The following is a 144,179-nucleotide window of genomic DNA, read 5'->3' on the forward strand; positions in this document are numbered from 1 at the left end:
AAGACAGTTTCAAGACTCCTATGATTTCATCCCCCAACCAATCCACAACATCCGTTTCCTAATGCCCTGCCTGCCAAATCATCCTTAAAAACCTTAGCCTCTGAATTCTCAGTGAGGTGGATCTAGGAAGTATATCCCGTCCTCCTCACTCTATTGCCTTGCAATAATGAAACTCTTTCTCTGCTGCAACTCCTGCTGGCTCAGTGTTTTGGTTTTATCTGTGCAGTGGGCAAGAACCAGTCAGGTGGTAACAATTCTGCTTGTTACGTTTGGGTGATTTCCCCTACAAAAAGGAAAAATACTAACTTTGAACTACCACATTCAACTCCTAAGGCCTTCTGTATTCTTAGTGATAATGTCATTTTTGAAGATAACATATTTCAAAGTACAGTAGCTTTGAAGTGTATTTGTATTTTGAAGATACATGTACTTGAAAAATTGAGTTTGGCAATGTGTTTCCTCTAACACTAATTTACCAGGTAAGGCCAGGTATGGTGGTTCACGCCTGTAATCCTAGTACTTTGGGAGGCTGAGGAGGGCGGATCACAAGGTCTAGGAGTTAGAGACCAGCCTGGCCAATATGGTGATACCCTGTCTCTACTAAAAATACAAAAATTAGCTGGGCATGGTGGCTTATGCCTGTAGTCCCAGCTACTTGGGAGGCTGAAGCAGAAGAATTGCTTGAATGTGGAAGGGGGAGGTTGCAGTGAGCTGAGATGGTGCCACTGCATTCCAGCCTGGGTGACAGAGCAAGACTCAGTCTCAAAAAAAAAAAAAAAAAAAAAAATACCAGGTAAAAATCATCTTGGTTTAAAATATTTTCACAACATTTAATTTTTCATGTCGTTACCAGTGTGGCCTTATATCTCCAATGTTTAAAAAAATGTTATTGAGGACTTTGAAAGTGTTTCACTAAACCAAAACATAGTGATGAAAATAGTAATGTGAATATTAAAGTTCAGAATGTCACAGATATCAAAAATTAACAAGAGCCCCACTTTAGTTGAGGAAATAGGTGAATGTGATAATTTTATAGAAACAAGAAAAGAAAAATATGAATAACAGCATGAAAGTGGATATCTGAAAATGAGCAATCCAGCTACTCTTTTTCACACCATGTTTATCTTTTAAGTAAGTGTCAAGTTTTGGCATGAAGTTAATGATGCTTTCATTTTGATTTCTAACAAAACACTGAGCTCTGGTAAACCAATTATATTTTTCATTTCTAAAGCAAAACAGCATAGTAAAAAATTAAATAATTCTTTTGCTAAAGTCAGAAAGAGGCCAAAACTACAGATATCCATTCAGATTTGCACTTCTTATATCCTAAAACAGACAGTTCTCACTGCTGTCAAAAGGTTTGTAAAAACCTGATGTGAAATTATTGAAAATATGCTCAGAGAGAAAGCAAAACACACTGCTACTGGCAAATTACATTGTCGAGTGACTCATCTGACATTGTGTAACATTAATAGCATTCATTATGAAAGAGGAATGAATGTCTTGTGTGCATGCTAGCAAATATCCTGTTCAGAATTGGATGAAGCCACCCGCACTTGCCGTCTGCCACAAAACATCCCCTATTAAGCTTGCCAACCATCTTTGTCTTGCCAAATCTAATGATTTGTTCTCTGTCCAAATCACAGTTAATTTCTCAGTAGTAGTTGACCATTATTTTCTTTCTGAACACTTTCTTCTCGAAGTTTTCCTGAAGCCACACTGTTTCCCATCTTTATCACTGGCTGCTCCTTCTCAATCTCCTTGCTAGTACCTACCTCTTTTTTCTCCTCATCTTCTAAATATTGGGACTCTCTAGAGCTGGGTTCTTGATGCTCTTCTGTTTTTTGTGTACATTCTTTCCCTATTTAATCTCAGTCAGTCCCATAGCTTTATGACAAGCATGTTACGGATTCCCAAATAAATACCCAGAGTCCTGTTTTCTTCCCTGAACTCCGAATTCATATATCATTTGCTTTATTATTATTATTATTATAGATGAGGTCTCACTACATTGTCCAGGTTGGAGTGCAGTGGCTATTCACAGGTGTGATTGTAGCACACTGCAGCCTGGAACTCCTGGACTCAAGTGATCTTCCTGCCTCAGCCTCCTAAGAATAGCTGTGACTACAGGTGCATGCCACCACATCTGGCTAACTTTTAAATTTTTGTTGAGATGGGGTCTCACTATTTTGCAAGCTGGTCTCGAACTCCTGAGCTCAAGCAATCCTTCTACCTCAGCCTGAGTAACTGGGACTACATCCATGTTCCACCACACTAGGCTCCAATTGCATTTTGACTTCTCCACTTGAATGTTTAAAATGCTTCTCAAATTTAACATATCCTAAAGATAATTTGTGTCTCCCCACAAAACTTGCTCTTTTTGCATTCATTGCTATCTTAGTTAATGGCACCACTGTCTGGATGGAGGGAGGGAGGGAACAAAAGAACAAAGGGACTAAAATGGCGCGTTTCCACGTTCTTCATTGTCAACTTTCCCACCTCTGGGAAAGACACAGGTCGCCTGCGCAGGCGCAGTCTGACGTCTGACGGAGAAAATCGAAACCTACCTAGCCGCGCCTACCACCCCGCCCCCAACCCGCCTATGTCCCGCCCACTGCCCTCCCACTCCCAGGCCCAGGACATAAAAGCCGCTCCCTGCGGTCACGCGGCGGGAACTTCCTCGGCCCCTCTTGGTACCCGGGACCCAGGAACCTCGTCCGAGAATGCCAGAGCGACTTCCTTGGCCTCTGCCACCGGAGACCGGTGAACCTCGCCCCTCCTTCACACTGGCTAGTTAATAAAGTTTTCTTTTACCCTGCCTACTTGCTTGTTCTCTGGCACTTACTCTGGTGGTCGTCTGGAGCAAATCAACCACCATCCATACTGTTACTTTAGACAGAAGCCTTTGGAACATCCCAATTGGTCTTTCTAATTTTCTCATTGTTTCACAACTTATTCTCCACAGACAGGATACTCCAAACAGTACCCAAAGCCATCGTCTCTTATACTTTTCAATCTATAAAATATACATACATAAGAGTATATAAAATATATTGTAAATATCCATGTATCCAAACACACAGGTTTAGAAGTGGAACACAAAGAATAATGTTGGACCCCCTACCTCATACCATATACAAAAATTAACTCAAAATATACCAAAGATCTAAATGTAAAAGCTGAAACTATGAAACACTTCAAAGAAATCATAGGTATAAATCTTTGTGTCCATGGATTTAGCAAGGATTTCTTAAATATGACATCCAAAGCACAAGCAATCAAAGAAAAAAAATAGGTTGGACTTCAACAAAATTAAAAATTTTCATGCTTCATAGAAACAGAACACTTTCAGGACATCATAAGACCTCTTCCTGCTCACATTTCCTCCCTTTCTGCAAAGATAGATGCAGTTATTTGTGTGTATGTATTTGTGTGTGTGTAATGATCATTCTCTTGCTTTAGTTTTATCTCGTACTTACATCCATAAGCAATATCACAACCTAAACAATATAGTTTAGGTTTTACCCATCTTTAAGTTATATAAATGGAATCTCACTGTATTTTTTTTTCTGTGACTTGCTTCTTTTTGGCTCAATATAATGTTTGTGAGCTTCATCTGTCCTTATGCATATGGCTGTAGCTCTGTATAGAATTTCACATATCGTAATTAATATCATAATTTATTATACTCTTTAATGGACTTTTGGGTGTTTTCAGTTATTATTAGTGCTACAATAAACACTTTGATACATGCTTCCAGGCACTTACATGCAAGAGTTTCTCTAAGATATATATCTAGGAGAATGTAGATATCAGACTGTTGAATAAACTTGAAGATGCACATCCTTTCTTTTCCAAAATGGTGATAACCAGTTTAACTCTACCAAAGGTTGAGTTTCCATTCGTATTGTCAAAGTTCCTTGAGATTGTTTTTCCTACTTTTACCATAACTAGTGGCTTGTACAGTTTTTTGGGGGGAGTTTTTTGGAGATGGAGTCTTGCTATGTTCCCCAAGCTGCAGTGCAGTGGCTATTCACAGGCACAATCATTTTGCAGCACAGCCTTGTTAGATGTGAATTCTAAATACCTTTTCAAAGAATTAATATGTCACTATGTTCAATTATTTGCCTTCTACTTTTAAACTTAATTTCCTCATAAAGCAACCTTTTTCGATTGCCTGCTCCACCCTGACTCATTCCAATTACCTGCTCCACCCTGACTCATTCTGATCACCTGCTACACCCTAACTAATTCCGATTACCTGCTACCTGCTCTGCCCTGACTCCTGCCAAAGTACCCACTCTGTCATTCTCTTTAAATTAGCCAATCGGAATTAGTTTAGCTGGTGCGTTCTAACCCTAGCCAATAGGGGAACAACACAGCAGCAGGGGCCACGTGCGCCAGGGATAAGAACCCCTTCCCCTCCCTTGTCCAAGTGTGCACTTGCCATTGCTCCATCTGTAAGGGTGCACCCTTCTATTGAAGTACCTTGCCTTGCTGAGAATTAAAAAGAAAATTTTATATCGGAGTGCTATTTCTTTTGAGGCATGGAAACTTTATATATAACAGCCTCAAACTTCTGGGCTTAAGAGATCCTCCTGCCTCAGCCTCTAGAGTAGTTGGGACTACAGGCACCTGTTACTGTCCCCGGCTTTTGTACAAGTTTTTGTTGCTGTTGTTTGTTTGTTTTAGACAGAGTCTTGCTCTGTCACCAGGCTGGACTACAGTGGTGCAATCTTGGCTCACTGCAAGCTCCACCTCCCAGGTTCAAGCAATTCCCCTGCCTCAGCCTCCTGAGTAGCCAGTACTACAGGTGCGCGCCACCACTCCCAGCTAATATTTTGTATTTTAGTAGAGATGGGGTTTCACCATGTTGGCCAGGATGGTCTCAATCTTCTGACCTCGTGATGTGTCATTCTAGGCCTTCCAAAGTGCTGGGATTACTGGTGTGAGCCACTGCACCGGCCTTGTACAAGTTTTAACATGTGGAAGTTCGTTTTTTGTTTCATTTTTTTTGAGGCAGTCTCGCTCTGTTGCCAGGCTGGAGTGCAGTGGCGCAATCTGGGCTCACTGCAACCTCCACCTCCCAAGTTAAAGTGATTCTCCTGCCTCAGCTTCCCAAGTGGCTGGGACTACAGGCATGTGCCACCATGCCTGGCTAATTTTTGTACTTTTAGTAGAGACGGGTTTCACCATGTTGGCCAAGATGGTCTCAATCTCGACCTCATGACCCTCTCGCCTGGGCCTCCCAAAGTGCTGGGATTACAGGCATGAGCCACTGCACCTGGCCAACATGTGGAAGTTCGAACATATATTTCCCTGGTTGATTAACAAGACAGAACATTTTTCATATGTCTATTGACCATTTAGATTTCCTCTGTGGGGATGTGCCTGCTTAAGTATTTTGCTGATTTTCCAATTATGTTGTGTGTCTGTGTGTGTGTTTTATGTTGATTTGTAGTACCTTTTAAAATCTAGATATACATCCTCTTCAGTTACTTGTGTTACACATATTTTCCCCAAAATTAATCTATTAAAAATGCATATCAGATCCTGTCATGTCCTTGTTCACAGCAACCCTCTAACATCCTCCCAACTGCATTTATCTGTAACTAAATCTCTATGATTATCAAGGCCCTATGTGATCTAGTCCCTGCCTACCTCTCTGTCTTTATCTCCTTCCCTAAGCTTCAGCAACACTGGCCTTCTTTTCCTTCCTCAATTATGTGTGTGAGACAGACTTGCACTCCCTCTTTCACACAGCTTTGGACAAGTGTCAGTTCTTAGTGAATGCTCAGTTGCACCTCTGCACTTCTGCAGGAAGTTGAAAGGCCCACCTGCAATGTGCATAACCTAGCTCTGATAAAATGTTTTCTTGCAGTTGTGCAAAACCAGGAAAAAGAAAAAAACCACAACAAAAATAACCTCACCCATAAAAGGGGAAGAGAAAATTAGGTAATATCTATCGCTAAGGCTTATATCCAGTGGAAAATCACCAGTTTAAGTAGTAGACCAGATGTCACACATTAGAAGAATTATTAAGTATAGAAGAAGCTCTATAAGCTGGGTGTGGTGGCTCACACCTGTAATCCCAACACTTTGGGAGGCTGAGGTGGGAGAATCACTTGAAGCCAAGATTTCAAGACCAACCAGGGCAATATAGTGAGATCCTATCTCTACAAAAAATTACAATAAATAAAATAAGAAGAAGCCCTTCAGATGAGGCAAAGTCCCATCTAATCCTGGCTGCAGGTCTATTGAAGGCCACATATTCTGAGCAGCTTGAAGCCTAGGAAAAGTGCATTCCATGGAAAGAAACACCAATAGGAAATATCCCATCTGAAAATATAGGGTATTTCTCTATCTTCCATTAGAAGTTCGGTACTTAAATTCCATACCCTTTGTTAACAGATTAACAATAATTAAAGGTCTACTATGAAAAATTTTCACTGAATCTGACCCAGAGAAACCATTCTTTTTGTTTTTGCTTTTGTTTTTGAGTCAGAGTCTTGCTCTGTCTCCCAGGCTAGAGTGCAGTGGCGCAATCTGCAAGCTCCGCCTCCCAGGTTCACGCCATTCTCCTGCCTCAGCCTCCTGAGTAACAGGGACTACAGGCGCCCGCCAACATGCCCGACTAATTTTTTATCTTTTTAGGAGAGATGGAGTTTCACTGTGTTAGCCAGGATGGTCTCGATCTCCTGACCTCGTGATCTGCCCACCTCGGCCTCCCAAAGTGCTGGGATTACAGGTGTGAGCCACTGTGCCCGGCCCAAACCATTCTTATAATTCATATCAAGCTTGTCTTGTCTCAAGGTATTGCATTACTATTCTTTTTTTAAATAGCAGCTTTATTGAGATATGATTCATATAACATAGAATTCACCCATTTAAAGTATATATTTTTAGTATATTCACAGAATTGTGCAATTATCACTATGATCAATTTTAGAACATTTCCATCACCCCAAAAATAAACTTTGTATCCCTAAGCAGCATATTTGCTCTTCTTTAACCCCCCGGAATGCTAGTCGGCAGATTTCACAAGTCTGACAACTTCTAGGCAAATCTCAAGTAAAACATTGCCTCTCTAGAGAGGCCGTCTTACTACCCCTTTTAAATTCTTCCCTGACTCTGTGGAGGACGGTGCTTGTTGTTTACAGTTATTCCTTTTCCTTTCCTCTTCTTTTTTCACAGAATCATGATTTTGTTCGGGTATCAGATGGTCATGTGCTATAGGGGTATTCAGGTCCATGCCCATCCTGAGGGATTAATTATGATTGATCTAAGTCATATCTCATTTCTCTTGGTAATGATTGGTTTAATTAGCAAGTGCCATAATACTGAGGATGCTGCTGTGAGTTCTTCTAGGCAAAGATTTTGTGTTCTTACCAAGAGAGATGTGAGAAAAATACAAGTACATGTTACCTGCCTCCAGAAACTTTAGTGTTATCCCACCCTACCCTACAGTGTTACGTTTCATTCAGCAAATAACTGAGTGCTTAGTATGTGACAATGCATTGTTTGTTTTTTAAACAGTGGCAACAACAAATGCTTGAGAATCAGAAATATACTCAATTTTACTTTCTGTCTAACATATCTAATGCCAGTTCCAGCTGTCACATGCGTATCTCACACGTAAAATGGAGTAAGTCAAATAAGAGGCTCAAAGTGAAGCAACAAACTTGAATTTTCCTAACTTGCATCCTTAGTGCAAGGATGTATTGCTTGGACCTGTAGAGCCATCTTGAAAGCATGAGAGGAAAACTCAAGGGAATCACAGAGGTTCTGAGCGGGAATTATAACGTCATTAAGCCACTGAACAACCAACCCTGGAACTATCCTATTCTGACCTCCCTCCCTCCCTCCCTCTTCTTTCCTTCCTTCTCTCTCTCTCTTTTTTAAGACAGTGTCTCACTCTGTTGTCCACTGGAGTGCAGTGGCACAATGTTGGCTCACTGGAGCTTTGACCCCCACCACGCTCAAGCTATCCTCTTGAGAGGTGAAGCTGGCTGGCCTTCTGGCTCCGGTGGAGACTTGGAGAACTCTGTCTAGCTAAAGGATTGTAAATGCACCAATCAGCTCTCTGTGTCTAGCTAATCGGGTAAGGGACAAGGAGAACTTTTCTGTCTAGCAAAAGGATTTAAATGCACCAATCAGCGCTTTGGGTTTAACTAAATGCACCAATCAGCACTCTGTAAAAACAGACCAATCAGCACTCTGTAAAGCGGACCAATCAGGTCTCTGTAAAATGGACCAATCAGCAGGATGTGGGTGGGGCCAAATAAGGGAATAAAAGCCCGCCTCCCTAACCCCTAGCAGCAACCGGGTGTGATGTGCTGTCACACAGTGGAAGCCGTGTTCTTTCTGTCTTCCAATAAATCTTTGTGCTGCTCTCTCATTGCATCTGTGCGGCTTTTGTGAGCTGTAACACTCACTGCAAAAATCTGCGGCTTCACTTCTGAAGTCAGCAAGACCACGAACCCACTGGGAGGAACAAACAACTCTGGGCGCGCTGCCTTTAAGAACTGTAATGCTCACCATGAAGGTCTGCAGCTTCACTCCTGAAGTCAGCGAGACCACAAACCCATGGGAGGAATGAACAATTCTGCACGTGCTGCTTTTAGGAACTGTAACACTCACCGTGAAGGTCTGCAGCTTCGCTCCTGAAGTCAGGGAAACCAGGAACCCACTGGGAGGAATGAACAACTCCGGATGCGCCGCCCTTAAGACTGTAACACTCACTGCAAAGGTCTGTGGCTTCCCTCCTGAAGTCAACAAGACCACAAACCCACCAGAAGGAAGAAACTCTGGACACATCCAAACATCTGAAGGAACAAACTCCGGACACACCGTCTTTAAGAAGTGTAACACTCACTGTGAGGGTTCACGGCATCATTCTTCAAGTCAGTGAGACACAAGAACCCACTGGAAGGAACCAATTCCGGACACACTCTCACCTCAGCCTCTTAAGTAGCTGGGACCACAGGCATGTACCACCACAGCTGGATATTTTTTTTGGGGGAGGGGAGAGATGGGGTTTTCGCATATTGCCCAGGCTGGCATTCTGAGTTTTCATGTGAGATAAAAACGTTATTTTTTTCTAGGACATAACCAAACACAATAATATTTCTGCAGTGGAAGGCTTTGTGGCTTGTAGTGGAAAGACTCTTAGTTGGCCCCACGATCCTTGCCTCCCCTCCTCCCCTGATGTGATCCTTTCCCCTTAGTGTGAGCAGGATCTGTGGCTTGCTCTAACTGAAAAAAACAGTAAAGATGATGGGATGTATGTGATTTTGTGTACATGATTGGGGTCATGTTACATAAGATGGTAGCACCCATCTTTGTCCCCCTCCCCCAGTTAAGCTTTGAGGGTGCAGATGGCCATGTTAGAGGACACTGGCTGGCAAGAAATATGGGCAACCTCTCAGAGCTGAGGGCAGCCTCCAGCCAACAGCCAATAAAAAAACCTGAAGCTCTCAGTCCTACAATCTCAAGGAACTGAATTCTGCCATTAACATGAGTGAACTTAGAAGTGAGTCCTTCCCCATCTGAACTCAGGTGACACTGCAGTCCTTGGTGACAGCTTGACTGTAGCCTCATGAGATCATTAGCAGAAGACTCAGTCAAGCTAGACTTGACTCAGACTCCTGTCCCATGGTAAATGTGTATTGTTACAAAACAATGAAATGCTAATAAAGGTGTGGCTAGTCACATCTTTTCCCCCTAGTTTTTAAAACATCAATAAAAAATTATTATTAAAAAATATAAATAGGCTGGGTGTGGTGGCTCACGCCTGTAATCCCAGCACTTTGGGAGGCCAGGGCGGGTGGATCACCTGAGATCATGAATTCGAGACCAGCCTGGCCAACATGGTGAAACCCCATCTCTACTAAAAATACAAAAATTACCTGGGTATGGGGTGGGTGCCTGTAATCCCAGCTACTGAGGAGGCTGAGGCAGGAGAATCACCTGAACCCGGGAGGTGGAGGTTGCAGTGAGCCAAGATTGCACCATTGCACTACAACCTGGGTGACAGAACAAGACTCCATCTCAAAAGAAAAACCAACAAACAAACCAAAAAATAGACAATTTAAATAGCTTCACTCTCCTGTTCACCTGTTAAACTCCTCACTCCTCTTTCATTAATTGATTCCACATTTATCCACTCTTCACAGAGAAGAGTCTGGGCAGCAAATACAGGAAAAGTCTTTTGGCTTCAAGAGTTTTTTGGGCTTCAAATTGCAGAAAAGGGATTGTGAGCTTTTAGTATACAGCCATAGAGTCGCTGGGTGATGGAACAAGACACTATCTGTAAAGGCCTGGAACAAGATTCAGCACACAGGAAGGGCTCAATAAATAATAGCTGTTATGGTTATTAGAATTAGAACTCCTGGGGCAGGTCTCTCTGACTGCTCTGTTATTCCTTGCAAGTCACCTCCTGTCTCTGGGCCTCAGTTTCCCCATTTTTAATAGGAGGACCCCTCAGAGAAGCTCTCAAAAAGAGGGTTGAGCTCCTGTTCTGGAGGTGGCTCTGGACTGGGTGCTCAGTGAGCTACAATACGAATTGCTCCTGAGTGAATGGTGCACAGTCTGTTTGCGGCCTTAGTCCTGAAGAAGTGCGCAACCCTGGGGAAATGGCTTCTCCTTGCCTAATCTCAGGTTCTGCGCTGTCAAATGGGGCCAGAAGGTCACTCCCACCTAAACACATGAGAAAAGAGGAAGGACAAGGTGCACTCACTCTGGAATGGGCTTGTTTTTTAAAATATCATTTGAGGGGAGTGACTCCTTGTCTCTGGCCTAGTCTTCTGTGCAATTGAAGTGAGGGCTGCAGGTCTTCACCTGTCCAGACCACCACACCCACCTCTGCATTCCCCATTTCTTTCTTTTTCCTTTTTATTTATTTATTTATTTATTTTTGAGACACAGTCTCATTCTATCTCCCAGGCTGGAGTGCAATGGCATGATCTCAGCTCACTGCAACCTCCACCTCCAGGGTTCCAGCAGTTCTCCTGCCTCAGTCTCCCAAGTAGCTGCGATTACAGGTGCATACCACCACACCTGGCTAATTTTTGTATTTTTAGTAGAGATGGGGTTTCTCCATGTTGGCCAGGCTGGTCTGGAACTTCTGACCTCAAATGATTTGCTCCCCCTCAGCATCCCAAAGTGCTGGGATTACAGGCGTGAGTCACTGCTTCCCCATATCTTATGCAGTAATGATCTCTATCAGTGTTCCTGTCCCACCTCCCCCACCAGACTGTGAGTTCACTCCTAGCACCCTGCGTGTACCTCGATAAATGTGGAATCAATGAACAAATGGGAAGAGGAGTGAGGAGTTTACCCAGGTGAACAGGAGGGTCAGACAACACTTTCAGCCTGGGCATGCTCTCAGTTGACAGCCCCAGACATGTTCAGCAGTGGTCAAATTTGAGTACATTTTGAAGACTGAGACCAGAAACTCATTGAAAGATTAGAAGCAAGGAGGTAGAGATTGGAAAGAGACAAATCAGAGCTTTGTTCATTCATTCATCTTCAATTAGTAATTATTGGTTACTGACTAGGTATCAGGTACTGTTTAAAGTGTTTCAGGCACAGTAGAAAACAAAAGAAAGGTCCCTGACTTCAAGGAACTTACATTCTAATTGATGGAGACAAGCAACAAACAAACAAGATATTAACGAGTGTTACCTGCTAAGAGAAAGGTAAAAGAGGGTTATGTAATAGAGTTTTAGATAGAATACATGTGACTGAAAACCCAACTCAAAATGGGGTGTCTCATAATATCTGGTCATATGTACCATGATAGCTTTCTAAAATCTTGAACATTTTTAATTCTGAGAATTGCCTGTCCTCATGCACTTTGGATAAAGCATTGTATTACTATCCCCATATTACAGGTGAAAAAATACAATTACTAAGGACTCAAGTGACTCATTTTAGGCCAAAATAAGGATTAAGAAGCTGTAATCAGAGACCAAGCTCTTAGTGACATGCAGGCTCCATGGTTCTGAGATTCAAGAGCCTGTGATACTAAGATATCAAGTGCTATCACTGTCATCACAGCAACCCAAGATTGAAGGCAACAGGACCAGGCCCAAAGGTCCTGCAGATGCAATGCTATTTGCCACCACCATCACCTCCTTCTCGGTCCCTGAAGGGCTTCCCACCTTGTGAGGAAGCTAAAGATTCTAGAGGGGTCTAAGAAGAGGCATAGCCTTCGGGGAAGCCACCAACAGGCTCTAACCTGTTCAAAACATGCTGTGATTCGCTCCCCAAAGCCCCCTCCATTGTTCACACTGCAGCCCAGATGGCATTGAGGTAGGAAGCAGGACTCAACTCCGAACCAGATTGAAAGACTGGCTGAAACAGAGAAGCATGGAAAGCACTTCTTCATAAGACATTCCTACCAGTGACACAACAGTTTACCATTGCTGTGCCAACACCTAGAAGTTAGCACCACTTTCCATGACAGTGACCTGGAAATTACCACCCCTTTTCTAGAAATTTCTGAATTACCTGCCCCTTGATTTGCATGTAATTAGGAGTGGGTATAAATATAATTAGAAAACTCCCTCTGAGTTGCTGCTCTCAATACACTGCCTATGGGTAGCTCCGCTCTGCAGGAGCAGCCACAGAGCTGTCACACTGCCACATCAGAAAAGCTGTTTTCTGGCTGGGCATGGTGGCTCACACCTGTAATCCCAGCACTTTGGGAGGCCAAGATGGGCAGATCACCTGAGGTCAGGAGTTCAAGAACAGCCTGGACAACATGGTGAAACCCAGTCTCTACTAAAAATACAAAAAATAGATGGGCGTGGTGGTGGGTGCCTGTAATCCCAGCTACCTGGGAGGCTGAGGCACAAGAATTTCTTGAACCCGGGAGGTGGAGGCTGCAGTGAGCTGAGATTGCGCTACTATACTCCAGCCTCGGTGACAGAGCGAGACCATGTCTCAAAAAAAAAAAAAAAAACCTGTTTTCTACTATCAGCTCACCCTTGAATTCTTTCCTGGGCAAAGCCAAGGACTTCCCCAGGCTGTGCCCCAATTTTGGGGCTCACCTGTCCTGCACAGGTATCATTCCCCTTTTTTAAACCTTCAATGCTGTCATTTCATTTTGAATAAGATTCAAAGTCAGGTGTGCGTGTGTGTGTATGTGTGTGTGTTGCTTCTTTACAGCCCTCATGCGTCAAAGTCAGTTTGTTTTTTTGTTGATGTTATTTTTTTTAGAGATAAGGTTTTCTCTGCTCTACCAAAGACTTCAGGAAGAAAAAAAGAAAAAGAGGGTCTCACTCACTCTCTTGCCTAGGCTACAGTGCAGTGGCATGATCATAGTTCACAGCAGCCTCAAACTCCTGGGCTCCAGGGATCCTCCCACCTCAGCTATGACTACAAGCATGAGCCACCATGCCTGAATCACAGTTTGTTCGGGTTTTATTTATTTATTTATTTATTTATTTTTGAGATGGAGTCTCACTCTGTTGCCCAGGCTAGAGTACAGTGGCATGATCTTGGCTCACTGTAACCTCCACATCCCAGGTTCAAGCAATTCTCCTGCCTTAGCCTCCTAAGTAGCAAGGACTACAGGCGCGCCCCCCCACACCCGGCTAATTTTTGTATTTTTAGTAGAGATGGGGTTTCACCATGTTGGTCAGGCTGGTCTCGAACTCCTGACCTCAAGTGATCTGTCTGCCTCGGCCTCCCAAAGTGCTGGGATTACAGGCATGAGCCACCGCACCCAGCTGTTGTTGTTTTTGAACTGGAGTCTGGCTCCATCACCCAGGCTGGAGTGCAGTGGCGCCATCTCATCTCACTGCAACCTCCGCCTCTGAGGTTCAAGAAATTGTTGTGTCTCAGCCTCCCAAGTGGCTTGGATTACAGGCACCTGCCACCATGCCAGGCTAAATTTTGTGTTTTTAGTAGCGATGGGGTTTCGCCATGTTGGCAAGGCTGGTCTCAAACTCCTGACCTCAAGTGATCTGCCTGCCTCAGCCTCCCAAAGTGCTGGGATTACAGGCATGAGCCACCAGGCCTGGCCCAGAGACAGTTTTTTGATCTTCAAGGTTTTACCTGATTTGGCCCCAGGCTCAGCCAATCCCATTTCCTCCTACTCCCTGCTCCATTCAGCCACACTGACCTTCTTCTGTCCTTCAAATGATATCAAGCACATTTTTACTTCAGTGTCTTTCTTTTCTCTCTGTCTCTAAATCTCTGCATAGCTACCTCCTTTTTAATCCTCAGATCTCAGCAAAAGTGTCACAGCCTCAGGGAAGCCTTCCCTGACCACCTGAGCAAAAGTAAATCTCTCTCGCTCTCTCTCAATCCGTCCTTCCTATCTTGTTCTTTGTAGTTCATATCTCCATATACTGTTTTGTTTGTGCACTTTTCTCTCTCTCACACTAGAATGTAAGCTCCTAGAGGACATATTCATGTACTGATACATTCCACCTGGTACATAACAGGTATTAAATATTTGTTTGAATGAATGTAAGTAATGGGGTTTGAAAGTCTGATTATCTGACAGAAATACCAGGCATTTGATTCCATTGCAATGACCAGTAATTGTGAGTTAGAAATTATATAACTTTCTAAAAATAAAAATAACGAGTGAAGTTAATCAAAAAAAGACAATGGTTTAAGCTGTCATTGCACTGGCTCCCAGCAGCTGAGTGAAAGACCACAATTGTCATCCCTCTCACTGTTATGAAACTATAATAGGCTAGGCACGGTGGCTCACACCTGTAATCCCAGCACTTTGGGAGGCTAAGACAGGAGAATCACCTGAGATCAGGAGTTTGAGACCAGCCTGGCCAACGTGGTGAAACCCCATCTCTACTAAAAATATTTTAAAAATTAGCTGGGTATGGTGGCGGGCTCCTGTAATCCCAGCTACTTGGGAGGCTGAGGCAGGAGAATCACTTGAACCCAGGAGGTGGAGATTACAGTAAGCCAAGATCGCACCACTGTACTCCAGCCTGGGTGACAGTGTGAGACTCTGTCTCAAAAAAATAAAAAAAGAAAAGAGGCCGGGCGCGGTGGCTCAAGCCTGTAATCCCAGCACTTTGGGAGGCCGAGGCGGGCGGATCACGAGGTCAGGAGATCGAGACCATCCTGGCGAACACTGTGAAACCCCGTCTCTACTAAAAAATACAAAAAACTAGCCGGGCGAGGTGGCGGGCGTCTGTAGTCCCAGCTACTCAGGAGGCTGAGGCAGGAGAATGGCGTGAACCCGGGAGGTGGAGCTTGCAGTGAGCTGAGATCCGGCCACTGCACTCCAGCCCGGCGACAGAGCAAGACTCCGTCTCAAAAAAAAAAAAAAAAAAAAAAAAAGATATACTTGTTTTATATATATTTATTATATTTTAAAACATGGGTCCACATACAGCTCATATGTTACATTATGAATTAACAGCATGATTTAAGAAAAGTAATTTTGTTAATTATTTTTATAAAACCAACCCAGAGCAACAATCTATGATAACGTTTACTTTGTATGGTAGCTATGGTAGGAAGTGGAGGAGATTCTGAGCTAGAGGAAACTATATTAAAGTGGGCACAGCAAACAGAGAGGAGAAAGGGAAAATATCTTGCCCTTAGCCTAGCCCTGCCTACAAATCACTTTAAAAAGACTTTCATTCCCGATAACCTTGCATGAGTAAACCTTGCATGAGATAAACCATGAGTAGCAGGAACCTCCTAAAAGCCTTGACTAACGGGAAATCCTGAAAGTTTTGCCTCCAGAGATAAGCTACAAAAACAAGAACATCCTGTTTTCCTTACCAAAAAAACAGGAACATCTTGTTCTTATCCAATCGGAATGAACTGCCATATCTGAGCTATAAATATCTGCAATTTCATCTGAGCTATAAATTCCTCTCATTCTGTATAGCGAGCCACTCTCTGAAAGTCTGATTTTCTTGAACTGCAAGTAAAAATGTCTCTTTGTGCTCATATTTATCTTTGAATTTTATTTTGACAAAGGGTTCCTGAACTGATTTTTGCCGGGGAGTCCTGAAGTTGGATGCACCCAGTGCCGGCTTCATGGGTGGGTAAAATGTGCAGTCACACAGGCCCCACCCTGGGTTTAGTGCTCTGCTATCACCATCTTAAAATTCGTAATGTCACATGGGCCCCATCCTGGGTTTAGTGCTCTGCTGTCACCATCTTAAACTTCGTAATTTTTTTTTTTTTTTTTTTTTGAGGCAGAGTCTCACTCTTGTCGCCCAGGCTTGAGTACAGTGGTGCGATCTTGGTTCACTGCAACCTCCGCCTCCCGGGTTCAAGCAATTCTCCTGCCTCAGCCTCCTGAGTAGCTGGGATTACAGGCACCTGCCACCACGCCCAGCTAATTTGTTTGTACTTTTAGTAGAAACGGAGTTCCGCCATGTTGCCCAGGCTGGTCTCCAACTCCTAACCTCAGGTAATCCGCCCACCTCGGCCTCCCAGAGTGCTGGGATTATAGGCGTGAGGCATGTGCATTTTAGCTTTCTAGATCAGGTGAGGACACATGGGCAAATGGCTCAAGGGTCAAATCCAGTCCAATGCCTGTTTCTGAACAGCTTGCAACTTAAGGATGGCTTTTACATTTTTTAGTGGCTGAAAAAGATCAAAAGATGAGTATTTCATGACAGTTGAAAATTACATAAAATTCAAACTTCAGTGTTTAGGATAAGGTTTTATTGGAACACAGCCCCACCCATTCATACTGTCTATAGCTAATTTTAAGCTACAAGTTGAATAGCTGTGACCAAGACAGCATGGCCCACAAAACCTAACTAGTTCTTGTTTGGCTCTGGGAAGCTAAAAGACAACAGAGAAAGATTTCTCCAGATACTGAGTTTTTCTGGGAATGAGCAAAAAGAATTATAATCCAAGATGTACAGCTATGGCAAGCCACAGGTCTGGAGAAGGGAAGAGTAGGGGAAAGATTTTACTGGTAAAGTAGAGAAGTTCACATAAACGTCTTAGAAACAAAGTTGATTGGTTCCCGAGACTCAAATCAAGAAGTGTAGTTCATTCATTGTTGGAGGTGCTGCTGCTGGGCCAAACGTCCTTTCGACAGTATCTTATCTGAACTGCTGCAGTTTTAAAGAATGTTTAGCAATAAATCTTGTCATAGAAATGTGTGCGTATTTGCAAAACGAGCAAGTTGTACAAAACATTAAATGCATGAAAGATGTGAAGAAATTGTGGGTTTTTTCGTTTATTTTTTAAAGTCCTTGCAGTTCTTTCTTTCTTTTCTTTTCTTTTTTTTTTGAGACGGAGTCTTGCTCTGTCGCCCAGGCTGGAGTGCAGTGGCGAGATCTCAGATCACTACAACCTCCGCCTCCCGGGTTCAAGCGATTCTCCTGCCTCAGCCTCCTGAGTAGCTGGGATTACAGGCGCCCACCACCACATCCGGCTTTTTTGTTTTTCTGTATTTTTAGTAGAGACGGGGGTTTCACCACATTGGCCAGGCTGGTCTCAAACTCCCGACCTCGTGATCCGCTCACCTCGGCCTCCCAAAGTACTGGGATTACAGATGTGAGCCACCGCGTCCGGCCTTGAGACAGTTCTTATCTGAGACATACGCGAGCATGAGTTCCCTTCCTTTATGGTCTCTGGGCTCCAATTTGTCTGGGTCTGACAGTAGTTACTTCTCCTGGAATCTGCAACTTTCAGAGCACTTTACGGAAAAAGTCGGCCAACCCCTGCCCTACACTCACTCTTGATCACTCTCCAGTGTAGCCATCCCAAACTATTTGCAGACCGCTCTTTTCTCTCTGATCTGTATCCCACCCCCCCCAACCATGGGTGCTTCCATAGAACTAACCCCATCTAAGCATTTAACAGTTATTCTAATTACCCTTTTACTTGTCTGACCCAAGTGTTCACCACTCAATCCTCAGCACCCAGCACGATCCCTGTCCCTCGTTCAGCGCTTAATAAATGCATGTTGATAGAATGTGCAGCATCCTGAACAGGCGAACAGCAGTGGGTTCCAACTTTCAAGGAGCTTAAAAAAGGAACCCGGCATATAAACAACAGATTAATCTGCAAGGAAGAATGGCGGGGCGGGTGCGGGAAGCACTAAAAAGCAGCAAGTACTCTGCAGCAGAATCAAAGAGAAAATTCCACCTACAGGTGCCCTTTCTTCAGGAACCTTCCTAATGTGAATACAGGTTCCCTTCTCCTCCATGATGAAATTCTTAGTGCGGTTACTTGTTGGTACGCAGTGTCCTCATCCGTAAAATAAGACTAAATAATGACGATTTCACCGGATTATAATGAATACAGTTAAGTATTGAACTAAGGCATAGAAAGCACGTAGCTCAGTGCACGCTTCCTAGAAAGTGCTCAGTAAACTCGGATCCTCTAAAACGCTCCGTTTGATGTTAATGGAGTCCGTATCCGAGCGGGTCTCCAGTGTGCATCGCCAAGGGTATGGCCCAGCATGCAACGCATCCTTTTAGTAAGAGCAGCGACTTCTCAGCTTTCCCTTCGCCACAGGAGAGTGCTCGGCTCGCGGCGTCGCGGCGGGACTGAGCGCTGGGCTGAACTCCCGCGAAACCTCCTGCAGCTGAACCGGAGCAGACGCCGGCCAAGTGAAAGAACTACAACTCCCGTCAGATTGCACCCGAACTCAGGGCATCTTTATATTTTATCACACCCAGCCTCCTCCGCGCAGCCCTCAGTGGCTCCGCCCCAAGGGGGGGGATCTCTTCTTTCCTTGTGGAGTCCGAGGCGTGGCCACGCCCCGGTCACCGGAAAAATCCGTGTGACGTCACAAAACCCTACGCGTCGCGCGGTGGGCGGGAGTTGGCGGACGGTCCCTGGCTGGGTTCTGGAGGCCGTGGGACCGCGGAAGAGGCTTCAGACGCCGCAGCGATGCCTCGCCCACGGCGGGTCAGTCAGCTCCTGGATCTGTAAGTCTACCCTGTCCCGCCTCCCTTCGCGCCGCCCCAGCACCTCCTCCAAACGGCCAGGCCCTGCGCTGTTCTTCCTCCCCGCCCCTTTCCCACCCCACCCCCCGACCTCTGAAGAGGCCCCGCGTGTGTTTCTGTCCCTGGGTTCCTGATCTGTCGTTTCCTGGCTGAGGACAGCTGTGCAAAGTGGGTTTCTTGGCGGGCTTGCCCCTCCGAGACTCCGCTGCGCGTTGAGTGTCCATTCCTCAGTCAGCCTTGACAGCTCGGCGCCCCGGCTGTTCCTGGCAGTGGCCTCTCTCTTAGCAGCTATAAACCTTGGTAGAAAAAAATACAACACTAGATGAGGTTCTCAAAAGCTTCTAGCAGAATTCCACCCCGTAACTGGAATAAACAGTGACACACCCTGGGATAAACGTAGCACAGTGATTAAGAGCACGGATCCCTGGCTGAGATTGCTGGGTTCAGCCCCCGGCTCTGCCATTCACTGGCCACGTGACCATGGACGGGTAACGTAACCTCTCCCTGTGCCTGAGTTCCTTATCTATAAAATTTTTGTGATAATAGCACCCATCTCATGGAGTTATTCTGAGGGATAAATTTAACACATGTAAAACCCTTATAAGGATGCCAAGCAAATAATAAACACCACTAAGTGTTATTATTATTTCCTGCCAGAAATTGTACTGGAAATTACAAGGGCAATTGCGTCTCTCCAGGAGCTTTCAGTCCGTTAATATTGCCATGTAAAAAATAGACATCTTAAGGATAAGGAAAACAAGCTCCTTAATCTACTGAAGGCTTTCTGAAACAATGGCATCTGAGATTTTACATTAAACTCAGGAGGCCGAGGTAGGAGAATTGCTCGAGCTCAGGAGTTTGAGACCAGCCTGGGCAATGTGGCAAAACCCCGCCTCTACTGAAGATACAAAAATTAGCTGGGCACGGTGATTCACGCCTGTAATCCCAGCACTTTGGGAGGCCGAGGCACTTGAGATCAGGAGAGTTGGAGACCAGCCTAGCCAACATGGCAAAACCACGGCATCTACTAAAAATACAAAAATTAGCCAGGAGTAGTGGGGGCGCCGGTAGTCCCAGCTATTCCGGAGGCTGAGGCAGGAGAATCGCCTGAACCCGGGAGGCAGAGGTTGCAGTGAGTTGAGATCACGCCATTGCACTCCAGCCTGGGCGACAGAGAAGACTGTCTCAAAAAAATAAAATAAGTAACTATAATATATGTAGAATAATATCACAAGCGGGAGAGTAACAAACTTTTGATATTTCTAATAAGGAAAAGAATAGAAGAAAGCTTTGTAAAGGGGGTTATTTTTGAAGATTGGTAGTATCTGACAGTTGCAAAACAAATGGGAGGAAGTGCATCCAAGAGAGTGAAATAAAGAGTAAAGGTTTGACAGGCAGGAAAGGAAGAAATATGAGAGAAGACCAGAAAGTAGCGCTCCAATGTGAATGGAAGATACAATATGAATAGCATAGCAGTGAGACATAAAGCCAAGTCATTGGGAGTAGAATCTCAGGGACCAGGATGAAATACGAGCATTTCCTGTTGTAGTCATGGGGAGCTATCAAAGGTTTTAGAACTGTGCTGTGAGCAGAGAGAGATTTGCATTAGGCGGAAGTTGGAAACAGGGAGACACTTAGGAGACTGTTACAAAATCTTAAGAAGTGGAGAGCCCAAACCAGGAGACGTGAAGATGTTCTTTGCAGAATTGTTTCCGGTGGCATGGAGATGGAATGGGAGAGGTACCACAGAATATTATGCAGCTGTTAGAAAAGCAGAGGGTAAGCCAGGCATGGTGGCTCACACCTGTAATCCCAACACTTTGGGAGGCTGAGGAGGGTGGATTGCTTGAGACCAGCAGTTCGAGACCAGCCTAGGTAACATGGCAAAACCGTGTCTCTACCAAAAGTAAAAAGCCAATCTCATAACCTGGTCTCAAAATAAATAAATAAAAATTAAATTAAAAAAATGAAAGAAAAGCAAAGGGTAGATTCACATGGATGGAACTTTAAAACACAGTGCTTAGTGAAAAAAGAGGAAACAGACTAACAATGTTAAGAAAAATTCTTCCGAACTTGGAGGTAAGACAAAGGGATGACCACGTGATCTTCATTGTCATGTTAGAGTGTGGTCCCTGTATAAAGGTCCATATTTGCCCTTAGAACCTAATTTTGTACCCTTCTGGGACAAAGTACAATCTGAGACTGGCAGTTGGTCAGCAAGCTATTTCTGGTTTGTAACAAAGAAGCTTGATCCAGACTAGTAATTAACTGTGTCACTAAGCACACTATTTAGTCCAGCTGATGAGGCTTTCTCCATGAAGGAGACGGGGCTTGGTTTATGTTCTTACATAAACTCCTTGTCTCCTCACTGACCAGCACTTTAACACTGCCTTAGAGAATCCTTTGGATCTGGGACATGAATAATTTTGAATAGAGGGACCATTCAACTCTTAGCTGGGCGTCGTGGCTCACGCCTGTAATCCCAGCACTTTGGGAGGCCAAGGCAGGTGGATCACCTGAGGTTGTAAGTTAGAGACCAGCCCGACCAACATGGAGAAACCCTGTCTCTACAAAAAATACAAAATTAGCTGGGCGTGGTGGCGCATGCCTGTAATCCCAGCTCCTCGGGAGGCTGAGGTGGGAGAATCACTTGAACCCTGGAGGCAGAGGTTGTGGTGAGCCGAGATTGCGCCATTGCACTCCAGTTTGGGCAACAAGAGCCAAACTCTGTCTCAAAAAAAAAAGAAGTTACTCTGTTAGTTTTTAGGTTCATTGACAGGTAGAATGGGGATTAGACTATTACGGAGAAAGAAGTGTCTTATGGGGAAAGTGAATCAGAATATCCAGTAGAAATATCAAGCAGGCAGTTAGAATATAATTTTGAATCTGAAAGAGAGATCAAGGATTAGGCTGGGCACAGTGGCTCATGCCTGTAATCCCAGCACTTTGGGAGGCCAAGGTAGGCAAATCACTTGAGCTCAGGAGTTTGAGACCAGCCTGGCCAACATGGTGAAACCCTGTCTCTACCAAAAATGCAAAAAAAAATTAACTGGGCATGGCAGTGCACACCTGTATTCCCAGTTACTTGGGAGGCTGAGGCAGGAGACTTGCTTGAAACCGGGAGGCAGAGGCTGCAGTGAGCCAAGATGGTGCTACTGCACTCCAGCCTGGGCAACAGAGTGAGACTCTGTCTCTAAATAAATAAATAAAATGAAGAGAGGTCAAGGATTGTAACTAAGATTGGGGATAAAACTTTGTAGATGATAGGAAGCCATGGTTAAGTTTAAGAGAGGGGCTATAGAGAGAAAAAAAGAAAGTCAAGGACAAAATTTTATGTAACACTTACATTAGAACCAGCCCATGTTGCCAAAACTCTTTTATTTGTTAGATCAAGTCACCATATGATGAATTGACCAAATAGTAATAGGTTGTTTCTTTTAAGTATAAAACGTAGAGCAACTAATATTGTATGGGATATCCGCCCGTCTCCCCAATTGTTTTACAGCTTTTAAAGATTTTAAGTTTTAGCTGACTTCTTTTCATTTTGTCTTGAGAAATGAGACTGCCTGTGCCAACTGTTGGGCCTGAGAATCAACACCACTTAAGTCAACATAACTTTCTGCTCTAGGAAATTTTTGCAAATCAGTTTATCTAAATAAACAGCTATCAGGACAAACATTCTGATTTTTAGGACAAACATTATGTTTATCTGTACAGATTGCTCAAGGCTGCTTCTTGTGTCCATCAGTTTTAAACTACTAAGTCACAAACTTTGCCTAATCCTTACCCATTTGCCACTGTGGGGGAAGAAACACCCACTTAAACTGGTAGAGTTTATATCCCAGAACCCTATGTATACTCCTGCCCAACTTTCCCCTGTTGAAATGCTACCCAAACCGTGTCAAGGTGATCTCCATTGCTATAGTAAATTTGGTACATGATTTGACGAATTTAATAAATCTGTTTGACCAGCAGGGTTTCTGGATGGGCTTTATGGCCATTTAATAGTCCTCCCAGAATTTTAAAATCTATTTGATTTGTTTCTGTCCCAATTCCCTGCTATTGCAGCCAGAGGGAACTGGAGCAGAAAGAGGAAACCATTTACTTTGGGAAACACATTGTACAGCCTCTGCACTGCTGAGCTCCAAGAAGAGCATACTAAAGGGCTAAGATGAAAAAGACTTGAGAGGAAAAAGGTGGTGGTGGAGGGCAGAGAGCCATGTTGTGGGAAAAAGGTAATATATTGAAATATGCCTGAAATCTGCATAAAGCAAAATATAGTAGTCTCTCCTTATCTGCTGTTTTGTTTCATCAGTTTCAGGTACCATGAAACTGCCAACCATGGTAAAAAATATATATATATATGTTAAATGAAAAATTCTGGAAAGAAACAATTCATAAATTTTAAATTGTGCACCATTCTGAATAGCAAGATGAAATCTCACACCATCCTGCCCTGTCTGCGAGGATGTGAATTCTGCCTTTGTTCAGTATATCCATGCTGTCCATGCTGTCCATTTAGTAGCCTTCTTGGTTATCAGAGCTATTGTCGCAGGGCTATTGCATTCACATAACCCTGATATTACTTAGTAATTGCACCAGAGCACAAGAGTACTGATGTACATGTATTTTTTTATTTTTCCACCCAATCCCTATAGATACTGTTATAACTGTTCTATTTTATTATTGTTGTTGTTCATCTCTTACTGTGCCTAATTTATATATTAAACTTTATCATAGGTATGTATGCATAGTAAATGCAGGGTGTATATAGGATTTAGGATTCAGTACTATCCATGATTTCAGGTGTCCACTGGGAGTCTTAGAATATATTTCCCATGGATAAGGGGGATCTGCTATATAACAGGAGTGATTGTCAGTCACTTCAAATGCTTTGCTTTTCTCTAATCCTCTACTCACAGAGGTCACATGCAAGAGGAACAAGAGCATTTTTACAAAGTTTATGCGGACTTACCTTATTTCCCCCCTTGACTGGCGTGGGTCACTGTAGGGGTACTTGGTGAGCAGTGTCCTCAACCAAGTGGTAGTTATCTTTATTATCTAGGGCAGGAGTTGGTAAACTTTCTGTGAAGAGCCAGACAGTAATATTTTTAGCTTTGTGGGCTACACATCCTCTGACACAGTTACTCAGCTCTGCCATTGTAGAACACAAGCAGCCACAGACAACACATAAAGAAATGGCAGCAGCCTGAGGATGATAAGTGGTGTGAAATATCTGTTGAATACCTTGACTATCGGCTCATTGTTGAGCAACCTTTGCAGTAAAAGACTTATCATTGTCAGAGTGGAAGTGGTCTTTTTTGGGAGGCCGAGGCGGGTGGATCACGAGGTCAGCAGATCGAGACCATCCTGGCTAACATGGTGAAACCCCGTCTCTACTAAAAATACAAAAAATTAGCCGGGCATGGTGGCGGGCGCCTGTAGTCCCAGCTCCTTGGGAGGCTGAGGCAGGAGAATGGCGTGAACCCAGGAGGTGGAGCTTTCAATGAGCTGAGATCGCAGTGATCTGGAAAACCAAAAACATAACACACTTTGATCAGTGTGGCTGGAGTTGGTTGATCGGACTGAAACAATGAAACCATAACCTGAAAAAATGTCAACAACTGTAACACATAGCCCCACAGGCTGTAACTGTAACAATAGCCCCAGAGGTGGTGTGTGTGTGTATGTGTGTGTGTGTGTGTGTGTGAGAGAGAAAGGCTGTGTTCCAGTAAAAGTTGATTTCTTTTTTTTTTTTGAGATGGGGTCTCACTCTGTTGCCCAGGCTGGAGTGCAGTGGCTCGATCTCAGCTCAGTGCAACTTCTGCCTCCCAGGTTCAAGTGATTCTCCTGCTTCAACCTCCCAAGTAGCTGGGATTACAGGCATGCACCACCATGCCTGGCTAACTTTTTGTATTTTTAGTAGAGACAGGCTCTCACCAGCTTGGCCGGCCTGGTCTCGAGCTCCTGACTTCCGGTGATCTGCCCGCCTCAGCCTCCTAAAGTGCTGGGATTACAGGCATGAGCCACCATGCCAGGCATAAAACTTGATTTCTAAAAATCAGCAACTAGCCAGGTTTGTCCCACAAGTCATAGTTTGCTGACCCCTTATCCAGGTTTCAGTACAACAAGAGAATCCAGGTGGCTGAACCAGAATTAAGTTTGAATTTCCTAAGTTCCCTTTTGCCAGACTGCCACCCAGAGAGTGTACCAACCAGGCTGGCTTGGAGTCGTCGTTCGGAGAAAGAAAGCTGCATATCATGCCCAGGAATTGTCAGAGTGGAATCCCAGAATTTCAGACTAAGTCTAGCAAACCTTCCCCTTTTCATCCTGATCATTATATAGGAGGTGGCTAGGAGACTATGAACCCTTTCGGGGTACATTTTTTGTGACCAAACTACCTTACTAAGATGCATGGACCAGGAGAGTGTGAAGAAGGTAGAGTCAGAAATTTCTTTTAGTGGATTTTTTAAAAGTCCGTTTTACTTCTTGTTGGAGCCAACAGCCTGAGGATGATAAGAGGTGTGAAATATCCGTTGAATACCTTGACTGTTGGCTCATTTTTGAGCAACCTCTGCGCAGTAAAAGACGTATCATTGTCAGAGTGAAAGTGGTCTGGAAAACCACAAGCACAACACGTTTTGATCAGTGTGACTGGAGTTGGTTGAACAGACTGGAACAATGAAACCGTAACTCGAAAAAATGTCAACAACTGTAACACATTAACATTAGCCCGTGTGTGTGTGTGTGTGTGTGTGTGTGTGTGTGAGTGTGAGTGAAAGGCCTGATATAGTCAGCTTGCCAGAAGAGGGACCACACCCCATGCAATATGGCTTATTTCACTGAGACAAAACAGGCTGACTTTTGAAAGGAAGCACAAGACCAACATGCAATGGTAGTGTCAGACACATGTAATCTTTACTTTGTTCCCAGGCCATGATGGCAGATGTTGCTATGTGCAGTGTGTTGTTGCAGTGTGCAGACTGCTGATCCTGGCAGCAGTGGCAGCAGTCTGGATGGTGTATACTTGATTAGCAGTGTCACTGCAGTCCATTCCATTGGAGAGTGAGCCACTGCCACGGACATCTGTCTGATTCTCAGCTGTGATTTGTTTTCACAGTTCACAGTGCTAAAGAGGAGTGTCTGTAATCAGCTAGTTTGTTTTCTTCCAAGTGGCAGACCAGGTAACATTGTCAACAGCCCAAGAGTCAGTAAAAATATAATATGCCTTGACCAAGGGGGTGTTGTTTGTTGACTAAGATAGATATTGGCGAACTTCGTAGGCTCCACCTACAGTGTCACTTTAGCCTCCCTTCCCCACTGGGGACTTTACCCAGACCCCATCAGTTGCATTTGGTTGCCTTTTTCCCCTAAGGGATCAGAGACCAAGGAGCTTAATGTGTGCCCAAGTTACGAATTATAGCAACAGCCAACAGGAGACTGCTGTTCACCAGCTGAAAGTGTAGGGAATGCAGAGTGGCGGGGAGGCTGGCTCACAGGGAATGCTGAGGGCGGTGAGGATGATATTTCCCTCTTGCTGTCCACTCTTGTATTGATGTCACCCCAGTATTGATGCCTGAGCATCAGATACCCAGCTTCCTCCCCTGGGTACTTCCCACTGAGCATCCAAGCCCAGAAGTCCTTCTCTTTCTGCCCCAGTGGAAACCACTACATTTTACTCCACAGTCCTTGATAATTTTGGCCACTCGTATGCCCAGCACCCCATCAACCTCACCAATCGAATCAGACTGTGACGGGAGCCAGATATATAAGCAGCTGGCTTTGCACTGTTAGGCAAGGCTCTGCATTCACTTTTGTTTTGAGACACTGCTCACCTGTGGCTCAACCAAATAAACAAGGCTGGTCTCAAACTCCTGGACTCAAGAGATATTCCCACTTTGGCTTACAAAGTGCTGGGATTATAGATGTGAGCCACTACACTTGGCCTACAATTCTGCTACAATTTGACTTCTAAGTATATACTCAATTGAATTGAAACTGGGTACTCAAATACTTGTCCATGAGTGTTCATAGCAGCATTATTCACATGAGCCAAATGGTGGGAAAACCCAGACAGATGTCCATCAATTGATGAATCAATAAACAAAATGTGGTATATTTGTATAGTTGAATGTTATTCAGCTGTAAAAAGGAATGAAATACTGATACATACCACAGTGTGGATGAACCTTGAAAACATGATGTTAATTGGAGGAAGCCAGACACAGAGGCCACATACTGTATAAATCCAGATAAATCAGTAGTGACAGGAAGCCGATTAGTAGTTCTGAGGTATTACAAAAAGGAAGAATGGGGACTGACTTTTTTTGAGACAGAGTTTCACTCTTGTTGTTCAGGCTGGTGTACAGTGGCACAATCTCAGCTTACTGAAACCTCCTCCTCCATGGTTCAAGTGGTTTTCCTGCCTCAGCCTCCCAAGTAGCTGGGATTACAGATGCCTGCCACCGCACCTGGCTAATTTTGTATTTTTAGTAGAGATGGGGTTACACCATGTTGGTCAGGCTGGTCTCAAACTCCTGACCTCAGATGATCCACCTGCCTCAGCCTCCCAAAGTACTGGGATTCCAGGTGGGAGCCACCACACCTGGCTGGGACTGACTTCTTAATAGAGATAAGTTTTCTTTTGGGCTGGTGAAAATGTTTTAGAACTAGATACAGGTGGTAGTTGCACAACATTGTAAATGTACAAAATGCCACTGAAGTGCACACTGTAAAATGATTAATTTCATATTATCTGACCTTCATCTCAACTTTTTAAAAGAAAGAAGTAAAGCAATGTATGTTGACAATGTCAAATGACAACAGACTGGAAAAATTAAATGTAGTATATTCACACAATGAAATACATGTATACACACATACATGTATCATCTATATATTATAGCATATATTGAGAACCAGGTGAACTGTGGCCACATGCAACCACTTGAATAAATTGCACTTGAATAAATTGCACAAACATAAGGTTCCATTGTATAACTATATTGTAATTCATTCTATTTACTGTGGATGGTAATTTGAGTTGTTTTTAGTTTTCTCTGTTACAAACAGTGCTGCTGTGAGTTTTGTTGTCTACATCTTCTGACTCAAAAGTGCCAGGTTTTCTAGGGTTGATACCTACAACCAGAATTGCTAGATCTTAGGATCTATACATCTTTAGCTTTACAAGATAAGGCCAAACAGTTTTCCAAGATGCTTGTACCAAATTACATGCCTACTGTCAATGTTTGAGAGTTCCTGTTGACTACCATCTTGACCAACATTTGATGTTCTCCATACCTTTCTGATGTCTTTGAAGTCTCTAAAGATATAAGGCGGCTTGAAAAAATGCTACATAAGTTCTTACAATCACTAGATCTACAGTGAGCAATACAAATGACATTTTATGTTACACAACAAATATAATAATTGTATATATTTTTACTTACCTAACAAAATGTCCAACCTTTTCTCTACATTTTTGAAATTTCTGAAAAATTTGCATTTCTGATCCTACTGATGCTCAGGAAAGATTTTATATCATTAAAAAGAAATTGGGAGGTCACTTCCAAGATGGCTAAATAGGAACAGCTCCAGTCTACAGCTCCCAGCAGGATCGACGCAGAAGATGGGCAATTTCTGCATTTCCAACTGAGGTATCTGGTTCATCTCATTGGGACTGGTTGAATAGTGGGTGCAGCCCACGGAGGGCGAGTTGAAGCAGGGTGGGGCGTCACCTCACCTGGGTGCAAGAGGTCAGGGGATTTCCCTTTCCTAGCCAAGGGAAGCTGTGAGTGACTGTACCTGGAGGAACGGTACACTGCTGCCCAAATACTGCGCTTTTCCCATGTTCTTCCCAATCGGCAGACCAGGAGATTGCCTCCTGTGCCTGACTGAGCAGGTCCCATGCCCATGGAGCCTTGCTCACTGCTAGCGCAGCAGTTTGAGATCAACCTGGGATGTGAGAGCTTGGTGCAGGGAGGGGCGTCTGCCATTGCTGAGGCTTGTATAGGCCGTTCTATGCTCACAGTGTAAACAAAGTGGCAGGGAAGCTCAAACTGGGCGGAGCCCACCACAACTCAGCAAGGCCTACTGCCTCTCTAGATTCCACCTCTGGGGGCAGGGCATATCTGAACAAAAGGTAGCAGACAGCTTCTATAGACTGAAACGTCCCTGCCTGACAGCTCTAAAGAGAGCAGTGGTTCTCCCAGCACAGCGTTTGAGCTCCGATAATGGACAGGCTGCCTCCCCAAGTGGGTCCCTGACCCCCGTGTAGCCTGACTGGGAGACACCTCCCAGTAGGGGCCGACAGACAGCTCATACAGGCAGGTGCCTCTCTGGAACAAAGCTTCCAGAGGAAGGACCCAGCAGCAATATTTGCTGTTCTGCAGCCTCCGCTGGTGATACCCAGGCAAACAGGGTCTGCAATGGACCTCCAGCAAACTCCAACAGACCTGCAACTGAGGGGCCTGTCTGTTAGAAGGAAAACTAACAAACAGAAAGGAATAGCATCAACATCAGCAAAAAGGACATCCACACCAAAACCCCATCCGTAGGTCACCAACATCAAAGACCAAAGGTAGATAAAACCACAAAGATGGGGAGAAACTAGAGCAGAAAGCCTGAAAATTCCAAAAATCAGGACACCTCTTCTCCAAAGGAACACAGCTCCCTGCCAGCAAGGGAACAAAACTGGATGGAGAATGAGTTTGACGAGTTGACAGAAGTAGACTTCAGAGGGTCAGTAATAACAAACTTCTCTGAGCTAAAGAAGCATGTTCTAACCCAGTGCAAGGAAGCTAAGAACCTTGATAAAAGGTTACAGGAACTGCTAACTAAAATAACCAGTTTAGAGAAGAACATAAATGACCTGATGGAGCTGAAAAACACAGCATGAGAACTTCAGGAAGCATATACAATATCAATAGCCAAATTGATCAAGCAGAAGAAAGGAGAGCAGAGATTGAAGATCAACTTACTGAAATAAGGTACGGAGACAAGATTAGAGAAAAAATAATGAAAATGAACAAAGCCTTCAAGAAATATGGGACTATGAAAAGACCAAACCTACGATTGATTGGTGTACCTGAAAGTGATGGAGAGAATGGAACCGCGTTGGAAAATACACTTCAGGATATGATCCAGGAGAACTTCCCCAACCTAGCAAGACAGGTCAGCATTCGAATTCAGGTTGAACAATGAGAGTACATGCACACAGGGAGGGGAACATCACACACCGGAGCCTGTCGGGGGTTTGGGGGCAAGGGGAGGGAAAGCATGAGGACAAATACCCAATGCATGCAGGGCTTAAAACCTAGATGACAGGTTGATAGGGGCAGCAAGCCACCATGGCACGTGTATACCTGTGTAACAAACCTGAACGTTCTGTACATGTATCTCAGAACTTAAAGTAAAAAAAAAAAAAGTTAACTATAAATCTTAGTTACCAAGAAATCCCAGTTTCTGATACTGCCTCTTGTGAGTTAAATTAGACAGTCTGTAGACAGATTAGAAGGTACCACAGTAGTCTTGAATTAAAACAAGTTTAAAGTAGCTTGACACTAGAGAAGAATTTATTTAATCTTTCTTCATAAAGAATGTGTTCATCCAGGAATACTATTTGACCCAGCAATCCCATTACTGGGTATATTCCAAAGGAATATAAATGATTCTATTACAATGAATGTTTGTTTATTGCATACATATGTTTATTGCAGCACTGTTCACAATAGCAAAGACATGGAACCAACTCAAATGCTCATCAACAATAGACTGGATAAAGACAATGTGGTACATATACACCATGGAATACTATGCAGCCATAAAAATAAATGAAGTCATGTCCTTTGCAGGGACATGGATGAAGCTGGAAGACATCATCCTCAGCAAACTAACACAGGAACAGAAAACCAAACACCACATGTCATAAGTGGGAGCTGAATGATGAGAACACATGGACACAGGGAGGGGAACAACACACACCAGGGCCTGTAGTGGTGGGGAGCAAGGGGAGGGATCGCATCAGGACAAATAGATAATGCATGTGGGGCTTTAATACCTAGATGAATATCCCGGAACTTAAAGTAAAATAAAAATGTAAATAAAAAATCAATTCCTGGTGGTTTGTAAGTTAAAAAGTAAAAGCGAGACAATAAACTTAGTGAATTCTTCTAGAAGAAAACATCAGAGAATATCTTCATGAACTTAGGACAGGGAAAGTTTATAAACAGGACAAAAAATCACCTGCTGTAATGGAAAATACTGATAAATTGGACTATATTAGAATGTACTTCTTTCAGCAAAAGACATGATTAAGAAAGTAGAAAGGCAGTCCACAGAATGGGGGAATATATTTGCAACATATATAACAAACAGAAGGTTCATATCCGGCATATAACAGGAATTCCTATATATCAGTAAGAAACATAGTTAACCCAAAATGAAAGAGGGCAAAATACTTGAGTAGATACTCCACAAAAGAGGATATCCAACCAGACAATAAAAAGATGAATATGTTCCCATATTAATCAGAGATTGCAATTTAAAGCCACATTGCATTGCTATTATATACTCACTAAAATGACTAAAATTTAAAAGATTAACAATGCCAAATGTTGGCAAGGATATGGACCACAAGCATGCTCATTCACCAATGGTAGGATTGTGACTGGGTACAACCACTTTGAAAAACTGGCATTAAGCTAAACATATGACTACCCTATGAGCCAGCAGTTCCACTACTAGATATATATACTCAGTTGAAACACAGATACGTGTGTACCGAAAGACATGTCTAAGAATATTCATATTGGTATTATTCATAATAGTAAAGAGTTACAAACAACCCAACTGTATATTCACTGTAGAATAAATTGGTCAAACAACAGAATATTATACATTAGTGAAAATGGACATGAACAACGTGAAAATGAAAATGAATAATCCATAGCTACATACAACAATGCAGATAAATTTCGCAAACATAATGTTAAGCAAAAGAAACCAAGGAAACATGATGGAGCAATACTGAAATCAAACAGAATAGTCTCTAAAGTGAAAAACATGAATACAGATAAAGAGAGACATTACTTAATAATAAAAGGAATATTCCACAAGAAAATATCATGAATTTGCAACTAACACCAGTCTTACAAAAAGGAAACCTGTCGTGTAGTTTAGTCAAATTTAGTCACGTTAGGAAACTTAATAAACTTAATATACTACTCTTACATTTTATAAATATAGCAAACAGCTCAGAGTGTGGTCAGGTGGCTCGGCGAGCAGGGTTTTCCTTATCCCAGTGGATTTTGTAGAATACACTGCCAGTCTCTTGTCTTTTATTCATCATGGCTTCTGATATCCAAGTGAAAGCACTAGAGAAGTGTGCCTCAGGCCAGGCTTTTGAGCTGATTTGATTCTCAGACCCCATCAAAAGAATCCATCCCAAAGTTCCTCATTTCCCCTCCAAAGAAGAAAGATCTTTCCCTGGAGGAAATTCAGAATAAATCAGAAGCTTCAGAAGAAAGAACCAAGCCTTGCGAAGCTGAGGTCTTGAAGCAGCTTGGTGAAAAATGAGAGCAGGAGAAAGAAGTGCTTCAGAAATCAGTAGAAGAACAGCTTCAGTAAAACAGCAGAAAAGAAACTGACCCACAAAATGGAAGCTAACAAAGACAACAGGAAGGCGCAAATGACTAACACACTGGAGTGTTGGCAGAGAAAGATAAGCACATTGAAGAAATGCGGAAGAGCAAAGAATCCAGAGATCCTGGTGATGAGGCTGAAGCTGACTAATTTGTTCTGAGAACTGACTTTCTCCCCGCTTTTCTTCCTAAATATCCATACTACACTGGCCAGGGTCATTTTATTTTTTGCTCCTGACAAATATTCTAGAAGCTGATATAGGGCTAGATAGGTAGATCCAGACTGTGCGATGTTGTTTTAGGAGCTAAAGGGAAGAAACTGGAAGAGTTTTACTCTTTTTCTAAAATGTTGGTCTTTCTAACATAGCTATTTTTCTTGTTGCATCTTTACTACTTCCGTACCCTTGGTGTACTGGGTTAATGGCTAGTACTGTACTGGCTTTGTGAAACATATTTGTGAAAAGAGTATGTAGTGGCTTCTTTGAACTGTTCGATACTGAATATTTGTTCATTTTTTAATCCCAATTCTGTCCTAATTTTACCAGATGCTACTGGACTTGAATGGTTAATAAAATTGCACAATGTTGGTGGCAGTGACTTCTTTCTACTCAGGTAATAAGTTAACAAGATCCTCCTAGTTTATATGTGTTCCAGGTAGAGCTTTTAGGTCAATGGAAATAACCAGCACACACATTACTGCAAAGTCTCTGCTTTTGAGTTTCTTGCTCCAGAGTTGTTTATATTGTCTGCTTCTACAATCATTGCTTTGTTTCAATGCCTGGACTCTGATCAGCTGTTGCTATATTCTTTCAAATGTTTATTTGCAAACAATCTTTTTTGTTCTGTGTTCCTATTTAAAAAGCAGATTAAGGCTGAGCGCAGGGCTCATGCATGTAATACCAGCTGTTTGGGAGGCCAAGGCAGGAGGCTCACTTCAGCCCAGGAGTTCAAGACCAGCCTGGGCAACATATTGAGAACCCATCTCTACAAAAAATACAGAAAATTAGCTGATTGTGGTAGTGCATGCCTGTAGTCCCAACTACTTGGGAGGCTGAGGTAAGAGGATCACTTGAGCCTTGGAGGTTGAGGCTGCAGTGAGTTGTGATCGTGCCACTGCGCTCCAGCCTGGGCAACAGAGTGAGACCTTGTCTCAAGATACATAAATAAAAATTTTAAAGGCAGATTAAAAGCACAAATGGTATTTCTAGAGAACAATTTAGAGGGAATCTTAAGATCCTAGTTGGAGATATCTGGTGGTGTGCTTGCTTTATGTTACAGGTGGAGGTGTATTCTAATACTTTCCTGCCATAGAAGCTATAATTTGAGAATTGGAAATTTTTTTGGCCTTTTTTCTTTACCCTTGACTCATAGTACAGCTTTGAGAGAATTGTAATATTAAAAAAGCTTTCTGTGCTGCTGTAGCAACTCCTGTGAAATGATTTAAGGGAACTTTATTTATATTTTAAAAACCAATAATTCATTTATAGATATATATAAGTATTAAAAGTATAATTAAATAATGGACAGGAACTATTTTTAAAACTTTATGGTAGTAATTGTCTCTACAAAGAGAGATACATAGAGTAAACCAGGCAAGTATGCAAAAGGAGCTTTAATTTTATCTGAAATTTTTTTTTTCTTTTTTTGAGACAAGGTCTAGCTCTCTCACCCAGGCTGGAGTGCAATGGCAGAATCACAGCTTACTGCAGCCTCACTTTACTGCAGCCTCACCTCCTGGGCTCAATCCTCCCACCTCAGCATCCCCCGACCCCAGGTAGCTGGGACTACAAGTGAACGCCACTACACCCAGCTAATTTTTGTGTTATTTGTAAAATGAGACAGGGTTTTGCTATGTTGCCCAGGTTGGTCTTGAATTCCTGGGCTCAAGTGAGCCTCCTGCCTCTGTCTCCCAAAGTGCTGGGATTATAGACATAAGCCACCATGCTCAATCTTAATCAGAAATGTTTTATATCTTGAGATATCTGACACAAATATGATAAAAGAGTAACAAAATTCTACGTTTGGGGTACATAGATGTATATCATCCTGTTTTATATTTCTGTATTTTTGAAATTTTTTATTATAAAACAACAAGGAAAAACTTGCAGAAGTGAAAGGAAAACTTGATTTTAAATTACAAATATAAACTAGAAATTCCACATATTTAGTAGAAAAATAAGAATATAGTAGAATTAGATAATACTGTAAATAAACATATATACATTAAACATATTTATGTGCAAACATATACATACATGGAGAGAGATACTTATACACACACATCTATAACAAAGAGAACATTACATCTCTCATGTAGATAATATACATCCTCTGAATATTCAGAGCATGTATTTGGCCACAACAAAGAGCTCTTACAAATTTGTCAAAAAGTAACAAAATGATCCTCAAAAAACTAAAAATGGAACTACTGTATGACTCAGCAATTTCACCACTGGGTAAATATCCAAAATAAAATATATAAATATATAAAGGAGATATCTGCATTCTCATGTTTATTGCAGCACTATTTGTAATAACCAAAATATGGGCCGGGCATGGTGGCTCACGCCTGTAATCCCAGCACTTTGGGAGGCCCAGGTGGGCAGATCACGAGGTCAGGAGTTCGAGACCATCCTGGCCAACATGGTGAAACCCCGTCTCTACTAAGGACACAAAAATTAGCCAGGCATGGTGGCACGTGCCTGTAATCCCAGCTATTCAGGAGGCCGAGGCAGGAGAATTGCTTGAACCCCGGTAGCGGAGGTTGCAGTGAGCCAAGATCGCACCACTGCACTCCAGCATGGCAACAGAGCAAGACTCCGTCTTGAAAAATAAAATAAAATAATAATGAAATCTTAGTAAAATGTGGTAAGCATGCCTTTAGAAGCTGAGGCAGGAGGATCTCTTGAGCCCAGGAGGTTAAGGCTGCAGTGAGCTGTGATTGCACCATTGCACCCCAACCTAGGCAACAGAGCAAGACCCTGTCTCGAGAGAAGGAGGTAGGGAAGGAGGGAGGAGAGAGGGAGGAAGGAAGGGAGGGAGGGAGGGAAGGAGGGAGGGAGAAAATGAATGAATTCTGTCATATGCAGCAACATGGATGGAACTGGAGGTCATTTTGTTAAGTAAGCCAGACACAGAAAGACAAATGTCACATGTTCTCATTCATATGTGGGAGCTAAAAAAAAAGTGGATATCATGAAGATAGAGAGTAGATGGGTGGCTAACAGAGGCTGGGAAGGGTAGGGGATGGGGGCATAGAGAGAGGTTGATTAATGGGTATAAATACACAGATAAAATAAATAGTAGTGTTCGATAGATCAGTAGGGTGACTATAGTTAACAGTAATCTATTATACACTTCAAAATGGTTAGAAGAGAATAATTTGAATGTTCCTAGCATAAACAAAAGATAAATATTTAAGATGATGGATAAACCAATTACCCTGATTTGATCTGTACACGTTATATGAATGTATCAAATTATCACATGTACTCTGAAAATATGTACATCTATTATGTATCGATTTTTAAAAATAACAAAACAGGCAAAGGATATGTATAGATTGTTTGTAGAAAAGCATATCCAGATAGCCAGCAAGCTCATGCAAGGATGTTAAGTTTACTGGTAATTAGAGAAATACGAGTTAAAGTAATAGTGAGACATCATTTTCACCTATTAGGCCTTCCAACATTTAAGAGTAGGTGATCTTGAAAACATAGTGCTGAGTGAAAAACTAAACAAATATATGACAAGTCCCATGTTTATAAGTTAGTAATACATGCATACAACAAACACATTAAAAGAAAATATACAATGAAAGGATACACATTAAACATGAAAATGGTTTCCTAAGTGGGTGGGGAATGGGAGTGGGAAATGGAGATAACAAAGAAATGGAAAGAATAAATTAAAATAAATTAAATATAAAATAAGTAAATAGGGCCAGGCACAGTGGCTTATGCCTGTAATCCCAAGTCAGGAGTTCGAGACCATCCTGGCCAATATGGTGAAACCTTGTCTCTATTAAAAATACAAAAATTAGCCAGGTGTGGTGGCACACACCTATAGTCCCAGCTACTTGGGAGGCTGAGGCAGAGGAATTGCTTGAACCCGGGAGGCAGAGGTTGCAGTGAGCCGAGATCATGCCACTGTACTCCAGCCTGGGCAACAGAGCAAGACTCTGTCTCAAAAAATAAATAAACTAGCCGTAATATCTACTTCTGGAAGGATGTAAAAGGAAAGGAGCTTTCTGACACTACTAATAGAAATATGAAATGTTTTCCAGACTTTCTGAAAAATAATCTGACAACATATCCTAGAAATAGTGGTAATGCTTGTCAGCATGCAAGTCACTAAATAGATCATCTGTACCGTGAAATATGATGTGGCCATTAAAGGAGAATCAGTACTGTGTTTGATGCCTTGAAGGGATTTCATAAGATACTGAATAAAAGACGGTGTAGAAAAGTAAGTGCACTGTGGTGCCATTTTAGGAGACATTGAACCCTCCCCCACACAAGCCTTTAAGTGTGTGTGTGTGTGTGTGTGTGTGTGTGTACACAAGAACAGAGAAAAATAAGAAAGAATATATGCTGCATTGGTGTGGAGAGCTAAATTAATGGAGGGGGAAGGACAAGAGAGGAAACTGTGTAGGCAACCAAAAGAGGAAAAAGAAAACATTAAAATTGAGCTAAAAAATTAATCACAGTTATATGATCACATTCACTCATGAATGTAAAATTTTATATATGTGAATTAATAAGATTTGTATTTGTTTGTTTAAAGTATGAGTTTTTCAGATGGTTGGAATTTCAGTCCACAGGTAAGATATGTTGGTCATAAGATTCTTAGTTGTTGCCTGATAATTCTGCTTTCTGCCTGTACAACCCTGGCACAAAGTTTGATATCTCTGTGATTTGTAATATTTGCTGAATCTTTGTGATTATGGTTCTTTCTCTAGTGATTTCATTATCCACTATTCAAGAAAAATAGTGAAAACAAGTTTGCTGGATTGACAGATAAAACTTCAATTAGTGGGTCCCAATATAATGCTTATTTAGGAGCATGTGTCTTAGAAATTAGACAGTTAGGAAAAACACTCTTGTTGGTCATTTAAAATACATTTTGGTAAATGAGGTATGCATAGAAAAAATATTATAAAGTATAAGGGTTTTTTTTTCCTTCCAGATAACCAAAATGTCCATATGTAATTATCAGGGGAACCCGCCCCCAATATTTCAACATAGGTTCTTTCTATTTTCCCTAAGTGTCGGCCAGTCTGAGAAATAAAGAGAAAGAGTACAAAGAGAGGAATTTTACAGCTGAGCCACTGGGGGCGACATCACATATCGGTAGGACAGTGATACCCACCTGAGCCGCAAAACCAAGTTTTTATTAAGGATTTCAAAAGGGGAGGGGGTGTACGAACAGGGAGTAGGTCACAAGAGCATCTTGTCCGTAATTTAACACAGACTAGGTTTTTGAAGCTTACAGAGCTAAAGCTGTAAATATAGTATTAATATAAAATGTATACACTTTTTTTTTGAGACAGGATCTTGTTCTGTTGCCCAGGCTGGAGTGCAATGGCACAATCACAGCTCCCTTCTGTCTTGACCTTCTGGGCCCAAGCGATCCTCCCACCTCAGCCTCCCAAGTAGCTGGGACTACGGGCCTACACCACCATGCTCAGCTAATTTTTGTATTTTTTTTTTTTTTTTTTTTTTTTTGTAGAGACGGTTTCACCATGTTGCTCAGGCTGGTCTCAAACTCCTGAGCTCAAGCCATCCTTCTGCCTGGCCCTCCCAAGGTGTTGGGATTACAGGAGTGAGCCACCACACCCAGCCAAAATGTACACACTTTTATGAAAGAACTGAGTGCTAACAAATAGCATTAAGACAAGTGTTAGGAATCAGTACAGGCCAGTGTGATTTACTGTATTGTATTTGTATTTCAGATGCCTTTGGTGCTTCATGAAGAATATTTCCAGATATCTCACAGACATTAAGCCTTTGCCTCCCAACATAAAAGATAGACTGATTAAAATAATGAGCATGCAGGGACGGATAACAGATTCAAATATAAGTGAGGTAAGAATATGAATAACTGTAAAGCAAGCATATTATATTTTCTATAGATATGGTTTTAGAATTTTGGAATAATGGTATATGGTAAGACTGGTCATCGTTTTTAATTTTTTCTTTTTTTTTTTTTTTGATACAGGGTCATGCTCCATTGCCCAGGCTGGAGTACAGTGGTGCAATCTCAGCTCACTGCAACCTCCGCTGCCTGGACTTAGGTGATCCCTCTTCAGCCTCCTGAGTAGATGGGACTATAGGTGTGCACCACCATGCCTGGCTAATTTTTGCATTTTTTTGTAGAGACAGGGTTTCACCATGTTGCCCAGGCTGGTCTCAAACTCCTGAGCTCAAGTGATCCATCCGCCTTAGCCTCCCAAAGTGCTGGCATTACAGGTGTAAGCCACCACACCTGGCCTGCACTTTAGAATATTATAAAGTATAAGGGTTTTTTTTTCCTTCCAGATAACCAAAATGTCCATATGTAATTATCAGGGGAACCCGCCCCCAATATTTCAACATAGGTTCTTTCTATTTTCCCTAAGTGTCGGCCAGTCTGAGAAATAAAGAGAAAGAGTACAAAGAGAGGAATTTTACAGCTGAGCCACTGGGGGCGACATCACATATCGGTAGGACAGTGATACCCACCTGAGCCGCAAAACCAAGTTTTTATTAAGGATTTCAAAAGGGGAGGGGGTGTACGAACAGGGAGTAGGTCACATACGTTAAGGGGCAAAAAGCAGAGGAAAGATCACATGCTTCTGAGGAAACAGGACAAGGACAAAATCAGAACTCCTGATAAGGGTCTATGTTCAGCAGTATACAAATTGTCTTGATAAACATCTTAACAGAAAACAGGGTTTGAGAGCAGAGAACTGGTCTGACCTCAAATTTACCAGGGCTGGGGTTTCCCAATCCTAGTAAGCCTGAGGGTACTGCAGGAGACCAGAGCATAGTTCAGCCCTTATCTCAACTACATAGGACAGACACTCCCAGAGCGTCCATTTATAGACCTCCCCCCAGGAATGCAATTCTTCTCCTAGGGTCTTAATATTAATATTCCTTGCTAGGAAAAGGAATTTTAGCGATATCTCTCCTACTTGCACGTCCGTTTATGGGCTCTCTGCAAGAAGAAAAATATGGCTCTTTTTGCCTGACCCCACAGGCAGTCAGACCTTACGATTGTCTTCCCTGTTCCCTAAAATCGCTGTTATTCTGTTCTTTTTCAAGGTGCACTGACTTCATGTTGTTCAAACACACATGTTTTACAATCAATTTGTATAGTTAATGCAATCATCTCAGTGGTCCTGAGGTGACGTACATCCTCACCTTATGAAGATAACAGGATTAAGAGATTAAAATAAAGACAGGTGTAAGAAATTATGAAAGTATTATTTGGGAAGTGATAAATGTCCATGAAATCTTCACAATTTATGTTCCTCTGCCGTGGCTCCAGCTGGTCCCTCTGTTCGGGGTCCCTGACTTCTTGCAACATGTAATAGTTCCTAAAAAATCTTCTACCATTGTCTCAGTTACTTCTCTTGTGTCAACCAGAGTCATGGAGACTGAAAATCCAAGCAAAAAAGTTTATTGGTGGTTTTAGAATTGAATTCAAGGAACACAGATTCCAGAGGCATCTGAAATCGTGTCCTAACTATTTAATTCATATGTCCTAAGAGATATATGAGGTCTTTTAAAGAGAAAGGTGGGAGAGGGTTATCAAACAATTCATTAGTTAGAATAAGGGTTTCTAGGCAGAAATCCTTGATTCAGAGGTTTGAAAAAAGTTCAGTCATCAGCATAGCATAGTCTTTTCACAAGTGGCAGCAATTTCATCTGCAGCATCAGCAAGTACATTCCACAGTCAAGCAGTTGCAGAATGACTTTCAGGAACAAAATGGTGTTGCTCTGGTCAGCTCCCATTAGCCTTCCATACACACTTGTCTTCATGGTACCTGTACCCTTGTGACCTCCATGTTTTCTTTCTTTTTTTTTTTTTTTTGAGACGGAGTCTTGCTCTGTCGCCCGGGCTGGAGTGCAGTGGCCGGATCTCAGCTCACTGCAAGCCCCGCCTCCCGGGTTTACGCCATTCTCCTGCCTCAGCCTCCGGAGTAGCTGGGACTACAGGTGCCCGCCACCTCGCCCGGCTAGTTTTTTGTAGTTTTTAGTAGAAACGGGGTTTCACAGTGTTAGCCAGGATGGTCTCGATCTCCTGACCTCGTGATCCGCCCGTCTCGGCCTCCCAAAGTGCTGGGATTACAGGCTTGAGCCACCGCGCCCGGCCTTATCTCCATGTTTTCAAAAGGTTTAAAACTTTTTGGTCAAGACTCACAGTAAGAAATATATGTTACATTATGACTCTAGTACACAAACCACACTTAGGTGTAACAATATAATGTGTAGTACATTTTGGTCTTTTCTATTTAATTGTATTCTATTTAGTCTAATTTTATTGAAAAAATATTGATCACAGTCTGCTAAACTGATTTTGTAATCCATTCATGGATAATGACCAGTAGTTAAAAACCACTCTTCTCGGCCGGGCGCGGTGGCTCAAGCCTGTAATCCCAGCACTTTGGGAGGCCGAGACGGGCGGATCACGAGGTCAGGAGGTCGAGACCATCCCGGCTAACACGGTGAAACCCCGTCTCTACTAAAAATACAAAAAAACTAGCCGGGTGAGGTGGCCGGCGCCTGTAGTCCCAGCTACTCGGGAGGCTGAGGCAGGAGAATGGCGTAAACCCGGGAGGCGGAGCTTGCAGTGAGCTGAGATCTGGCCACTGCACTCCAGTCCGGGCGACAGAGCGAGACTCTGCCTCAAAAAAAAAAAAAAAAAAAAAAACCACTCTTCTCATCTATACTGTTCTTTTTTCAACTGCTATATTTTCATATTTAATATTTCCAATTCACCTTTTTATAGTTTCTTATTGTTTTATTAATCGTTTGTTATTTCTTTTAGCATAATATTATGCTTATTAACATCTTTGGCCTCTCTGTTTTAATTCCTCTGCTCCTGATGGAATCAGTAATCTTTGTTTTTCTTTTGAAATAGTGGTGCTCTCTAGGTGTCTTGTTTTGGCCTGTGAGCATATCTCTGTATACTCTCTGGTAGTGGTAAGAGTAAAGGAGGCAAGACCCGAGTCTGTTTCAGCCCTATTGAGCTGACATAGGAGGTGGAAGCCTGGAAAGGGTCTGGAGTGATGAGGTGCAAGGCAGAGAGCCCCAGGCACCAGAAAAAGATAGTTAATCACTCTTCCTTCTGCTAAACAGCCCCTCAGATTAGGGCTTAACCTTCAGCCCCTGATTTTTAAAGGTTATTAAATAGCAGAGTAGATAATTTCCTTCAATACTACTCCTGTGTTATCTTTTGTATTTTTGCTATTTGTGTTTCAAAAACTGAAAATGATAGTAGTTTCTACACTACTTACATTTAAATATTGTCTTTGGATTTGCAGCCATCACCACTTTGCAGCCATCACCATCTAGTCTGCAGAGACTAGAACTGCCAGTTGCTGTTGAGGGTGAGCGGTAACTATCCGGGCTGGTGGGATGGTGGCAAAATAATTTACCAAGACAGTTGTTGGTAAAGAAAGGCAGATTTATTAGATAAAATATGAAAACACATTGCAAGGGAGCAACGGGCAGAACCAGCAAGAGAGGACCCAACTGCCAGGAGACAAAGGCTTGTTGGAGATTTTATAGAATGGAACTTGGGCTGATTGACAATTCCAAGGTAGCAGTGAGCTAACTTGCATCCTTCTGTCAGCCGAGGTGTTTGATGATAAATCGAAGTGTTTGGTGGTAAGCAGGAAGTTTGTGAGTTATGTACGTTGTCTGTGCAGGAAGGCTATATGTTCTGGACCATAAAGGCAGACCCATAGCTTATCTGCTTCCTCTTTTTTTTTTTTTTTTTTTTAAGACATAGTCTCGCTCTGTTGCCCAGGTTGGAGTGCAGTGGCGCGATCTCTGCTCACTGCAAGCTCCATCTCCCAGGTTCACGCCATTCTCCTGCCTCCCGAGTAGCTGGTAGTAGCTAGTAGACTACAGGTGCCCACCACCCTGCCCGGCTAATTTTTTTTTTTGTATTTTTAGTAGAGACGGGGTTTCATTGTGTTAGCCAGGATGATCTCGATCTCCTGACCTTGTGATCCACCTGCCTCGGCCTCCCAAAGTGTTGGGATTACAGGCGTGAGCCATCACACCCAGCCTCTCTTTTTGTTTATATGTTCTGGACCATGAAGAAAGGCAGACCTGTAGTTTATTTGTTTTCCCCTGGTCCTGCCAGCCTGACTCCCTTTCCCTAATTAGGACTCCACAGTGGCCCTGACTTCACTTCACCTTCTGCCTAAAGCCTGTAATCAAAAGGAAGCAAGCTGTGATGACAGCACTCCAGCATGTGTTTTTCTGTGGTTTTTGTTTGTTTCTTTTTTGAGACAGGGTCTCACTCTATCACCCAGGGTAGAGTGCAGTGGCATAATCATGTCTCACCACAGCCTCAACCTCCTGGCTCAGGTGACCCTCCCACCTCAGCCTCCTGAGTAGCTGGGACTACAGGCACCCGCTCCCACACCCAGCTAATTTTTGTATTTTTTGTAGAGACAGGGTTTTACCATGTTGCCTAGGCTGGTCTTGAACCTCCGGGCTCAAGCAATCCGCCCACCTTGGCCTCCCAAAGATCGAGGATTATAAGTGTGAGCCACTGTGCCCAGCCTGCATGCTAGATTAGAGCATGTGACCAACCCTGTGACTTCACATTGGAATTGCACTTCAACGTGTCTTTTTTTTTTTTTGAGACGGAGTCTCGCTCTGTCGCCCAAGCTGGAGTGCAGTGGCCAGATCTCAGCTTACTGCAAGCTCCGCCTCCCGGGTTCACGCCATTCTCCTGCCTCAGCCTCCTGAGTAGCTGGGACTACAGGCGCCCGCCACCTCGCCCGGCTAGTTTTTTGTACTTTTTAGTAGAGACGGGGTTTCACCATGTTAGCCAGGATGGTCTCGATCTCCTGACCTCGTGATCCGCCCATCTCGGCCTCCCAAAGTGCTGGGATTACAGGCTTGAGCCACCGTGCCCGGCCTCAACGTGTCTTTAACGTTTCTTCTGCATTAACCTGATATACCTTTATTATAATGATTTATTTTCTTCGTGTTAGCTTGCATTTGAACATAGATATCTTAGTGGTGTAGTTTGCTTGGCTCTGTGGAAGTAGAATAGTATCTCTGGGTTCTTATTGTTGATGGTTCTGTTAAAGTATGTAATGTTATATGTGACTTGTAGATGAACCATTATGACACTGTGGAAAAATGGTGATTTTCTTCACTTTTCCACCATCCACATTTCTTTGTATCCCTTTAGCTTATACCTCAGTGACGTAGGTTTTTGTTTGATGGCAATCCTTACTATTTTTCAAACCTAATTTTAGCTGAATTAAAAAGGAGGGGTGAAGAAGGTGAATGAAATAGAAAAATAAGACATGATTTTTCTGGGTACTTTCCCTCTAGACTCCATTCTTAACAAGAGTCCTGCATATGACAGTATTCAAAAAGCCAGATACAGCATCTGTTACAAAGTTACACACATCTTTGGATGGCTGTTTTTTAAGTATTTTGTAAATCTTTTTGTACTCTCTGGATGGAGAAGGCCTTTTTAAACATGATACCAAAGTTGGAAACCAAGAAAAAAAAGATGGATGGGTTTGATTACTTAAAAATACAGACTTCCTTATGGCAAGAAGAAAAAAAAAGAAACAAAGTCAAAAACTTGGAAAAATATTTACAATATGTATGAAAATCTAGGGGCTTTTTTATCTTGACAATATAAAGAATCCCTCCAAACCAATAAGAAGAAACAAAATAACCAAATAAAAAACCAGAAGAATCAGGAACAAAGGATATTTAACCTTACTAGTCATCAAAGTGACAGTTTGCCTTTCAGTTTGGCAGAGACTTGAAAAAAATCCCCAAACCCAATGTTAGCAATAGTGTGGAGAAACTGTCACTTTTATCTCCTGCTAGTGAGAGTGTAAATTGATTTAAAAAAAACTTTTAGAAGGACAGTTTGGCATTAACTATTAAAAATTCTAAAGATTTGCTTATTATTAACTCAACAATTTACTTCCTATAGAAATCTCAGGGAAATAATAGAAAAGTACACAAATATATTCATTATAATATAATTTATGATAATAAGCATAGTTATGTATAGCATATATTATAAGCAAGACACCTTTATTTCTCACAACATATCCTGTTATAATAATAAGGCTAGTAAAGCACAGAGAGAAAACTGAGCTTGATCGCAATCATAGGGTTCCAACTTGGACAGTCTGCCTGCAAAGCACATGTTCTTAATCATGGCACAACATTGCCTACCTAAAACCACCTAAATGTTCAGCTCAAGTGTTTGCCAGTGTAGGATGCATTTAATAAGTTATGGTACTTGCAGAAAATGGAATAATATACAACTACAATCTATAGATTTTATAAAAAGTACTCATCTTATATGTGATCTGATCCTGTTGTTCTTCAAAGGGTTTTTTAAACTCAAAAAACATCAAAATGAATATGTACAGCCATAAAACCATGTCCTTTACAGCAGCATGGATGTAGCTGGAAGCCATTATCCTAAGTGAATTAATGCAGACACAGAAAACCAAATACCGCATGTTCTCACTTATAAGTGGGAGCTAATCATTGGTTGCACACAGACATAAAGATGGGAAAAATACACACTGGGGACTTCAAAAGGGAGGAAGGAGGAGGGGAAGCAAGGGTTGAAAAACTACCTGTCAAGTACTGTGTTCACTATTTGGGTGATGGGTTCAGTTGAAGCCTAAACTTCAGCATCACACAGTATATCCCTGTAACAAACCTGCATGTGTACCCCCGATCTAACATTTTTAAAAAACTAATATAATTTTATCTCTGGGTATTGGTATTATGGGTAATTTTAGTTATAGAGGTCAAAAGTTTAGGCTTTGGAATTAAAAGGACCTGGGTGGGTTCCAATCCCAGCTCTGCTCCTTTGGCTATGTTCTTTATGTTGGCTGCTTAAGCTCTCAGGGTCTTAATTCCCATTGGTAAAATGGCAATGACCAATCCCTTGGGGGGCGGGGGTTGAGAGAGAGAGAGAGAATATTAAATAACATAATGTAGGCCAGGCACTGTGGCTCACACCTGTAATCCCAGCACTTTGGGAGGCCGAGGTGGGTGGATCACCTGAAGTCAGGAGTTCAAGACCAGCCTGACCAACATGGAGAAACTCCATCTCTACTAAAAAATTCAAAATTAGCCAGGTGTGGTGGTGCATGCCTGTAATCCCAGCTACTGGGAGGCTGAGGCAGGAGAATTGCTTGAACCCCGGAGGCGGAGGTTGCAGTGAGCCGAGATCATGCCATTGCACTCCAGCCTGGGCAACAAGAGTAAAACTCCATCTCAAAAAATAAATAAAATAAAATAAAAAATAACATAATGTATATGACAGTACCTTTCCTGGTAAGCATCTAATAAATAGAAATCATTATTCTTATAATTTATTATAATTTTTCTAAATTGAATGCTTTACAATAATAATACATTATTTTATTTTCAGAAAGGTAAAGCCATTTCTATTTTGGAAAAAAAGAACAGAAAAATACTCCCAGGAAAGAGCTCAGAATGCTTAGGAATTAATCTATTATTTGTCAACCTCAAGAAAACACCCAGTAATACTGGGGTATTAGCTCCCAAAAATAATGATATAGAAGGTAAATGTTCTAGATAAGCAATACTAGTGCTCTGTAAGCACTTGGTATACAACTGATTAAAGACTCATACTTCCTAAGCACAGAGGCACATAAGGAGAGTCTCTAATGCTAGCAACTACCAGAAGATTATTACTCACTGCCACATTGGTTAAGCTTCTCAGGTCTACGGATCCTTTCCCTGAATTAGCCATCTCAACAGTACTTTTGTGTCCCAAGAAGGACTTTGCTGGCACTGAAAGCTGCACCTCCCGCTGGAAGTAGATGTGGTTTTCCCCTGCTTGATGTGTCTGTCTCCACATGGATATGCTTCTGTATTCTTTGCTATATTTTACATCAGCCACTTGTCTGTTATGACCACCAAAACACTGAATATGGAATATTTATATTTATAGAAAGAATTTTTTCAAAATCACTTATGTGTTACAGATTTTACATCCTGAAGTCCAAACTCTAGACCTACGGAGCTGCGATATATCAGATGCTGCTCTCCTGCACTTGTCTAACTGTAGAAAACTGAAGAAATTAAATTTAAATTCTTCAAAAGGGAACCGAGTTTCTGTAACTTCAGAAGGTATATTTATTAACACTGTGTAGATTACTATTCACTATCTGGTAAAACTGTGGAGTAAGGGAGAAAATACGTCAAAAGAGAGTATGAAGAAGTCAAATACAAATTATGTTTATTAGTAAAAACACTCAGACTAAGAAAATAATCCAAGTTAGAATTCTTGCTTATAAAGTAGTGCTCAAAGTTAAGAAAGACAGTGGGTAAGTCACTACCTTGTATTTTAAACATATTTAAAATAAACATGGGCCAGGCTAGGTGGCTTATGCCAGTAATCCCAGCACTTTTTTAGCTGGGAGGCCAGCAGACTGCTTGAGCCGAGGAGTCTGATACCAGCCTGGCCAGCATGGTGAACTGTCCCCCACCCCCACCTCGTCTCTACAAAAAATACAAAAGTTAGCCAGGCATGGTAGTGCACCCTGTAGTCCCAGCTACTTAGGAGGCTAAGTCAGGAGAATCCCTTGAGCCTGGGAGGTAGGGGTTGCAATGAGCCGAGATTGCATCACTACTCCAGCCTGGGTGACACGGAGACTCTGTCTCAAAGAAAGAAAAAATAGGCTGGGCGTGTTGGCTCCCGCCTGTAATCCCAGCAATTTGGGAGGCTTAGGCGGGCGGATCACGAGGTCAGGAGGTCAAGACCATTCTGGCTAACACAGTGAAACCTCATCTCTACTAAAAAATACAAAAAATTAGCCAGGCATAGTGACATGTGCCTGTAGTCCCAGCTACTTGGTAGGCTGAGGCAGGAGAATTGCTTGAACCTGGAAGGTAGAGGTTGCAGTGAGCCGAGATTGTGCCACTGCACTCCAGCCTGGGCAACAGAGCAAGACTCCGTCTCAAAAAAAAAAAAACAAAAAACAAAAAAAAACTAAAAAAAAAAAAAATGGATACATATGTCTGTATTTTAAATATTTTGCCTGGTATAGTGGAACAAGAAATGACCAGTTCATATTTTGTTAAGGCTTTTTTGATGCCATATTACATAAGAATTAATCATCAGAATAAAGTTACCAGGTATTCTCCTATCAGTTTATGTAATGCATAGTTTTTAATAGCTAGACAAACTGCATTGTTCAGTGTCACTATTACATGAATTAGTGAATCTTTACCTTTTTCCCCCCATAGATCTCTTTTTTTCAATATTTGGTTTGCATTAATATTTATTTATATTTATTTATTTATTTAAGACCATGTCTTGCTCTGTCACCCAAGCTGGAATGCAGTGGCACAATCTTGGCTCACTGTAGCCTCAACCTACCAGGTTCAAGCGATCCTCCCACCTCAGCCTCCCAAGTAGCTGGGACCGCAGGTGTGCACCACTAACCCCTGCTAATTTTTTATTTTTAGTAGAGTCAAGGTCTCACTATGTTGCCCAGGCTTTTCTTTTTTTTTTTTTCAATATAAGAAAGAGGGACTTTTTTGGCCTACTTAGGTTTCTGGAAAATTCTGTGGGTAGTTGAGTATATTTTGCAGTCATCTTGGTTAGCAAGTTAGGATATTCATAATATTGCAAAGAAGCATAAGTTTTAAAATGTTTACATAAAAACTCACTAAAAAGAACTTCTTCAATAAAACCACATTTCTCTACACTCACACCACACTTCTGACAGCAAATGTGTTGGGTTTTTGCACACCAAAAAATTCTGTAACTCTCTGGACACCATCTGGGTGCCCTACAATTTAATTCAATTCTGACACTATCTACCTGGAGTTAGCATCAGATCCCACAAGTTAAGGGCTCAGTCACACAAGACTATCCCCACTTCAGATGCCAATTGCAAGACCAGGCCTCTGGTACACATGACTGACCAACTATAAATGGAGGGTTTCCATGACCTCCTTCTCCATTCGATAATTTGTCAGAATGGCTCACAAAACTCAGGGAATCACTTTTGTTACATTTACCAGTTTATTCTAAAAGATTATAAAGGACACTGATGAACAGCAAGATGAAGAGTACATAGGGTGAGGTCTGGAAGCGCAGGAGCCTCTGTCCCCCTGGACTTGGGATACGTTGCCCTCCCAGCATGTGGATGCATTCACCAACACAAAAGCTCATCAAGTCTCCTTGTTCAAGAGGTTTTTTGTTTGTTTTTTCTTCTTCCTTTTTTTTCCTTTTCTTTTCTTTTTCTTTTTATTTTTTTGAGACAGAGTCTCACTCTGTCGCCCAGGCTTGAGTGTAGTGGTGCCATCTCAGCTCACTGCATCCTCCACCTCTGGGTTCAAGAGATTCTCCTGCCTCAGCCTCTGGAGTAGCTAGGATTACAGGCGTGTAACACCACGCCCAGCTAATTTTTGTATTTTTAGTAGAGACGAGGTTTCACCATGTTGGCCAGGCTGCTCTCAAACTCCTGAGCTCAAGTAATCTGCCCGCCTCGGCCTCCCAAAGTGCTGGGATTACAGGCATGAGCCACTGCCCCTGGCCAAGAATTTTTTTTTTTTTTTTTTTTTTTTGAGAGGGAGTCTTGCTCTGTCGCCCAGGCTGGAGTGCAGTGGTGCAATCTCGGCTCATTGCAACCTCCACCTCCTGAGTTCAAGCGATTCTCCTGTCTCAGCCTCCTGAGTAGCTGGGATTACAGGAGTGTACCACCATGCCCAGCTAATTTTTGTATTTTTAGTAGGGACAGGGTTTCACCATGTTGATCAGGCTGGTCTTGAACTCCTGACATTGTGATCTGCCTGCCTCGACCTCCCAAAGTGCTGGGATTACAGGCATGAACCACCACGCCCATCCCAAGAGTTTTTATAGAGCTTATTCCCCGTCCCCTATTCCCTGCTGTCCCTGACCCCCACCTCGCCAAAGGTCTGTGGACTGAACTGAATGTTCTAACCTTCTAATCACTTGATTTTTCTGGAGACAGGCCCCAACCTTAGGCTAAGGGTCCTGTGCTGTCACCTCATTAGCCTAAACTCAGGTGTGATCAAAAGGGGCTTCTTATGACTAACAAAAGGTACTCCTATCACTCAGGAAATTCCAAAGATTTTTGGAGCTCTATGTCAGGGACAGAGAACAAAGGTCAAATATAGTTCTTATTGTATCACAACTTCCATGCTGGACACTGGTAAATAAAATAACTGGTCTTAAGAAAAAAAAAAAGTTCTTTCTTAAGATATGGAAAACAGTAGGAATGACCTACCCATGATTTTACCATCTTCCCTTCTGTGTGTTTTGCCCACAAAGGTATCCCTTTTTTTTTTTTCGAGACGGAGTCTCGCTCTGTCGCCCAGGCTGGAGTGCAGTGGCCCGATCTCAGGTCAGCTGCCTCCCGGGTTCACGCCATTCTCCTGCCTCAGCCTCCCGAGTAGCTGGGATTACAGGCACCCACCCACCACCTTATCCGGCTAATTTTTTTTGTATTTTTAGTAGAGACGGGGTTTCACCATGTTAGCCAGATGGTCTCGATCTCCTGACCTTGTGATCCACCCGCCTCAGCCTCCCAAAGTGCTGGGATTACAGGCTTGAGCCACCATGCTCGGCCCCATAAAGGTATCTTTTAACAGTGCTACCATGTTTGTTTATGACCAAAGGGCCCAGGATCCCCAAAGTACTCTTCTATTTATGTGCACCCATCTCCAGTGTACAGTTATATCAGCTTAACTGGATTTAAAGACTTCTCTTTTTTGACCCTCAGAAAAATGTAAGATTGGTCCAGGCTAACAGAAGGAGCATGGTGGTAGAAAATAAATTCACTTTTGAGAACAGAGTCAAAGTGGAGCGAGAGAGAATACATAGGCATAGCTATAAATTTCTAACCGTAAGCATGAAGACCATGACTGAAACCATTTGTGCAGATTAACTTTTGGTTTCCCTCCAAAGTCCACAAGAAAATTAACTTGATTACTTGAAAATTTTTGTTCTAACCAAAAGGAGAATCGCCTACTATTTAACTATCTAATTGGGTTCTGAATGACTTTTGGCTATTTCCTAAAAGCAATTTAACCTGTGGACAATAAAGCCTTGCCATTAATTGCTGATACTACAGACTGTGTAGAAAATTCCTGAAACATTCCAAGAGAGTTCTGAATAATGACAGCATCACTGGAAAATCAGTATATCCTCACAGGTGGACTACTTTGAAAAGGGCTAACATTGAATTGGTGATTGCTAAAATGAAAATCAGTCACACTTCTCATGTCTGCATATACATACATATAGCTCATTGATACATAATTATATTTTCCCCCAGGAATAAAAGCTGTGGCTTCATCTTGTTCATACCTACATGAAGCTTCTTTGAAAAGATGCTGCAATCTCACTGATGAAGGAGTGGTTGCTCTTGCACTCAATTGCCAGCTGCTAAAGATCATCGATTTAGGTGGCTGCTTAAGTATTACTGATGTGTCCTTACATGCATTAGGAAAAAACTGCCCATTTTTGCAGTGTGTTGACTTTTCAGCTACTCAGGTAAATGACATATAGGCTTCAAACATATAGACTATGTGTTTACCAAATGTATTTTCATGACTAATGAGAACATATAACAATTAGTTCATTTTGTTTTTGTTGAAACCATTGACCACTTCATGCTTTTAGTGGTTAAGTAATTGCAATATATTTTGGCATATTCCTCTCAATTAAGTAACAAGGGTGGAAGTTATATATGGCTAAAACACATGTTTGATGAATGGGAGGCAATAAGACTATATCTAAATAATGAATACATTTTAGAAAATTCTACTTCCGTTGTCTGGATTCATGGACTGTGTTTCTTTTTCCCTTTGCTTAGGTATCTGACAGTGGTGTGATTGCACTTGTTAGTGGACCTTGTGCCAAGAAATTAGAGGTAATTTTAAAATAATTATAAAGATGGTGGTGATTAAATGTTTATATTCTCAGAAATTATTTTTAAAACCTAGCAGAGAACCAATGCTTTATCAATTAAGTATTTTAGGGACTTTGTTGGTGGGGGTTGTATCTCTTTATTGCCAGAGTAAATAAAAACTGTTAAGTTAGGAAATAAAATAAAGGTGCTTTAAAATAAAAACTCATTTTACTTCCAATAAAAGGCTTTATTTCCCAGAAGTTTTAGCTGCTAACAGATTTAAGAATCATCTTCTTATGGATGAAGATTATGAATGTTTATCAGTGTAAAGTGATATTATTTATAACAGGATTTCAGGTCTTAATGATATTTCTACCAGGAGTACTAATTATCTTGACATCCTGTCATCCTATTTTTCTTGATAGCCACATTGTACGATCATTTTTTTAAAAATCTTTTTTTTTTTTTTTTGAGACAGAGTCTCGCACTGTTGCCCAGGCTGGAGTGTAGTGGCACGGTCTCGGCTCACTGCAACTTCTACCTCCCAAGTTCAAGCAGTTCTTGTGCCTCAGCCCCTCAAGCAGCTGGGATTATAGACGTGTACCACCAACTAATTTTTGTATTTTTAGTAGAGATGGGGTTTTACCATGTTGGCCAGGCTGGTCTCAAACTCCAGACCTCAGGTGATCAGACCACCTTGGCCACCCAAAGTGCTGGGATTACAGGAGTGAGCCACCGCACCCGGCCTAAAAAAGCTCTTAAATTTGTGTTCATCCTTTGAATTGAATCACTAATACACTTGTAACCTATTTCTAAATATATTAGGAAGCCTTTTATTCCAGGATTTTGGTTTTCGCCTTCCCCAGTTGACAAGTGGTACAGTATAACTGTGCTGTTTAACAGTAAGCTACATCAAATCCTTTTTGGAAGTAAGCAGCTATAAATGAATTATAAAAATATTAGTAAAAATAACTATTTTAATAGGGTACAGTGGTGCATGCCTGTAGTCCCAGCTACTCAGGGAGGCTGAGGCAGGAGGATCTCTTGAACCCAAGAGTTGGAGTCCAGCCTGGCAACATAGTGAGACCTTATATCTTAAATAATTGAAATACTTTTTTCATTTTAATATTTATTTTATTTATTTGTTTATTTATTTATTTATTTATTTATGTTGAGATGGAGTCTTGCTCTGTCGCCCAGGCTGGAGTGCAGTGGTGTGATCTCAGCTCACTGCAATCTCTATGTCCCAAGTTCAAGTGATTCTCCAGCTTCTGTCTCCTAAGTAGCTGGGACTACAGGCATGTGCTAACCACATCCAGCTGATTTTTATATTTTTTAATTAGATTAGGGTTTTGCCATGTTAACCAGGCTGGTCTCAGACTTCTGACCTCAAGTGATACACCCCGCCTCGGCCTCCCAAAGTGCTAGGATTATAGGTGTGAGCCACCATGCCCGACCATAAATACATTTTTTTTAAAAGCCAACTATTGTAATGGAATGACAATGCCATGTTTTTGCCAAAATATTTATCCTTGAGTTATTGCCCAAAGAGATTCTTTTTTGTGATCTTACATATCTGGGTATGATAGCATATATATTTTTTAAATATTTTATTAAGAACCATGTTAGGCTGGGCATGGTGACTTATGCCTGTAATCCCAGCACTTTGGGAGGCCGAGACAGGTGGATCACCTGAAGTCAGGAGTTCAAGACCAGCCTGGCCAACATGGAAAAACCCCATCTCTACTAAAAATACAAAAATTAGCTGGGCATGGTGGCAGGTACCTGTAATCCCAGCTACTTGGGAGGCTGAGGCAGGAGAATCGCTTGAACCTGGGAGGTGGGAGGTTTCAGTCAGCCAAGATTGCACCATTGCACTCCAGCCTGGGCAACAGGAGTGAAACTCCATCTTGAAAAGAAAAAAAAAAAGAAAGAAAGAAATTACCATATTATTATTATACCAAGTTTTGAATTCCAAGTTGCATCCTAAATGCAGGAGCAGTAATTTTTGGTATTTTAAGTGCAAACATTTGTCGAGCACTTACTGTTACGCCAGGCTGTATACTAACTGCATTATATTCACTAGGTTATGTAATGCTTACAACATTATCCTGTAATTACTATAATTTTAAATAAAGTTCTCAGTTAACTTGGTTTATCACCTTCAAATAAAACCACCAAGAAATTAGTTGTTATGCATGATAGTAAACATACTGACAAACTTACCTCAGCATTATAAAATTAAGAGCCCCAACCTAAGCAGAATGAGAACAAAATGCAATAACCAGTAAGTGTTGGTGACTGTAGTGCCATATCATTATATTTTTTATTTTTTCAGTTTTCCAAAGATTATCCAAAGTGCCAAAACATTTTAATGGAAATTTATTAGAAATTTATTAGAATTTAATGCCTTCCTTAAAGTAGAGTGAATATACTTTTTTAAAAAATTGTTTTGTTTTGTTTTGTTTTGTTGAGACAGGGTCTTGTTATGTTGCCCATGCTGGTCTCAAACTCCTGGCCTCAGTGATGCCCCTGTCTTGACCTCCTAAAGTGCTGGATCACTACAGGTGTGAGCCACATGCTTGGCCTGAGTGAATATACTTTAACCTTTGGTTTATAGCATCCTCTGACTCAAACTGAAGGACAAACTTAAATTTTGTTTTTTGAGACAGGGTCTTGTTCTGTCATCCAGGGTGGAGTACACGGGCCCGATCATGGCTTATGGCAGCCTTGACTGCCCTGGCTCAAGCAGTCCTCCCACCTCAGCTTCCTGAATAGCTGGAGCTACATGTGTGTGCCACCACTCCTGGCTACTTTTTTATTTTTTGTAGAGCTGGGTCTTGCCATGTTGCCCAGGATGATCTCAAACTCCTGGACTCAAGCAGTTCTCCTGCCTTGGCTTCCCAAAGTGCTGGAATTACAGGTATAAGCCACTATGTCTGGCCTAAATTTTTTTTTCTTTTTTTTTTTTTTGAGACAGAGTTTTACTTTTGTGGCCCAGGCTGGAGTGCAATGGTGTGATCTCAGCTCACTGCAACCTCCGCCTCCCAGGTTCAAGCAATTCTCCTGCCTCAGCCTCCCAAGTAGCTAGGATTACAGGCAGCTGCCACCACATCCAGCTAATTTTTGTATTTTTAGTAGAGCCAGGGTTTCACCATGTTGGCCAAACACTTGATTTCAGGTGATCCACCCTCCTTGGCCTCCCAAACTACTGGGATTACAGATGTGAGCCACTGCACCCAGCCCTAACTTTTTTTTTTTTCAACTGACTACTCTCATAGGTAATGCAGAGGCCTACCTTTCATCACATTTTAATCTGTTGCTTTTAATTTGTTATATTCTGGGAAATTAAATTATTAATGTTGCTAAATTATTTATACTTTGGAAATCAATTTGATTAAAGGTCTAAGGACCTTTCCTAAAGATTGACAAGAAGCCAAATGCGGTAGCTCACTTCTGTAATTTCAGCACTTTGGGAGGCCAAGGCAAGTGGATCCCTTGAGTCCAGGAATTCATGAACAGCCTGGGCAACATAGTGAAACCTTGTCCCTATGAAAAATACAGGTTGGGCATGGTGGCTCACGCCTGTATTCCCAGCACTTTGGGAGGCCAAGGCGGGTGGATCACCTGAGGTTGGGAGTTTGAGACCAGCCTGACCAACATGGAGAAACCCTGTCTCTACTAAAAATACAAAATTAGCCAGGTGTGGTGGTGCAGGCCTGTAATCCCAACTACTCGAGAGGCTGAGGCAGGAGAATCGCTTGAACCCAGGAGGCAGAGGTTGTGGTGAGCTGAGATCGCACCATTGCACTTCAGCCTGGGCAACAAGAGCAAAACTCCATCTAAAAAAAAAAGAGAGAGGGGCAGAGCAAGATGGCCGAATAGGAACAGCTCCAGTCTCCAACTCCCAGCGCGAGCGACACAGAAGATCAGTGATTTCTGCATTTTCAACTGAGGTACTGGAGTCATCTCACTGGGGAGTGCTGGACAATTGGTGCTGGTCAGCTGCTGCAGCCCGACCAGCAAGAGCTGAAGCAGGGCGAGGCATTGCCTCACCTGGGAAGCGCAAGGGGGAAGGGAATCCCTTTTCCTAGCCAGGGGAACTGAGACACACAACACCTGGAAAATCGGATAATTCCCACCCCAATACTGCGCTTTAAGCAAACGGGCACACCAGGAGATTATACCCACACCTGGCCGGGAGGGTCCCACGGCCACGGAGCCTCCCTCATTGCTAGCACAGCACTCTGCGATCTAACCGAAATGGCAGCAGCGAGGCTGGGGGAGGGGCGCCCGGCATTGCTGAGGCTTAAGTAGGTAAACAAAGCTGCTGGGAAGCACGAACTGGGTGGAGCTCACAGCAGCTCAAGGAAACCTGCCTGTCTCTGTAGACTCCACCTCTGGGGACAGGGCACAGCTAAACAACAAAAGGGGAAGCAGCAGAGGCCTGTGCAGACACAAACGACTCTGTCTGACAGCTTTGAAGAGAGCAGTGGATCTCCCAACATGGAGGTTGAGATCTGAGAACGGACAGACTGCCTGCTCAAGTGGGTCCCTGACCCCTGAGTAGCCTAACTGGGAGACATCCCCCACTAGGGGCAGTCTGACACCCCACACCTCACAGGGTGGAGTACACCCCTGAGAGGAAGCTTCCAAAGTAAGAATCAGACAGGTACACTCGCTGTTCAGCAATATTCTATCTTCTGCAACCTCTGCTGCTGATACCCAGGCAAACAGGGTCTGGAGTGGACCTCAAGCAATCTCCAGCAGACCTACAGCTGCGGGTCCTAACTATTAGAAGGAAAACTATCAAACAGGAAGAACACCTATACCAAAACCCCATCAGTACGTCACCATCATCAAAGACCAGAGGCAGATAAAACCACGAAGATGGGGAAGAAGCAGGGCAGAAAAGCTGGAAATTCAAGAAATAAGAGCGCATCTCCCCCTGCAAAGGAGCGCAGCTCATCGCCAGCAACGGATCAAAGCTGGTCAGAGAATGACTTTGACGAAATGAGAGAAGAAGGCTTCAGTCCATCAAACTTCTCAGAGCTAAAGGAGGAATTACGTACCCAGCGCAAAGAAACTAAAAATCTTGAAAAAGAGTGGAAGAATTGATAGCTAGAATAATTAATGCAGAGAAGGTCATAAATGAAATGACAGAGATGAAAACCATGACACGAGAAATACGTGACAAATCCACAAGCTTCAGTAACCGACTCGATCAACTGGAAGAAAGAGTATCAGCGATTGAGGATCAAATGAATGAAATGAAGCGAGAAGAGAAACCAAAAGAAAAAAGAAGAAAAAGAAATGAACAAAGCCTGCAAGAAGTATGGGATTATGTAAAAAGACCAAATCTACGTCTGATTGGGGTGCCTGAAAGTGAGGGGGAAAATGGAACCAAGTTGGAAAACACTCTTCAGGATATCATCCAGGAGAACTTCCCCAACCTAGTAGGGCAGGCCAACATTCAAATTCAGGAAATACAGAGAACGCCACAAAGATACTCCTCGAGAAGAGTAACTCCAAGACACATAATTGCCAGATTCACCAAAGTTGAAATGAAGGAAAAAATCTTAAGGGCAGCCAGAGAGAAAGGTCGGGTTACCCACAAAGGGAAGCCCATCAGACTAACAGCAGATCTCTCGGCAGAAACTCTACAAGCCAGAAGAGAGTGGGGGCCAATATTCAACATTCTTAAAGAAAAGAATTTTCAACCCAGAATTTCATATCCAGCCAAACTAAGTTTCATAAGTGAAGGAGAAATAAAATCCTTTACAGATAAGCAAATGCTTAGAGATTTTGTCACCACCAGGCCTGCCTTACAAGAGACCCTGAAGGAAGCCCTAAACATGGAAAGGAACAACCGGTACCAGCCATTGCAAAAACATGCCAAAATGTAAAGACCATCGAGGCTAGGAAGAAACTGCATCAACTAACGAGCAAAACAACCAGTTAATATCATAATGGCAGGATCAAGTTCACACATAACAATATTAACCTTAAATGTTAATGGACTAAATGCTCCAATTAAAAGACACAGACTGGCAAACTGGATAAAGAGTCAAGACCCATCAGTCTGCTGTATTCAGGAGACCCGTCTCACATGCAGAGACATACATAGACTCAAAATAAAGGGATGGAGGAAGATCTACCAAGCAAATGGAGAACAAAAAAAAGCAGAGGTTGCAATCCTAGTCTCTGATAAAATAGACTTTAAACCATCAAAGATCAAAAAGACAAAGAAGGCCATTACATAATGGTAAAGGGATCAATTCAACAGCAAGAGCTAACTATCCTAAATATATATGCACCCATACAGGAGCACCCAGATTCATAAAGCAAGTCCTTAGAGACTTACAAAGAGACTTAGACTCCCATACAATAATAATGGGAGACTTCAACACTCCACTGTCAACATTAGACAGATCAACGAGACAGAAAGTTAACAAGGATATCCAGGAATTGAACTCATCCCTGCACCAAGCAGACCTAATATACATCTATAGAACTCTCCACCCCAAATCAACAGAATATACATTCTTCTCAGCACCACATCGCACTTATTCTAAAATTGACCACATAATTGGAAGTAAAGCACTCCTTAGCAAAGGTAAAAGAACAGAAATTATAACAAACTGTCTCTCAGACCACAGTGCAATCAAACTAGAACTCAGGACTAAGAAACTCAATCAAAACCGCTCAACTACATGGAAACTGAACAACCTGCTCCTGAATGACTACTGGGTACATAACAAAATGAAGGCAGAAATAAAGATGTTCTTTGAAACCAATGAGAACAAAGATACAACATACCAGAATCTGGGACACATTTAAAGCAATGTGTAGAGGGAAATCTATAGCACTAAATGCCCACAAGAGAAAGCTGGAAAGATCTAAAATGGACACTCTAACATCACAATTAAAAGAACTGCAGAAGCAAGAGCAAACACATTCAAAAGCTAGCAGAAGGCAAGAATAACTAAGATCAGAGCAGAACTGAAGGAGATAGACACAAAAAACCCTCCAAAAAAATCAATGAATCCAGGAGTTGGTTTTTTGAAAAAATCAACAAAATTGACAGACCGCTAGCAAGACTAATAAAGAAGAAAAGAGAGAAGAATCAAATAGACGCAATAAAAAATGATAAAGGGGATATCACCACGGACCCCACAGAAATACAAACTACCATCAGAGAATACTATAAACACCTCTACGCAAATCAACTAGAAAATCTAGAAGAAATGGATAATTTCCTGGACACTTACACTCTCCCAAGACTAAACCAGGAAGAAGTTGAATCCCTGAATAGACCAATAGCAGGCTCTGAAATTGAGGCAATAATTAATAGCCTACCAACCAAAAAAAGTCCAGGACCAGACGGATTCACAGCTGAATTCTACCAGAGGTACAAGGAGGAGCTGGTACCATTCCTTCTGAAACTATTCCAATCAATGAAAAAGAGGGAATCCTCCCTAACTCATTTTATGAGGCCAACATCATCCTGATACCAAAGCCTGGCAGAGACACAACAAAAAAAGAAAATTTTAGACCAATATCCCTGATGAACATCGATGCAAAAATCCTCAATAAAATACTGGCAAACCGGATTCAGCAGCACATCAAAAAGCTTATCCACCATGATCAAGTGGGCTTCATCCCTGGGATGCAAGGCTGGTTCAACATTCGCAAATCAATAAACGTAATCCAGCATATAAACAGAACCAAAGACAAGAACCACATGATTATCTCAATAGATGCAGAAAAGGCTTTTGACAAAATTCAACAGCCCTTCATGCTAAAAACGCTCAATAAATTTGGTATTGATGGAACATACCTCAAAATAATAAGAGCTATTTATGACAAACCCACAGCCAATATCATACTGAATGGGCAAAAACTGGAAAAATTCCCTTTGAAAACTGGCATAAGACAGGGATGCCCTCTCTCACCACTCCTATTCAACATAGTGTTGAAAGTTCTGGCTAGGGCAATCAGGCAAGAGAAAGAAATCAAGGGTATCCAGTTAGGAAAAGAAGAAGTCAAATTGTCCCTCTTTGCAGATGACATGATTGTATATTTAGAAAACCCCATTGTCTCAGCCCAAAATCTCCTTAAGCTGATAAGCAACTTCAGCAAAGTCTCAGGATACAAAATTGATGTGCAAAAATCACAAGCATTCTTATACACCAGTAACAGACAAACAGAGAGCCAAATCATGAATGAACTTCCATTCACAATTGCTTCAAAGAGAATCAAATACCTAGGAATCCAACTTACAAGGGATGTAAAGGACCTCTTCAAGGAGGACTACAAACCACTGCTCAGTGAAATAAAAGAGGACACTAACAAATGGAAGAACATACCATGCTCATGGATAGGAAGAATCAATATCATGAAAATGGCCATACTGCCCAAGGTTATTTATAGATTCAATGCCATCCCCATCAAGCTACCAATGACTTTCTTCACAGAATTGGAAAAAACGGCTTTAAAGTTCATATGGAACCAAAAAAGAGCCCGCATTGCCAAGACAATCCTAAGCCATAAGAACAAAGCTGGAGGCATCACGCTACCTGACTTCAAACTATACTACAAGGCTACAGTAACCAAAACAGCATGGTACTGGTACCAAAACAGAGATATAGACCAATGAAACAGAACAGAGTCCTCAGAAATAATACCACACATCTACAGCCATCTGATCTTTGACAAACCTGAGAGAAACAAGAAATGGGGAAAGGATTCCCTATTTAATAAATGGTGCTGGGAAAATTGGCTAGCCATAAGTAGAAAGCTGAAACTGGATCCTTTCCTTACTCCTTATACGAAAATTAATTCAAGATGGATTAGAGACTTAAATGTTAGACCTAATACCATAAAACCCTAGAAGAAAACTGAGGTAGTACCATTCAGGACATAGGCATGGGTAAGGACTTCATGTCTAAAACACCAAAAGCAATGGCAGCAAAAGCCAAAATTGACAAATGGGATCTAATTAAACTAAAGAGCTTCTGCACAGCAAAAGAAACTACCATCAGAGTGAACAGGCAACCTACAGAATGGGAGAAAATTTTTGCAATCTACTCATCTGACAAAGGGCTAATAGCCAGAATCTACAAAGAACTCAAACAAATATACAAGAAAAAAACAAACAACCCCATCAAAAAGTGGGCAAAGGATATGAACAGACATTTCTCAAAAGAAGACATTCATACAGCCAACAGACACATGAAAAAATGCTCATCATCACTCGCCATCAGAGAGATGCAAATCAAAACCACAATGAGATACCATTTCACACCAGTTAGAATGGCAATCATTAAAAAGTCAGGAAACAACAGGTGCTGGAGAGGATGTGGAGAAATAGGAACACTTTTACACTGTTGGTGGGATTGTAAACTAGTTCAACCATTATGGAAAACAGTATGGCGATTCCTCAAGGATCTAGAACTAGATGTACCATTTGACCCAGCCATCCCACTACTGGGTATATACCCAAAGGATTATAAATCATGCTGCTATAAAGACACATGCACACGCATGTTTATTGCAGCACTATTCACAATAGCAAAGACTTGGAATCAACCCAAATGTCCATCTGTGACAGACTGGATTAAGAAAATGTGGCACGTATACACCATGGAATATTATGCAGCCATAAAAAAGGATGAGTTTGCGTCCTTTGTAGGGACATGGATGCAGCTGGAAACCATCATTCTTAGCAAACTATCACAAGAACAGAAAACCAAACACTGCATGTTCTCACTCATAGGTGGGAACTGAACAATGACATCACTTGGACTCGGGAAGGGGAACATCACACATCGGGGCCTATCATGGGGAGGGGGTGGGGGGAGGGATTGCATTGGGAGTTATACCTGATATAAATGACGAATTGATGGGTGCTGACGAGTTGATGGGTGCAGCACACCAACATGGCACAAGTATACATATGTAACAAACCTGCACGTTATGCACATGTACCCTAGAACTTAAAGTATAATTAAAAAAAAAAAAAAAGAAAAATACAAAAATTGGCCAGACATGGTGGCTCACGCCCGTAATCCCAGCCCTTTGGGAGGCTGAGGCAGGTGAATCACGTAAGGTCAGGAGTTCGGAGATGTGCCTGACCAACATGGAGAAACCCTGTCTCTACTGAAAATACAAAATTAGCTGGGTGTGGTGGTGCATGCTACTCAGAAGGCTAAGGCTTGAACCTGGGAGGTGGAGGTTACAGTGAGCTGAGATCGTGCCATTGCACGCAGCCTGGGCAACAAAAGCAAAACTCCATCTTAAAAAAAAAAAAAAAAATTAGCCAGAGGTAGTGGTGCATGCCCGTACTCCCAGCCACTCGGGAGGCTGGGGTGGGGAGATCAATTGAACTTGGGAGGTTGAGGCTACAGTGAACCATGTTTGTAGCACTGCACTCCAGCTTGGGGAACAGAGTGAGACGTTGTCTCAAAAAAATTAAAAAATTATAATATTAAAGAAAAAAAAGATCGACAAGCTCAGTACAAACTTACGTTACAACATTTAGCAAATATCATGATCGTTTCTGAAATCTCTGTTGATCATTGTGTTCCTCATTTTGTTTATTTTATCCTCAGCTTTTAATACAATTCCAGATACGTGGTAGTACCTCAATAAATGTTATCACATTTTTGGCCTTATATTACAGTCATTTCATAACTTTTTCTATAAAAATCCTTACAATTAAAATTTAATTTGCAGTATAAAATTTCATTTATTAATAAATATTTATTAAGCATTTACTGTTCTAGATCCTGGCATATCAGAGAACAGACTGTCCATATAATGTAACATACTTTACTTGTTTTTTATTGTTGGTAATTCAGATTGTTTCTGGTTTTTAACTATTAGAAATAATTATATATTGGGAAATCACTTTTCCTTCCATTGCTATAATGAACTCCCCAAAATGGAACAAATGGATTAATAGGTATGAATACTTTTTTAACAGTCCTAAATTGTTTTCCATAAAAGTTATGCTATGAGTATGCAATTTCAGTAAGACCCTAATCTGCCAGAATTATTTTCTTTTTTTAATGCCTTCATTTAATTTTGTTGTTGTTGTTGTTTTTGAAACAGAGTTACACTTTGTCACTCAGGCTGGTATGCAGTGATCTCGGCTCACTGCAACCTCCACCTCCCAGGTTCAAGCGAGTCTTCTGCCTCAGCTTCCCAAGTAACTGGGACTACAGGTGCAGACCACCACACCCAGCTAATTTTTGTATTTTTAGTAGAGATGGGATTTCACTGTGTTGGCCACGCTGGTCTTGAACTCATGACCTCAGGTGATCTGCCCACCTTGGCCTCCCAAAGTGCTGGATTTGTTCTTTTTCTAAAATAATGTTACAGCTGGGTGCAGTAGCTCACGCCTGTAATCCCAACACTTTGAGAGGCGAGGCGGGTGGATCACTTGAGGTCAGAATTTGAGGCCAGCCTGACCAACGTCGTGAAATCTTGTCTCTACTAAAAATACAAAAATTAGCCAGGCGTGGTCGCACACACCTGTAATTGCAGCTACTCGGGAGGCTGAGGCAGAAGAATCACTTGAACCCTGGAAGTGGAGGTTGCAATGAGCCGAGACTGCTCCATTGCAATCCAGTGTGGGCAATAAGAATCACACTCTGTCTCAAAAAAAAAATAAAGTAAAATAAAATAAAATAATGTTACATCTAAAGCCATGCTCAATTATTCTCCCTTTCTGCCTTCAGAGGTAACCACTATTCTAAATATGATTATGTATCTCTCCTTGCATGTTTGGATACCTTTTCTTTTTTTCCTTCCTGTGGACCCTGCTCAGACAGAAATGGATACTTTTTCTATTATGTATAAATCCATAAATACGATATAGCCGTGTTTTATATGTTTTCAAATTTTACATAATAGCTTCATAATATATGTCCCTTTACAATTTGTGTTATTCAAAATTATGTTTTCTGAAATTTTTCAGGTGTAATTGAGGTATAATTTACATACAAGAAAATTCATTCATTTTATGTGCATAGTTGGATAAATTTTGGTAGTTGTTATACAGCCATATAACCACCACCACAATTGATATATAGAACATTTTCATCACCCTAAAAAGTTGTCTGTTTTCTCTGTGGTTTTATTTTGTTTTTTTGTCTCTAGTCCTTTGTACTTGATCCTCTTCTGTGACCCTCTCTTAGGCAGCCACTGATTTACTTTGTCATTGTTTTGGCTTTTCTATAATTGTATATAAATTCAACTTTATATAAATATAATTTTATGTAAATGGAATTCTGCAGAATATAATATAGTATTTTGGTTTTTATTTCTTTATTTTACTTCCTTCACTTAGCATAGTGTTTGTGAGATTGATCCGTGTTGTTGCATATGTTAATATTTCATTTCTTTTTTTTTTTTTTCGAGATGGAGTCTCGCTCTGTTGCCCAGGCTGGAGTGCAGTGGCACGATCTCCGCTCACTGCAACCTCCATCTCCCAGGTTCAAATGATTCTCCTGCCTCAGCCTCCCAAGTAGCTGGGAATACAGGCACGTGCCACCACACCCAGCTATTTTTTTTGTATTTTTAGTAGAGACGGGGGGTTTCACCACGTAAGCCAGGATGGTCTCGATCTCCTGACCTCGTGATCCACCCACCTCGGCCTCCCAAAGTGCTAGGAGTACAGGGGTGAGCCACCGCACTCAGCCCCTTCTTATTGCTGAGTAGTATTCCATAGTATGGATATGCCATAATTTATTTATAATTTTACCATGTGATGCAAAGATAAATAGCTGGGATTTAATTAAACTTAAAAGAGCTTTTGCATGGCAAAAGGAACAGTCAGCAGAGTAAACAGATAACCCACAGAGTGGGAGAAAAATCTTCACAATCTATACATCTGACAAAGGACTAATATCCAGAATCTAGAACAAACTCAAATTAGCAAGAAAAAAGCAAACAGTCCCATCAAACAGTGGGCTAAGAACATGAATAGACAATTCTCAAAAGAAGATATACAGGGCCGGGCGTGGTGGCTCAAGCCTGTAATCCCAGCACTTTGGGAGGCCGAGACGGGCGGATCACGAGGTCAGGAGATCGAGACCATCCTGGCGAACACGGTGAAACCCCGTCTCTACTAAAAAAAAAAAATACAAAAAACTAGCCGGGCGAGGTGGCGGGCGCCTGTAGTCCCAGCTACTCGGGAGGCTGAGGCAGGAGAATGGCGTGAACCCAGGAGGCGGAGCTTGCAGTGAGCTGAGATCCGCCACTGCACTCCAGCCTGGGCCACAGAGCGAGACTCCGTCTCAAAAAAAAAAAAAAAAAAAAAAAAAGAAGATATACAAATGGCCAACAAACATAAAAAAATGCTCAACATCACTAATGATTGGAGAAATACAAATCAAAACCACAATGCGATACCACCTCACTCCTGTAAGAATGGCCATAATCAAAAAAATCAAAAAATAATAGATGTTGGTGTGCATGCAGTGAACAGGGAACACTGCTACACTGCTGATGGAAATGTAAACTAGCACAAACACTATCGAAAACAGTGTGGAGATTCCTTAAATAACTAAAAGTAGAAGTACCATTTGATCCAGCAATCCCACTACTGAGTATCTACCCAGAGAAACAGAAGTCATTATACGAAAAAGATACTTGCACACACGTTTATAGCAGCATAATTTGCAATTGCAAAAATGTGCAACCAACCCAAATGCCCATCAGTCAACGAGTGGATACAGAAACTGTGGTAAATGTATACAATGGAATACTACTCAGCCATAAAAACGAATTAATAAATGGCATTCACAGCAACCTGGATGGGATTGGAGACTATTCTTCTAAGTGAATTAACTCAGGAATGGAAAAGCAAACATCATATGTTCTCACTCATAAGTAGGAGACAAACTGTGATGATGCAAAGGCATAAGAATGACACAATGGACTTTGGGGACTCGGGGGGAAGGGTGGGAAGGAGGTGAGGGGTAAAAGACTAAAAATCGGGTTCTGTGTATACTGCTTGGTTGATGGGTGCACCAAAATCTCACAAATGACCACTAAAGAACTTACGTAACCAAATACCACCTGTTCCCCAAAAACCTACGGAAATTTTTAAAAAATTAAAAAATAATTTTATCATTTGATGGACATTTGGGTTGTTGCCAATTTTGGACTGTTAGGAATACTGCTACAGACATTTGCATGCAAACCTCTGTGAAGACATATGTTTTCATTTTTCTTGGGTAAATGCCTATGAGTGAAATTGCTGGGTCATATAGCAAATACATGTTTTTTAAAATACAGTATCTTTATAAGATACTACCATACTGTTTGCCAGAGGGTCTGAACTAACATGTTTGAGATTCATGTCTATTAATACAAGTAGATATTTTTCATTTTAGCTGTTTTCCCTTATTCTATTTATAAAGCATTGATTTTCCTGTTCTCCACTTTTTTTACCATTACAAGTAATACTACAAAAGGCGTATTTATAAATTGTTTCCTTGTGCACATGTAGAAGAGATTCTCTGTAATATATATCAACAATTGGAATTGCTGGGTTCTGGGGCATACTCATCTTCAGCTTTAATAGATATTACACATTACTTTACAAAATGGTTGGGGCCGGGCACAGTGGCTGAAGCCTGTAATCCCAGCACTTTGGGAGGCCGAGACGGGCGGATCACGAGGTCAGGAGATCGAGACCATCCTGGCTAACATGGTGAAACCCTGTCTCTACTAAAAAATACAAAAAACTAGGTGGGCAAGGTGGCGGGCGTCTGTGGTCCCAGCTACTTGGGAGGCTGAGGCAGGAGAATGGCGTAAACCCAGGAGGCAGAGCTTGCAGTGAGCTGAGATCCAGCCACTGCACTCCAGCCTGGGCGACAGAGCGAGACTCCGTCTCAAAAAAATAAAATAAAATAAAATGGTTGGGCATTTAACTTTTTAAGCTGCTCTGTCCAAATTACTTCAGACTTACATTCGTCTTTTCTATATACTTTTTCTTGCAAGTAGATACCTGGTTCTTTTTGTATCAGAATGTTTCTCAAAATTGTTCATACTGTTATTATAGATCTTTGTCTTCATTTGACTTTATTTTCTTTATTTTTGCATAGGAGATTCATATGGGACATTGTGTAAATCTGACTGATGGGGCTGTAGAAGCTATCCTTACTTACTGTCCTCAGATACGTATATTACTCTTCCATGGATGCCCCTTGATAACAGGTTAGTGCGTTAGATTGCTTGGGTTCAAATCCTGGCTTCATCTTTTACTAACTGTGTGACCTTGAGTACATTACTTAACCCATTTCATTATTCAGTTTCCTCATCTGTAAAATAGGCATAATGAGAGTACCTACCTCATAGGTACTATGTCATGATTATCTGACAATTCTTTTTTTTTATTTTTTTTTTATTTTTTGGGAGACGGAGTCTCGCTGTCACCCAAGCTGGAGTGCAGTGGCGCAATCTCAGCTCACTGCAACTTCCACCTCCTGGGTTCAAGCAATTCTCCTGCCTCAGCCTCCTAAGTAGCTGGGACTACAGGCACATGCCACCACACCAGGCTAAGTTTTTTTGTGTTTTTAGCAGAGATGGGATTTCCCCATGTTGCCCACACTGGTCTCGAACTCCTGAGCTCAGGCAATCCACCTGCCTCGGCCTCCTAGAGTGCTAGGATTATAGACGTGAGCTGCTGTGCCCGGCCTCTGACAACTCTTTATATGATGGCCTTGCACATAGTAAGAGCTCAATAAATGTTAGTCATGATAATGATAAATGAAGGTGGTGGCCAGTGCTCAATAAATGTTAGCTATGAAGAGGATTATGATGGCAGCAGTGGTTGTGTTCATGATATTGAACATGATGCTTTATGTAAACAATAAGAAAATTTCAAGTTTGTATTACATCTATCAAATACACTAAATGACTTGTTAACTATTATCAAACTGCAGATATCAGGATCAGAATAGCCGGGCGCAGTGGCTCATGCCTATGACCCCAGTACTTTGGGAGGCCAAGGCGAGTGGATCACCTGAGGCCGGGAGTTTGAGACCAGCCTGACTAACATGAAGATACCCCATCTCTACTAAAAATACAAAATTAGCCAGGCCTAGTGGTATGCACCTGTAATCCCAGCTACTCAGGAGATTGAAGCAGGAGAATCGCTTGAACTTGGGAGGTGGAGGTTGCAGTGAGCTGAGATCGCACCACTGCACTCCAGCCTGGGCAACAAGAGCGAAACTCCGTCTCAAACAAACCAACAAAAAAGGTCAGAATAATTTGGACTCTTAGACTCTTCACTGGAGGAGAACAAAATAGCAATAGCCTATTTTGCCTGTATAAGAGCCATGGTATATATCCTCCTACCCTAGAAACCGTGGCACCCTTTCATATTACCCCTATAATAGGTCCCACACTGTAATATATACTGGATCTAACTTGTAAATCAGTAGGTATGCCCAGTTCTTCCAGCTTATTTCTCTTATTACAGTGTAAACAATTATTCTTTTTTTTTTTTTTTTTTTTTGAGACAGTCTTGCTCTGTCGCCCAGGCTGGAGTGCAGTGGTGCAGTCTTGGCTCACTGCAACCTCTGCCTTCCAGGTTCAAGTGATTCTCCTGCCTCAGCCTCCCAAGTAGCTAGGACTACAGGCGCACCTCACCACATCCAGGTGATTTTTATATTTTTAGTAGAGATGGGGTTTCACCATATTGGCCAGGCCAGGCTCCTGACCTCATGATCCACCCGCTTCAGCCTCCCAAAGTGCTGGGATCACAGGCGTGAGCCACCATGCCCAGCCAGTCTAAACAATTATTCTGTAGGTTATTATCCTGGAAGTTCCTTTGACAACTTCTCTTTTATTTTTAGGAACTTCCTTTGACAACTTTTCTTTTATTTTTAGGAAGTCCCTTTGACAACTTCTTACTTTTATTTTTAGGTTTCCAGCCTTGGTTAAGGCTGTAACCATAGATTGTATCTGGGTATCAGTAACATCTGTAGTGAAGATTAGATCTTACTTTATGCAAAGACATTTCTTAAGAAACTGGAGCCAGCAAGGACACTGGTGGCTGGGTGCGGTGGCTTATAACTGTAATCCCAGCACTGTGGGAGGCTAAGGTGGGTAGATCACTTGAGCCTGGGACGTCAAGGCTGCAGTGAGCCATGATCACCCCACTGCACTCCAATCTGGGTAACAGAGTGAGACCCTGTGTCAAAAAAAGAAAGAAAGAAAAAAGAAAACAAGTAACTGTTAACTGGGGTTAGCTCCACAGAAAGTTGTAAAGGAACAAGAGTAGGAAAAAAATGTCATTGTATACCCTTTTATATCTTTTGAATTTTATATCATGTGGATTATTTTTAAGCTATTAAAAATTAATTGGTTGGGCATGGTGGCTGTCACCACACAGATGATCCCTGACTTAAAATGATCAATTTACAGTTTTTTGACTTTACAGTGGTGCAAAAGCCATATGCATTCAGTAGAAGCCATACTTCAAGAACCTAGGCAACCATTTTTTTCATTTTCAGTATAATATTCAATAGATTACATGAGATAGTCAACACTTTATTAAAAAATAGGCTTTGTGTCAGATAATTGTGCCCACCTGTAGGCTAATTTAAGTGTTCTGAGCATGTAGGCTAGGCTAAGCTATATTGTTCAGTAAGTTAGGTATATTGAACACATTTTCGACTTTGTGTATTTTTGACTTACAATGAGTTTATCAGGGTATAACCCCATCATAAATTGAGAAGCATCTGTAGAGAGAAGCAACAAATACTAATTTTCTTTTTTCTTTTTTTGAGGCAGAATCTCACTGTGTCACCCAGGCTGGAGTGCAGTGGCACGATCTTGGCTCACTGCAACCTCCACCTCCTGGATTCAAGTGCTTCTCGTGCCTCAGCCTCCCAAGTAGCTGGGATTACAGGCTTGCACCACCCTGCCCAGCTAATTTTTGTATTTTTAATAGAGACAGAGTTTCACCATGTTGGCCAGGCTGGTCTTGAACTCCTGACCTCAGGTGATCCACCTGCCTCAGTCTCCCAAAGTGCTGGGATTACAGGCGTGAATCACCATCCCCAGCCTAAATACTAGTTTTCAAGTCTGGAAAATATATTGCAGTGGTTAATCAGATTTTCAAACCAAGGAGTCTTTTGAGATAAATTATGTCATTATAGAGATCACTAGTAACCAAAGATATGTTAACAGATGATGGATTTAAGATAAATGCCTAGTTGGTTTGATTCCAGACACCAGGAAAGCTTAATTACACTAAATGATTAATGAGTGCAATGAGCTTAATCACACTAAATGATTGCAATGAGCTGAGATCGAGTCATTGCACTCCAGCTTGGGCAACAAGAGTGAAACTCCATTTCCAAAAACAAAAAAAAAACAAATGTGGTTGAGCATCCTTTTTTTTCTTTCTTTTTTTTTTTTCAAGACTGAGTCTCGCTCTCCCGCCCAGGCTGGAGTACAGTGGTGCAATTTCAACTCATTGCAACCTCTGCCTCCCAGGTTCAAGTGATTCTTCTGCCTCAGCCCCCTAAGGCAATCCCAAGTAGCTGGGATTACAGATGCCCACCATCATGCCCGGCTAATTTTTGTATTTTTAGTAGAAATCATGTTTCACCATGTTGGCCAGGCTGTTCTCCAACTCCTGACTTCAGGTGATCCGCCCACCTTGGCCTCCCAAAGTGCTGGGATTACAAGCGTGAGTCACCGTGCCCAGCTGGTTGAGCGTGCTATAGTGGAAATAATTTGAAGTCATGGTATTAACTAAATTTTCATTAAAGAGCAGGGGAAGAATGATCCTTCAATGGACAGCTTTGGAGGGACCAAGGGAGACAAAAGTAGAGTTGCTGTTAATGTTGTACCTTAAGAGCAATCCTTGTTCAACATACAAATTAAAATACCATTATAAGCCAGGCACAGTGGCTCACCCCTATAATCCTAACACTTTGGGAGGCTGAGGTGGGTGGATCACTTGAGGTCAGGAGTTCAAGACCAGCCTGGCCAACATGGTGAAACCCTGTGTCTACTAAAAATACAAAAATTAGCTGGGTGTATGTAATCCCAGCTACTTGGGAGGCTGAGGCAGGAGAATTGCTTGAACCTGGAAGGCAGAGGTTGCAGTGAGCCAAGATCGTCTTACTGCATTCCAGCCTGGCAACAGAGTGGGACTCCATCTCAAAAATATATATAGAGAGAGAAAACAAAATTTATAAAAATCTAAAAGATACATGATATAAATGTAACTCACTAAAGAAGCATCTTAGATTTTGTATTCCCCGTATATTTCAGAGCAATTCTATTGGTTTTACCTTCATATTTTTATGTTGGTGATGAGAAAACACTTTACCATTTGTAGGTTTCAGTAATTGAAATAATACTTTCTGGTAGTATTTTTCAAATATACCCCAGGACCCATTTACGTTCTTTTTTTTTTTTTTTTTTTTTTTAAGAGACGGAGTCTCGCTCTGTCACCCGGGCTGGAGTGCGGTGGCCGGATCTCAGCTCACTGCAAGCTCCGCCTCCTGGGTTCACGCCATTCTCCTGCCTCAGCCTCCCAAGTAGCTGGGACTACAGGCGGCCGCCACCTCGCCCGGCTAGTTTTTTGTATTTTTTAGTAGAGACGGGGTTTCACCATGTTAGCCAGGATGGTCTTGATCTCCTGACCTCGTGATCTGCCCGTCTCGGCCTCCCAAAGTGCTGGGATTACAGGCTTGAGCCACCGCGCCTGGCCCCATTTACGTTCTTAAAAATTATTGAGGATCCCAGGCAGGGTGCAGTGGCTCACGCCTGTAATCCCAGCACTTTGGGAGGCCGAGGTGGGCGGATCACGAGGTCAGGAGATCGAGACCATCCTGGCTAACCGGTGAAACCCTGTCTCTACTAAAAATACAAAAAAATTAGCCAGGCATGGTAGCGGGCATCTGTAGTCCCAGCCACTTGGGAGGCTGAGGCAGGAGAATGGCATGAACTTGGGAGCCGGAGCTTGCAGTGAGCTGAGATCGCGCCACTGCACTCCAGCCTGGGTGACAGAGGGAGACTCTGTTTCAAAAAAAAAAAAAAAAAATCATTGAGGATCCCAAAGAGTTTTTGTTTATGTATATTTGTTAAATTAAAATTTGTGTTAAAACAGATAAAGTTTTAATAGACATTCATTTTTTTAAAATCATAAATCTGTTACCTAGAAAACAGATATATTTTCATTCAGATCATCACTTTTCAGATCATTGTGGATACTCTTCTTTGATACCCCAAAACTCAGCAAGTGGTAATTTCTTATGGGTTGTTGCAATGTGGAAGTTGAAAACATATCAATGAACTTTTCATACATTTGTGTTATGATCCACTAATCTGTTTTGAATTTTAAGTTGATCTTTACCAATGCATGCTTTTGTAACATCATGCACTGGCAGTCTGGAAAATATTGGTTCTCCGAGTTATACAGATCTTTTAAATATTGACACATTTTATTATCCAAAACAAAAATCAATTGTTAATATCATGACTGATGTCATCAGAAAGGTCCTGGATAGCTTTCAAGATCACAGTGGCAGCTATGAGGCTTCCAAAATTCACTTGAAAGCCAAAGCTTTATCACTGACAACCATTTCTGTCATTTGTTTTCTTTGAAATGACAGCCTTGGCCGGGCACAGTGGCTCACGCCTGTAATCCCAGCACTTTGGGAGGCCGAGGTGGGCAGATCATGAGGTCAGGAGATCAAGACCATCCTGGCTAACACAGTGAAACCCCATCTTTACTAAAAATACAAAAAAGTTAGCCAGGTGTGGTGGTGGGCACCTGTAGTCCCAGCTACTCAAGAAGCTGAGGCAGGAGAATGGCGTGAACCCAGGAGGCGGAGCTAGGAGTGAGCCGTGATTGAGCCACTGCACTCCAGCCTGGGCAACAGAGCGAGACTCCATCTAAAAAAAAAAAAAAAAAGAAAGAAATGACAGCCTCATTTCTTCTATTTTCATGAAATAGTCTGTCAAGTACTCAAATAAGAATAACCTTACACTGTAGTCATTGTATTAGTCCATTTTCTCCCTGCTGATACAGACATACCCAAGACTGGGTAACTTATAAAGAAAAAGAGGTTGAATGGTCTCACAGTTCCATGTGGCTGGGGAAACCTCACAAGCATGGCTGAAGGCGAAAGGCACATCTTACATGGCAGCAGGCAAGAGAGCATGAGAGCCAAGAGAAAGGGGTTTCCCCTTTTAAAACTGTCAGATCTCATGAGACTTATTTATTATCACAGGAACAGCACAGGAAAGACTTGCCCCCATGATTCAGTTACCTCCCACTGGGTCCCTCTCATGACACATGAGAATTGTGGGAGCTACAATTCAGGATGAGATTTGGGTGGTGACACAGCAAACCGTATCAGTCATTCTTTTAAAAAGTAAAAATGGTGTTCCACGAAAAAAGTAACTAGTTCAGTTCACAACCCTGAAAGGGCCTCAGACTATAGAATATGCAGACTACACTTTGGGAACCACTGGTTTATGGTAAAGAAAAATTATCAGTCACCTTCAGCATTTGCAACAAGAATAGCATATCATTTTCTGGCCAGGTACGGTAGCTCATGCCTGTAGTCCCGCACTTTGGGAGGCCAAGGCAGTCAGATCACTTGAGATTAGGAATTTGAGACCAGCCTGGCCAATATGGTGAAACCTTGTCTCTACTAAAAATACAGAAATTAGCTGGGCATGGTGGCACATACCTGTAATCCCAGCTACTCTGGTGGCTAAGGCAGGAGGATCACTTGAGCCTGGGAGGCAGAGGTTGCAGTGAGCCAAGATGGTGCCACTGCACTCCAGCCTGAGTGACAGGGTGAGACTTTGTCTCAAAAAAAAAAAAAAAAATAGCATACCCCTTTCAAATCACTTCTTATATTTTTGTGTGGTTGCCAGAAGTAGTAGAAGTAGACATTGAAATGGCAGGAGTTCAAAATATTTGGAATAGAATAAAAATATTTTTGACCTGGAAGATCACAGTTGGCAAATGCTGGACTAGGTGATACTGTTACATAAATGATCTAAAAATGACCTTTGGGGCCCCATGTTGTTTACTTCTTCACAGCAAGCAGAACTGTTAGCTCAAAAGCCCATCAGCACCAAATCAAATTTTTACACATCCAATTGTTTATAGCCTACATAACCAAATTATTAGCCATCTAGAGCCCACCTGCTTTAGATACCCTGCAAACTACACCCAACATCTACGATCCATAGATAAAAACCCCAGGCTATAAAAGACCCCAACCCACTGCTGCCCTTTGGAGCTCTCTAGAGACCTCCCAGTCTTGCTGCTAAACAACATCATGACACATACACCCTCTCTAGTCCTCCAGGAATGCTCTTACCCTGCTCCTTCTGGGTAGTGGCCACCCTATACTGTTGTTGCCTTTGGAAGCTCTCATGCTGTGAGGAACTTCCTCGCATACAAACCTGTCAAAGCGCTGTCCAAAAAGAGCTTGTTGTGTCCCACTGCCACCTTGTGGTCACATCTTTTTCTTTGTTCTGCCCTGAAATCCTTCAGATTCACTACAGTTACATGGTATGCCATAACATAAAACAAAAAGTGTTTATATGTCCAAAAAGTTTGTGAAGTGCAGCATGCCACTATTATGAGTGTTAATTTGTCAAAGACTCTGAGAAATACTATACCTAAGAAACTGTTTAACTTTATGTGTCCAAGCACTTCCAAATTTCTAGCACAGAACACTTTTTTGATTAACCTAGCCAACCTATTGTTATTTTTCTGATCCCTGATTTCACAGAATAGGAAAGTGAGATATTGAAATGTTATTTGTGGCAGGGTGCAGTGGCTCATGCCTGTAATCCCAGCACTTTGGGAGGCCAAGGTGGGTGGATCGCTTGAATGCAGGAGTTTGACACCAGCCTGGGCCACAGAGCCAAACCCTGCTTCTATAAAAATTTTTATTTAATTAGCTGGACATGGTGGTGCACGCCTATAGTCCCAGCTACTCGGGAGGCTGAGGTGGGAGGATCACTTGAGGCCCCAGGAGTTTGAAACCAGCCTGCACAACATTAACTGAGACTCGCTGTCTAATAAAATAATAATAGTGCTAAGACTAGAACCAAAATCTTAAGATATAGTAAAACAAGCACTGATCCCATCCCCACCATCTCTCCAGAACATCGAATAAATCACTTAACTCTTATGGATCTTGACTTTGCCTTGTGCATAATAGCCAATTATCATAACATTGAGAGATCTAATATTAGTAATAATGCAAGAGGCCGGGTGCGGTGGCTCACGCCTGTAATCCTAGAACTTTGCGAGGCCGAGGCAGGTGGATCACTTGAGGTCAGGACTATGATACCAGCCTAACCAACATGGTGAAACCCTGTCTCTACTAAAAATACAAAAATTAGCCAGGCGTGATGGTGTATGCCTGTAATTCCAGCTACTTGGGTGGGTGAGGCAGGAGAATTGCTTGAATTCGGGAAGCAGAGGTTGCAGTAAGCCAAGATCATGCCACTATACTGCAGCCTGAGCAACAAGAGCAAAACTCCGTCTCAAATAAAATAAAATAAAATAAAAATAATAATGCAAGACTTCATACAATGTATTCAACCTTGAGTCATCACATCAAAAAAAAATAAAATTTTTAAATAGTTCATATAAAATGGCTTTTATTAATAAACTTTCTTTAAAGAGAAAAAAGTTGAAGAAATTTTAACTACCCAGATATTTCTACTCTTCCCACTTAACCATCAGTACCCCTAAATCTTCTATGATATATTTTTGCTAACATCATTGAATGGAAGTAAAGTGGGCTAATATGTTCACCTTATATTTGATTTTTAATTTCTTCTTTTTCCAAGGAATATAAATGCTGGTTGTGTTTGTGGGGTTTTTTTGTTTAATACATGGAAGCCCTTTCTTCTTTCATGGCACCTTATATAACATGATTCCTCTTATATATTCATATGATTGCTCCCATATGAGTATTTAAGACAATAAAATTTATATTCTATAGAAAGTATTTACTATACTTGCATATGCATGTGCAATTATCTTGTTATCCTCAAAGCAACGTGACTCCCAAATTAGCACTGCTCACTGTAATTTCCCATCAGATCTCCTGAATTAACCTATTTTCTCAACTATGTCTCTAAGTATTTATAAAATTTCTTAACCTTAGTCAGACTAAAACATAACTTCACATTATGAATTAGGACTTGAAACTGTTATAAGTACTCTGAGTCGGCTTCTGCTGAAGAGATAAAAACTAAGCTGCTATTAGAAATATGAAAATTATAGTTTTGGCTGGGTGCAGTGGCTCATGCCTGTAATCCTAGCACTGTGGGGGGGAGCGAGGCAGGTGGATCACCTGAGTTCGGGAGTTTGAGACCAGCCTGGCCAACATGGTGAAACTCCACCTCTACTAAAAATACAGAAATTAGCCAGGCGTGGTGACAGGCGTCTCTAATCCCAGCTACTCGGGAGGCTGAGACAGAAGAATCACTTAAACCTGGGAGGTGGAGGTTGCAGTGAGCCAAGATCGTGCCACTACACTCCAGCCTGGGCAACAAAGAGCAAAACTCCATCTCAAAAAAAAAAAAAAGAAAAATATAGTTTTATAGTTGTTATAACAGCATGAAAATAATTTTTAAACTTACTAAATCTTTTTTTTTTTTTGGAGTGCAGTGGCACAATCTTGGCTCACTGCAACCTCCGTCTCCCGGGTTCAAGCGATTCTCCTGTCTCAGTCTCTCGAGTTGGGATCACAAGTGGGTGCCACCATGCCTGGCCAATTTTTTGTATTTTTGGTAGAGATAGGCTTTCATCATTTTGGCCAGCCTAGTCTTGAACTCCTGACCTCAGGTGATCTGCCCACCTCGGCCTCTCAAAGTACTGAAATTACAGGTGTGAGCCACCGCACCCGTCCTAAAACTTACCAAAGCATTTTAATTCCATTAGGTCTTCAATGATTATCAGTAAGTTCAACTTACATACCTTTGCTAATCTCCTGCAACAGACATGCATTGCCTTTTCTCATAATTATCTAAGCATATTTCACAGTATTCAAAGACATGGAGGATTTTAGAAGAGCAATAAAGGAGTTAGAGAGTCCTTATGTTTTACCCTGAGAGGCAGGAGAATCCAACAGGAAATCTGCCGCTTTCAATTTAGTTGACTTGAATTTTAATCTTAGGATTTGTTTCAACCTGATTTAAAGGAAAGTTCTTTTTTTTCAGACTCAGTCATTCTGTCGCCCAGGCTGGAGTGCAGTGGCACCATCTCAGATTACTACAACCTCAGCCCCCCGAATAGCTGGGATTAAAGGTGTGCACCACCACGCCTGGCTAATTTTTTTTGTATTTTTTTAGTAGAGGTAGGGTTTCACCATGTTGGCCAGGCTGGTCTTGAACTCCTGACCTCAGGTTATCCACCTGCCTCAGCCTCCCAAAGTGCTGGGATTACAGGTGTGAGCCACCGCACCCAGCCAGCAAGTTCTTTACGTAGATTCTGGATAATATAGATGTCAAGATTAGCCACAAACAGCCAAAACAGTATTTAAAATTATTTATTTATTTATTTATAGATAGAGACAGTGTTTCACCATGTTGGTCAGACTGGTCTCGAATTCTTGGGCTCAAGCGATCCACCCACCTTGGCCTCCCAAAGTGCTGGGATTACAGGCGTGAGCTGCCATGCCCAGCCAAAACAGTATTTTAAGACCCAAGTGGTTTGTGTCAGGGTTTCCCTTTAATTAAAGCTGATTCCTTGCTTAAAGGATAACTGATTTTTTAATTCATATTTTTCTTAATTCTATATTATTCTGTTTCCTTATTATTCATTCATTTCATTCATTACTAATCCTGCATGACATGTTTATTTTTGCCAGATCACTGTAATGAAACACTAGGACTTTGATCATTATTTGTAAAAATGTGTTCAGCCGTCCTTTTTTCACTGTGTATTCTATAAAAATGTCTAAATTACATTTTCCTTGAACATTTGAAAAAAATACTTTGTTAAAAGTCTGTATTTCTCGGCCGGGCGCGGTGGCTCACGCCTGTAATCCCAGCACTTTGGGAGGCCGAGGTGGGCAGATCACAAGGTCAGGAGTTTGAGACCAGCCTGGCCAATATAGTGAACCCCGTCTCTCCTAAAAACACAAAAATTGGCCGGGCGTGGTGGCGTGCGCCTGTAGTCCCAGGTACTTGGGTGGCTGAGGCAGGAGAATCACTTGAATCCGGGAGATGGAAGTTGCAGTGAGCTGAGATGGCACCATTGCACCCCAGCCTGGGTGACAGAGCGAGACTCCATCTCAACAACAACAACAAAAAAGTTTGTATTTCCCATAGTTTCTTCTTCTTCTTGGTGTTCCAAGTGCTCCTACCATGAATCTTTCAAAAAATACTCTCCATCTATATTGTCATAGATTTTTAGAGGTGGTCAACAGTTCCTTAGAGGTTGGGAGGCAGAACGCTATACCTTTCCTCACCCATCATAAGGATCAAGGCTGACAGTCCTATAAGAAAAGTGAGGTTAATAAGAGAAAGGCCTAACAGGTTTATTTGGTCAAAGATTTATAGGAGACTTCAGAAATGAAGAGCGAAACACCCAGGGAAAACTGCTTGTTTTTATGCTTGTGAAGCATGGACAGCCATGTAGAGATGTGACTGGAGAAGAGAATGAGCTAATAGTAACAGAGTGGAGAAACCCAGCAAGGCCTGTTTGTTCAGATTCTTCTTGGCCTTTCTGTGTGACATTCCTTCTTCCAGGGTATAGGGCGGGGTCCACTCTGGAATGAGGGCCTTATGATCTCCTATCCGACAAGGGTACATCAGAGAATTTCTTTATGGCCAGCTCCTGGGCAGAAAGGCTGGGGAAGTTTAGAGTAATATTTGTAGGTTTTATGTCTTCCTTTGGGGAAAAGAATTATAGTTTCTGTGACCCACCTTGGGGAAGAGGAATCCTGGTTTCTGTGACTCACTTGGGGAGAATGAAGGGTAAGAGATAGGAGGGCAGGAGAAGGTCAGAGACCTTGGTTCTGAGGCGGATTCTAAGGCCTTCCAATGTCCTTTAGTTCAAAGTACTCAGCATGCCAAAGTGCCATACTTTGGGGAACCCTTTTCTGAGTCCCAACAAGGTCATCTATACAACTCCTTCATTTTAAAGATAAGGAACAGAGATACAATTGATTTAAGTGGCTTGCCCCACATCTTAGAAATAGTTGATAGAACTGGAAGTAAAACCTAAGTCATCTGAACCACAATCTATAATTCCTTCCTGAGCCTCTAGTGTAAAGTGGCTTAACTGTTACTAGGATAGGGAAACAAATAGGAAGGTGACATCAAGCATCAGTCGTGTGATTAGCATAAATGACCCGTTAGCTCTTTTTCAGTCTGGAGAGTATGTGTTTTTTTTTTTCTTTTTTTTTTTTTTGAGACAGAGTCTCAGTCACCTAGGCTGGAGTGCAGTGGTGCAATCTCGGCTCACTGCAAGCTCCGCCTCCCAGGTTCACACCATTCTCCTGCCTCAGCCTCCTGAGTAGCTGGGATTACAGGCACCCACCACTACGCCCAGCTAATTTTTCTGTATGTTTAGTAAAGACAGGTTTCACCATGTTAGCCAGGATGGTCTTGATCTCCTGACCTCGTGATCTGCCCGTCTCGGCCTCCCAAAGTGCTAGGATTATAGGCATGAGCCACCGCGCCTAGCCAAGAGAGTATGTGTTTCTATAAAATGTTCTGCCAAGGGATTATGAAATACTTAGCGACCCCATAGTTTTTCCCTGTAGCATAATGAAGACATTGAATATTCTTATTTAAACCCACAGTCCTAAATACTCTATCTTCCTAGGAAGAAGCTGCCTAAGGAGACTAATATAATACTGCCATCTGGCATCAAAAAATTTAAATTACATAAAAACGTTCCATGCTTACTATTGGAGGGAAAAGCATCTTCCTGTAATGTGCAATAGTGAATTCCCACAGAAGAGTGACAAATGTAGACAGAAGACAAATATTTATATATAACGTTTGATAACTAACATATTCACAACTTGGAAAAATGCCAAAATTATTGTAGATACACCAGCTAAAATGAAATTGGGAAGTGTTAGCTGGGTGCAGTGGCTCACACTTGTAATCCCAGCACTTTGGGAGGCCAAGGCGGGCAGATCACAAGGTCAAGAGATCGAAACCATCCTGGCCAAAGTGGTGAAACTCTGTCTCTAAAAATACAAAAATTAGCTGGGCATGGTGGCACGCACTTGTAGTCCCAGCCACTTGGGAGACTGAGGCAGGAGAATCGCTTGAACCTGGGAGGCAGAGGTTGCAGTAAGCCGAGAACATGCCACTGCACTCCAGCCTGGCGACAGAGTGAGACTCCGTCTCAAAAAACAAGAAAGAAATTGGGAAGTGTTAAGTCTCTAATTTTGTTCTTTTTCAAAATTCTATTGACTGTTCTGGGTCCCTCCAATTCTCATACAAATATTAGAATCATCTTATCAATTTCTTGTTGTTGTTGTTGTTGTTGTTGTTGTTGTTGTTGTTGTTGAGACAGGGTCTCTGTCACCCAGGCTGGAGTGCAGTGATGCCATCTCAGCTCACTGCAGCCTTGACCACCAGGGTTCAAGCAATTCTCCCACCTTAGTTCTCCAAGTAGCTGGGACAACAGGTGCACATTACCACTTCTGGCTAATTTTTGTATTTTTAGTAGAGATGGGGTTTCACCATGTTGCCCAGGCTGGTCTTAAATTCCAGCCTGGAATTTAAGCTCCAGCCTTGAGCTCAAGCAATCTGCCTGCCTTGGCCTCCCAAAGTGCTGAGATTACAGGTATTAACCACCCTGCCAGGCCCCATCTTACTGATTTCTGCAAACAATAAAAAGCCAGCTTGTATTTTGATATGAATTTCACTGAATCTGTAGGTAATTTGGGAAATATTGCTATCTTAATAATATTAAGTCTTTTGGTCTGGATTTTTTTATTTAGATCTTTAATTTCTTTCAATAATGGCCTATAGTTTTCAGAGTATAAGTTTTTCACTTTCATTCGATTTATTCCTAAGTATTCTATTATTTTTGATGGCAACATAAATGGAATTACTTTCTGGTTCATTTTTGGATTATTCATTGTTGGTATATAGAAATACATTTGATTTTTATATATTGTTCTTATACCTTGCTGAACTCATTTATTCTGTTTTTTTAGTGAATTCCTTGGGATATTGTATACACAATATAACATCATCTACAAATAGTTTTAGTTCTTCCTTCCAACCTGAATGCCTTTTCTTTTTCTTGCCTAATTTCCATGGCTAGAACCTCTGATACAATGTTGGATAGAAATGGCAAGAGTGGACATCCTGGTGGGGCACGTGGCTCACGCCTGTAATCCCAGCACTTTGGGAGGCCAAGGCGGGTCGATCAGGTCTCAAACTGTTGAGGTCAGGAGTTGAGACCAGCCTGGCCAGCATGGTGAAACCCCGTCTCCACTAAAAGTACAAAAAATTAACTGGGCGTGGTTGAGGGCGCCTGTAATCCCAGCTACTCGGAAGGCTGAGGCAGGAGAATCACTTGAACCTGGGAGCCAGAGGTTGCAGTGAACCAAGCCTGGGCAACAGGTTCACATCATTGAACTCCAGCCTGGGCAACAAGAATGAGACTGTCTCAAAAACAAAAGAGTGGATATCCTTGTCTTGATCCTAGGGAGAAAACATTTAATTTTTCACTATTAGCTATAGGTTTTTCTTGTTTGTTTTTGAGACAGGGTCTTGCTCTGTTGCTCAGGCTGGAGTGCAGTGACATGAACACACTCACTGCAACCTCTGTCTCCCAGGCTCAAGCAGATCTCCTACCTCAGCCTCCTGAGTAATTGGGACTACAGGCATGTGCCAGCACACTCAGCTAATTTTTAAATTTCTTTTGCAGAGACAGGGTCTCACTATATTTCCCAGGCTGGTCTTGAACTCCTGGGCTCAAGTGATCCTCCCACCTTGGCCTCCCAAAATGCTGGGATTACAGGCATAAGCCACTGCACCCTGCCAGCTATGGGTTTTTCATAGATGCCCTTTATCAGGTTGAGGAAGTCATCTTCTATTCTAGTTGGTTGAATGAGCATTGGTTTTTGTCAACTGGTGTTTTGTTTTGTTTTGTTTTTTGAGACTGAGTCTTGCTCTGTTGTCCAAGCTGGAGTGCAGTGGCAGCATCTCAGCTCACTGCAACCTCTGCCTCCTGGATTCAAGTGATTCCCCTGCCTCGGCCTCCTGAGTAGCTGGGATTACAGACACCCACCACCATGCCTGGCTAATTTATTTTTTGTATTTTTAGTAGAGACGGGGTTTTCCCATCTTAGCCAGGCTGGTCTTGAACTCCTGAGCTCAGGTGATCAGCCTCCCGAAGTGCTGGGATTCCAGGCGTGAGCCACCGCACCCAGCCAAATGGTGTTTGTCTATTGAGATGATCATGTGGTTTTAGTTCTTCGTTCTATTAGAATGGTGTAGGTGGTAAGCTGAATAATGCTGTCACCCACCCAATGATATCCATGTTCTAATGCCCAAAATGTGAGTATGTTATGTTACATAAAGTTGCCAATGGAATTAAAAGTTGCTACTCAGTTGATTTTTAAGTAGGGAGATCATCCTGGATTATCTATGTAGGCCCAATATAATCATAAGGGTCCTTAAAAGTAGAAGGACAGAGAAGGACCATAGAGATGGCAGCTTGAGAAGGACTGTGCCCAATGATGCCCACTTTTTTTTTTTTGAGACAGTCTCTCACTCTGTCACCTAGGCTGGAGTACAATGGCGTGGTCTCGGCTCACTGCAACCTCCGCCTCCCTAGTTCAAGTGATTCTTCCACCCCAGCCTCCCGAGTAGCTGGGACTACAGGCGCGTGCCAGGATGCTTTGCTAATTTTTTTTATTTTTAGTAGAGATGGGGTTTCACTATGTTGGCCAGGCTGGTCTCGAACTCCTGACCTCATGATATGCCTGCCTCAGCCTCCCAAAGTGCTGGGATTACAGGCATGAGCCACCGCACCCAGCCCAATGTTGTTCACTTTAAATAAGCAGGAAGGAATGCAAGGAATGTGGTAGTTTCTAGAAGCTAGAAAAGTAAAGGAAGTAGATTCTCCTGTAGAGCCTCCAAAAAAAAAAGATAAAACTTGCCTCTAAAAAGTAATGCAGACCTGCCCACACCTGATTTTAGCCCAGTGAGACCCATTTTGGAATTCTGACCTTCAAAACTGTACAATAACAAATTTGTTGCTTTAAGCCACTAACTTTGTGGTAATTTGTTACAGCAGCAATAGGACATTAACACAGTATATCATACTCATTGATTTTCAGATGTTAAACTAACCTTGCGTTCCTATGATAAATCTCAGTTGGTCATGGTATGTAATCCTTCTAGTGGCTGGATTTGGTGTGCTGGTGTTTTGTTGAGCATTTTTTAGTCTATATTAATAAAAGATCCTTGTCTGCAGTTTTCTTTTTATGTGATGTCTTTGTCTGGCTTTGGTATCAGGGTAACACTGGCCTCACAGAAAGAGTTGGAAAGTGTTTCCCCCTCTTCTATAGCCACCCAGCTTTGTCATGGTTGCCATTTATATGGTATGTCTTTCCATTCTTTTACTTTCAACATAATTTCAACCTATCTTTGATTTAGATTTCCTCTACAACAACCAATAATATTTTTATGACCATAAATAAAACTGCATTTATCTTACTAGCTACTTTTTTAAAAAATGGAATTGTAAACCTTTGTTTTCCCAATGATAATAACTTTTCATTTCTATACACTCTCTGGTTCTCTTACTGGCAATAAACCTTGGTATTTTTGCTTAATTTTGTTTTAACTTAAAATAAAATTTTGTCACTGTATATGTTAGGCCCATCTTTTTTTTTTTCCTACTGGTCTGTGAAATCTGTCTAGGAACCACCAAATTACAGGATTTCCAAGACTGGGTTAGAGATAGGTTGTATATAAAACATAAGTTATAGCTATGGAAACAAGTCTGTTAAACTTATGAGTAATATTTAAACTAACAAAATTTTCTCAGTATTTTTGCTTTAATTCAGATTTTTTAAAGACATCCTAAAACTAGGATGGAAACCATATCAAAATCACGACTGTACATTGTGAAAAACTGAAAACATCTAAATGTCCAATAATATAGATCGGTTAAATTACAGTGTATTTATATAATGGTTATCTATTTAAAATCATATTTTATAATGGTATTATACAGACATGGAAAAATGTTCAACTACAGGTCAACTTGTCACGTTCTGGTGACTACTACCTCCTCTAACCCTTTGGGTGTGTTGCAGCTTCCCAAGGTGGTTTATTGGCTTTCTTTAATCCTACTTTTTTGGTAAATATTCCCTTAATTAAATGCTGTTCAGTCACTCCACTTTAGTGAATCATCTATTTCCAGCTAAGATCCTGAAAAAAGTTATTAACCATTAACACAGGTTAATGGTGAAATTACACCATTACTCTGGTTGGTGGAATTATGATGAAATTACACAGAAAACAACAAATGCCTGTTTTTTTTTTTAAACAAGTAATACTGTGATAGGTGCACTACACCTAATAATAGTAAGGGCTACCATTAATTATTAGCAAGTTAGTTGTATACTGTGCTTTATAGATCACCTCCTTTAATCCTTTAAATAACTGTGTATTAACATCATCTCCAGTTAGACATGAGGAAACATTAAACGTTTATTATTGTCAATTAATATATTGTCATTGTTTTCTTTTATAGATCATTCACGAGAAGTGTTGGAGCAATTAGTAGGCCCAAACAAACTAAAGCAAGTGACATGGACTGTTTATTGATGCTTTTTTGAAGATGATCAATGCTAGGAAAGCTTATCAAAACTACTTTCCCAGGAAACCATCTATAGAGATTTGCATTCTATTTAATGTTAACACTACTTTTAATTATTTTATTGTCTTAAGTTATAACTCTCAGAGAATTAGCTAAGTCTTGGTATATACATGGTTTGTGCTTTACTCTTAAACATCTTAATAGTGCTATTATTCTATATCTGTTGGATGAGTCATTATTTTTGAAATGATAATCTTAGCATGAACTCTGATCTATGGTGTTGGATTTTGTTTTTAAAATAACTTTAAAATTAACTGTTTCCCTTGAGATTTCCTTCTCCTGTGTAGGTATTTGAGCTATTGTTATAAGCTTACCTGTAAGTATAAACCTTGGGAGAATCTAAGTAAACATATTTCTAGGCCGGGCGCAGTGGCTCAAGCCTGTAATCCCAGCACTTTGGGAGGCCGAGACAGGCGGATCACGAGGTCAGGAGATCGAGACCATCCTGGCTAACACGGTGAAACCCCGTCTCTACTAAAAATACAAAAAACTAGCCGGGCGAGGTGGCGGGCGCCTGTAGTCCCAGCTACTCGGGAGGCTGAGGCAGGAGAATGGCGTAAACCCGGGAGGCGGAGCTTGCAGTGAGCTGAGATCCGGCCACTGCACTCCAGCCCGGGCGACAGAGCAAGACTCCGTCTCAAAAAAAAAAAAAAACCATATTTCTAAAAGCATAGTTACCTTCCTATTTTCTGGCTCTTAACCTTCCTGAAGTATTTAAATACCCATTTGCCAAAAGCAGACCTGAACATCAAGCCTGTTAATTCTTAAAAGAATTTAGGTATTTGTTTCACTGAAATGAAGTGACTTATTAGCCGTTCAGCATATTAGTATTACAGAGGCTCTTGCCCAGCCTCTTAGTTCATTGGTTTTTATGGCTACTCTTCCCAATTACATTTTATTCATCTGTAAGCTTTCCTTCCTTAGCAAAATTGCATTCAAAAATGTGTAAAAATGAGTAAATACAGAATATCACTACAGAGATTTGTATCCTCAGGTTCTATGGATTTCACATTGTGAAATAAACAGCAAAGGTCTTAGTTTTCAAGTGAAAACTTTTTGGTAATCACAAAATTACCTGACACATACCATGCTTAAACCAACCCCCAAATTTAGCATATTCATTTTGCCATGAGCCTGTCTTGTTGAGATTTTCTTAAAAGATTTCTTATTTTGCCTCTGATGTAGTGAAAAATGGGGTAAGTATGCTAACTTTCTTGTGTATGTTGGGGGTACTTATTCAGCTCCATTTCTTGTCCTTACTATTGCTTTATAAATGTGGTATGTTTATAGTGTGGCTATATATGTTGCCACTGCAAAGGTGGCATATATGTATATATGTGCAAAAAGGGTAAGGCCTGTTCTATCTATGAAATTTTTCTAAAGATGAATTCAATAAAATTTAATACTGAATATTTAACCAAGTCAATCGTATTTTCCCCTTTTTGCAGAAACCAGTTTCGATCTAAGTTGTGAACTTCTTTGGGTCTATGAAGGATTTATCTTCCTAAAACAGTTTGCAGTTTTATTTTCCTCCTTTTTTATGTTGCTAGTTGTATTAATTATTTCTCACCACTCTGTTTAAAATATCTGTACCCCATCTAGTACCCAGTATTCCCTATCACCCTTACCTCTTTTTCTCTTTACTACCTATCACCATCTGATGCCTGTTTTACTTTTCATTTGTTCATTATGTCTCCCTACTCTAGAATACAAATTTTGTAAGGACAAAATATTTATCTTTTTTTTTCATTGCTGTATCCCTATATCCCCAGTGCCTAGAACAGTGCCTGGTATATAATAAGCACTCAAATATTCATTGAATAAGTAAATATGGGAAGAAATAAAGGAGGAAAGAAAGAAACACCCAGTAATACCCAGCCTGGCCAATGGAGCAAGACTCCGTGTCTACAAAAAATACAAAATAAAAAAAACTAGCCAGGCATCATGGTGGTGCATGCCTGCAGTCCTAGCTACTAAGGAGGCTGAAGTGGGAGGATTACCTGAGCCTGGAAAGTCGAGGCTGCAGTGAGCATGGTCACATCGCGGAACTCCAGCCTGGATGAGAGAGCAAGACCCTGTCTAAAAACAAAACAAAACAAAAAACTCAACAACAACAACAACAAAAATTTCCAGTCTCTAGTCTGATTTATATGTTCTAATATAAAGAGATTGGAAGTCATCATTCCCATCCTCACAATAAGAATAAAGCTGAATAAACTGAAAAATCAACAACACTTAGATCCATTATAGAATTAAGGTTAAAGAGAAAATGCCTCACAAATTAGAAATGCAAATACAAAGAACCACAGCTTACAGGGAGCAGAAGCCTTTTGCTGGAGCCAGTACCAGTAGGAACATTTATTCTATAATTCCTGAGTTGCTGGAGGCTCCATGTGGATGGACTTAAGAATCAAAAGCTCCAGCCTGGTGCAGTGGCTCACACTGGTAATCCCAGCACTTTGGGAGGCTGAGGCAGATGGATCACCTCAGGTCAGGAGTTCGAGACCAGCCTGGCCAACATGGTGAAGCTCTATCTTTACTAAAAATATAAAAATTAGCTGGGCATGGTGGCACATGCCTGTAATCCCAGCTGGGCGTGGTGATGCATGCCTCTAATCCCAGCTACTTGGGAGGCTGAGGCAGGAGAATCACTTTAACCCAGGAGGCAGAGGTTGCAGTGAGCCAAGATCGTGCCATTGCACTCCAGCCTGGGCGATAAGAGTGAGACTCTGTCTCAAAAAAAAAAAAAAAAAAATCAAAAGCTCCAGGAATCTGTCCATAACCGTTATCTCACCAGGTGTGGCAACCCTGCCGTCACTCTGAACCTACACTGCTTCTGGGAGCTGCCTAATTCACAGATTGTTCTTTGCTCAATTAAACTTTGTTAAATTAAAACAAACCAACTCAAGGGGGCCCACTCCTAGGGGAGACACCACACTTTCATAGTTTTACCTCCAGGATACCTACCAGGTTCTCAGGGTGAGGATCAGAGAAAAATCCTTTCTTCTGGTACGAGGATGGGGAAAGTAACCATTTTGAAATATGCCCAAGCATGCAATTCCAGCTCTCAAGGGAAACTATTTTACCAGAGCCTAGCTGACCTGGGGGAAAGGAAGTACCCAGCTACAGCCTCCTCTAGCCTTCCTGTCTCACCAAAGGGACAAAAGAAAAGCTGAAAGCACTTGTGAAGGTCACAGCAGGAGCACAGGCTGACTTAACTGACTGAGACTTAATCACAGATCTATAGAACATACCTTCTCCCATACTTTATCACATCATTTAGGCTACTGTATAATAACAGGGAATTACAGGTGAAAAAAACTGCAAGCTTCAGACTCTATATAAGAAGGAATCTCTAGGGAAACTCAAAGATAACAGGGGAGACAACAGCAAGGACACTAGAGGAAAATTTAGCCTGTAATAGCTACACTACAGCAAACAATAGCCCTACCCAGATTTTAAAACCTCATGCTACCTTAGTTTACCTGCTTATTTATCCAATACATCATGTCTAGCTATCAACAAAAAATTACAAGGCATGCTAAAAGACAAAAAAACAGTCTGGAAAGACAAGCATCAAAACCAGACTCAGATATGGTAGACATTTTAGAATTATCAGATCATAAATTTAAAATAACTGATTAACATGCAAAAGGCTCTAATGCGAAAAGCATACAACGTGCAAGAATGATGGGTGACATAAGCAGAGATAGACGCTATAAGAAAAAATCAAAAGGAAGTGATAGAAATAAAAAACATGTCAGGCTGGTGTGGTGGCTCACACCTGTAATCCTAGCACTTTGGGAGGCCAAGGCGGGTGGATCACCTGAAGTCAGGAGTTTGAGACTGGCCTGGCCAACATGGCAAAACCTAGTCTCTACTAAAAATACAAAAATGAGCCAGGCATGGTGGTGCATACCTAAAATCCCAGCTACTCCAGAGGCTGAGACAGGACAATCGCTTGAATGTGGGAGGCGGAGGCTACAGTGAGCTGAGATATGCGCCACTGCACTCCAGCCTGGGCAACAGAGCGAGACTCTATCTCAAAAAAAAAAAAAGCCCAGAGTTCAAGGCTGCAGTGCCCAATGATTAAGCCTCTGAATAGCCACTGCATTCCAGCCTGGGAACAGAGACTCTGTCTCTAAAAAAAGAAAAAATATATATATTCTTCTATGTTTTGTTTTGTTTGTTTAATTAAAAGTTACATCACAGTTGTTCTCAACTACAGAAACAGATCCGGCTACAATGTTTAATTCCTCTGCATTACTTAAATTAAATGCTGCCACCAGTGAGTATGGCACTGTATAATCATATTTTTTCAGTGGTTAAAATAGAAAAAAAATGCAGATAGAGATGTGTATAATTGGCATGCATAGAAATACAGAACCAGTTACATGACAAAAGTAAGCAAAACTCTAAACCTTCATATTTTAAAAACAAGATTTGCCGTTTAACAAGAATTACATTCATTAAACTGGAGAGTATCTCCTATAGAGAAAACTTTTAGAGTCAGATCCAAATATTACTATATTCATACTTGGAAGCATTTCGACAACTCAAGGCTGAAAATCCCACACTGTGCTTGTTGTCAGTCCACTGTTTTCCTGCCTAGTAGGCTCCAAAAGTGAATATTCTACCACTTTGTGCAGGTGATGCTGAATGCTGTGTCCACTGAACTGGGGCCGCCCAGGGTCACCAATCAGTACTCGAGTTCTATAGGTCCAGAAGCACTTCTTCAGCCACTGATGAAGACTGTCTGCAAGGTTTTCATCATAAAACATATCGCCAAGAACAACAAGGTCCCACTTACCTTGTTCCAAATTCAAAATGTTTTGGATTAAAATAGGAAAAGGATTCAGTCGGTTCAATTCACAATTTAGTGTAATAGCCATTCCTGCAACTTAAAAAAAAAAAAAGCACAAAATGAATTGGTATATGCTAGGCTGTTATAATTCCCTGTTGATTAAATAATTTAGAAGATCTGCTAACAATATTTTTCTTCCTTTTTGTTGAAAGTTGTTGTTTAAAGAAGTCTAAAGGTTATCTCAATATAAGCTATACCACAATTTCCAAATACATGACTGGATATCCTGGAAACAAAACAAACAATTCAAAACACCTAGAAATGCTGGGAATTTTAGGAATATTTGCTGATTTCATTAACCAAAATATTTTGGTTTTTTACTGTGAACAGGGAAACAAGCCTTGGGCTTGCTTGAGCATGGCAATAAATTAGAACTGAGACCCCCCTGGCTGGGCGCAATGGCTCACACCTGTAATCCCAGCACTTTGAGAGGCCAAGGCAGGCGGATCACCTGAGGTCAGGAGTTTGAGACCAGCCTGGCTAACATGGTGAAACCCTGTCTCTAATAAAAATACAAAAATTAGCTGGACATGGTGGTGTGTGCCTGTAGTGCCAGCTACTCGGGAGGCTGAGGCAGGAGAATCACTTGAACGCAGGAGGTGGAGGTCGCAGTGAGCCAAGACCATGCCACTGCACTCCAGCCTGGGCAACAGAGTGAGGCTCCGTATCCAAAAAAAAAATACAAAAGAACTGAGACTCCTTTATAAAATAAAGGTTTTCAAGGACTATATTCTCAGTGAAAGGGTAGACCAGAAGAAAATCAGATCAAATAAAAACTTACTTGTCTCAGCCTGTGTTCTAATGGAATAAAAATCACCCTCAAAGACAGGCCAACACTCACTCGGGTTTAGGGTCAAATATACACTATTTACTTATTTCAGGAAATTCCTAACCCATAAATTAACATAAGTGCTCCCTCCAGGATGTCTGGCAGACACAAATCCTCTTGGGAAAAATGTACCATCTACTCCGACCTCAGGGGATTCCTACAGATAATGTCCCAGTGCACACAGATTCACAATATCTGATCACAAAATACATACGACGACAAGCTACCACACTGAGCATATGTACATATTTATTCTAGAGAAGAAAAAAAAGATGAGCCTTAAATATTTTAAAATATGAATCCTTACTAGGGTCTATGTCATTGGCCAAGATCCTTGATGCCCCGCTCATCTTAGCAGCAATAGCTGTTGCTCCACAACCACTCCCAAGATCTAATACAGATTTTCCTCTGACAACATCAGGATTATCCAAAAGATACCTAAATTAAAAAGAAAGGAGAAACATATCTCAGAGAGATGAGGAAAAATAAGTGTTGGGAACAGGCCCCCCAAAATCTGGCCATAAACTGGCCCCAAAACTGGCCATAAACAAAATCTCTGCAGCACTGTGACATGTTCATGATGGCTATAACGCCCACACTGGAAGGTTGTGGGTTTACCAGAATGAGGGCAAGGAACACCTGGCCCACCCAGGGCAGAAAACCACTTAAAAGCTTTCTTAAACCACAAACAATAGCATGAGTGATCTGTGCCTTAAGGACATACTCCTGCTGCAGACAGCTAGCCCAACCCATCCCTTTATTTCAGACCATCCCTTCATTTCCCATAAGGGATACTTTTAGTTAATCTAATATCTACAGAAACAATGCTAATGACTGGCTTGCTGTTAATAAATACATGGGTAAATCTCTGTTCGGGGCTCTCAGCTCTGAAGGCTGTGAGACCCCTGATTTCCCACTTCACACCTCTATATTTGTGTGTGTGTGTCTTTAATTCCTCTAGCGCCACTGGGTTAGGGTCTCCCCAACCCAGCTGGTCTCGGCAAATAAGAGGTATCCAAAAAAAGAAAAGGAAAAGAAAGAAAAGACATGTCCTTAGGTTGACTGGACAAAAGAAACAGTGAAACGTAGCAGAAGAACTTGGTCCAACCTTGGCAAGTTTGGTCTGACTAGAGTGACACAAAAAGTCCATCTCCAGAGCTGGGCAGAGGTGGCAGAAGAAAGGACCTAGTCATTTGGTCTTTCTCTTCAGCAGGCATGAAGCACAGTACCACACAACTGACTAATCATGCTATTCAAGTCAATTTTTTTCTTTTTTTTTTTTTTTTTTGAGACGGAGTCTGGCTCTGTCGCCCAGGCTGGAGTGCGGTGGCCGGATCTCAGCTCACTGCAAGCTCCGCCTCGCAGGTTCACGCCATTCTCCTGCCTCCGCCTCCCAAGTAGCTGGGACTACAGGCGCCCGCCTCGTCGCCCGGCTAGTTTTTTGTATTCTTTAGTAGAGACGGGGTTTCACCGTATTAGCCAGGATGGTCTCGATCTCCTGACCTTGTGATCCGCCCGTCTCGGCCTCCCAAAGTGCTGGGATTACAGGCTTGAGCCACCGCGCCCGGCTATTTTTTTCAAAAAAAAGGTATAGGCTGGGCACAGCAGCTCATGCCTGTAATCCCAGCCCTTTGGGAGACCACGGCTGGCAGATCACTTGAGGGCAGGAATTCGAGACCAACCTGGCCAACATGGCAAAATCTCATCTCTACTAAAAATCCAAAAATTAGCTCGGCATGGTGGCATGTGCCTATAGTCCCAAGCTACTCAGGAGGTTGAGGCAGGAGAATCACTTGAACCCAGGAGGTGGAGGTTGCAGTGAGCTGAGATTATGCCACTGTGCTCCAGAGCCTGGGCGACAGAGCAAGACTCTATCTCAAAATTAAAAAAAAAAAAATACAAAAATTAGCGAGGGGTGGTGGTGGGTGCCTGTAATCTCAGCTACTCGGGAGGCTGAGGCAGAATTGCTTGAACCAGGGAAGCAGAGTTTGCAGTGAGCCAAGATTGCACCACTGCACCCCAGCCCGGGTGACACAGTGAGACTGTTTAATCATCCTGGCTAACACGGTGAAACCCCGTCTCTACCAAAAATGCAAAATAATTAGCCAGGCGTGGTGGCGGGTGCCTGTAGTCTCAGCTACTTGGGAGGCTGAGGCAGGAGAATGGCATGAACCCGGGAGGCAGAGCTCACAGTGAGCCAAGATGGCACCACTGCACTCCAGCCTGGATGACAGAGCGAAACTCTGTCTCAAAAAAAAAAAAAGAAAAAAAAGTCTCTAGACCCACAAAACTCATTATGTCAAAAGGAAAGTTAAGCCTGGAGGCCAAGTTAGGGAACACTGTCCTTTTCTCATGAATAGATAGCTATTACTTCACAATCTTGTGTCAAAGCGCTATACATTAGCCAGACCCCTACAAAAGGAAAAGGTCTCAGGGATCTCCAGATGACTGCCCTCACAAATTGCTCATAAATTCTTTGCAGACCCCTAAACCTTTCGAGATGTATCTCCTCCCATAAACAAAAACACATCAACTCTAACTTTAGTCTGCTAAGTCTAACTCCTTGTCCACAAAACTAAAGTGTTAAATTTCATACTAACAATGTCCATTACAAGCTTATCTTCCTGGGTACAGAATAAAAACAGGATAAGGCTAGGTGCAGTGGCTCACACCTGTAATCTCAACACTTTGGGAGGCTGAAGTGGGGAGGATCACTTGGGCCCAAGAGTTCAAGACCAGCCTGAGCAACATAATGAGACCCCGTCTCTACAAAAAGTACAAAAATTAGTTGCTTATGGTGCCACATGCCTGTGGTCACAACTACTTGGGAGGCTGAGATGGGAGGATCACTTGTGCCCAGGAGGTCAAGGCTGTAGTGAGCAAAGATTGCACCACGGCACTCTGGCCTGGGTGACAAAGTGAGACCCTGTCTCAAGAAAAAAAACAGGATGAGAGCAATCATTCCTTCACCTACCCTGAGACATCTACGTAATTAACTCTTCCTTACTCCCTATTTTCGAATGTTCACCTTATGTAGAGCATAGATTTACTGGGCACTGACTAAAATCTCACAAGGATGTAATCATTTGCCTCACTGCCTAACCCACTGTTTCTACATGCCTTTTCCTCTTTAAAGAAATGTATAGCCAGGCACAGTGGCTCATGCCTGTAATCCCAGCACTTTGGGAGGCTGAGCAGGTGGATCACCTGAGGTCAGGAGTTTGAGACCAGCCTGGCCAACATGGTGAAATCCCGTCTCTACTAAAAATACAAAAACTAGCCAGGTATGGTTGTGGGCGCCTGTAATCCCAGCTACTCGGGAGGCTGAGGCAGGAGAATTGCTTGAACCTAGGAGGCAGAGGTTGCAGTGAGTAGAGATCAAGCCATTGCACTCCAGCCTGGGTGACAGAGCGAGACTCCGTCTCAAAAAAAAAGAAAGAAAGAAAGAAAGAAAAGAAATGGGACGGGCGCCGTGGCTCAAGCCTGTAATCCCAGCACTTTGGGAGGCCGAGACGGGCAGATCACGAGGTCAGGAAATCGAGACCATCCTGGCTAACACGGTGAAACCCCGTCTCTACTAAAAACTACAAAAAACTAGCCGGGCGAGGTGGCGGCGCCTGTAGTCCCAGCTACTCGGGAGGCTGAGGCAGGAGAATGGTGTGAACCCGGAAGGCGGAGCTTGCAGTGAGCTGAGATCCGGTCACAGCACTCCAGCCTGGGTGACAGAGCGAGACTCTGTCTCAAAAAAAAAAAAAAAAAAAAGAAAAGAAATGTATAAATGTCCAGGCGAGGTGGCTCACGCCTGTAATCCCAGCACTTTAGGAGGCTGAGGCGGGTGGATCACCTGAGGTCAGGAGTTTAAAACCAACCTGGCCAACATGGTGAAACCCTGTCTCTACTAAAAATACAAAATTAGCCAGGTGCGGTGATGCATGCCTGTAATCCCAGCTACTCGGGAGGCTGAGGCAGCAGAATCGTTTGAACCTGGGAGGGGGAAGGCTGCAGTCTGCCGAGATTGTGCCATTGCATTCCAGCCTGGGCAACAAAAGCAAAACTCCATCTCAAACAACAGAAAGAAAGAAAGAAAGAAAGAAAGAAAGAAAAAAAGAAAGAAAGAAAAGAAAAAAAAGAAAAGAAAAGAAAAGAAAAGAAAAGGAAAGAAAGAAAGAAAGAAAGAAAGAAAGAAAAATGTATAAATACTGTGCCTCCTAAAAACCTTAGAAGAGCACAGGCCACAAACTTCTCTGTGACTTGTATTTTTCTTGGGCTTAACAAACCTTGGCTGGTTGAGACTCATGCCTCAGTCTCTCATTTGGGCTGACAAAGTATTGAATACTTAGTACATTCCAGAAACTACCAAGCACCAGGAATTAAGACTGACAAAATACTGCTAAAACAAAGACTAAAATTAAGTAAACTCAATCCAAGAGTCACTGTCTCCTCTAGACTAAATCATAGAGTGACTTTCCTGCTGCCTGAATTGTAGTACAATGACCTCTCTGGTAAAACCCAAAGTCCAGTTCAGCCAAGGAATTTGGACTAGGGCTAAACAGTTACCAAACAAGTGAAGATGGATGGGGAAACACTGAAATAAATTTCAGCTGACTCTTGATCTTAGGATTGGAGTAATAAGGAACAGTGGGTACTACTGAGGCAGGAGAATGGCAGAGGAATTCAGGGGTGAAGGGGACCCATTGGACATAGGCTAGCTGAAGCAATACCAAAAGCAAAACATACAAGATAGCAGAAACGGGACATATGAAATAAGAGAGTAAGCACTAACAGATAACGGAGTAAGCAATGAGTTGGAACATGCAAGATAAGGAAAATAAGTTGAAAGGGCTTGCAGTAGCAATTTGGTTACAAGAAATAAAAGATAAGCAATTTTGTCGGGAAAGATAAAATACTGTTAAGAAAGGATGCACAATTAGCTTATGAGAAATAAAGTGTGGTTTAGGCACAATGAGGGAAAGGCAAGGATGAGCAATTCACTTCTGAAAAATAAAGTAAGGTTAAGCAAGTGAGGAAAAAGCATATAAAAGGCTATGAAATGTAACAAACCAGGGCTGATACCACTCACGGGCCAGCCTGATCCACTGCTGATCGCATTGTGCTTAACAAACTGTTTGTGGCTTTGCTACTTGTATGTGTGTCACGTCCAATTCTTTGTTCACGGCACCAAGAACCTGGGACTTGACAACATCTACCAGTAAAACTATGGCAAAGTAGAGGTATACATGCCCTGTCTAAATAGCTGCTACCGCCAGGCACGGTGGCTCATGCCTGTAATCCCAGCACTTTGGGAGGCCAAGGCCAGCGGATCACTTGAGGTCAGGAGTTCAAGACCAGCCTGGCCAATGTGGTGAAACCCTGTCTCTAATAAAAATACAAAATTAGGTCAGGCACGTTGGTTCACACCTGTAATCCCAACACTTTGGGAGGCCGAGGAGGGTGGATCACAAGGTCACGAGTTCAAAACCAGCCTGATCAACATGGTAAAACCCTGTCTCTACTAAAAATACAAAAATTAGCCTGGCATGGTGGCACGAGCCTGTAGTCCCAGCTACTTGAGAGGCTGAGGCAGGAGAATCACTTCAACCCGGGAGGCGGAGGTTGCAATGAGCCGAGATCACACCACTGCACTCCAGCCCAGATGACAGAGCGAGACTCCGTCTCAAAAAAAAAAAAAATTATCCAGTGGGTGCCTATAATCCCAGTTACAAGGCAGGAAGATCACTTGAACCTGGGAGGTGTAGGTTGTAGTAGGCTGAGATTGCACTGCAACCTGGACAACAGAGTGAGACTCCATCTCTAAATAAATAAATAGGCTGGGTGCAGTAGCTCACACCTGTAATCCCAGCACTTTGGGAAGCTGAGGTCAGGAATTTGAGATCAGCCTGGCCAACATGGTGAAACCCCGTCTCCACTAAAAATACTAGAAGTAGCCAGGTGTGGTGGAGGGCACCTGTAATCCCAGCTACTCGGGAGATTGAGGCAGAAGAATTGCTTGAACCTGGAGTGGTTCAAGTGGAGGTTGCAGTGAGCTGAGATCACGCCATTGCACTCCAGCCTGGATGACGAGAACAAAACTCCATCTCTAAATAAGTAAATAAATAGCTGCTACCCATCTTCAGCTCACCGTTGCCACACAGAATCTCTGTTTACCAGGTATCCTTGTTTTTCAAAGCAAATCAATTTTTACATGAAATCTCGCCAGTTTTAAATATCAGCAAATAATTTTTTTGAAGTTTATAAGTCCAGGTCAAACAAAACACACCTATGGGTCACCAATTTATGACATCTAACTCAGTCTCTTAAAGAAGATGATTTTATTTCAAGTTGATAGTCACTTTAATAGACGTCACGTAAGATGTCAGCATTCTAAAACTATGATGTAACTAAATAAAGCTTGAAAATCTAGCAACACAACAATCAGAAAATTGGCATTATTTTGTACCAGCTGGAAAGCTTTCCAGTCCTTGGAATTTCCAACCAAAAGCTCTATGTTTGCATTTACACACTTTACTTAAAACTACATATAACACTAATTATGTAGGCTATACCATTCCTGTGAAACAGAAGTCCTTATCACCTTTTTTGTTTCACAGCTTTAGAACCACAGGGCATAAACAGATGAAATTTACCAATCCTACAACAAAGACTAGATCAAAATGCAAAAAGCTCTTGCCTTTATTTCATCAGCTGTGTTTCAATAAGAAGTATAGTGTGGCTATGTGAGAAAATGCCCTAAGACCTCTGCAATATGGAGAGTTAGAAGATGGGGAGGGGGGATTAAAACGCAGATTCAAGTCCTAAATTTTCAACAAGCCTCTAGAGAAGAGGGATTTTTTTCCTCACTCTATCGCCATGTTGGCCAGGCTGGTCTTGACCTCCTGACCTCAAGTGATCCGCCGGCCTCGGCCTCCCAAAGTGCTGAGATTACAGGCATGAGCCACTGGGACTTTTATTCTCTCTTTTAAAAATAGATACAGGGTCTCACTCTATTACCCAGGCTGGAGTGCAATGGTGCAATCACAGCTCACTGTAACCTAGAAATCCTGGGTTCATGTGATCCTCCCACCTCAGCCTCCTGAGTTGCTAAGATTACAGGCACAAGATACCACACCTGGCTAATTAAAAAAAAACTTTTTTTTTTTGTAGAGACAGGGGTATCACTATGTTGCCTAGGCTAGTCTCGAACTCTTGACCTTGAGCTGTCCTCCTGCACTGGCTTCCTAAAGCACTGGGATTATAGGCACTGCACCCAATAGAAGAGGGAATCTTTGAGCACCCCACTCACTCACAGCTCCTGTTTTATGGGAAAAGAAGCAACTCTGGAAGGAATGTGAGGTTTATGGAGCGACATTCACTGAATTAAAGGAGAGCTGAAGGACTGGGTATTTAGCTTCCATCTAAAAACTCTGCAATGGTCATGCGCTATGAACCATGAACCTCCTAACAGATGAGATTTCTGGATCACTTATAGCTATCCAGGGTCCTGACAGCTGACTCTAGGATTTCTCTTGGAGAGAGAGCTACTTGGGAAAATAGCTTGATAAGCTTGGGTTACAAGGGAAAATTATGCAACAAGGCAACCAAAAAATATGGCTAACCTAAGGTCAGGCTCAGAGGCCCACGTCTGTAATACCAGGACTTGGGGAGGTTGAGGAGGCCAGGAGTTTAAGACCAGCCTGGACAACATAACAAGATCCTGTCTCTACCAAAAAAAAAAGAAAGAAAGAAAGAAGAAAAAACAAGAAGACTTTTGAGTTTTGCTGGTTTCTGTTTTGTTTTGTTTTTAAAGACAGGCCAGGCAGGAGTGCAGTGGCAGGATCACAGCTTACTATACAGTCTCAGCCTCCCAAAGTACGGAGACTACAGGCATGAGCCACCACGCCCAGACTTGCTGTGGTTTTTTGTAGAGGCTGGAGTTGGAGGGGACTGAAAAGAGCAAAGATCTGTACCGCCTTAAAAGTTTCAATAGGGTAATACCTAGACAGGGCTTGGCCTCCTGGCCAGTAGATTGCCCAGTAAGGATCACTGTGGGGCCACAGGTCAGCTCTCTCCCACCAGAATTTGCATCTGGGGGTCAAAAGCCGCAACTGGATTTCAGGGGTGAGGCTACCACTGCTGGTGACTTCAGTGTTCTCCTCCAGGAAAGCCTTTATCTCAGGATCCAAAAAGCTTCCAGCTCCCCTCCAGGGACACCGGCCACAGGGAAACAAGAGAAGACCACTGCTTCGCATAGCCTGCAAGAGGAGACCACAGCGATTCCTGGGTGCTTTCCAACCTAGACTCAAAGCCATCAGGCCTTCCCCAAACACAGGTTCTATCAATGTTCTGTTGATAATGGCCGCTTCTCAAGGAGAATGAACAAGGGTGTGTCTCCCAACTTGATCTCAACTGGAACCTCTGAGTCTCTGGGGGGGAAAAAAAAAGTAATACTGAGAATTCCAAAGAAGAACAACATTTCCAGATCCTATTACATAATAAGAAAATATTGGCTGGGGGCGGTGGCTCACGCCTATAATCCCAGCACTTTGGGAGGCCAAGGTGGGAGGATCACCTGAGGTCAGGAGTTCAAGACCAGCCTGGTCATCATGGTGAAACCCTGTCTCTACTAAAAATACAAAAAATTAGCCAGGCATGGTGGTGGGTGCCTGTAATTCCACTACTTGAGAATTGCTTGAACCCGTGAGGCAGAGGTTGCAGTGAGCTGAGATCGCACCATTATACTTCAGCCTGGGCAACAAGAGCAAAAGTCCATCTCAAAGAAAAAAAAAAAGAAAATATTACAGTGTAAGCTCTGTATCTGATGACTCACATGTGCAAGTTCATTTCAGATGAAAGCTTTGGGGCATCAATTGGGAAAATCCAATCCTTTTAAATGATACCTTTTCACAAGAGAATCCTTTTAGTAATTTAACACAACAAATACACAAGCATTTGATTTTGAAAGAATCCTCAAGAAAATGCCTCTTACAGGAAATCAGGCATACAGTCATCCCTCAGTATCCTCAAGGGATTGGTTCCAGTATCCCTTGCTTCCAGGGTACCACAGAAGATACTCAAGTCCCTTATGTAAAATGGCATATTTGCATATAAACTAAGCATATGCTGTGGTATACTTTAAATCATCTCTGGATGACTCATAATAATACAACGTAAATGCTATGTAAATAGTTACACTATATTTTTGTTATTTTTATTGCTGTAATTTTACATTGCTATATTGTTATATTGTGGGCCAACTGTACAACTTCTTTCAGAAATTTAACAAAGTAGGCATGCTTGGTAACTGTGAACAAAATAACAGAAGTCTTCTGTCTTCAGGAAGCTTATTATTCCAGTGGTGGGATAAAGTAGTTAACAGGGCAAACACAGTTTTTGCCTTCATGAAGTCTAGCCAAGAGCTGGGGGGTTAATGAATTTATAATTGTCTGTGGGCAGAGATATATTAATACAAATTATACTGACTACTCTATTTCACTAAAGATTGTCATATCAGAAGACAATGCAATCAAGACTCAGGTTTTTTTCCTTTAAAAATACTGTATTGATTTAATTGTAATAAAAGAACATCAACTCCTAGATCTCTTTCTGTAAAAGCATCTGATGGTTCGATTTTACCAAGCCTAAACTGAAAAGATTTGCTCCAATAGAAAAACACCTGTGCAACTGATCACTAAGACGTTTTATAGATATATATATACACACACACACGCTGATAAGAATAAATGAGAATGAGGAACAACAACTTAAACACAACTTATGCACCCAGTTGTTTGGAGACCTCGGATCTCTTCTGCATAAATGTTTTAAATGGTCTTAAATCCACTAAAGTATTTAGATTAGGGATCAAAAATCCAAATCCCTACAAGGGGCTGGACATCATAAATGAGTGATGCAGGCTGGCTGTAAAATAACAGAGGGGCTGTGGCAAGCTGGAGACTGTTTTCAAACAGTTCAAAAGGGCCAGGCAGGAACATGCTGCCAGACCCCTCCGATTTCTCAAAATCATCGAAAAAAATCTAGATATTGACACATTAGCTTCCACTTTTTTGTTGTTGTTGTTGTTGTTGTTGTTGAGACAGAGTCTCTGTCGCCCAGGCTGGAGTGCAGTGGTGCGATCTCGGCTCACTGCAAGCTCCGACTCCCACGTTCAAGCGATTCTCCTATCTCAGCCTCCCGAGTCCTGGGATTACGAGCGCGTGCCACCATGCCCGGCTAATTTTTGTATTTTGTGTGTGTGTGTAGAGGCGAGGTTTCGCCATGTTGGCCAGACTGGTCTGGAACTCCTGACCTCAAGCGATCCGCCTGCCTCCGCCTCCCAAAGTGCTGGGATTACAGGCGCGAGCCACCACGCCCGGCCAGCTTCTGCTTTTAAACAACAGCAACTCATTCAAATATCAAAACTCAGGGCAGCCCAAAATGCATGTCAGGTCATACATAGCCTGTGAACTCAGCGTAGATTCCAGTGGGTATTAGTTACCCCACATCAGTGTCCTGGGATCGCAGAGGTCTCTCAGGGCCTGGTCTCCCATTAGACTAATTTTGTTAAGCAGTACTAGGCTGTCACTTGAATCACACAATGCAGCCTAAAGTTTAAAGGTAACGAGAGCAAATAGAGATTATTTGGGATTTGGACCCCATGTCCTTTAGACCGGCGCTTCCCTCTCCCGTCCCAGCACCGATGAGGCATGGGTTATGACGTATGTGACTGTGGGGGCCACTGGGTATTTCTCTTAATGAGAAGGACAGCTGACGGGATCAAAAGGGTTACGTTCCAGAAACTGTAGACGACTGCGTCATTTTCCTCCAGAGGCGGGGTGGAGTCAATCTTAAAGGGGCAGGCAGCGTCCTCCCGGTCTCCTTACCTAGCTTTGCTGACACCGCCCTCGGAAGTAAAGCGCAGGGCTCGCCTGTCACTCACCCTGGCGACTCTTCCTGCGCATGCTTTACATTTTCTGGGTCCCGCTACCAAAACCCAGCCAAGCGCGAGCTGCTAGCTGTGGCCGGGATGTGGGCGGGACGGACGGCGGACCCTCGCGGCCCCGCCCTTTTTCCCAGCAGCGCTTTCTTTCTCCTTCACTTTCTTAAAGGGCCAGAAGCGCGAAACCAAAGGGCGCCCTGACTTCGCCTGGAAAATAAGAGAACGTTAAATCTGTGTGCAATGTTTGTAGAATTTTGATTTCTAAAATTTCATTCTGAAACTATGTATGCAACACCTACTATGTACCAGTCGCACTTCCAGGGACAGAGAGTGGTGAGCAAAATAGACCCAGTATATTTTTTAAAAAAAAGACACAGTGTAAGGCCTTTGTGTTGCCTACATTCAACTGCGATTAAATCATAATGAATGTCCTTTCTTTTCTAACAATTCATAAATTCACTATCAATTTATTTGCAGCCTATATCACTCGAGTCTGGATCTACATATATCCACCTTTCAACTGGACCCACATCCCACTGGACCCTCAACTCAACACTCAAAGTTAACTCAGCATCTCACCTGACAACAATGAAAAGCTGCTCTGGGGGGAAAATGGTCCAAAACTAAGAAACAGGAAAATTGTGTTTCTGCATCTTAGTTTGCAGTTTGAGAAATACACTGGCACCTGCCTGTTCAAAATTAGAATTTGTCGCTGGGGTTCTCTGCTCCTGCCATGGGTGTAACAGCTTTCTGTCTTTCCATGTAAACTGGAATCTTTAGTAACTACTACAAGGAAAGGAAACTTTGTGCTTCCAGTCAACAGCCCCAGATGCAGCCTTATCATTTCTTTCTTAGTTGAATGGCGTACTTGCTATGTTCTTGTTGATAAGCTACACACCTTGCATTTCACAGTATTCTGCCATAGATTTCCTATGTAATAACTGATATAATGTGTTTATGACCTGCATTCATCCATTTATGAGCTGCTTTTTTCTTAATTAGTTGCTGATGTAAACTCGTTTTCTCAAGTATAATAACTTTTCATTACCACACACTCTCCGATTCTCCTGCGAATAGTGAACCTTGATCCATGTTCAAGGTCAATTTGTATAAGAAATATTGTTTTTAACCAGCTTCTGTGTTCTATCCCAATTAGTAGTTTGAACATCCTAGTCACTGCCCAAGAAACCAGAATGAACAGGCTGACCTAACATTTCTACAAAAAAGAGTTCCTGGTAAAAAGTTTGGTAGCCATCACTGAAGATGCATTTAATAATGTTTGGATAACTCATTCAAAACTTGCAGCTTGGTTGAAGGGACTGCAACATGCCTTTCCTGTTCCATAATGGTTTTAAAACTGGTCCAGTTCTTTCTGTCCCTCCTGCCATTGCCTTAGTTTGGCATTATAATGGCTTGCCTGGGTTCCTATAACTTGTCTTTCTCTAATTCTGCCTTCCTTAAGACTATTCTTTTTTTTTTTTTTTTGAGATGGAGTCTTGCTCTGTCGCCCAGGCTGGAATGATCACGGCTCACTGCAACCTCCGCCTCCTGGGTTCAAGCCATTCTCCTGCCTCAGCATCCCCACTAGCTGGGATTATAGGCGTGCACCACCACGCCCTGCTAATTTTTGTATTTTTAGTAGAGATGGGGTTTCGCCATGTTGGTCAGGCTGGTGTCGAACTTTTGACCTAGTGATCCGCCCACCTCTGCCTCCCAAAGTCCTGGGATTACAGGTGTGAACCACCGTGACTGGCCAAGACTATTCTTTATATTGCAGCTTAAATGATTTTTTTTGCTGAAGCTTAGATTCCATAGTCTAGAAAAGGCCTACCCTTCCCAGATAAAGCATGAAAAACAGGGACATAGGGATTTTCTTTTCTGTTGTTTAGTGTTGATGCGCTGTAATTTCTTAATAGAAAGGACCGATTTTAACAAAATTGACCCACATACATCCAAGCAGACTTGTGAACTGATAACAATTTGAGCTGTTGTCTATCCTCATGATTTTTTTACTTTAACTACCTGCCCTACATTTTTGTTTACAAAGCCAGTTCTCTAATAATTGGTCCCTCTTGCAGGTCCAAGTAAAAAGTTTTACCCAACTTTGTCTTTACGGGGTTTTTGGTTTTTCAACAAGTTATTCAATTACACTTATTAGCTGCATGATCTTGGACACATTACTAAACCTTCTTGATAATCAGTTTCTTCATCTGTAAAACAGTGATGATAATAATAATGTTTTAGGAAGATTTAATGAGATAAAAGCACACTGTGTTTAGCCCAGCTCCTGGCATGTAGTAAATGCTTGCTAAGTGTGCTATTACAGTGATGATCGTTATTAGAAACACAGAGATTGATGAGCAGCAGATTGGGTTTTCAGTTAAAGCTGAGAGGATCAGACTTGAAGTTTAGAAAAATGTTTTATGCTGCAGGTAGCAAAGAGTTTAGAGTGGGGGCAAGACTGAAGACAAGGAAACCGCCACTGGAGGATATTATGGTAATCCAAGCAAACAATAACAGAGGCAGAACTAAGGTAACTGCAACAGGGATGGAAAGAATTGGAACATCTGAAAATTATTAAGGATGAGCTATTGGCAGGACTTGGAGACTAATTAAATAAACGCGTTTAACCATAATGCTAGCCAACCTCAGGGCAAGATGGTTTCTCTTGCTCCACTCGACTGGCCTGTGCTGTTCATCAGCAGGCTCTCTGTGTTCTCCCTCGCCTAAAACCCACTCTAGCTCCCCAGACCTTCATTGGTACAGCTGGAATCCTGACTACAGCTTTCCAGGCCCATGCTAATCAGTCCTGACTTAACCTATCCTGCCTCTTTTCAATACACTCTTCTCCCCTCTCTGCTGCAATTTGTTTTCCTCCCACAGCACCTTGTTCTCTCATCCCTAGGCCTTGTTGAAGACAGAAAGCTGCCACTGCCTCCCACCCCTAACTGCTCCTCACTGTCCAAACCACCTACTCATCCTTCAGAACTCAGCTCAAGGTTAAGGTCCTCTGAAAAGCCTTCCCTAACACGTCAGCCTACACACGAATCTTCCTATTTTCTTAGCTTCCTATGGGCATGTTCAACAAGAATATCAAGCAGAACTGTCACTGTCTGTCTAGACTTGAAAGCAGACTATCTCATTCTTCTTTTAGCCTCTAGCACAGTTAGACACTCAATAAACTCTGTTAAATGAAAGAAAAGGCAAATACGTGAGTAAAATAACCAACATTACATATCAGTATCTCATTTTACAAATTTACTTTTAACAGCTTTACTGAGGTATATTTGACATAGTTTTACATTGGCAACTTTGCATGTTTACAGAGTACAATCTAATGTCCTGACATATGTTTTGTCAACCCAAATGAGAGACTGAGGCAAGAATCTCAATCAATCCAGGTTTACTGAGCCAGAGCTTAAAGGTGTGCCCAGGAAAACCCCGAGTCACAGAAACATGAGTCTGTGGCCTGTGCTCCTTGGGAAAGGTTTCAGGAGATTCGGTATTTACACATTTCTTTAAGAGAAAAGACATGCAGGAAAAGGGAGATAGGCAGTGAGGCAAATGATGACATTCTTGTGAGATTTTAATTAGTGCCCAGTAAATCTATGCTACACATGAGATAAGGGCAAACATTCAAAACTAGGGAGTAAAGGAAGAATTCATTATTCAGACTTCTCAGGATAGGTAGAAGAATAATGGATCTCATCTTTGTTTTGCACTTGGGAAGATAAGGCTTATAATTGACACTATCAGTGTGAAATTTACCAGACTTTAGGTTCCTGGACAAGGAGTTAGACTTAAGTTGCAGACTTAAAGTGACAGTTGACATGTCCTTATTTATGGGAGGATTTATTATACACCTTGAAAAGTTTAGGAGCCAGGAAAGAATTTTCTTATGAGCAATTTGTGAGGGCAGTCATCTGGAAATACCTGAGACCTTTTCCTTTTGTAGGGATCTGGCTAATGTATAGCACTTTGACACAAGGTTGCGAAGTAAGCAGGCTTAACTTTCCCTTTGGCATAATAAGTTTGGGGGTTTTGAGACTTTTTATGCTCCTTTACAATATATACTCATGAAGCCATCACCAAAATCAAGATAGTGAACATATTCAGTGCTCCTGTATAATTGCTCCCTCCAGTTCTTCCCCCACTTTTTTTAAACCTTTTTGTTCTGTTTTTTGTTTGTTTGCTTTTTTCATGAGACAGAGTCTCACTCTGTTGCCCAGGCTGGAGTGCAGTGGCGAGATCCTTGCTCACTGTAACCTTCTCCTCCCGGGTTCAAGCAATTCTCATGCCTCAGCCTCCTGAGTAGCTGGGATTACAGGCGCGCGCCACCACACCTGGCTAATTTTTGTATTTTTAGTAGAGACAGCGTTTCACCACGTTAGCCAGGCTGGTCTCGAACTCCTGACCTCAAGTGATCTGCCTGCCTCGGCCTCCCAAACTGCTGGGTTTACAGATGTGAGCCACGGCACCCATCCAGTCCTTCTCCCTTCTTCAGTCCTTTACAACCATTCTTGGCTTTCTGTCACTATAGATTGCTTTGTTTTTTCTAGATTTTCATATGCATGCAATTGTGTAGAGTTTATATACTGTTTTTATCTTATTTCTTTCACTAGTAATTATTTGTATTCATCCATGTTTCCTGCATCAATAATTCACTCCTTTATATTACTAAGTAGTGTTTCATTGTATGTATAGATAAGCTCCCATGTTTATCCATTTACCTGTTGATGGACATTTGAGTTTTCTTTCTTTTACTATTATAAATAAAGTTGTTTTGAACATTTGTGTCCAAGTCTTTGTATAGCCTTATGCTTTCTTTCCTTTGCGTAAATACCTAGGAGTGCAATGGCTAGATCATATGGTAGGTGTGTGATTAACTGCAAACTTTTTCTAAAATTTTGCCTGCTGGGCACCGTGGCTCATGCCTGTAATCCCAGCACTTTGGAAGGCCAAGGTGGGAGGACCACTGGAGGTCAGGAGTTCGAGAACAGCCTGGCCAACATGGTGAAACCCCGTCTCTACTAAAAATACAAAAATTAGTCGGACATGGTGGTGTCTGCCTGTAATCCCAGTTACTCAGGAGGCTGAGACAGGAGAATCACTTGAACCCAGGAGGCAGAGGTTACAGTGAGCCAAGATCGTGCAGCTGCACTCCAGCCTGGATGACAAAGCAAGACTCTGTCTCAGAAACAACATAAAATAAAATAAAATAGTTATGTTATTTTACATTTCCACCATCATTGCATGAGATTTCCAATTGCTCCACATCCTAGCCAACACTCGCTAATATCTGTCTTCTTTTTTCTTTTTTTTTTTTTTTTTTTGAGACGGAATTTTACTCTGTCGCCCAGGCTGGAGTGCAGTAGCACTGTCTCAGCTCACTGCAACTTCTGCCTCCCAGGTTCAAGTGATTCTCCCACCTCACCCTCCCAAATAGCTGGGATTACAGGCGCCCACCACCACACCCAGCTAATTTTTTGTATTTTTAGTAGAGACGGGGTTTCACCATGTTGGCCAGGCTGGTCTCAAACTCCTGGCCTCAAGTGATCCACCCACTTCGGCCTCCCAAAGTGCTGCGATTACAGGCCTGAGCCACCACACCCAGCCTCTCCCCAGACTTTTGAAGGAAGTTTGTAGTTTTGGGTTTTCTGGAGCTTCAGCTTCCTTCCAGCTTCTCTCTACCAAATTGCCCTTGCAACAAATCTATGGCACCGTGTCTGCGTAAATTTGTGTGTTTCCTTTTTTCAGTTCCTTATCTGCAGTTTGCACTTGTTGCTCCCTCAGTTAGTAACCAGGCAAACTTTTAAGCACAGGTCACTGAGTCACACCTCAACATCTGACAACTGACACTATATAAGACCAGTTGGCTACAAAAGGGAATCCTCACTCCCTGCAAAACCCAGAAATCTTCAGCTAACTAAGGCTGTGGTGCCATCTACTGATAATTTAGCTTAACATTTAGCCAACAATTTAGCTTAACAATTTAGCCAAGTGTGTTTCAGCTAAAATGGTAAGAGCAAAAACAAAACTGAAACTTAAACAGAGTCATGTATAAAGAGCAAAGATTCTCACCCACAATGTTACTACACACTGGTACCTTTTTTTTTTTTTTTTTGATAAGGAGTCTCGCTCTGTAGCCCAGGCTGGAGTGCAGTGGCACCATCTCGGCTCACTGCAACCTCTGCCTCCTGGGTTCAAGCGATTCTCCTGCCTCAGCCTCCTGAGCAGCTGGGACTACAGGCACACACCGCCACGCCCAGCTGATTTTTTTGTATTTTAGTAGAGACCGGATGTCACCATGTTGCCCAGGCTGGTTTCGAACTCCTGAGCTCAGGCAATCTGCCGGCCTCAGCCTCCCAAAGTGCTGGGATTACAGGCGTGAGCCACCACGCCTGGCCTGGCACATTTCTTTAGTTGTAAGATATGATGGAAATACTTATCACTGGTAATAAATAGTTCAGGCTTAAAGCTTAAAAGATATTTGGTATAATCTATAACACATTCTCTCTCAATCTTTTTCTCTCTCACACGCACGTGCACACTACACAACTAACCCACCAGCAAATCCAAAATACTGTCTATGCAGAATCTGACCACTTTTCACCACCTGCATTGCTTTCCTCTAATACAAATCACCATTATCTCTAGCCTGGGTTATTGTTGATGGGAGGATAAATTCTCCTGTACTCCCTTGGGATCTTCTGAGTCTAAGAACTAAATGGACATAAACCAGATTAACAGAAAAGCATACAAGTGTTATTAATTTTTACTTGTACATGAAGAATCTCACAAGATGAAAGGGGTGACGTCCTGAAGAAAATGGCCAGAACAGAAAGCTTTTATACCTTTTAGACAAAGAAATGATAAATTTATGAAGACAAAGGGATTTGAACTCGGGGCAGTAAATTGTGGGGAAATCATTAGGAGATACATGGTGATGAAGCAGCTACATTGTCTGGGGTATAAACCTGGGGTTTGTCGTCGGGCACCAGGAAAATTTAGGACACGGACACACACAAGGAGTTTAGGAGCAGAGATTTAATAGGCAGAAAAGAAGGGAAAGAGAAACAGCTTTCTCTACAGAGAAAAGGCCCAGCCGGTGGTGGATGCGCCAGATTTTATAGTGAGGTCTGAGGAGGCGGTGTCTGATTTACACAGGGCTCACAGATTAGTTTGATCAGGTATGATGTTTCCATAGTGTGCAGGGGAAGGCTGGTTACCCCACTCTAATCTTATTATGTAAATGAACTTTCCAGTTGGTCAGCGCCATCTTGTCTGCTCCTTACAGTACACGTGGCTGACAAAGGGAAAGGAAGATGGAGCCTCCAACTTGAACATGTGTAGCCCAAAGTTCCTCCCGGCGTTCACTATGTCTATGTCTACAACTCGGCTTTACAGGTTGCTCTTCGTTAGAAAGTTATTTGGGGCTGCTTTTCATGAAAAAATAAAAGCCTTACTGAGGACTCCCACACTCCTACTATCTGCCTAAGTGATTTTTTCTAAACTCCTGTATGGGTGAAGTGCAAAGCTGGTGAAAGATAAATGTTGGTTTAGTAAGTTTATCTGTATAGGTCCATTGTAGCATCAATTCCCAGTCTCTGGAGATAAGGGTTATTTTCTCTTTCTACTAAAGGAAACGGGCACCGTGGCTCATGCCTGTAATCTCAGCACTTTGGGAGGCGGAGGCAGATCAGATCACACCTGAGATCAGGAGTTCGAGACCAGCCTGGCCAACATGGTAAAACCCCATCTCTACTAAAAATACAAAAATTAGCCAGGCGTGGTGGCGGGCGCCTGTAATCCCCGCTGTTCCAGAGGCTGAGGCTAGAGAATTGCTTGAACCCGGGTTGCCTCACTGCAACCCGGGAGGTGGAGGTTGCAGTGAGCTGAGATTGTGCCATTGCACTCCAGCCCGGGGCACAGAGCAAGGCTCCATCTCAAAAAAGAGAAAAGGAAAAAAAAAAGGAAGGCATTTTTCTCAAAGGAATTTTTATGGCTTCCTCAAGGTAGGAATGGACATGTCAGTGAGGAGGGCAAAGCAGCTCCATCCTGGATGCTAATCCATGTTGGTTTCTGATTAACCCCAGTTCCAGCAAGTCTTCTAAGACTTCCAGTTTATCTGTTGTTCCTTGTGTAAGAACACGTACTGACTGTAAATCCTGCCCTTAGGTCAAGCGGCCTTGATGTTATCCTACTTCAGTTGTTCTCCACGTCCCTCCTGAATCACTCCTCTCCTGGGATATATAAGCCCTGGGTTTGAGGGGTAATGGTGCAGGGATCCACCATCTTGTCTCACTGCTTCCTGAGATACAGACATGGCTTCTGTTCTAAGTCCCTAGTAAACGTTTCTTCCTAGGAAACTGGATGTGTCAGCCTCTTTCTTCTGCCTCTCAGCTTCCTCAGCTGCAGGTTTGCATAGATCCTGCCCACTGTGAAACAGTCAGCCAGCTCTTCCTGCAATGACAGTCTCTCAAGTACGTTCACCTTGAAATAATCAGTATGCTAAACTGGCATATTTGGGGGTGGCGTGTCCTTAACTCTTTCGTTGCAAAGGTCTTTGAACTAACCTTCTTATCCCTCCTTGCTTCCTTTGGTCAATTCTCAACAGAAAAGCCAGAGTGATTCTTTAAAAAAAAAAAAAAAAAAAGTCAGATCATTTCAATCTTCCATTCAAAACCCTCTAGTAGTGCTACTGGAAAGGGATCACAATTCAGATCCCAACAGAGTGTTCTTGGATCTCATGCAAGAAAGAAATCAGGGCAAGTCCGTAAAATGAAAGCAGGTTTAAGAAAGTAAAGAAATAAAAGAATGGCTACTCCAAAGACAGAGCAGCCCCAAGGGCTGCTGGTTGCCCATTTTTTTATGGTTATTTATTGATGATACATGCTAAACAAGGCGTGGATTATTTATGCCTCCCCTTTGAGACTATATAGGGGAACTTCCTGATGTTGCCACGGCATTTGTAAACTGTCATGGCGCTGGTGGGAGTGTAGCAGTGAGGACAACTGGAGATCACTCTCGTTGCCATCTTGGTTTTGGTGGGTTTTGGTTGGCTTCCTTACTGCAACCTGTTTGATCAGCAAGGTCTTTATAGTGACCTCCTATCTCATTCTGTGACTAAGAATACCTTAACTTACTGGAAATGTAGCCCAGCAGGTTACAGCCTCAGGTTAACCAGCCCCTGTTTGAGATGGAGTTGCTGTGGTTCAAAGGCCTCTGACAGCAGGGCTGAGTGCAGTGGCTTATGCCTGGAATCCCAGAACTTTGGGAGGCCAAGGTGGGTGGATTGCTTGAGCTCAGGAGTTCAAGACCAGCCTGGCCAACATGGAGAGTCCCAATCTCTAGTAAAAATACAAAAATTAGCTGAGCGTGGTGGCACATACCTGTAATCCCAGCTACATGGGGTGCTGAAGTGGGAGGATTGTTTGAGCCCAGAAGTTTGAAGCTGCAGTGAGCTGAGATTTCACCACTGCATTCCAGCTTGGCAATAAAGTGAGACCCTGTCTCAAAAAAAAAAAAAAAGTCGGGGGGTGGGGACCGGCGTGATGGATCATGCCTATAATCCCAGCACTTTGGGAGGTGGGTGGATCACTTGAGGCCAGGAGTTCGAGACCAAACTGGCCAACATGGCAAAACCCCACCTGTACTAAAAATACATAAGTCAGCTGGGCATGGTGGTATGTGCCTGTAATCCCAGTTACTCGGGGGGCTGAGGCAGCAGAATCGCTTGAACTTGGGAGGTAGAGGTTGCAGTAAGCCGACATCATGCCATTGTACTTCGCTACGGAGAGACAGTCTGTCTCCAAAAAAAGAAAAGTAAAGAAAAGAAAAATAGCATACACATTTATCCATTAAGTTCTCCATCTTTCATGGGTGCCCCAAAACAATTACAATAGAAACACCGAAGATCTCTGATCACAGATCCCCAGAACATATGTAATATTAGGTTGGTGCAAAAGTAACTGTGGTTTTGACCATTACTTGTAATAATAATGAAAAAATTTGAATACTGTGAGGATTACCAAAATGTGACACAGAAACACGAAGTAAGCACACTCTGTTTGAAAAAAAAAAAATGGCACCAATAGACTAGCCCGACACAGGGGTACCACAAACATTCAATTTGTAAAAGTCACAGTATCTGTGAGGCACAGTAAAGCCAAGCACAGTAAAAGGAGGGATGCCTGTGAGTGGAATCATACCATATGTAGTCCTTTGTGACTAATTCTTTCATTGAGTATAATGTTTTCTTCATTCATGTTCTAGAATGAATAAGTACAGTCAGGCCTCTGTACCCGTAGGTTCCACATCCGTAGATTCAACCAAACTGCACACTGAAAAAATTGGGAAAAAATTTTGTGTCTGTACTGAACAGAATGTATAGACTTTTTTTCTTGTCATTATTTCCTAAACAATATAATACAACAGCTATCTCCAGCCTGGGCAACACAGTGAAACCCCGTCTCTACTAAAATACAAAAAATTAGCAGGGCATGGTGGTGGGCACCTGTAATCCCTGCTACTTGGGAGGCTAAGGCAGAATAAGTGCTTGAACCCGAGAGGCAGAGGTTGCAGTGAGCCAATTTCACGCCATTGCATTCCAGCCTGGGTGACATAGCGAGACTCTGTCTCCAAAAAAACCACAGCTATTGGCTGGGCATGGTGACTCACGCCTGTAATCCCAGCACTTTGGGAGGCTGAGACAGGTGGATCACGAGGTCAGGAGTTCAGGACCAGCCTGACCAACATGGTGAAACCCATCTCTATGAAAAATACAAAAATTAGTTGGGCATGGTGGTGCATGCCTGTAATCCCAGTTACTCAGGAGGCTGAGGCAGGAAAATCACTTGAACCCAGGAGGCGGGGGTTGCAGTGAGCTGAGATCGTGCCACTACACTCCAGCCTGGGCAAAAGAGTGAGACTCCATCTCAAAACAAAACAAAACAAAACACTATTTACATCATATTCAACATTATAGATAATCTAGAGATGATTTAAAGTAATATGCAAATACTACATCATTTTATATAAGGAACTTAAGCATCCATGAATTTTGGTATCCTCAGGGGTCCTCAAACCAATCCCCTGTGGATACTGAGGGACAATTGTACAACATTCCTTTTGTGGCTAAATAACATTCCATTATGTGAATATTCAGTACTACATTGTGTTTCTCCATTCACCAGTTGATAAACATTAAGGTGGTTTACACTTTTTGGCTATTATGAATAATGCCACTATGAACACTAATGTACACATTTATGTGGCGACATATGCTTTCAATTCACTTGGACATATACCTAGGAATGGAAGTGCTGGGTCATATGGTAACTCTACGCTCAAATTATTTAGGAATTGCCAGACTGTTCTGCAAAGTGACTGCACAATTTTACATTCTCACCAGCAATTTATGAAACTTCCAATTTCTCCACATTCTTGTCAACACTTGTTTTTTTTTTTCTTTTCTTTTCTTTTCTTTTGAGATGGAGTCTCGCTCTGTCACCAAGGCTGGAGTACAATGGCGCGATCTCGGCTGACTGCAACCTCTGCCTCCTGGGTTCAAGTGATTCTCCTGTCCCAGCCTCCCGAGTAGCTGGGATTACAGGCACCTGCCACCACACCTGGCTAATTTTTGTATTTTTAGTAGAGACGGGGTTTTGCCATGTTGACCAGGCTGGTCTCAAATTCCTGACCTCAGGTGATCCACCCACCTCAGTCCCACAAAGTGCTGGGATTACAGGTATTTGCCACCGCGCCCGGCCCCTAAATTACCTCTTTAAGCTTCAATATAAGTCTAGAATGTAGGTATACTATTATGACCTCTGTTTTAGAGGTAAAGAAGTGAAGCCACAGGAAGGTTCAGTAACTTGCCTGAGGGCTCATAAGTAGCTGGCAGTAGAGTTGGGATGACACACTCAGGTCGTCTGGTTCCAGAGCTGCACTTAAACACAGGACGTAGACTCGGTAATGAGAAAGAGGAAGCTATTTCAAGCACAGAACCAAACGCAAGGATTTGCAAGTTCATTGCGTAAAAAATAAACTGCCCAGTCTGACTAGGGAAGAGCACTCACCAGAGCCAGGTTGCAGGAGACAGAATGAGGATAGGGCGAGGCAGGCTGGTGGAGGGCCTGGACTGTCAGGCCTAGAGACTTGGATTCCATTAGGAATGTTAATTGGGAGTCATGGTTGGAGTGTGGTCAAGGGAACAACAAAACAAAAACAGCAGCTCAGTGGCTGTCAACATGTTAATGGCCTTTGAAAATAAAGTACACAAACAAGGAGTGGCAGGAAGGCGAAAGGAAAGCTTTCGCATCACCAAGCTCAAACTACTCTGTATTATAATTACACAATATAAAAAGATGAAGGGGCCGGGCGTGGAGGACCATGCCTGTAATCTCAGCACAAGATCCTTTGGGAGGCCAAGGTGGGAGGACTGCTTGAGGTCAGGAGTTTGAAACCAGCCTGGGCAACATAGCGAAGCTTTGTGACAAAAAATACGAAAATTCCAGCCTGGGGAACATAATGAAACCTGGTCTCCACAAAAATGATAAGAACTAGCTGAGGATGGTGGTGCACACTTGTCATCCCAGCTACTCAGGAGGCTGAGGCAGGAGGACCACTTGAGCCCAGGAGGTTGAGGCTACAGTTAGCCATGTTCAAGCCACTGCACTTTAGCTTAAGGAACAGAGCAAGAGGCCGGGCGCGGTGGCTCAAGCCTGTAATCCCAGCACTTTGGGAGGCCGAGACGGGCGGATCACGAGGTCAGGAGATCGAGACCATCCTGGCTAACACGGTGAAACCCCGTCTCTACTAAAAAAATTCAAAAAAAAACTAGCTGGGCAAGGTGGCGGGCGCCTGTAGTCTCAGCTACTCAGGAGGCTGAGGCAGGAGAATGGCGTAAACCCGGGAGGCGGAGCTTGCAGTGAGCTGAGATCCGGCCACTGCACTCCAGCTTGGGCGACAGAGCGAGACTCCGTCTCAAAAAAGAAAAGAACAGAGCAAGATGCTGTCTCTAAAAAACAAAACAAAACAAAAAAAGGCTGGGCGAGGTGGCTTATGCCTATAATCCCAGTACTTTGGGAGGACAGGGTAGGCGGACCACGTGATGTCAGGAGTTCGAGACTAGCCTGGCCAACATGGTGAAACCCCGTCTCTACTAAAAATACAAAAATGAGCTGGGCGCGGTGTCACATGCCTGTAATCCCAGCTACTTGGGAGATTGAGATTCGAGAATTATTTGAACCCGGGAGGTGGAGGCTGCAGTGAGCCAAGATCGTGGCACTGCACTCCAGCCTGGGTGACATTGCGAGACCCTCTCTAAAACAAAACAAAACAAAACAAAACAAAAGATGGAAAGATTGTAAGTTATCCTCACCAAACTTCTCTGTCCCCTTCAGACACATTTAGATGTTCACATCTATAATTAGCCATTGTCAATGGTAATGAGATTCTAACAACTTCATATCGCCTGTGTACAGTGTGCTGCGTACAAAGTTTTTGATCTCCACAGCAACCTGTTCAGAAGAGGAAGATGATGCTTGGGCGGGAAGGGGGAATGTTATGTCTCTTTCCTTTTCTCTGGAAAAAACAACAACAACTTTCATGTCATCCAGGCTAACTCTCTTCAAACATGAATCTTCTCTACAGCATCTGAAGGCCTCTAGGATTCTTCCTATTAAGTCACATATGCCTCTGAGCAGGGGGACAAGGCAGCATTGCACAAAGCCTGTCTCCACCTCTCTTAGCCCAGTGACCCCAGAGAAAAATGTCGCTAATATCTCAAAGATACTGAGTGCTGCTTAGAGTTGCAGTGGCAAAAATTTTTATCCATGTAAAAATGTAGTCCAAGAAAGTTTAGCTTGTTTTCCCCTGCTGTTCTCCAGCCTATTTCTACCTAATTATTTTTTCAGGTGCCAAAAGTACAGGCAGGGAATTCGGAGGAAAGTAAAACAGTATTTATTGAGTGCAACTCTATGGCAGGCTCTTTATTCTCATGATCTCATTTAATTTCCTTAACAATCTTGTAAGGTAAAAATTGTTATTCCCAGCGTTAATGCACTATATGGACACTGAGGCCAAACAGCTTAAGTAACTGGCCTAAATGCACAAAGGCCTGGAAGTGGCAGAACCTGGACTCCCATCCAAGTTCTAAAGACTTCCTTCTATGTCCCCTGCACTCTCTGATAGCCCACATTCTCTTTCCCAGCAGTCTCTAATTACCAAAATTGCTCTCCAAAAAAAAACCAGAAACAAAAGCAAAAAACCAGCCACAGTAGCTCACTCCTGTAGTCCCAGCACTTTGGGATGCTAAGGCAAGAGGATCACTTGAGCCCAGGAGTTTGAGACCAGCCTGGGCCACGTAGGGCGACCCTATCTCTATTAAAAAGAAAGAAAATTAGCCGGGTGTGTTGTGGTGGCGTGCACTCATGGTCCCAGCTACTCAGGAGGCTGAGATGAAAGAATCACCTGATCACCTGAGGATCACTTGTGGTTCCAGCTACTTGGGAGCTCGAGGCTGCAGTGAGTCAAGATCATGTCACTGCACTCTAGCCTGGGCAACAGAAAGAAACCCTGTCTCGAAAGAAAGAAAGAAGAAAGAAAGAAGAAAGAAAGAAAGAAAGAAAGAAGAAAGAAAGAAAGGGAAGGAAGGGAGGAAGGGAAGGAAGGAAGGAAGGGAAGGAAGGAAGGAAGGGAAGGAGGGAAGGAAGGGAAGGAAGGGAAGGAAGGGAAGGAAGGGAAGGAAGGGAAGGAAGGAAGGAAGGGAAGGAAGGAAGGAAGGGAAGAAGGAAGGAAAGAAAGAAAGAAAGGGAAGAAGGGAAGGAAGGAAGGAAAGAAAGAAAGAAAGAAGAAAGAAAGAAAGAAAGAAAATTGCTTTCCTTCAACACCCTGCTTAGACAGCAACTGGCTTCAACAAATAATGCCTTGAACATTAGTAGCAGTGCTGGGGAGGAAATGAGCTGAACCCAATACACTAGAGACAGTGGCCAGAGGGGGCCTGTCACAACACCTGCTCCCACCTCATCCTGCAGCCGAAGAAGCACTTTCTTCCACTTCTTCTTTATTGGCTCTGTGAGAGTTAATTCTGTGTCAGCTTGACTGGGTTGCAATGTGCTCAGATAGTCAAATGGTCCTCTGGGTGTTCCTCTGAGGGTATTTCTGGAAGAGATGAACATTTGAGGCCGGGCATGGTGTCTCACGCCTGTAATCTCTACACTTTGGGAGGCCTAGGGAGGTGGATCACCTGAGGTCAGGAGTTTGAGACCAGCCTGGCCTTCATGATGAAACCCCATCTCTACAAAAATGCAAAAAATTAGTCAGGTGTGGTGGACAGTGGCCCCTGGCACCGGTGTATGTGCAGCAATAGATAGGTAAAATCTAAGGTTTTAGGACAGATGTGTGAAGGCTGCTGGTGAACGGATGGGACCAGGACAAAGAGGGCACCTCAAGTACAAGGTGCTCTTTGACAAGGCCAAGCACCGCTGCGGGTGGCAGAGTGGTTTCCCTCCCAGTCATCCCTGACAACTAAAGGGACATCATTTATGCCCGTGCTGCAAGCCATCCTTCAGCTCTTTTGGTTAAACCAACATGTATGGCTCTGGGCCTGGCGTGGTGGTGCATGCCTATAATCTCAGCACTTTGGGAAGCTGAGGCGGGAGGATTGCTTGAGCCCAGGAGTTTGAGGCTAGTCTGGGCAACATAGTGAAACCCTAGCTCTACAAAAAAATACAAAAATTAGCCAGGTGTGGTGGAGTGCACCTGTAATCCCAGCTACTCAGGGGGCTGAGGTGTGAGGCTCACCTGGGCTTGGGCAGATGAGGATGCAGTGAGCCGTTATCATGCCATTGCACTCCAGGCTGGGTGACAGAGGGAGACCCTGACTCAAAAAAAAAAAAAAAAAAAAGTATGGCTCTGGCATTTTTCACGTTTGCTGGAGCATGTTCCTTGGCGGCATATTGAGAACACAGAAACCTTGTCTATGACGCATAATGACCATTGGAGGAACTAATCCCCAGCTAGCTCCATTGTCAACAACTATCAATAACCTGCTAGGGGGCCAGGTACGGTGTCTCCTGCCTATAATCCCAGCACTTTGGGAGGCCGAGGTGGGCAGATCACTTGAAGTCAGGAGTTTGAGACCAGCCTGGCTAACATGACGAAACCCTGTCTCTACTAAAATAAATACAAAAATTGTCCAGGTGCGGTGGCTCACACCTATAATCCCAGCACTTTGGGAGCCCAAGGTGGATGGATCACCTGAGGTCAGCAGTTCGAGACCAGCCTGGCCAAAATGGTGAAACTCTGTCTCTACTAAAAATACAAAAATTAGCTGGGTGTGGTGGCATGCCCCTGTAATCCCAGCTACACAGGAGGTTGAGGCAGGAGAATCGCTTGAACCCAAGAGGTGGAGGTTGCAGTGAGCTGAGATCGCGCCACAGCACTGCAGCCTGGGTGACAGAGCAAGACTCCGTTTCAAACAAACAAAAACAAAAAACGAAAATTAGCCCTGCTTGGTGGCGTGCACCTGTAGTCCCAGCTACTCGGGAGGCTGAGGCAGGAGAATTGCTTGAACCCGAGAGGTGGAGGTTGCAGTGAGCTGAGATCGTGCCACTGCACTCCAGCCTGGGCGACAGAATGAGACTCCATCTCAAAAAAAAAAAAAAAAAATTTGTGGGAGAAACAGGAATGAATAAGACTTGGGTCCTACCTTCATGGAGTTTTAATATTAATCTGAGTAGTTTCAAAATATGCCTAATGAGACTCCAAATAAACCTTATGTTACAGAATGAATTCTGTTAAAGGGCAGAGCATAGTGCCTCTAAAGTCAATCTGTTTCACCACTTACTAGCTCTGTGAGCTTGATTAAGTGCCTTAATCTCTCTGTGCTTTGGTGAATTTGTCTATAAGATGAGAGAACAAGGCCGGGCATGGTGGCTCACACCTGTAATGCCAGCATTTTGGGAGGCCAAGGTGGGTGTATTGCTTGAGCTCAAGAGTTCAAGACCAGCCTGGGCAACATGGCGAAACCCCATCTCTACTAAAAATACAAAACAAAATAAAATTGAAAAATGAGAGGACAAGAAGTACCTACTTCATAGGTTGTGGTGAGAATTAAATGAGTCCGTGCCTATAAACTTCTTAAAGCAAGGCCTGGAACATAGAAAACATTCTATTCACATTAATAATCATTATTATTTAAACTATCAACAAATATTGTGTCTCTGCATGAGACATAACAACCAAGAGTTTTATAAACTTGGCACAAAGAGACCTTATCTCTTGGTTATTTCGGGAGTTGGAGTATATCCTTACACAGAAACATTGTCATGGATGACACTTAGTTTCCAGGCTCTCAAACAAAAGTTATCTAAGCCATGTTATCACTTGAGACTTGCATGTTTCACAGTTTAAGGATGAATTTAAGACCATTCTATTGTGAAAATAAAATGGCACACTGATAAAAAGAGAACCAGCAGCGTTTTATTTACCTTGAAAGTTGGTAATTTAAGAAAAACAGGGTAGATTTTAACAGGATGAAGAGGAATATACAAATTTGTGACAAGATGAAAAGAAACATCTGGTTACTTGAAAGGTTTTAGAGGTTGAGACTCAAGTAGTTTCTTAGAAAGTCTTATTTCACCCTGGGACTTACACGGCTTTTTCCCCCAGCCATTACTAGAAGTGGTTTTGCACCTCCACGCGGTATTAAAAGTGACAGAAGAGGACAAAAGGAAGATATGTATACAGGAGGGAGAAATAAATTATCTGCAGTGGTATTAACTCAGCTTTAAGAAATAAGGGCGGGATGGAGAGTCTTCAGAAGGAAATATAAAATATTCCCAGCAGTCCAGGACCTCTATACCTTCAATGATTGTGTTACCGGAAAAGGGGTCTCTATCCAGACCCCAAGAGAGGGTTCTTGGATCTCAAGCAGGAGGGACTTCAAAATGAGTCACAGAGTGCAGTGAAAGAAGCAACATTATTAGAAACTACACTGTTAGAGTAGGGCATCCTCACAAAGCAAGAGCAGGAACACCTCGACTCTGTTTTTGTTTTTCTTCTCTAGAGATCTTGTCTATATAAAGGCTAAGCTAAGCTGTGTCCATGTGTGGGTGAGCAGACAGCATGACAGAATGTATGACTCTACTGATTTAAAGAAAACTGGCCTTGACATTCTAGTGTGTGGATATATCAAAGCATAACTATTATTATCTTGAAAACAGAGATTGTTATGGGTATTGGACATCTGGACTCTCAGCTGTCCTAGGAGTGTGTCCTTGTAGGTATCTTTAGGCTGCTTCTTCCACTGTAAACAGCCCTTGAGTGTGGGTTGTGACCAACAGGGAATGGGTTTTGCTATTTCTCAAGATGGAGCTGAACTTAAAATGGCACTACTCTGGCCCTCCTAGGCTCCTGCTTCCCTAACATTACCTCCACTATTTATGAGGGAACCCTTAATCTTTTTGTTTTGTTTTGTTTTTTTGAGACAGGGTCGCGCTTTGCCGCCCAGGCTAGAGTGCGGTGGTGCGATCTCAGCTCACTGCAGCCTCCACCTCCCAGGCTCAAGTGATTCTCATGCCTCAGCCTCCCTAGTATCTGGGTTTACAAGCATGCGCCACCCAGCTAAGAGAACCCTTAATTTTAAGAGGAGAGGAGGGCAAAGGTCATTCTTCTGTAACTTCTTCCTGCTGATAGTGGACATCGATTGCTTGGACAGGGTCCTTTCATGAATGCATGCACTGAGCCTCTTCAGGGAGCCAGGCGGTTGGTTCCTTGCTTGACCAATGTCCCATTAGTTCCTATAAAGTTAAAATATGAAATTAGTAAATAGATGGGTAAAGAAGTTGCTGAGCTATTTTATCTTGCAACCCCACACAAGTACAACAGAAGTAAAAAGCACAGCAACTTCCAATAACCAATATTAATATTACAATGCCAAGCATGCTGAAAAGAAACGCTTTTCAAGTGCTGGATAGCTAACAAAACCGCTATTATGGGGCCTTCAAACAGAGAATCAGTGCTGTAGTGTGAGTTTCCAAGGAGCTCATAGCCTGGGATACATTATGGGAATACTCAGGAATATAAGTAGAACATTCAGTTTTGATCAGGGCAGAAGTTCCTCCTTGGGCTGCAGTTAAAATGTTTAAAGCCATACAGTTTTGTAGAGCCATTTGTCTTCTTTGGTAAGTCTCTTTTGTCAGAAGGGTGACAGCCTGATGAGTATTATTAAAAGCTACAGTGGCCTGGGCCTGGTGGCTCACACCTATAATCCCAGCACTTTGGGAGATTGAGGCAGGTGGATCACTTGAGTTCAGGAGTTAGAGACCAGCCTGGCCAACATGGTGAAAACCTATCTATACTAAAAAAACAAAAATTGGCTAGGAGTGGTGGCACACGCCTGTTGTCCCAGTGACTTGGGAGGCTAAGGCTAACCTGGGAGGTGGAGTTTGCAGTGAGCCGAGATGGCACCACTGCTTTTCAACCTGGGTGACAGAGCGAGACTGCCTCTCAAAAATAAATAAATAAAAACTGCAGCTGTGTGTTTTGCCAGGGCTTCTACTTGTAATTCAACATCTATAGCCACTGCTTGAGGAGAGAAGACAGCCATAGAATAAAATCACCAAGAAGCCCACTTTTTCTGTCTATGACGAGCCATCACTGTTTCCCAATTGGTGGGGAGGGAAGCTAGATGTGTAAGGACATCTGGGAGATAAGGACAGCCCCAAGTGTATCGTCCAGTCTGGCTGTAAGGTGGATACGGTCAATCTTGAGACTCACATGCCCATAACCATCCCCAAGGGGAGGAATGGGCACCCCATCTTAGAGATGCATTTTGCTATCCTATCCACACCTGATCAGTTAAGGGGAGGGTTTGATCGCGTTGTTTGGGTGGCAGCCATCTCGTGTTATGTATTTCAGCCTGGAGGCTGCTGTTTTCATACCTCTCAAGGCAAAGTAGTACTTTGCTTGCTACTTGAATTTGGGTAGCCGTTAACCAACTGAACTCATTATATATGGTGTAGCCTAAAGTGGGGATGTTATTGGGAGGCCGAGGCCAGCAGATTACCTGAGGTCAGGAGTTTGAGACCAGCCAGACCAACATGGAGAAATCCCATCTCTACTAAAAATACAAAATTAGCCAAGTGTGATGGCGCATGCCTGTAATCCCAGCTACTCAGGAGGCTGAGGCAGGAGAATCGCTTGAACTGGGGAGGCGGAGGTTGCGGTGAGCCAAGATCACGCCACTGTACTCTAACCTGGGCAACAAGAGCGAAACTCCGTCTCAAAAAAAAAAAAAAAAAAAGTAGGGATGTTAATCATTTGTTTGTGAATTAACTGAAAATGGCATTTCTTAGTTTCAGTGTAGAAAGAAAAGGAATCAAGACTGGTGTCCCTTTGGTACATTGGAAAAGGAAGGTACTCATTTGTAATTTTTTTTTTTTTTTGAGACAGAGTCTCGCTGTGTCCCCCCGACTGCAGTGGTGCGCGATCTCGACTCACTGCAAATTCCACCTCCTGGGTTCAAGGGATTCTCCTGCCTCAGCCTCCCGAGTAGCTGGAATTACAGGCACGTGCCATCGTGCCCAGCTAATTTTTGTATTTTTAATAGAGACGGGGTTTTACCACGTTGGTAGGGCTGGTCTCAAACGCCTGACCTCGTGATCCGCCCACCTCAGCCTCGAAAGAGTTGGGATTACAGGCATGAGCCACCGCACCTGTCCTAAGGTGCTTATTTCTTACAGACTACTTATATAAGTGGCTCCAAAGGCTTAAAACAGCCTATTGAATATGCCAAAGTAAGCCTGAGGTTGATGAAAGAGGTAACTCACGGCTTACCCAACAATTTGTCTGGTTTTGCAGGGGGAGAGAGTTTGTGCCCAATCTGCAAACAAAATTAGTTTCAACTCTATAGTAAAAGAGAAGTTTTTGTTTGGTTTTTTTTTAAGATGGAATCTCGCTCCTGCTTCCCAGGCTGGAGTGCCGTGGCACGGTCTCAGCTCACTACAACCTCCGCCTCCCAGATTCAAGCCATTCTCCTGCCTCATCCTCCTGAGTAGCTGGGATTACAGGTGTCTGCCTCCACACCTGGCTAATTTTTGTATTTTTAGTAGAGACAGGGTTTTACTATGTTGGCCAGGCTGGTCTCTAACTCCTAACCTCAGGTGATCCGCCCCCTTCGGCCTCCCAAAGTGCTGGGATTACAGGGGTGAGCCACCACGCATGGCCTGAGAAGAAGCTGTTGATCCTTTATTGGCTCACAGGAGTATTCCAGAACAGGGGTATCTGTGTGAGATACCTGTGGCATGTAGTTTCAGGAGAGACAGGTTTAATTCTGGATAAGTGTACCCAACTGCACATTCATATTCACAAAGTGCCTTTTGTACCTGTCTAAAATTAATATATTTTTGCAATTGGTGGCTGTTTTCCTCTGTTAGAAAATCTGCAGTCAAGAAAGGCCTACTGCCTGGCACAGTGGCTCACACCTGTAATCCTAGCACTCTGGGAGGCTGAAGTGGGTGACCTGAGGTTGGAAGTTCAACACCAGCCTGACCAATATAGTGAAACTCCGTCTCTACTAAAATACAAAAGTTAGCTGGAGCTGGTGGCACAGGCCTGTAGTCCCAGGTACTCGGGAGGCTGAGGCAGGAGAATCACTTGAACCTGGGAGGCAGAGGTTGCAGCGAGCCGAGACTGCACCACTACACTCCAGCCTGGGCGACACAGTGAGACTCTGTCTTAAAAAAAAGAAAAGAAAAGAAAAGAAGGCAGGAAGAAGGAAAGGGCCTACCATTAATTCGAAAGGACTTAGCTGTCCATCTGTCTTTGGGATGGCTCGAACCAGCAATAAGGCTACAGGTAGCAGGGAAAGCCATGACTGTGACTATGACGTTTCCTGACATAGTTTAGCTAAAGTCCTTTTTACAGTTTGATTGGCTCTCCCTACTTTGCCAGAGGATTGGGGTCTCCATGCAGAATGAAGATAATATTGAATTCTCAGGGCTAAAGATGTGTAATGGGTTATGGCTTGCAGTAAAGGAGGGGCTGTTATCACTTTGGAGACTCTCAGGCAACCAGAACCTAGGGATGACTTCTTTTCTTTTTCTTTTTTTCTGAGATGGAGACTCACTGCAATACCCAGGCTGGAGTGCAATGGTGCAGTCTCAGCTCACTGCAACCTCTGCTTCCCAGGTTCAAGCGATTCTCCTGCCTCAGCCTCCCAAGTAGCTGGGACTACAGGCACGTGCCACAAAGCCTAGCTGATTCTTGTATTTTTAGTACAGACGGGATTTCACCATATTAGCTAGGTTGGTCTCAAACTCCTGACCTCAAGTGATCCACCCCCCTCAGCCTCCCAAAGAGTCGGGATTACAGGCACGGGCCAGCACACCCGGCCGGGATGATTTCTTTAGCAGGCATTTGGAGACATCTAGGGCCTTTTCAGACCCACCTGGAAAAGCCTCAATCCCAACCAGTAAAAGTACCACCAAATACTAACAAATATTTGAATCCCCGACAAGAAGGCATTTGAGAAAAATCTAGTTGCCAGTCTTCACCAGGATAAGTTCCTCTATATCGGACAGGTTTGACCAGAGGTGAGGGCAAGGATTGATTACCCGGATTATTTCAGGTACAAATCTCATAAGCCCGAGTCACTTGTTGTATTGTCTTAATAAGACTTTTACCTATAAATAGGCAAGACATCAATGGACACAAAGAGTCTCTCCCCAAGTGAGTAGAATCGTGCAAGCGTTTGACTATTTTCCATTGATTCGCACCTGGTATGAACAACCTATAATCATCATTAACTCACCGGCTGGAAGGATCTTGATCCAAACCATGGCTTTCAGCCCATTCTTGTTCTTCTTTAGTATGTTCTGGTTCTGCTATTACTGGGGCAGTAGGCACCAACATGCCTATAGGTTCTGCTGGTTCCTTTAATGCTGCAGCGTTGGCTGCCGCACCTGCAAAAGAATTTCCTTTTGTTGTATTAGAGTCCCTCTTTGGATGCCCCCTGCAATGAATTACAGCTACTTCTCTTGGTAGAAGAAAAGTGTCTAACAGGCTTAGGTTTGACTAAATGATGATTTATGGGAGAGCCCTTGGTAGTTAGAAGCCCTTGTTCCTTCCAGATAGCAGGGCATGGAGCACTAAAAATGCAAATTTTGAGTCAATGCACATTTTCAGCTTTAAATCCTTCCCTAATTACAGGGTCCTGGTGAGGGTCACTAGTTCTGCCTTTTGAGACAGTAGAAGTTAATAAGGCTCGTGCCTCGATTATCTCACTTTGACTGACTATAGCATATCCAGCCTTTCTGTTTCCTTGATGCATAAGGCTGCTCCCATCAGCAAACCATTCTGCTTGGGGTTGTGTAAAGGCTCATCTTTTAAATCTGGTCTGTGAGAATAAGCTTGTTCTATAACTTATACACAGGAGTGGATTTAAAGGGTCTGTGGATTCTGGCAAATAAGTTGCAGGGAGCTTTTTGGTTTTGGCTTTTAAAAAAAATTTATTTTTATTTTTATTTTATTTCAACTCCAATATTCAAGCAATATTGGAGTTGTAGGGTTTAAAGTCTGGCATATTTTACGGGTTATGTTTGGAGTGTCCAACAGTAACATTTCATATTTTAATAAGCAGACTCCTGTCATCCTCCGATGTCCTTTTGCCCCTGAATGTGATGCAGGGTCAACACTTCCAGGTGGTGGCTCAGTGTGAGTTTAGTGGCTTCATCTACTAAGAAGGGAGTAGCTGCAATGGCCGTGAGACATCCTGGCCATCCCACGGCCACAGGACCCCACTGCTTAGAAAAATAAGCCACCCGGCCAGATGCAGTGGCTCACGCCTATAATCCCAGCATTTTGGGAGGCCAAGGCAGGTGGATCACCTGAGGTTGGGAGTTCAAGACCAGCCTGACCAACGTGGAGAAACCCCGTCTCTACTAAAAATACAAAATTAGCTAGGCGTGGTAGCGAGTGCCTCTAGTCTCAGCTACTTCGGAGGCTGAGGCAGGAGAATCTCTTGAACCTGGGAGGCAGAGGTTGCAGTGAGCTGAGATTGTACCACTGCACTCCAGCCTGGGCAACAGAGCGAGAATCAGTTTCAAAAAAAAAAAAAGGAATGACTTATTAATTTAAATTAGGGGACCCTAAGGCCAGAGCAGTGCTTATAGGTAGGGCATTCAGACATTAGTAAAAAGACATGAATAAAGATTAGAGTCCCAGTTGTACAGCTCAAAGGATAGGTAAAATGGTAAGTCTGGGCTTAGCCATCAGCTCCCCTCACAATGCAGTCTTGCAGGGGTAAGGGCCCGATATAATGAGTCAAACCAGAGTAAGCAGTTCCCATATCCAATAAGAATCAATCATCTTACCCACCCTATCTAGAGTCACCTAAGACTCCTCCAGCAATACGGTTAATTGTCCGACTGGAGCTGAGGCAGGGGGGTCTCAGGCCCTGTCACACCTGGGTCTGCTGGACCATGATGGGTTCAGGGGCCAAAGTCTCCCTCTGAAACCTGGGCCACTTCCTCTTCCAACGGCCCAGCTTCTGACAAGTTAGCACATCTATCTATGTCCAGGGTGCAGTAGCTCGGAAACTGCTCCTGGGGCTCTTCACCTGGTGGTATCCTTTGCCAAGCCCACTGATGAGGCAGGTGAACCTGAGTAGGTGGTACACTCAATGTGACGGCCAAGAGCTCTGCTTTTTGGGAAGAGCATTTCAACTCATCTGCTTCCTCTGCCTTGTCTCTGTTGTTAAATATTGCAAAGGCCATATCCAAGAGCTGACTCATAGGAATCTCAGGCTCCAAAGCAGCTTTCTGCAGTTTCCTACGAATATCAGGAGCAGCCTGTGTTATAAAATGAACTCCCAATAGAGTGTCCCTCTCTTGAACCTGGCTCAGTATTAGCATGCAATTGTTGTTGTTTTTTTTTTGAGACATGGTCTTACTCTGTCACCCAGGCTCCTTCCACCTCAGCTTCTTGAGTAGCTAGGACTACAGGCATGCGCCGCCACGGCCAGCTAGTTTTTGTTTTTTTTTTACAGAGACAGAGTTTTGCCCTGTTGCTCAGGCTAGTCTCAAACTCCTGGTCTCAAGTGATCCACCCCCCTCAACCTTCCAAAGTGCTGGAATTACCGGTGTGAGCCACTGCACCCAGCCAGTATTAGTATACTTTCTTTTTTTTTTTTTTTTGAGGTGGAGTTTCACTCTTGTTGCCCAGGCTGGAGTGCAATGGCACGATCTCGGCTCACTACAACCTCTGCCTCCTGGATTCAAGTGATTCTCCTGCCTCAGTCTCACAAGTAGCTGGGATTACAGGCATGCGCCACCATGCCCTGCTAATTTTTTGTATTTTCAGTAGAAACGAGGTTTCTCCATGTTGGTCCAGCTGGTCTCAAACTCCCAACCTCAGGTGATCCACCCACCTCAGCCTCCCAAAGTGCTGGGATTTACAGGCATGAGCCACCGCCCCCAGCCTAGTATACTTTCTTATAGCCTCTGCCAGGCATCCTTAAAATAGGGCTGGATTTTCATCTTTACCTTGTGTGATCTCTCTAACTAATTAACAGACTTCTTTACACATTTTCTCACACCTCTATCAAATAAGTAATGAGTCCTTCTTTGCTAAGTCTTCACATCCCCTCTGATAATTCCTTCCTGGATCCTGCTCGGGTACTGCTGTTTTCTTAGCCCGATATACTTCATGATCTGGGCTATGGTCCATGATCCACATGGACCCTAGCCATTCCTGAAATTTGTTGTTTTTCTTCTATTGTACAGCAAGTGGACAAAAGAACGCGAAGATTCTGCCATGTTAAAGTATAAGTTTGAACCAATTTCTCAAATTCATCAAGAAATTTACTAGGATCTTCAGAAAATTCACCAAACTTTTCCTTGCATAAAGCCAAATCAGACATAGAGAAAGGCACATGCACCCTAATAGTCCTTCCATCCCCATCAGCCACTTCCCTCAGAGGGCAAAGATTAGACTTTCCTAGTGGATATGAGGTGCTACTGTGAGTCGTGCAGGCAGGGCTGGGTTCTTCTGGTAGAGAATAAAACAGGGCTGGAAGAATATGGGGGAGGATGACTGGTGTGGACACTGGAAGGACTGGAAGTCTGACTTGGAGTCTCCAATGCACTAGGACTAGGGACATGGATGGCCCCCGCCTCACTGAATAGGGAAAGCCTGTAAAAGGAGACCATCCAAAATGTCTGTCTTTACCTTATCTCATCCATTCATCAAACATCACAAGACCTACTCTACTAAAAAAAAAAAAAGAAGAAAAAAAAAAGTTGGTTGGATGTCGCGGCACATACCTGTAGCCCCAGACACTTAGGAGGCTGAGGTGGGAGAATCACTTGAGCCCTGGAGGTCAAGGCTGCAGTGAGCATGATTGCACCGCTGTACTCCAAGCCTCAGCAACAGAGAGAGATGCTGTCTCAATTAAAAAAAAAGAAAAGAAAAGAAAGAAAGAAATATGCCTGGGCATAGTGGCTCACACCTATAATCCCAGCACTCTGGGAGGCCAAGGTGGGTGGATTACTTGAGGCCAGGAGTTCACAACCAGCCTGCCCAACATGGTGAAATCCTGTCTCTACTAAAAATACAAAAATTACCCAGGTGTAGTGGTACACATCTATGATTCCAGCTACTCAGGGGGCTGAGGCAGGAGAATCACTTGAACCTGGGAGGCGGAGGTTGCAGTGAGCCGAGATCACACCACTGCACTCCAGCCTGGGTGACAACGCAAGACTCCATAAGAAAGAAAGAGAGAGAGAGAGAGAGAGAGAAAGAAAGAGAGACAGAGAGAGAGGAAAGAAGGAAGGAAGGAAGGAAGGAAGGAAAGAAAGAAGGAAGGAAGGGAAGGAAGGAAAAGATTGATTTGAAAATTGTGAAATAAAATTAAGAATTATCCATTTTAATTCTCTGGAAATGGAAATCTCTATAACATGTAAACTCACATAGAGTATATAAATCCAACGTTTTCACTTGATTTTCAGAAATACTGTGCATATGTGCAAAAGTAAAGGCATGGTCTGGCTGGGCGCGGTGGCCCATGTCTGTAATCCCAGCACTTTGGGAGGCTGAGGCGGGAGTATCAGTTGAAGTCTGGAGTTCAAGACTAGCCTGGCCAATATGGTGAAACCCCGTCTCTACCAAAAATACAAAAATTAGCTGATCATGGTGGTGGGCGCCTGTAGTCCCACCTACTCTGGAGGCTGAGGCAGGAGAATTGCTTGAACCTGGGAGATGGAGGCTGCAGTGAGCCAAAATGGCCACTGCACTCCAGCCTGGGCGACAGAGCAAGACTCTGTCTCAATCAATCAACCAACCAACCCACCCACCCACCAAAGAGTAAAGGCACGGCTCGGACAAAGCCAGGAAGCACGCCTGGCCAGGTGGCTCCCTACATTGGCCACCAGGGGGCATCATCAGCTCATAACTGTCTGGCTCCAGGCCCTACATATGTGAGAGAGGAATTTTTATAGTGCGGTTTGAGAAGGAAAATGCAACCTGCTGTTTAATGTGTTCATTCAATGGGTCTTTTACAAATTATTATTTGTAACCTAGAGCGTGCCAGAGCTTTAGGACATAATTAGGTTTTTGGTGTTTCACTAACATACTTCGTATAAACGCTTTTTTTTTTTTTTTTTTTTAACACACCGCTATACTAAAGAGGAAAATGCTTTTAAATGTAGTCTTGAGGTTGACTCTCACTTCTTTCTCTGACGGGCCTGCAGAACTCTTTCAGTTCTGACGTGGCCCCAGTAGTTTTTTGGTTTTATTTTTCTGAGGTAGGGACTCTCTCACCCAGGCTGGGGTACAGTGGCACGATCATAGCTCACTGCAGCCTCTGCCTCCCAGGCTCAAGTGATCCTACCACCACAGTCTCTTGAGTAGCTGGGACTAAAGGCATGCGCCATCACGCCCAGCTAAGGTTTTTTTTTGTTTGTTTTTTTTTTTTTTTTGAGACAGGGTTTCGCTATGTTGTCCAGGCTGGTCTTGAACTTCCGAGCTCAAGCAATGGGCCCACCTGGGCCTCCCAAAGTGCTGGGATTACAGGCGTAAGCCAACTAGTGGGTTTTTGTTTGTTTGTTTGTTTTTGAGATGGTGTCTCACCCTGTCGCCCAGGCTGGGGTGCAAATGGTGCGATCTCGTCTCACTACAATCTCCACCTCTTGGGTTCAAATGATTCTCCTGCCTCAGCCTCCCTAGTAGCTGGGATTGCAGGTGCCTGCCACCACGCCCAGCTGTTTTTTTGTACTTTTAGTAGAGATGGGGTTTCACCATACTGGCCAGGCTGGTCTTGAACTCATGACCTCGTGATCCAGCCGCCTCGATCTCCCAAAGTGCAGGGATTACAGGCGTGAGCCACCACGCCTGACTGCCACCTAGTAGTTTTTATCTGGTGACATCTTATATCTTTGAAGTCTGAAACACCAAATCTAAGTAAGAATCTGACTTTGGATTTTGCTGTCTTTAAATTAGATAACCTAGCTGGACGCGGTGGTTCAGGCCTATGATCCCAGCATTCTGGGAAGCCAAAGTGAGAGGATTGCTTGAGTCCAGGAGTTCAAGACCAGCATGGGCAACATGACAAAACCCCTCTCAATAAACAAAATAAAAATAAATAAATACAAATAAATAACTAAATTAGATAAACTGTTGCACTTAATATTTATCTGAGCCAGTGGTATTTATGTGAAGATGGGGTCAGATTCTAGACTAAATCAAACTCTCAGTCAAGAAAATGGCCTCTTGCCCCGTGATGTCCTCTGTCATGTTATGCTGAGGTAAGAAGGCCCTCACCAGATGCAGCCCAACAACTGTGGACTTTCAAACCTCCAGAACTATAAGAAATACATTTATTTTAAAAATAAATTTAAAAGGCTGGGCATGGTGGCTCATGCCTGTAATCCCAGCACTTCGGGAAGCCGAGGCGGAGGGATCACCTGAGGTTAGGAGTTTGAGACCAGCCTCGTCAACATGGCGAAACCCCGTCTCTACTAAAAATACAAACATTAGCGGGTGTGTTGGCAAGTGCCTGTAATCCCAGCTACTCGGGAGGTTGAGGCAGGAGAATCGCTTGAACCCAGGAGGCGGAGGTTGCAGTGGGCCGAGATGGCGCCACTGTACTCCAGCCTGGGCAGCAAGAGGGAGACTCTGTCTCAAATAAATAAATTAAATTAAAAAATAAGATTGTTGCCATTCAGTCCCACTCGATTCCTGTGACTCCCGCTCCCGTGAGGACACAGTGTCTCTACATCGTGGCTGCAGGGCCCTCTTCTCTTACAGCAATGCTGTCAAGCAGCTGGCTTTTCCCTTTCAGCATATTTCCTCTTGCTGACAATCTGGATTTTGTTTTTAGCTTTTCGCTTTTGTTTTCTTTTTTCTCTCTTCTTCGGTACTGTGCACGGTGATGGAGTCTTACGCTGCCACACTCCCGCAGATTGTTGTACAATGGACAACACATTGCCATTTATTCAGTCATAATGAGCAGATACGGCACAGGGATGACACGGAGGTATATGGTTTCGTGAAAAGAGCTCTTGGGTCATTGAGGTTGTTTTAACAGATGGCAGTGGAATCTACCGAACATGGGCTTTCTTCGTTGATGTCTCAGCGAGTTCATTTCTAAGTGTGGAGACACCCTTCTGGTAGTGCCTCATACGCACCCCAGTATGAATGGCTGCCTCATTTGGCAGTACTCACATGCCTCTCTGTATATCTCACATGGCGTTCCTCCCCAGGTGGATGTGGTTCTCCATGCCAGTGAAGAGTAAAGAAGACACAGCATGGTACAGGGATAGGATAAACTAGGCTGGGGTAGCAACCCAACCCTGAATGCTCAGTGGCTTAATGCTATGAAGGTTTGGTTCTCATTTACGCTGATGTTCCTGGTCAGAGGGTTCACCAGAGCAACTCTTCTCTAAGTAGCAAATTCAGGGATCAGGGCTTCTCCCATCCTGTGCGTCTGCCATCTTGAAACCTTTATTTCCAGTCATGCAGATGAAGAGAGGGCCAGCCTGAGAGACTATGAGAGGTCCTTTTTGCAAGGGAGTAAGGGGAATGTAGTTTTCTTCTGCAGGAAAAAATGAAATATTTTGGCCAATACATAGAATTATCACGTAGAATCTGCCACAATCATTAGTCATCATTTAGTCAACCAAGAAAGTCAAAATAACTTTCCTGGCTGTGTACGATGGCTCATGCCCGTAATCCCAGCACTTTGGGAGGCCAAGGTGAGAGGATTGCTTGAGCCCAGGAGTTTGAGGCCAGCCTGGGCAACATAGTGAGACCTCCTCACTACTTAAAAATAAATAAATAAATAAATAAATAAATAACTTCTGTAAATATCAATTTTATTTTTCCATTTCAACTCCAACTTGTTGGATTCTGTGAAATTCCTAATAACAAGAAGAAATGAAATAAATGAAATAAAACTTTCATACTCTTTTTTGAGACAGAATCTTGCTCTGTCACACAGGCTGGAGTGCAGTGGCGTAATCTCAGCTCACTGCAACCTCCGCCTCCCGGGTTCAAGCAATTCTCCTGCCTCAACCTCCAAGTAGCTGGGATTACAGGCACCTGCCCCAACGTCTGGCTAATTTTTTTGTATTTGTAGTAGAGACGGCGTTTCACCATCTTGGCCGGGCTAGTCTATAACTCCTGACCTCGTGATCCACCTGCCTCGGCTTCCCAAAGTGCTAGAATCACAGGCGTGACCCACAGCACCCGGCCTATAACTTTCATATTCTGATGACATTAAAAGCATTTTAACCTACATAAGCATTTTAATCTATATAAGATTTCTTGGAATACTTTTTTTTCTTTCATCTTTTTTTTTTTTTTTTTTTAGAGACAGGGGTCTCACTATGTTACCAAAGCTGGTCTCAAACTTCCCACACTCCAGTGATCCTCTAGCTTCAGCCTCCCAAAGTGCTAGGGTTATAGGCATGAGCCACTGTGCTTGGCTGATTTCCAGGAATATTTCTTAACCTTAAGAATATTCTAATTATAGACCACCCTCCATAGATGAAAAACTACTGACCCTACCACCCCTACCCCACCAGTCCCACCTTTAGATTTGAGCCCATGTTATAATTACAACCTGCAGCTGCTTGTAGAGCTGTGCCTCTCCATGGCCACAAAACCTTAATCCTCCCATACACAACAGAGGGCATTAAACTAGGGCAGTGTTTCCAAACTTTCAGCAGATATTAATCTTTGGGATTCAGAAACGAGAGATCACACCTGCAATCCCAGCACTTTGGGAGGCTGATGTGGGTGGATCACTTGAGGCCAGGAGTTCGAGACAACATAGTGAAACCCCGTCTCTATTAAAAGTACAAAAAAATTAGCTGGGTGTGGTGGTGTGTGCCTGTGGTCCCAGCTACTGAGGAGGCTGCGGTGGAAGAATCACTTGAACCCAGGAGGCAGAGGCTGCAGTGAGCCAAGATCGTGCCGTTGCACTCCAGCCTAGGCAACAGAGCAAGACTCCATCTCAAAACAAACAAACAAACAAACAAACTATATATATATAATCATAAATCTATACATTGAGATAAGATACTTTGGATATTATCTCAATCTCATGACTTCTCTAAGATGCTAAGAAGATAGCAGACATTATTTTCTATATCTTTTTTTTTTTTTTTGAGATGGAGTTTCACTCTTGTTGCCCAGGCTGGAGTGCAATGGCGTGATCTCAGCTCACTGCAACCTCTGCACCACCCCACCACCAGGTTCAAGCGATTCTCTTGCCTTAGCCTCCCAAGTAGCTGGGATTACAGGTGCACGCCACCTTGCCTGGCCAATTTTGTATTTTTAGTAGAGATGGGGTTTCTTCATATTGGTCAGGCTGGTCTCGAACTCCCGATCTTAGGTGACCCACCTGCTTCGGCCTCCCAAAGTGTTGGGATCACAGACGTGAGCCACTGTGCCTGGCCTTATGTTCTCTATCATTAAATCAGAAAAATTGATGCATATGGAAAGTTCAATAAATTTAAGTCTCAACACTTAATAAAGCTGCGCTGGGTGTTTCCTTTTATTCTTTAAACAGATATTTGAGTCCTTAAAAAAAAAAAAACTTGGCCGGGCGCGGTGGCTCAAGCCTGTAATCCCAGCACTTTGGGAGGCCGAGACGGGCGGATCATGAGGTCAGGAGATCGAGACCATCCTGGCTAACACGGTGAAACCCCGTCTCTACTAAAAAATACAAAAAACTAGCCGGGCGAGGTGGCGGGCGCCTGTAGTCCCAGCTACTCGGGAGGCTGAGGCAGGAGAATGGCGTGAACCCGGGAGGTGGAGCTTGCAGTGAGCTGAGATCTGGCCACTGCACTCCAGCCTGGGCGACAGAGTGAGACTCCGTCTCAAAAAAAAAAAAAAAAAAAAAACTTATAGAGATGAGGTCTCACTATGTTGCTCAGGCTGGTCTCAAATTCCTGGAGTCAAGCAATCCTCCCCCTTCAGCCTCCTGAAGTGCTGGAATTATAGGCATGAGCCTGGGCGACAGAGTCAGACTCAGTCTCAAAATCTAATTTTACTGATAACACTAAGACAGTTAAATGAAACTTTCAATTTTATTGAAAAACCCACCCCAGTTTATTGTTGTTGTTTGTTTTGTTTTGTTTTTTGAGATGGAGTTTTGCTTAAAACCAGGCTGGAGTGCAATGGCGCCATCTTGGCTCACTGCAACCTCTGCCTCCCGGGTTCAAGCGATTCTCCTGCCTCAGCCTCCCAAGTAGCTGGGATTACAGGCGCCCACCTCCACACCCGGATGATTTTTTTTGTAGTTTTAGTAGAGACGGGGTTTCACCATGTTGGCCAGGCTGTTCTCGAACTCCTGACCTCAAGTGATCCGCCTGCCTCAGCCTCCCAAAGTGCTGGGATTATAGGTGTGAGCCACCGTGCCTGGCCAACCCACCCCAGTTTTTGACAACATGTAAAGGCATAGACTAGATGCAATTGTAACTTCAAGTCTAGCAGCATTTTTTCCTGTTGTGGTTATTACCACAGTGAAGCTTTGCAACAGCCCATGTTCAGCTGCACAAAGTTGCCCAGTGACCATTGTTTCAGACACGTGGGCCACCACTGAATACCTACATGGCATATGCATGTATTCCAGCCAACTCCTGTGGTAAGCAAACCCAAAAGCAGCAGGGGTGACAGTGAAATTGTCATGGGGAAGCAGTACAATGTAGCGGTTGAGAGTTTGGGACATTAAACACAGAATTCAAAGTCTGGCTTTGCTTTTTATGAGTACCACAATTTGCACAATTTAGTTACCTTTAATATATAAATGAATTATTTGTGTGATTTAAAAAGTAATGGCAGGTGTGGTGTTGTGTGCTTGTAGTCCCAGTTTCTTGGGAAGGTGAGATGGGAGAATTGCTTAAGCTCAGGAGTTCAAGGACAGCCTGGGCAACATAGCAAGACCTCACCTCTAAAAAAGTTTTTGGGTCCGGCGTGGTGGCTCACACCTGTAATCCCAACATTTTAGGAGGCTGAGACAGGTAGATCACCTGAGGTTGGGAGTTCGAGACCAGCCTGGCCAACATGGCAAAACCCTGTCTTTACTAAAAATACAAAAATTAGCCAAGTGTGGTGACAGGTGCCTTAATCCCAGCTATTCAGGAGGCTGAGGCAGAAGAATCACTTGCACCTGGGAGGCAGAGGTTGCAGTGAGCAGAGATCATGTCACTGCACTCCAGTCTGGGTGACAGAGCAAGACTCTCTTACCAAAAAAAAGGAAAGAAAAAGAAAATCTTAAATAAAAATAAATAAATTTTAAAAAGTGATGTATAGACATAAGTGGCCATTACAGTGCTGTTGGAAAACATCACATCATATACTAAAAATACCTGTCATTTTATTGAATAATACAGGTGTGTTTTCTAAAATAGCCCTCAAATATCTAGAAAGAAACGCAGATCTCATAAAAATCACCTTAATTTTATTATAGGAGATTATTGCTCTAGCAAAATAACTAGAGCAGTGTCGTAGAATCCGGCATTAATGGGCTCTAACTGCATTGTCTTAGAAATCTCCAGCATGAGTCCGGGAACGGTGGCTCATGCCTGTAATCCCAGCACTTTGGGAGGCCAGGGCAGTCGGATCACCTTAGGTCAGGAGTTCGAGACGAGCCTGGCCAACATGGTGAAACCCCATCTCTACTAAAAATACAAAAATTAGCCGGGCATGGTGGCAGGAAGCCTGTAATCCCAGCTACTTGGGAGCCTGAGGCAGGAGAATCACTTGAACCTGAGAGGCAGAGGTTGAAGTGAGCCAAGATCGCACCATTGTACTCCAGCCTAGGCGACAGCAGGACTTTTATTTTTCATTTTTTTCAAAGAAAGAAAAAAAAAAAAAGGAAATCTCTAGCATGGAAAATTTGATGAAACCCTGTCTACAAAAACAACAGAAAAAAAAAAAAATCACTGAACATGGTAGTGGTCACCTGTAGTCCCAGATACTCAGGAGGCTGAGGCAAGAGGATCATTGGAGCCGGGGAGGCAGAGGTTGCAGTGAGCTAAGATTGCGCCATTGCACTCCAGCCTGGGCAACAGAGTAAGACCCTGTCTCCAAAAAAAGAAAGGGAAAGGAAAAGGAAAAAGAAAAGAAAAAAAAAGGAAAGCAAAGGAAAGGAATCTCATGTCAACTAATCATAATAGAAGTTAAAGTACATAGCAATGGCTTCTATTTTCATTGCCATGTTGCTGTAGAGAGAAGTTTTTGGTGGTCACTGCATTTTTTTTCTTTTGTTTTTTGAGACACGGTCTCACTCTGTCACCAGGCTGGAGTGCAGCGGCACCATCTCTGCTCACCGTGGTCCCCACCTCCCTCCCACCTCAGCCTCCCAGGTAGCTGGCATTATAGGTGCACATCAACATGCTTAGCTAATTTTTGTAATTTTTGTAGAGATGTGGTTTTGCCATGTTGCCCAGGCTGGTCTGGAACTCCTGAGCTCAAGCAATCTGCTGGTCTTAGTCTCCTAAAGTGCTGAAGTGCTGGGATTACAGGTGTGAGCCACCTGGCCTGGTTATTGTTGTTAGTCTGCTGCAGTCATACTACATAGATTTGAGTTTCCACTTCACACATTTCTTATGCATTCATGTGACCAAAGAAGTTCTAGATGTGTGTTGCTATCATTATTTCATCTGGGCCACAGTCTTGAATTGTTACATAGCACATGCCTCTAGAAATAATAAAAGAATGTTACAACAAAAATAAACTTTTTTCTTTTTATTGAGACAGAGTCTCGCTCTGTCACCAAGGCTGGAGTGCAGTGGCGTAATCTCGGCTCACTGCCAACCTCTGCTGCCGAGTTCAAGCGATTCTCATGCCTCAGTCTCCCGAGTAGCTGGGATTACAGGCGCCTGCCACCATGCCTGGCTAATTTTTTTGTATTTTTAGTAGAGACAGGGTTTCGCCATGTTGACCAGGCTGTTTTTGAACTCCTGACCTCAAATGATCCACCTACCTTGGCCTCCCAAAGTGCTGGGATTACAGGCATGAGCCACCGTGCCCGGCCAAAAATAAACTTTTAAAGTTACAATTAACAAGGAAGAATAAATTCTCACATCCCATTGCATAGTAGGGTGGCCGTAGCCAACAACAGGATATTGTATATCGCAAAATAGCTAGAGGAGAGAATTTTGTATGTTCCCACCACAAAAAAAATTAATCTTTGAGGTGGTGAATATACTAGTTACTCTGATTTTGTCATTACACAATGTATACATGTATCAAGACATCACATTTTACCCTATAAATATGTACAATTATTACATATGAATTAAAAATAAAAAAATTTTTAAACCATTGTACTACTTGCTACGGACTGAATTGTGTCCCTTCAGAATTTCTCTGTTGAAGCACTAACCACCAGTGTGATAGTATTTGTTTCTGATTTTGTTTTGAGACGGAATCTTGCTCTGTTGCCCAGGCTGGAGTACAGTGGCACAATCTTGGCTCACTGCAACCTCCGCCTCCCACGTTCAAGCAATTCTCCTACCTCAGCCTCCCGAGTATCTGGGATTACAGGCACCTGCCACCATGCCTGGCTAATGTTTATATTTTTAGTGGAGATGGGGATTCACCATGTTGGCTAGGCTGGTCTCAAACTCCTGACCTCAAGTGATCCACCCGCCTCAGCCTCCCAAAGTGCTAGGATTACAGGTCTGAGCCGCCGCACCCGGCCTCTTTTTTTTTCAGCTTTAAAGTTCTGGGGTACATGTGCAGGATGTGCAGGTTTGTTACGTAGGTAAATATGTGCCATGGTGCTTTCCTGAACAGATCATCCCATCACCTAGGTATGAAGCCCGGCATCCATGAGCTTTTCTCCCTGATGCTCTCTCACCTCCCACCCCCTGACAGGCCCCAGTTTGTTGTTCCCCCCATGTGTCCATGTGTTCTCATTGTACAGTTCTCATTTATAAGTGAGAATATAGGGCGTTTGGTTTTCTGTTCCTGTGTTAGCTTGCTAAGGATAACAGCTTCCAACTCCATCCATGTCCCTGCAAAGGACATAATCTCGTTACTTTTTTTTTTTTTTTTTTACCTCTTTTTTAGAGAAAGTCTTGCTCTGTCTCCCAGGCTGGAATGCAGTGGTGCAATCATAGCCCATGGCAGCCTCGACTTCCTGGACTATAGCTATCCTCCCACCTCAGCCTCCTGAAGAATAATAATTTAACTGTCTGGACAATTGTATCCTTCACCTCAGAGCCTAAACAATATGGAAGTAAACTTTGGGAAGAAGAGCTTTGGTGGAGATGCTTCTGTAGTTCCTTTTCCTATTCAGAACCTAAAGGTAGGAACAGGGTCTCTTCTGATCCAGCTGGGAAATTGAGGTGAAGAGAACTAACTTAGGTCTTTTCAGTATGGTAAAACATTAGCCCAAAGGAGATAACGCCTTCTCCACAGAATGGGAGTTGCAGCGGGGGAGTTGGGAGCATAAAGAAGAAAGAAGGCTGGGTGCGGTGGCTCACGCCTATAATCCCAGCAGTTTGGGAGGCCGAGGCGGGTGGATCACCTGAGGTCAGGAGTTCAAGACCAGCTTGACCAACATGGTGAAACCCCATGTCTACTAAATACAAAAAATTAGCCGGCCATGGTGGCGCATGCCTGTAGTCCCAGCTACTTGGGAGGCTGAAGCAGGAGAATATCGAACCTGGGAGGCAGAGATTGCAGTGAGCCGAGATTGCACCATTGCACTGCAACCTGGGCAACAAAGTGAGGCTCCGTCGCAAAAAAAAAAAAAAGGAAGAAGAAGAAAAAGAAGAAGAAATGCTGGGCAGAAAAGAGGAAGCAATCCCAGGAGTGGCCTTCCCTGAACCAGCTGAAGTCAGAGCACCCTCCATGATAGGACATATCCACGGGGAGATGCATGGAAAAGCATTGAGTTCAGGCACGCAGATGGGGCCAAGCTTGTGCTGAAGCTCACCAGTCCCTTGGTTCACCTGCGCCAGAGTCAGCTTTATGATTTGGGTTTACACACCCTGGGGAACTGTGGTCTAGATAAGAGGACTTTAGGACGGGCTCATAGTAGGATTTGAGTTTATGTTAGATGACTTGGGGAAGGGTTCAACAGAGTGAGGCCTGCTCTGGACTGGGTGCAGATAGTGGAGGCAATTTGGTGATTGAGTATCTTAGTGATTTTTATTTAGGAAGTGGCAGGAACCAAGCCCCACTCAAACCCTCACTGATAAAGAAGCCTCAGCTGCTTATGGTGGCTAGGAAAGGGAGGTGTTCGTCGTTTCTGTAGTTCACACGGTGCGTGCGCTTGTCTCTGTCTATGCTGAGGGCATGGGCATGATTCCACACTGCTCTCTTCTTTGTTTCACTCCATTGCATTAGACATTCCTTTTCTGTGAAATGGTCTGTGTTTGGCAGGTGGACATTGTGGGGGAGAAAAACATAATATTTTTTCCTTTTCTTTTTTAGGTTTTCAGTTGAGATACTCTCTTGAAAACAAAAGTTAGATTAACGAAAGAAAAACAAGCAGAAATTTATTAATGCATGCAGTACCCATCACACTGGAGAGGCCTCAGTTCAAAAGTATTTCTCTCTCAAGGCAGTGGCTTAGGGGCTTTGCTTAAATCATAGTTTAACAAAGAGCCATAAATCCGACATAGTGACAAGACAAAAGAGAGGGCAGTTCCAGTCTTTTCAAAGGTGGGGAAAATGTGGTATGATAGTTAATACTGAGTGTCAACTTGCTTGGATTGAATGATACAAACTATTGATCCTGGGTGTGTCCGCATAGAGATTAATATTCGAGTCTGGGCTGGGGAAGGCAGATCCACCCTTAATCTGGTGGGCACAATCTAATCAGCTGCCAGTGAATATAAAACAGTCAGAAAAACATGAAGAAGTGAGACAGGCCTAACATCCCAGCCTACATCTTTCTTCCGTGCTGGATGCCTCCTACCCTTGAACATCGGACTCCAAATTCTTCATTTTGGGGACTTGAACTGGCTCTCCTTGCTCCTCAGCTTGCAGACTGCCTATTGTGGGACTTTGTGATTGTGTAACTTAATACGTAGTAAATTTCCCTTTATCTCTATCTGTCTCTATATCTATATATCTATCTATGTATCTATCTATGTATCTATCTATCTATCTATCTCTTTCCTATTAGTTCTGTCCCTCTAAGAGGATCCTGACTAATACATGTGGGAAGAGAGTAAAATCTGTTCCCAGTTTCCGCTGGTGCCTGCTGGTGCCTTCTCTGGGCCAAAAAGCAAGTGCTGTCTCCAGTAAGGAAGGATTTACGCCCTGCCATCAGGCACACAGAGGCTGAGGCACAGCGGTCCCCTGCGGTTCAGTGTCTTCAACTAACAATCTTCAATATTTTGGGGAGAAATATTTTGATTTCCTTCAGTGTTCGGCAAGTGGACACCATGCTCTGGCTGTTGGTGCGTGGCTAATTCCCAACTGACAGTTTCTTTTTCACATGCTTCTATCCAGATATACCAGACACCAAAAGGAACATTTCCAAGAAGCCGCCTCTTAGAACATTTCCAAAGCCCATGGCACGGTGATTACAAGCCCAACCATGGCCTCAGACTGACCTGCATTTGCATCCCACCTCTGTCACTCACTGACTGTGTGACCTTGAGTAATTTAACTGAGAGCCTCTGTTTCCTCTCTTGTAAGACAGGGCTGAAAATAATACTTGCCTCTTATGGAAATTGGGAAAATTAAATGTGATAACAAACATAAAACACATAAAATAGTACCTAGCACATGATAAGCATTTAACTTAGGCTCTCTACCCATATTACTGTTTGTCAGAGGTCACATTCTCTTGGCAAGCCCCAGTGCACTCTGGAAACCCATCCAGGGGGCTGAGGAATCAAACAATATGCAGTTTCTGTGAAATTCCTGGCGCTAGAAGGAGCTCAGAAGACAAGCTGATGGGTTGTCTTCTATTTCTGGTTTGTCAAATAAAAAGAATTCTGGATGTGGTAAAAGAGAGACCTTTATTCACAGGTTATTGCCAGGGCGTTGTGGGGGTACTCTTGCAGTAGAGGGAGGGGAATGCTGGGACTGGAAGATCTGTAAACATCTCAAAGGTTGCAAAGGGTTTCTCTGTAGTAGGAGGAAACAAGGCTAGGATGAACCAGATGTGGGAAGCAGATGAAAGAGTAACAAATCGAGCAAATTGGAATGTTGGGCCCTGAAGCCACTCTGTTCTCTGAAGGGGATCAGGCCAAGGGTAAGCAAAGTTCTGAGGCCCTGAGGAAGGAGAGAAGCCTAATCAAAGTTTGGGTGACATGTATTTTGCTCTAGTTCTCCAGTGAGGTCAAGCAGTTCAGTTAATCATCTGTGAGGCAAAGAAAGGAAATTTTGAGGGTCTGTGCCTGGTCTTAACATAGGTAAAGGAGAAGAACATCTGTGAGTCTTACTGAAGTGACATCTGGAAGGGTTGGGGGGTGGTCTTTGCAGTAAGCATGAAGGGTGGGGGATTTTCCTTCCCTCCCTCCCACCGTCCCTCCCTCCCTTCCTTCCTTCCCTCCTTCCCTTCTTCCCTCCCTCCCATCCTTTCTTTTTGAGACTGAGTCTTGCTCTGTGGCCAGACTGGAGTGCAGCAGCGTGATCTCGGCTCACTGCAACCTCCGCCTTGCGGGTTCCAGAGATTCTTCCGCCTCAGTCTCCCGAGTAGATGCGAATGCAGGCGCGCACCACCACGCCTGGCTAAATTTTTTTGTATTTTTAGTAGAGACGGGGTTTCACCATGTTAATCATGGCTGGTCTCGAACTCCTGACCTCAGGTGATCCTCTCACCTCGGCCTTCCAAAGTGCTGGGATTACAGGTGTGAGCCACTGCGCCCAGCCCGGGTGGGGGATTTCTTAACCATCACTGTTCACGAGGCCCACAAGGCTCAGGTTAAATTCACCTCTGTCAGGTTACAAATCATGCATTTCCAGTTTCTCAAATTGTTGTATTTCAGAGAAAAGAGTGAAATGTAGGCTTTAACACGACCTGAGGCACTTCTGGGTCCTTACATAGAGAGGCAGGACTATGTGGAAGAGGAAACTGGGTAGAGGGGCATATTTGTGACGCCCTTGCCAAGCTGCATCATTTAGAATACAGATGCTTGGGACTGTAGCTTGTGTGGCTCTCTGACCTGCAAGTGATCAATGAGAAATGAAATGTAAAATGGGCCAGGTGGCCGGGCGCTGTGGCTCAAGCCTGTAATCCCAGCACTTTGGGAGGCCGAGACGGGCGGATCACGAGGTCAGGAGATCGAGACCATCCTGGCTAATACGGTGAAACCCCGTCTCTACTAAAAATACAAAAACTAGCCGGGCGAGGTGGCGGGCGCCTGTAGTCCCAGCTACTTGGGAGGCTGAGGCAGGAGAATGGCGTAAACCCGGGAGGCGGAGCTTGCAGTGAGCTGAGATCCGGCCACTGCACTCCAGTCCGGGCGACAGAGCGAGACTCCGCCTCAAAAAAACAAAAACAAAAACAAAAACAAAATGGGCCAGGTGCGGTGGCTCACGCCTGTAACCCCAGCAGTTTGGGAGGCCGAGGCGGCTGTATCACCTGAGATCAGGAGATCGAGACCAGCCTGGCCAACATGGTGAAACCCTGTCTCTACTGAAAATACAAAATTAGCCGGGCATGGTGGTGCGTGTCTATAATCCCAACTGCTAGGAAGACTGAGGCAGGAGAATTGCTTGAATCTGGTGGCGGGGCAGTGCAGAGGTTGCAGTGAGCTGAGATTGCACCATTGCACTCCAGCCTGGGCGACAAGAGCAAAACTCCATCTCAAAACAAAAACAAAAAACCATAAAAAGAGGCAACATCAGCACAAATGCTGAAACTAGACTTCATTTCAACCCATATTGGTTGAGCAGCTACTGACAGCCAGCAGCTCTCTTTCCTGGTGCTTTGGCCAATTCCCTGTCTTTGGCTCAGCTTTGAAATGCTGCTCACTGACAGACTTCCGCTTCAGGATTCTCTCTGCCTCCATGGACATCTAAGTGTTTTCCTGTGTTGCTTTCTCTGCCTCTCTTGGGAGAATTCAAACATCTTGCTTGCTTGCATTGCAGGGCTTTCCACGCCAGTTTGCGCCTATAACATCTCCCCCTCATTCTTTTCTCTCCTTTTGTAGCCTTTTGTTCTGCAGTGACTTCACTTGAGGGCCACTAATTCATTCTGCAACAGAGCTGATAAATCTTGGCATTCCTAGCACTTGCAGTATTTCCTGGAAGCCAGCCTGGATCTGGAGTAGATCCTGAGAGACCACTACAGAGTCCTTAAGCCTGCCCCCACCCTGGGATAAACTTTTTTTTTTTTTTTTTTGAGACAGAGTCTCCCTCTCGTCACCCAGGTTGGAGTGCAGTGGCATGATCTGAGCTCACTGCAACGTCTGCCTCCTGAGTTCAAGCAATTCTCCTGCCTCAGCCTCCTGAGTAGCTGGGATTACAGGCGTGTGCCACCACACCTGGCTAATTTTTGTAGTTTTAGTAGAGATGGGGTTTCACCATGTTGGCCAGGCTGGTCTCAAACTCCTGACCTCAAGTGATCCACCTGCCTCAGCCTCCCAAAGTGCTGAGATTACAGGCATGAGCCACTGCACCCAGCTGAACATCTTTATTAAATGCTCCTGCCAGGTTCTGGGCAGACAAGCTTTGATTTCTTTTCCCTTTCAAGAGCCAAGGGAATAAAGCTACCAAGTACAAGTTGATGATTTGAACTAATTCTGAAGATTTGTGAAAATGCTCAAAATCCAAGTGGGGAGTGAAGAGCAGCTGCCTGACGACTAAAACTGGGAAATGGGTGATATTTGTCTCACAGTCCCCACTTGCCCCTCCCTGCCCTGCTCCATCTCTTCCCCTCCTTCCTGCCACTTAAGGAGCCCATGCCCTCTCCCCTTATTGAAACCAAAACAAACACTGCTGTTCTAAAAGAAAGGATGTGAATCATAGAATCATTCGATTACTAGGAGAGACTTCAGTGAGCTATCTAATCCAACTCTCGCATTTTGTAAAATACTTGTCACTCCACATTTGGAAATCTAAATCTGGCCCTTTTTCCTTACATCTTGGAAGGTTCTAATTATGTATTTTCCTAGAAGTGGAAGAAAAGAAGTCACTTCTCATCTGTTGGTCTCCTTCCTTTTCCTGGAGCCTGCATCTCCAAGTAGAGAAGGGTATTTTGTGGCACCTCAAAAGAAAAGCAATAAAACATTACAAATATCCATGCACCCAGTACCCTGAAGGGATCCAAAGCCATGTGATATGGTTTGGCCACGTGATACGATGTGTCCCCACCTAGATCTCACCTCGCGTTGTAATAATTGAATGAAGTGAAGATAATTGAATCATGGGGATGGTTTCCCCCATACTGTTCTTGTAGTAGTGAGTAAGTCTCACAAGATCTGATGGTTTTATAATGGGGAGTCCCCTTGCACAAGGTCTCTTGC

General features: G+C 43.0%; 2 protein-coding genes and 1 pseudogene across 11 annotated transcripts; 2 read left to right on the forward strand and 1 right to left on the reverse strand.

Annotated features, from left to right (window-relative positions):
- Window positions 1–17,424: 17,424 nt before the first annotated feature.
- AMN1 (antagonist of mitotic exit network 1 homolog) lies at window positions 17,425–84,759 on the forward strand. 7 transcript variants are annotated; one of them, XM_033222482.1, is made up of 9 exons: window positions 18,806–18,899; window positions 22,986–23,152; window positions 33,103–33,169; window positions 38,511–38,643; window positions 46,797–46,941; window positions 51,123–51,340; window positions 51,663–51,719; window positions 66,818–66,929; window positions 84,475–84,759. In XM_033222482.1, the coding sequence occupies exons 2-9, from the start codon at window positions 23,137–23,139 to the stop codon at window positions 84,546–84,548; spliced, it is 822 nt and encodes a 273-aa protein (XP_033078373.1). In that variant the 5' UTR covers window positions 18,806–18,899; window positions 22,986–23,136; the 3' UTR covers window positions 84,549–84,759. The 7 variants fall into 7 exon arrangements, with proteins under 7 accessions (XP_033078370.1, XP_033078372.1, XP_033078374.1 ...); XM_033222486.1 differs by lacking the exons at window positions 18,806–18,899; window positions 22,986–23,152 and adding exons at window positions 28,454–28,573; window positions 36,843–37,024; XM_033222479.1 differs by lacking the exon at window positions 22,986–23,152 and having other exon boundaries at window positions 17,425–18,899.
- LOC117090318 lies at window positions 30,977–33,094 on the forward strand (annotated as a pseudogene).
- A 3,317-nt stretch (window positions 84,760–88,076) lies between the features above and the next one.
- ETFBKMT (electron transfer flavoprotein subunit beta lysine methyltransferase) lies at window positions 88,077–101,342 on the reverse strand. Of its 4 annotated transcripts, none has more exons than XM_033222490.1 (4): window positions 101,227–101,342; window positions 98,286–98,713; window positions 90,601–90,731; window positions 88,077–89,500 (listed from the first exon to the last, which is right to left on the reverse strand). In XM_033222490.1, exons 2-4 carry the CDS (start codon window positions 98,597–98,599, stop codon window positions 89,157–89,159), a joined length of 789 nt encoding a protein of 262 aa, XP_033078381.1. In that variant the 5' UTR covers window positions 98,600–98,713; window positions 101,227–101,342; the 3' UTR covers window positions 88,077–89,156. The 4 variants fall into 4 exon arrangements, with proteins under 4 accessions (XP_033078381.1, XP_033078378.1, XP_033078382.1 ...); XM_033222487.1 differs by having other exon boundaries at window positions 101,171–101,336; XM_033222491.1 differs by lacking the exon at window positions 101,227–101,342 and adding an exon at window positions 100,743–101,161 and having other exon boundaries at window positions 98,286–98,542.
- Window positions 101,343–144,179: the final 42,837 nt, after the last annotated feature.

This window comes from Trachypithecus francoisi, unplaced genomic scaffold, assembly GCF_009764315.1.
Source record: "Trachypithecus francoisi isolate TF-2019V2 unplaced genomic scaffold, Tfra_2.0 Lachesis_group11, whole genome shotgun sequence".
Taxonomy (NCBI): Eukaryota; Metazoa; Chordata; class Mammalia; order Primates; family Cercopithecidae; genus Trachypithecus; species Trachypithecus francoisi.

What these genes read in the sequence shown, in the direction of transcription:
- AMN1 (XM_033222479.1), top strand. Translation starts at nt 18,428, where the DNA reads ATGCAACGCATCCTTTTAGTAAGAGCAGCGACTTCTCAGCTTTCCCTT. An exon ending in CAGATTCAAATATAAGTGAG is followed by an intron (nt 38,644 to 46,796) that starts GTAAGAATATGA and finishes TATGTGTTACAG; the next exon opens with ATTTTACATCCTGAAGTCCA. An exon ending in CTTGTGCCAAGAAATTAGAG is followed by an intron (nt 51,720 to 66,817) that starts GTAATTTTAAAA and finishes ATTTTTGCATAG; the next exon opens with GAGATTCATATGGGACATTG.
- ETFBKMT (XM_033222490.1), bottom strand. Translation starts at nt 98,599, where the DNA reads ATGGCTTTGAGTCTAGGTTGGAAAGCACCCAGGAATCGCTGTGGTCTC. An exon ending in GGAGGCCAAGCCCTGTCTAG is followed by an intron (nt 90,732 to 98,285) that starts GTATTACCCTAT and finishes TTTTTAATTTAG; the next exon opens with GTATCTTTTGGATAATCCTG. An exon ending in GGCCAATGACATAGACCCTA is followed by an intron (nt 89,501 to 90,600) that starts GTAAGGATTCAT and finishes TTTTTTTTTAAG; the next exon opens with TTGCAGGAATGGCTATTACA.